This window comes from Amblyomma americanum, chromosome 2 (genome assembly GCF_052857255.1).
Source record: "Amblyomma americanum isolate KBUSLIRL-KWMA chromosome 2, ASM5285725v1, whole genome shotgun sequence".
NCBI classification, from domain to species: Eukaryota; Metazoa; Arthropoda; class Arachnida; order Ixodida; family Ixodidae; genus Amblyomma; species Amblyomma americanum.
The window spans coordinates 161,278,102-161,407,623 of record NC_135498.1 but is presented as its reverse complement, the minus strand read 5'-3'; the positions used below and the strand labels follow the sequence as shown (position 1 = coordinate 161,407,623).

The 129,522-nt window shown below is 46.7% G+C and overlaps 1 protein-coding gene across 1 annotated transcript; it reads left to right on the top strand.

Moving 5' to 3' along the window:
• The first annotated feature begins 23,757 nt into the window (after positions 1 to 23,757).
• On the top strand, positions 23,758 to 126,696 carry LOC144119220 (uncharacterized). The gene is made up of 15 exons (XM_077651895.1): positions 23,758 to 23,940; positions 26,951 to 27,001; positions 28,257 to 28,384; positions 32,314 to 32,369; positions 33,937 to 33,988; positions 34,709 to 34,776; positions 43,293 to 43,423; positions 50,231 to 50,296; positions 50,556 to 50,660; positions 55,099 to 55,169; positions 108,631 to 108,845; positions 112,938 to 113,168; positions 116,658 to 116,801; positions 123,511 to 124,716; positions 125,706 to 126,696. Exons 1-15 carry the CDS (start codon positions 23,845 to 23,847, stop codon positions 125,918 to 125,920), a joined length of 2,835 nt encoding a protein of 944 aa, XP_077508021.1. The 5' UTR covers positions 23,758 to 23,844; the 3' UTR covers positions 125,921 to 126,696.
• Positions 126,697 to 129,522: the final 2,826 nt, after the last annotated feature.

The following is a 129,522-nucleotide window of genomic DNA, read 5'->3' as shown; positions in this document are numbered from 1 at the left end:
TACTTTGGCTCAAGCACTGACCACAGAGTAGATAGACTATGCGTGCCTGCGTTTTTTCGCATATATTTAACATGGGAACTTGTCTGGACTGCCCTTAATAGCTAAAAAACTGTTCACAAAACTTGAAGGCATTCTTAACTACATCATTAAAGAAGAAAATGCGGTATAGGTTGCTTGCTATGGTGTCTACAATTAGTGCCCGATAATGTTGTTTTGACTTTCCCACCAGAGCTCCAGTTGGAACCGATTACATTCACCTTTTACTGTACGCATGAAGCATCATCTCGTAAAATGTGCGACTTTCTTCTATTGCACTATTGTACAGGGTGGTTCACCTAAGTCTTTTCACAATTTTTAAAAATAGGTTTTTTGAGTTAGAAGAGCACTGTCAGTACTGTAGTATATAGCAGTAGAGCTAAGACATGCTAACAGGCTGGTTAACTAATACTGAATAGGCAATTGATTAGGTCATATGTAAGGCTTCGCTAATTATTGGGAGGCGTGAAGCCCACCGTTAGTAACATCCATAAAACCTTATATACTTTCGATAACATGGTTACCCTGGCTGTAGTTCTGCATGTTTCTGCCAGTGGTTCTGCAGGTACAAAACTGTGCTTGAGCACAAAACTTGAACACAATACAAAGGGCTTGCAAATGAAAGCTTCCAAGCTAAGCCACCTAAAACGAACTAATGTTTAATGTATGCCCATATCCACCGTCAGATTTCAAGTTGTTTTCCTTGTTGGACCTCAATAGGCGGCAACTGCGTATGTTTTTTTTTTTTCAATTTCCGAACCTTTTGTCATTGCGATAAATGGTGCCGTTCTGATTCCTTGTCTATGCATCTTTCAAACATTTAAGCAAGTGAACGTACCGTTTTTGTCAAAAGTTTGGAGCCCTGTGAGTTTGCTTCTGAGCCATATCGTGTGGTTTGCATTGCATCCTTAAAGACTAAAATCTCCTGAAGGAAGATTCTACAATCGGTAGGTCTTCCGCAAATGCTGCAGGAGTCTTACTACACGGCTTACAAGTAAATCGTCTGGGCTTTTTACAAAGGCTGTCAGCCCTTCAAAAGCTGCGGTAGGCAGGAAAGCATTTCTTGAGCAATGGCTTTTATTGCATAGCTATGTTAGGCGCGCTCACTACCACCCACGCGTGGCTCAGTTCCGTGATCACGTGACCACACTCTCCGCTGCCTTCGTTGTCTTTAGGTAGCGTGCGCACTAGGGTAGTGAGGGTTGGGGGGCGGGGTGTGACCACAGCCATCATGCGCCCCTCCTTACGCTTGGTGCCATCTTTGCAGTCATCGTGGGTCGCATGGTCGTGAGATGCCTCAGATGCTTAACAGCGCCTCTCAGATGCGGCACGTGGTTAGCATATGTGAGTCTGAAGGCATTCCTCGGGACCAACATACGTACCATGCGATTGAATCACTGTCCGCGAACGAACGCACTGACCGATAATATCTGCTAATTTTTTAACCGCGCATTTAATGAACTGAATGAGACAGCGTTGATGCCAGCTGGCCTAATGTGGGACTCTATCCGGTTTGAATTTTGCTACCTGCAGACGTCAACGTCCCAAAAAAGTAAGGTTTGCATAAAAGTCGCCGATTTTGAAAGGCACACTGGCTTCCGGTCATTACTTTTCTTTCACAAAATCACCCACCATTTCTGATTTCTCGAATCCTGTTTGGTCACTTCAACATTGTTTTCAATGCGAACCTACTCCAAAAACAGACGGCTTTGGCAAGGCCTAAATTAGGCGTGCTTACAAATAACATTTCAAAGTTTTTAACTATGCTTATGATAAATATTATCGTTGCGATGTTTTTCACAATCATCATTCAGTATGTCAAAGCAAAAACTGTAAAGAAACGCGCATTTAGAAAGGAAAGAAAACTTGAGCTACGCTCCAATTTTCACACATTGCAAAGTTAAAGGTTATATAAGCACGGTCGGCCGCACTCTTGGGAAAACCGAGACAGCCCTTCTGCACAGCATTTCATTTCATTTCATTTATTGATCCCTTAAAGGCCCGAAGGCATTACATAAGGGGGGGCATATTGGTTTCCAACGGCGATGATGGGAACATGCATAACAATAAAAAGAACAAACATACAAACAAACATAAAAGGGGTTGTAGTCATATCAGGGTTTTCCAGCAAGTGATACATCATTTAACAAAGATATGTCAAGCAATACTCGCAGAAGTGATCAAGATTTATGTGAGGTGAATTTTTATTTTCTCGCGGAATGTTTTGTGATCAGTGCATGCAGCGATGTCGTTAGGCAGTGAATTCCATAGTGCTATTGCGTTGGGGAAAAATGAGTTGTTGTAAGCTGACGTGTGGCCACTGATGCGTGCTATCGGGTTACCGTGACTAAGCCGGGAGGACGTTCGTAGTGGGGCGGTTAATAGAGCGTGCCGTGATCTTGTGTTATGATAAAATGTATGAAGTAAGCATAGGCGGGAAACGACGCGGCGTGATTCCAGTGTTGAGAGACGGAGGGACTGCTTGAGGGCGGTGGCACTGGCTTCTCTTGAGTAACATGAAGTGATGAACCGAGCTGCACGATTTTGAATTGATTCCAATTCGATGGTGAGATACGATTGCCATGGGTGCCAGATGGATGATGCATACTCTAATTTTGGTCGCACAAATGTTTCATACGCGAGTTGTTTTATGTTAGGGGATGCAGATTTCAGATTCCTTCTCAGGTAGCCAAGTGTGCGTGAAGTGTCGGAGCAAATGGTTCTAATGTGGGTGACCCAAGAAAGTGTTGATGTGAGATGTACACCTAGATATTTGTAAGATTTTGCAACGGTTATAGGGACTGATGAAATGCTGTAAGTGTGATTCGTCAAGGTGTGTTTGTGAGTGAAGGACAACGATTTGCACTTAGTAAGATTTAAAGGCATCTGCCACTTTTCACACCATGATGCAATAACGTCAAGGTCCAGTTGCAAAGTGAGGTTATCGGTTGGGTTACTTATTGCATTATAGATGACACAATCGTCCGCAAAGAGTCGCAATTTGCATTGAATATTAGAGGGCAGGTCGTTGATGTATATTAAGAAGAGTAATGGTGATAACCCGGCCCCTTGAGGGACACCAGATGTTACATCTGTTAAGGGTGACTGGATGTTATTGGCGGATGTGAACTGCGAGCGTCCTTTTAGAAAATGTTCGAGCCAGCATATCAGATTAGCAGGAATTCCCAGGAACGAAAGTTTCGCAAGCAGATGGTTGTGAGGTACGCGATCAAATGCCTTCGAGAAGTCTAAGAAGATTGCATCTATTTGGAGGTTATCGTCTATGGCCTTAAGGATGTCTTGGGTGAACTCTGCCAGCTGGGTTTCGCATGAAAATGATTTCCTGAAGCCATGTTGATGAGGATAAAAGAAATTTATTGAATCAAGGCGAGACATTAAGCTTGATGATATAATGTGCTCTAGAAGTTTAGAAGATATGCTAGTAAGGGATATTGGACGATAGTTAGCTGGGCATGCGCGATCACCTGTTTTGAAAATGGGAACAATTTGGGCTATCTTCCAATCGTCAGGAATGTTTCCGGTGTCTAAAGATTGGGTAAATATTAGGTGTAGTATCTGGCTTGATAATGATAGAGTGTTTTTAAGTAGTTTACTGTTTATTTGGTCACATCCTGCAGATGATGACAGCTTGAGTGAACTGATTAATTTGGAGATTCCTTCGGGGCTAATTTGAATTTCCGGCATTTCTTTTTGACTATTGGTTTGCAAAACGTTGGGTGTAGAATTGCTGACAGGCGAAAACACAGATGAGAAGTAGTCATTTAAAAGTTTTGCGCATTGATTAGTATCAGCTGGTTCGCCATCAGGTCCTACAAGATCGAACCGATTAGATTTATGTTTAGGGGAGAGGATACGCCAGAATTTGGTGGGATTTGTTTTGAGAATGGATAGCAAGTCAACAGAGAAAAATTTATCTTTCGCAGCACTCAATTCATTTAAATATTTACTCGCGCAGGCGTGGTATCTTTCCCATGCTTCTTGTTTTTGGCTTAGTTTAGCGGAACGATAAAGCCGTTTTTTCCTACTAAGAAGGTGCTTCAAGTTTTTGTTAAACCAAATATTGTTGGAATCCGATTTGACGACAATGGTTGGGATGTACTTATTTTTTAGTCGCAACATTGTTGACTTGTAACTTTCCCAGTTTTCGTGAACTGTGTTGGTTAGATAAGAACCTAGGAAGTCGGTGAAAAAGAATGAAAGTTCCTTATTTATGGAATCGAAATTACCTCGCTTATAGTCAGTGATTAATTTTTTCGTAGGTGATCGCCTGTTGGAATGTAATGACGTGCAAATGTGCAGAAACATGTGATCGCTGAGGCCCGGAAGCAGAGTTACACTGTGAATGTTGTCTGGGCAAGATGTCAGTAACAGGTCAAGAGTGTGAGTACCTCTTGTGGGGTGTGTGATGGTTTGATGCAGGTTGAAGTCTAGTGTTAAGTCAAGAAATTGTTTCGATTCTTTGGAAGGTGAATGACTAGATACAGAGAGGGAAGCCCAGTTTATATGTGGATAGTTAAAATCACCGAACAGAAAGATGTTCGAATTCAAATATGTGTTTTTAATCGTCGTTAATGCGTCATGAATGCGTCACGGTGGCACGTGGAGATGTCCCTTATACAGTCCCTCATACGGCCTCATACGGGTCTGATGACGTGCAATGCGCCGGTCTGAGCCGACACCTCCCTGGAAACTAACGATCCTGCGTGACACAACTCAGCCGACTGTGAGAGATTTAGGCCCGCCGCGCAGTTTCCGCAGACTTCAGTCTTCATCTAGTTCGTTGCGTAGCCAGCGCATCAACATTTTCGACAGCTGAAAATCACACCGGAATTCTTCGTCGGTTATTTCATTAAACGCCTCCAGTCCGTCATATTGACCTCTTGCGTGGCTCAAAGCTATGGCGCGAGCTGCTGCTGCTATCACCGGCATGAAAGTCCCGAGTTCAGTACGATGGCTTTCATCCCTCAAGAGTTTGGCACGTGCTCCCCAGTCGATCAAAGCGGTATTTAACACCCCACGCTTTGCATGTAATTCTTACATGCGTACAGCAAAGCTCTTCTGACAGACACCAGCAGTTTTCACCGTAACGGGGGCCCTGTTCTATAAGCTGTCCATTTTCCGCTGTCCATACAGCGTTCACTCAGTCCTCTGTCAGTGGTCACTAAGGTATGCCGACGGCTTTTAGGCGTCTTGTCAAATTACTCGGCCATTGAGTGGTCGGCGACCGGTCCTCACTATTGGATGCATACCCCCCAATGGCCGGTTCGGTTGCACACAGAAGCTCTGAAGCCGCGGATATATCTGAGTGACCACTGAGAGACGACCGAACGGACACAAAATGGGCAACGAAAAATGAAAAATCGACACCGTAAGGGAAGGGAGGAAGATGGGACTGAAAGCATAGAGAAAGAGATGCCGTAGAGCAGGGCTCCGGAATAATTTCGACCACCTGGGGATCTTTAACGTGCACTGACATCGCACCGCACACGGGCGCCTTTTGCGTTTCGCCTCCATCGAAGTGCGGCCGCCGCGAACGGGTTTGACCTCGGAAACTCCGGATCAGTACCCGAGCTTCCTAGCCACTGAGCCACCGCGGCGGGCGCAATATTAAGGCATCATTGAATGTTTCGCATGAATGTTGCATCAGGATCACTAATAACCAACTTTCCGTCTGTCATTTTAACCTGTATATAGAGAATATTGCACAGTCAATGCTGGATTTATCATTGTACACAATTATTCATCAACAGATGTTTTTACTGAAGCCTTCTGTCGAAGATTATTACCTCGGAAGTTTGCCCCTGCAGAATCTATCTACCCGAGACACCTTGGTAAGTATAGTAGGCGTCAACTTATTGTACTGAATTTAATTTAGCTGTGTAAAACTTGCAGCCATTATAATAATTGAACAGACTCGAACTTCTGCGTCATTTTGTGCTCTGGAGCACTTCAGTGTCAAAAAGGTCCAATTAAACAATATCAGCAAAACTGTAATGAAATCTCACTTGTCCTCGCTTATTGATAATCTGTCGTCAAGAATTACTTTTGCCGAAATTACTCGCTCATAAATAATAATTACCTGTTCTGAGGATTGTAATCCATCGAAAAAGGCGAAAGTTGCGCCAAAAAATCTCACTTTCGGTGCATTCTAATTTTGAAGTTAGCACTTCCATTATGCTTACAACACGAGTATGAGCCTCAAGGGCGACCAACAGGCAATTCTTCTTGCACTCCTTGAATTTCCAAACGACTGCAATAACCTTCACAGACGAGCACGATGCGCGAACGATACGGTGGTGTCCCAAGCCACAGACGCAGTTTGGCAACGGCGCGGCCATCTGCCCACACGGCCGTCAGGGTATTCGCTGCCGAGATTGTAAACGCACAGCCGAGTTCAGCAACACAAGCGTGCTGCGCAGGTGCGAAAAACAAAAACCACCCGAAAATCATTGAGGCCCAGAAAATCGCGAGCCTACAAGAGCCCTATGTCAGCACTCCTTCCATAGCCCTTCTAGATAAGGGGCTACCTTTGCTATCAAGAGCTGCGCGATAACGGTTCTCAACTTCAATATCTTTTTATCAGGCTTTGCTGTTCCTCTTGTTTGTTTTTTTTTCAACTTGCGCTATGTTTCCGGAAGGGTCAGAACACTGAAATCTTCAGATGAGGCGCCGTTGTCTCGTCTTCCCTATCTGCGTCATTGGGAAGTTTTCGCTGTTTTCCTTCGAAATGTAGCCGACGCTCTTATGGGCCCGTGAATAGGATTAAACTAATGAAAAAGCAAGATATGCGCGCAGTGTGGCAGTAGCAATCGACTGTTGCGGTTGATTAAAGTAGCAGATCTGAACATTGAAGTTGTATGCTTTAAGCTGCTCGTAAGCTGGTTTGATTTGGTTTATGGGGGTTTAACATCCCACAACGACTGAGGCTATGAGGGACGCCGCAGTGAAGGGCTCTGGAAATTTCGACCACCTGGGGTTCTTTAACGTGCACTAACATCGCACAGTACACGGGCCTCTACAATGTCGCCTCCATAGAAATTCGACCGCCGTGGCCGGTATCAAATCCGCGCCATGCGGGTCAGCAGCCGAGCGCCGTAACCACTGAGCCAGTGCGCCGGCGCTGCTCGTAGGCTGGCTTCATTAGGAAATGGTACCAGCTGGGCCCGCTCTCTACTGATTGCAGACGAGCTGATTCAACGAAAAGGGGAGAAAGTTCGTGCAAGCTGAAGGTAAACTATCTTGCAGCGAGATGGCTTGGGGGCTTACACTTTGCTATTAAAAGCATTTTATAACCTAGGCGAGAAAAGCACGCCCCCAGTCAAAAGTATGCGGCCGAAGGGGTTTGCTTTTGAGACTTGCTGCATGTTTCGTTATGCATCCTCAGCGACTACAACCTCTCGAAAAAACAATGGCATCACGTCCTCACTCCTCCATAGCTTTGGACTGCCCCGCTAAGGAGCTCGGCTAAACAGCTTATGAGCAAACCCGTTGGGCTGTATCCTTCTGACGGGGGCTTTACCGCCGTTGCTAAATTCACTGGAACAGCGCTACTGGGGCTCTTCGAAGGCATAAGTGTCCATGAGTGGGATAGTGTAGCAAAAGCTCTCCACTGAACAGCTCGCTCCAACTCCTCAAACTATGCAAAATAGGACGTGTTTGTTAATTATCGATGAAATACGAATAAAGTATTGACGGTCGCACTTAAAGCAGCATTTTAATCTCGAAGACGAACTATTGGAAAAGCCCTGCTAGCGAAAGCTTTTCAGAAGTCCAAATCAATGCAATTCAATAAGACTGTTCGCTGAAGCGAAAGTGTTCCTTCAATACCAGGCCGAGCTGTCGCAAGAGAGCGAGCTGAAGCGAACAGATTGGAATCGGTTGCTTATTTTCTTAGCGAGAGCTACACTTGCCTACCGGTCGAGAATTTCGCGGTGGCTAGGAGAGGCCAGTTGTGCGCATGCGCCGTTACCATGGCAAACGGAGAGGAACAGCAGGTGCGGCATGCGCTTCGCCCTCGCCGTGGCCGCGCGCCCACTCCACCGCCGGAGCCGCGCGCTTCGTCGTCGCCGCGCCGCACGCCGCTCTATAACGCGAACCGCGCGTCGCATTCCCAGCATTGCGTATAAAAAGCGGAGCTGTAGTGGGCATCTGTATCACAACTTTTCGCATGAATACAGAGAAGGGGAGCATTAAATCTTCCGATCCTGAGGTTGTCGCCTTGCACTTGGCTGCTCAAAAAAGATAGATTGAGCGCAAGAAGGCGAAGAGAGCAGTGGAGACACCCAAACAGAGAGTGGAACGGCTTGCCAAGCGGAGATACCAGACTGCCGAACGTAATAGACGGCGCATTGCCGCCCAGATGGAGCCCAATGTCTCTCATTGCTAAGCATACAGTGACCACAACAAGCTCAGCCAGGGAAACGTACCTGTCGCTACGTATATCCTCGCATAGTCGAGCTAAGCCACTGCCAACTTTTTTGTCCGGTATACACAACTTGGCGGCACCACACATCAAGCGAGAGGCTGAAAAGGCGGTCAAAATAGCTTGCATTAGGACGAAATATTGGGAAGTCAGCAAAATGATTATTGCAAAGAAAGCAGGAAAGCATAAAAAGTGAAAATATAACATCAAAAATATGTTATAATGGCGCAGGAATATTTAATCTGTCACAGAAAAAGAAAAGTTATTGAAGTCCGGAAAGAAGTAAAATACTGAATACAGACAGCATCGGCAGTTACAAAACTTCTCATCGCGCAATTCGTATAACAGCAGTGTTACCAGACCTCAAGAAACTCGGTCAGCGGCACAGAAGCACATATATAGGTGACACATAGAGGGGTTTAAACGTGCGATTAAGGAAAAAGTGGAAAACCACATGCGTCAAGAACAATGAGAACTTTGCTTGCCAGTTTTTTGGTTAAAAGTGAATGCCACAGGTCAGTGACAGGTCTGCATGGAAGTGATCAACATCAACGGAAATAAGGTAGAAAAAGAATATATCACCCGCCGCGGTGGATCAGTGGTTAGGGCGCTCGGCTACTGATGCAGAGTATCCGGGTTCCAACCGGACCACGGCGGCCCCCGATTCGATGGAGGCGAAACGCTAGGGCGCCCGTGTGCTATGCGGTGTCAGTGCACGTCAATGATCCCCAGGTGTTCGAAATTTATTACGGAGCACTCCGCAGCGGCACCTCTTTCTCCCTTACTTCTTGCACTCCCTTAGTTATTGCTTCCCTTGCGGCGCGGTTCCGGTGTCCACCGAGCTATGTGAGACAGCTACTGTGCCATTTTCTTTAATTAAAAACCAATTGATGTTATTCATGCATTCAGGCGGACGACTAAAGCAAACAGCACCGTGAAACACACTCTATCAACACACAATAAATTTCACGTAAAATAACATTCATCATCGGTGCTGCCGGCATCACAACTAATATTTAATTTATTACACAAACTCTTTTGAGCCTCCTGTACATTATTATCCTTCTATAAGTACAGGGTGATTTTTTCAAATACCTGTAGTTTTTTATTTTAAAGGGCGGAAATTGCGTACGTGTTAGAGCTCAAGTGGAACACGATTAGTAACTGAAGTTGACTGTTCACCCTACATGACTTTTTTGTTTCACGGCGCAAAGTTACGCTGTGAAATTAAAGGCTGGCAACTACAAATGCCAGCCTAGTTCAGATCTTTTTTTCAATGTGAATCTTGTTTCGACCGCAGTATAAAAGTTGTAAAATGTGCGCTTGGAAGCTCGTCAGTTAAGTTGGCTTTGCCGCACTGAACATTGATAACATGGAATTTCTAATGAGGCGACGGCCTAGTTACTTGAGCACCCGCCTCGCATGCTGGAGGTGCAGGCTTCGATCCCCAGTGCTGCTCTGCACCCACCGGTGATACAATGGGTACAAGCTTTCCCTCGCCTGGTCCTCGGCCACGACGGCCATCACTTATTAAGCTGTTTTATGAAAAAGTAGAAGTTAACGTGATTTCGTCGACGAACCCACGCACAGCGACGCCATTTTATAAATAGGCAAAGCCGGAAACACATTTCAGCAAGATTTGAAAACCATATTTTTCCATTTAGATACTTCGGACAGCTATGCCTACTCAGAAAATGCTCTCCATTTTTTCAGGCCTCAAAAAAAAAAAAAAGATCTCATCGCCTTTTATTTCAACTAGAAAACTACTTAGTGCCCTCCTTGCTGTGTAATTTTTATGCACAGACTGCACCAACGTACCTGTATTGTTTCTTAAAATACGAATTTTGTAGATTTAACGAGAAGCCCACAGTATGCGATTGAGCACATTCAATGAATACGCCTCTGAAAGCGCGAAATATATGTGTGCGGTATTTGTCCGTAGATTAAGATACTCCTCAATCTTAGGTTCGAGCGGGCTACACCACTTAGCCCACCGCGAAGGCTCACACTGACCTGGATAAAGCACAGAAGCAAGCAGTTACTTCCCTCCGCAGCGCCGGCTTCCCGTGGCACACCACTCTATACTCATTGATCTGTTTTATAATGCGTTATCACGATTCTTTTTTGTGTTGAGCCCATAAAAACTTCAGATGCAAATTTTGTGCTAAACACTTAGTTGTCGCCAGTCTCTAGTCAGTGCATTCGAGACTTAGAGGATCCTTAGTTCGCTCAGTCCGTTTTAGGCTGCTCAGTGTATTCGCCACTTCAGTCTAAGAATCTGCAAACATATATTATTTTCTGCTTCCTTTAACAGATGTTATACCTGATATCATCACTTGAGTCTCTCACTGCAACTGTAATGAATCCGTAGGTCTTCCCTGTGACATATAAAAGCTAATCGGTGGCAGAGTAAGGACGAAATCAAGTATAGCATCAGTGCGCTAGAAACGTGCAAAAAAAAAACTTTCTCCGTTTAATGAGTCCGTAAAATAAATGAACCTGTCAGTTCCTAAATGCCATAGCCTGACATTTTTCGCCCTGTTGCCTTTCTGTCACAAAGCGCGATCGTCGCGTGAGGTACACCACACTGACCTTTCTATTCATTTCTTATTTCAGACCGACTGGCACCACGTCTTTTACAGCCTATACGGTCATGCAGACTACGACTCTATGAAAGACATAGCATTAAACATTTGGAATATCTACTACCTCGAATACCTCAGTGGGCTCTTCAGCGATCCGTATATAAAGCAAGTAAATTAAGGGAACGAGACCTCACTGTGCCAGTGGATTGCGGAATTTAAGGCCGAGGCCCTCGTTTTCTGTAAACCATAGGGAAATCTGAGGCCCGCAATAGACTGCGTGAATAAGACCTTGTGCAGTGCGTGTTGCAGTGTTTTCTAGCACCTTCCTGGCTTCACTGTGCACACACAGCTCTAAATACTTTGAAGCGATACTTAAGCTACGCCTTAAACGTATAATGCGATAGCGTTAATGGGTCCCTTCAGCGTCCTGGGGTACTCTTTGCATATCACGTTGACTATTTTCGGCTTACATGCCCATATAGGTGGAATTGTTCATTCTCTAGTTTGCATTCATAGATTTCGGCGAGTCCTCATACCACTCCTGACGCAGTGGCTCAGCGGTTATGCGATGCGCCACTGTCACGGTAGGTGGGTGTTTGAAACACAGCCATTACCGGGTTGTGTGAGACCTAGGTTGCTCTTCCCGATCTCCCCTTAGGCTCATGTGCAGTGCCATGGAGGGAACGTGACAATTTCATTGGTTTTCTTTGAATTACTTTCATTGCCCCGTCCGACAGGGGCCAGGTAGCTCAGAATCCGATGGGCAGGTTGCCACCAGCAATGGTGGTCAGGTTGAGATGACGACGCAAGGTTACGTGACCTCGGTGGTAGGTGGCCCATTTGCTTTTCTGCACATTCCAACGCCGACGACGCCGGGCTTTCCTCTCGGGCCCTTAAAGGGGCTGTGAAACGGGGTCTCAACAAAGATGTGATGTGCCTAGGATGCTAAAGCACGCCACTTCACATAATGCGAGCATTTTATAGACAATCTCAAACACCCTTTTCAAGGACCCTTTAACGCTGTCGCGTTAAAACTTTTTATTCTTCGTCTGTCCGCCTTCCGATCTGTAAGCTGCACGAGAGGCCATCGCCGCGAAATGTGCTGTTAAAGGTGCACGAAAGAAGGATCTGAACTCGTCTTTTTAGCGCGTCAACTCGGTCTACACGTTGCGGGCGTTCTTAGAAACTTCAAATTATTCTCCCGTGCGGCAGATTTCCAGAATTCAAATCGGATTAAAGATGCCGGCTCCCTCTTTTTTTTTTTACTTAATGCTGACGGGAGGAGGAGTCAACCAACGCGTGCAGTGCCTTTCAGTGAGCCCCGTGGCGGCATCACTTTCTCTTTTATTTTGTTTTTTTTTAAATTTCCTGTGGATAAATAATTTCAGTCGCAAACAACGTAGCCGGAAATTAGGCCACGGAAAAAAAAAATACGCTTGGACTCATTGCTTTCCGTATCATTCCGCCGATGGCAGAGCAGCAAGCCGCCACGGTTCTGGCTGAAAGGCACTCCACGCGTTGGCTGACTCCTCCTACCTTCAGCGTTAAGTTTAAAAAATAAGCGGGAGCTGGGACATTTAATTTCAGTTTAATTAGAGAAATTGGCACACAGAACAACATTTCTAAGTTTCTAAGGATGTTCGGAATGTGTAGTTCGAGTTCCCGCGCTAAAAAGACGAGTTCAGATTCCTCTTTAGTGCACCTTTAATTAGTGGAAAGTCCTTTAATGCGTCATATCAGTGGAGGGCGAATTTTAAATTAAATCGTGCCTTCGTCAGCGTATCTGCTATTAATATAGGGCCTAAAGCGCATTCCTGCTTTTTCACCAGAAGGGTGCGCAAGTGTTTGTTGGATGCCGGTGGATGCTACCGTCACGTGGCGTTTTATGTACGCGCAAATTTATTTGAATGCTTCCCGTTTTCGAGAGCTGAATTTATTTATTTATTGATTTATTCACCGCTGCCCAAACTGCCCTCCTTCGAGGGTATTACTTAGGGGAGGGGGGGGGGGGGGCGGTCATTGTAAAAACATGTAGAAGAAACATAATTAACAAGCAAAAGCACAATAAACAGGCTAGGTATAACTGGGAAAAATAATTAAGCACAAGAGAGGAAATAAAGAAGCAGGCGATAAAAAACAATAGAACACAGATTATAGGTTTGAAGAAAAGGATTCGGCATAAAAAACGAAAAATATTGCAGTGTACATATTAGGCACGGAAGGAACAGAAGTAATCGCAAAAGTACAGAAACTGGAAAAAAACATTAAAAAAATTCGAACATTTCACACTTTCAAATGCCAACGTCGCTGCGGATGAGATCAAGAAATGGGGAGGCGTTAGATTCAACGGCTATGTGCGCTGGTAAATTGCTCCACTCTATGATAGTGCGTGGTATGAATGACTTCGCAAATGCAGATGAACGAAACGCGATGCGTTTGACTTCCATGCAATATATGGATGTAATGTATGCATGCATATATACATATATAGCATATATAGCAATATATGCATGGAGCACTGCGTTTGTGATGTTAGAACACCGGCTGGCTCCTAGTAGATAAGTTTATCGTGAACTGAAGTTTTCAGGATTGCATTGGGTCATTCAAGATATTTTCTGAACGGAATCCACGTTCGAAATCGCTGTCTTAGCCGATGAATGCCTTCACAAAAGTTCTTCCGACAATGAGGGTGGTGTCGTTGCTGCTTCAAAAAACTCTCAGCGAAATACCGCTTTAGCCCACGTAGCTGACCGTCGGTATTAGTTTTGTTTTTGCCCGTTCGAGCTATTTATTGCAGTTGGTTTCTTAAAGATGATCTCTTGTATGAAAGGAGGCTCTATGAAAAAAATGTAGTTGTCAACTACTAATATAGGAAAATATACCAGAGGTGCCCTTATACCGCTGAAATTATGGCCAGGACGTGATTCGGCAATACAATCACATGAGGGTGACCAACGCCATTATTGAGTTCCTGGAATTTGATTCAGAAATTTGTTTCGCCGTGTGGTGTTGTGCCGGCACAGAAAATTAATAACTCGGTAGTCGGGGGATATATACCAGTGCTCACATAAGAAAACGGTGCACGCGGCCAGCGTCAAAGCTACGTTGAATGCCGTCTGGTCTGCCGCTAAAAAGGATAAAATGCGTGGGTTTCATAAGCACGCCTCCTACAGGCGGAACCATCGAACTGCTTGATATGCCTTGTATTCGCCTGTCTTAGTTTGGATCTTCTAGAACGGCAACGCGCATGTGTTTGGTGGCACTCTTCGTAACAGCTGTCCCGCCGCATCATTGGGAGCAGCTCTTGGCGCGGTGGCACCCATGAAAGCCCGAGTTTTTGGGTCTTTTCATCCCGCTGCGACTGTGCTGTGTCACGCTAGTGACAAGGCTTGCATGAAATGCAGGGTACACCGCATTCAGCTCATTTTTTTACAATGGCATGGAATTTCCGCTTCACGCTTGTGCTGGATGGTGGTGCTGCAGCTCCAAAATGCAGCTGTAGCTCGCAGCTACTGCACCTTTTTCTTGTTCGGAAACCACCGCTGGTCGGTATTGTTACAGCCATTGAAATCCGATGGTCCTCCCATTTCTTCAAAGGGAGCTAGGCGCCTCAGGATGGAGATGCCGCTTGCCGAAGCTGCAAGAAGCGACTACTTGCCAGCAACTCGACTATTTACCAAATCAGAGCGAATGCGTCGACTGGTGAATGTAGCAGCGCACCTCGCATTCCCACCCACAGAGAATGAATCGCTGAGAAGAGTTTGGGGTTGCTGGACTGAACTCTCGGTAGGGACGAATAGTAGTAGTAGTAGTAGTAGTAGTAGTAGTAGTAGTAGTAGTAGTAGTAGTAGTAGTAGTAGTAGTAGTAGTAGTAGTAGTAGTAGTAGTAGTAGTAGTAGTAGTAGTAGTAGTAGTAGTAGTAGTAGTAGTAGTAGTAGTAGTAGTAGTAGTAGTAGTAGTAGTAGTAGTAGTAGTAGTAGTAGTAGTAGTAGTAGTAGTAGTAGTAGTAGTAGTAGTAGTAGTAGTAGTAGTAGTAGTAGTAGTAGTAGTAGTAGTAGTAGTAGTAGTAGTAGTAGTAGTAGTAGTAGTAGTAGTAGTAGTAGTAGTAGTAGTAGTAGTAGTAGTAGTAGTAGTAGTAGTAGTAGTAGTAGTAGTAGTAGTAGTAGTAGTAGTAGTAGTAGTAGTAGTAGTAGTAGTAGTAGTAGTAGTAGTAGTAGTAGTAGTAGTAGTAGTAGTAGTAGTAGTAGTAGTAGTAGTAGTAGTAGTAGTAGTAGTAGTAGTAGTAGTAGTAGTAGTAGTAGTAGTAGTAGTAGTAGTAGTAGTAGTAGTAGTAGTAGTAGTAGTAGTAGTAGTAGTAGTAGTAGTAGTAGTAGTAGTAGTAGTAGTAGTAGTAGTAGTAGTAGTAGTAGTAGTAGTAGTAGTAGTAGTAGTAGTAGTAGTAGTAGTAGTAGTAGTAGTAGTAGTAGTAGTAGTAGTAGTAGTAGTAGTAGTAGTAGTAGTAGTAGTAGTAGTAGTAGTAGTAGTAGTAGTAGTAGTAGTAGTGTTTTTATTTGGCCATATAATACAATATGCCCTCGAGGTGAGGCAAAATGAGGAAGACGAGGCAAACCTCCTGACGAGGCCTACACCCCGAATAATACATCGGACAGTGGCCGCATGGCAAAAAACAAAAAAGACACTTTCAAAACAAACAAGAAAAGTTCTACTATAGAAATAGCAAACATTGAAAAAACGATGTGATGATAATAAACAGCAATTGGAAGAAAACACGATATGCACACTCGGCAGTAAAGGAAGCAATGCAAAAGACAAAATATACAAAGTTAGCTGAACTTAAATAGGAAAAAAATCTTCAGTTTTTCTCTTAAAACCAGATACACTATGACTTTCAGCGGCGATTTTTATTAGAGACTGATAAGCATTGCACAATGTTACAATTTGGTTATCTATAGTTTGTTTTCCATAGTTTGTTCTAGGTCTTCCAGTGGATAAGGCGACCGCACGTACACCATGCGCAACATTTCTTGAATTATAAGAATTTTGGAAAGACCTGAAATTATGTTTTACTTTAAAAAAATGTGAACAGCCAAACTCAAATTGTAGGAATGAAAGAAAGTGCGAACATGAAATGTTTCGAAAAGATTATGTTCGACAACTGGGCTTGAACATCATGAGCGTAGAGCTCTTTTCTGAAGAGAAAGCAATTTATACGAATCGGTTTTGTTGCAAGTTCCGCACACCAGGTTGCAGCATACAAGATGGGAATGAACAAGGGCAAAGTATAATTGTCTTCTAACATGTAGTGGAAGTAGATGCCTAATACGATAGATAACACAAATAGACGTGGCGATTTTTAGTCTAATGCAGTTTACATGATCTGTCCACCCCATATCACTGCGAAAATACACACCTAGAAAGCGGCAACTATAAACTTGCTCGATGTTCAAGTCATTAAAAGCTAGTTTGACGCGATGATCTAAACTTTTGTTTTTAGAATGAAAGAGCATAAACTTTGTTTTGCTGACGTTTAACTGCAGTTGCTTAACAGAGAGCCAAACCGCTAACTCGTTAAGCGGTTTATTAACGTTCACAGGTCACTGGGGGTCATACAACTCCTGGCGCAGTGTTGTAGCGACGCGCCACTGCCATTCGATGGTAGATGCTCTTAATGGTGGGGCTTGTGAGACCCAGGTTGCTTTTCCCAAGCAACCTCTCGCTACCGATAATTAATTTAACTGCCACCTACCACTGCACAGTTTACCAAAGCACAATCCGGTGGACAGGTTTTGATCATTTCGCAATGTTACGTGACCTAGGTGGTCCACGTGCCTCCTAAGTTGCTTCTCTGGGTATTTTTCATGGACCTTTCGCAACGATCAATGACACCGACGAAACTGGCGACGATGTCGTATTTTCTTAGACAAGAGGTCCTTAACGCTGCCACGTTAAAGCGAGATGAGAGATGCAGGTGCAGCGCTCAGAGAAAGTGCGGCTGCAGCTGCGGGAGGTTACTTTAACACGCATTTGTACAATCAACAAATGATGACTTTAGGAGTGAGATGTGTTGTGCACGTTAGCGTCCAAGCGATAGCATTTAACACCTTCGGGAAGAAGATGGAGTAGCAGAGAGCGACAGCGGCCTATTCGCCCAGCGACATTGCCCCACCCCACCGGCACAGCAGGTGTACCGCCCACGATTGGTGACTAGTGCGACACTGCGTAGTCCACGCGGCAAGAAAAGCTCCAAACGCCAAGGCTTTCAGCGGTGCCAGCGCGCAAACGGCTCCTTCGCGAGGAAGCAGCTTCATAGCCGTCGTGCACGGTTCCGCCAGATCCACCACCGTTGTCGCTCGAAAAGTACTCCATAAACGACGGGCAACGCATGTCTAAAATTCAAACGGTTCCGCCGGTAGGAGGCGTGCTTATGCGCGCCATGCTAGGGTCCCTATATGGGAGAAGGTGGTGCCATTCTCCGCTTCTTGCGCCTTACTCCTCCAATGTCCTTGCATTTTATTGGCCGCCACGATGGCTGAGTAAGTGCATGGCGCTCGGGTGCTAACCCGAGAGACGCAGGTTCGATCCAGGCCGGGGTGGGGGGGAGGGCATTTTGATTGACACGAAGTGACAGATGTCCAAGAACCCCTAGAGGTCAAAATTATCCTGAGCCCTCTACTGCAGAGTCCTTCATTGCCTCAGTCCCTTTGGGAAGATAAACCCCACAAAACCGTAAACTTCTCTTTAACTGCCGTCAAGCGCCCTAGGGGCAAGACAAGAAGCCAACGCGAAATTTAGGAGGCACACCACATCATTTAAAACGAAGGTAATTACGTTAGTGACACGTCTGCGACACTGTATCAAAAAGAGTATATTTTCTTAGACACATTAGAGAACCCGTAAATAACTTTGCATGCCGTGACCGGCATTTTGATATTTATTTTTATTTTTGTTTTTTTTCACACATGTGATGTATGGTGTGCGCATGTGGTGGTACTTTGATGAAAAGTATTTATCTGTTGTGTTTCCGGTTAATAAATTAAGTTGCAAGTCCAGCGTCGTTCTGTGTCCCGGTCTGTGTCTGCGTCCTTCCGCTGTTTCCTTCCTTAGAACTATGTACCAACTGGCCCAGCTGTCTACCCTACAGAATTGAAGGTTTATCTAATACGAATAGGATTACCTCACTAAACAAGCTCGCAAGTAGTGGACAGTAAGCTGACCGGACTGTAATATTTAAATAATCCTTGAAGACCCCGTTCTTATGGATGAAGATGGTATCAACGTTTATCCAAAATTCCGGTACCCTTGAGGATGTTAAGCTCTGCGTATACAGGGTAGCATTTTTTTCAAGCTCGGTCCCTATACCATCCTTCGACAAATCTTTGCGTGATCCTCAACTGTCGCTTTTTCTCTTTGGATTTCTCACAACGCTCTTTCTTTATTTCAACTTTTTTCCTCTGGCATATCCAATTCGTCTACACCACTTGCTTCATCATTAGTGTCCTGATCATGCCGCCCCCCCCCCCCACCCCCCAATTGCCGAAACCTTCGTAGAATTCCTCGGCTTCCAACTATCTCTTCCGATCTAGTTTGTTTTGTCTTTACGGCGTGCATGGGATTCTTTGCAATCATTTTATTCTTCTTTACCGCTTTTTGTTTATCTTCTGTCTTTAAAGACTTCTCTATCCTGGCCATAAAGTATTTTATGTGCCATTTACCTAAATTTCAATGACTAGCCGCCGCGGTCGATGAGTGGTTATGGCCCTCGGCTGCTGTCCCGAAAGCCGCGCGTTCGATCCCGGCCGCGGTGGTCGAATAATTTCAGCGGAGGCGAAATCCTAGACGCCCGCGTACTGTGCGATGTCAGTGTACTTTAAGGAACACCAGGTGGTCGAATTGTTCGGAGCCCTTCACTAGGGCGTTCCATAGGCTGAGTCGCTTTAGGACGTTACACACCTATAAAGCATGAACCATAATTTCACTGATTAGATTTGAGAGTTTTGGCAGTTTTATTTTACTTACTTTGTTAGAGAATTTCCTACCTTCCCGTATCTTGTTCGCAGCTTTAGTGTCCTCAGAGAGCTTGGCAATATTGTGTCTAGGTGCCCAGCCCCCTATTTCTACTGCGCACTCTATATTGGTACTTGTGAGACTATCATTCACCTCCTGAACCCTCAGACATCGTTCTCGGGTAAAGCGGAATACCTGGGCTCCGGCGAGATTATGGACTTGACGATTTTCCCTCCAACCGTTAACTCTTAACCTCCAACCGGTGTTCCTTCCTTAGTTTTTTCGCACCCTATTCAGAATCAATCAAGGCTAATTCTAGACCTCGCCCTCCTTTGGTCACGTGCGTCAGGATATCATACCATGCAATACCGCACATAAAAAGTTCAAAACAAAAAGCTGACAATTACATCTGTCTCTTATTAACAAAAAAGAAACATAGTTTTCGTAAACCCGGATCTCTGCACAGCCACTGGGCAGAGTGCAAGTGCTGGCCCGTATGATCTTTTCTGTAACATCTGGGTTTTTCCCTTAAAAATAAAAAAACACCTTTTATGTTCAGTTCTTCCTTGTGAACTTCTTGTTCGTCTAGCCTTTTGTTTGAATATTTCAGGGCCTATCCCGACATCGGCACTGGCATGACGTACTACGTTTCCTGTTTTTTGCAGCGTTCTCTGTTGGCCTTGTGCCTACTTTTCATAACTGGTATTTCCTTTCTCATATCCATGCAGGCGCGCGCTTGTCAATTACATGGGGTGGTTGGTTGTGGATCATCTTGGCCATATAATCTTCAGGCATCAACATGACTTCTACCTCAAGGACGCTGAAGTACTCAGCAAGTTTAACTATATTTCCTCGTGCGCCATGCTTGCCATAAAAATGGCCCCTGCAACGTCCGCAAGACTGGTGTTCCGGGATGAATCCTACAAAAGAGCAGCAGTGAGTGTAATAAAGTAGAACATGAGCAAGCATGCAGTGTGTTTCAACTGCCAGAAATTTTTAAAAATTACTTTAATTTACAGGTGCGCTTTTTTCGGCAAAGCATAGTCACCGGCGCAGTGTTTCAGAATACAGCTAAGGAATGCTAACTAGCAGGCTGATCAACTAGTAATGAATACCTTAATGTTTTACTATTACTATTAGCTTCATCATTTACTGGGAATCTTCTGCCACTTCGTAAGTAATATCCACACTAGTCTTTAATTTGCGAAAACGCTACTTTCCAAAAGCAATTTTGGGACCGCACAAACCTAAAACCCCAGCCGCGCGACCAGAAAAGCGCTAGCCACGCCTCCCACGCCTACGAACAACCGACACATATCGGTGCGTCTGTCACGTGGTCTATGCCCGCTCGCGGCTCCCATCAGGCGCTGCGAAAAGACCACGTGACGCCTGCACCGCTATGTGACGCGCATTCGCTGGCGCCCTTGCTGTCGGCGCTATCTCTCTATCAGCCGTGTGCGTCCTGTTACGACTCAGCTTGCGACACCCCGTTTGACCAGCCGACGACCTCAAAGAAGGGTGCCGCGCTGCGAAAGAGCCTGCGGCACTTTCTCACTATTCGCTGGGTAGGGATGACCTTCCCGGAGAAGGACGCCTCGGGACAGTGACCGGCGACGGACAGAACCAAGGGCGCCCGTTCGGGGGAATAAAGGAACGGAGCCCTCAAGCAATTACCCGTTTCCATCAGGAGCCGGCCCCACCTTAGAGAGCTACCGCAGTTGAGACCCGCGGCGTCGCAAGGACCACATGTGTTTTCGGGGACACGGAGCCGCTTGCACCACTGTTGATGCACTGCGGGAATCAGCAGCGCACTAGTGATTTTTCTCCTCGCCCGTTCCCACAGGTTGACTTTGCAACCAGTGACTCCGCCTGCTACAGTGCTGTGCAACTTTGGTTCACATCATGGAGAAAGGTGCTTCGTGTTCAATTGGTCATGGCTTGATAGAGGGGCGTATATTTAGGTGATTTAAGGACGGTGCTGAATGCGACAGGACACGCTGGGCCATGGTGAAAAGGCGCATCCAGTCGCTCGACGCTGTGAACTCTTAATTTTTTACTTTTTGCCCATTCTTCGTTACGGAAATAATTTTCATAAAAGTGCCATTAAGCCCTCTTGTTTTCGTTTTGCCAAACATAAAATCTTCACTCTTTCCTCAGCCCGAAGATTCAGACACGATACCAAATGGAGCCCGGGTTCGAGATAGCCGGTCTGCCATGACAGTCCCCGAAATTCCTTGCGTTGCAGCGCTAGCGAGGACGGTATTTTTGAAAATCTAGAAACTGGTATGGTTATTGCTTTCGGTGGGCTGTAATCTCCTTTATAAATAAGGAGCCTAGCAGTAATAGCGAAAACCTTAAGTGTAAAGTATTATATACCCAGCGTGATAGTCAGCAAGTCTCAGCTGTATTCTGAAGCGCCACATCGCTGCGATTCCTATGCCTAAAAAGCGGTTTTCTAACACAGAACGCCTATTTAAAGAAATGCTCAGCGTTTTTGGCTAGATGCCCTGTGTGTATCCCACTGAGTGCACTAAAAACTTGACAGCAAACTGTTAAATATGACAAATTGAGAGCTTTATTTCAAATACTTTTTTTATTTTCCAGTTTTATTAAGCATATCACAAGTATTGAACTCCTAAAGGCAGGCTTTGAATTGTCCCTTTACTAGTGTGAATATTTCAAGAAAATGGTAACAAAACTATAAAAAATTGAAACTTAATTACTTTGACCTGGCTAGGAACAAATTAAAGAACAAAAAATAGACTATTTACACGAAGCTGCGCAAATCACGAAGTCCAGCGAATGGTCTTGTGCATGCATGCATGCATAGGATTGGATGGGATGATGGATGGGATGGTGGATGGGACGGACGGACGGACGGACGGACGGACGGACGGGTGGATGGATGGATGGATGGATGGATGGATGGATGGATGGACGGACGGACGGACGGACGGACGGACGGACGGACGGACGGACGGACGGACGGACGGACGGATGGATGGACGGACGGATGGATGGATGGATAGATGGATGGATGGATGGATGGATGGACGGACGGACGGACGGACGGACGGACGGACGGACGGATGGACGGACGGACGGAATGGGGCGGTGGTTCAAGCGACTTAGCCATGACTCGTAAAACTTTACTCTTGCCTTGATTTCAGCCACCAATCAGATAACCTTCGCTTGGACACTTCTACCCGCTTAAAATCTATTTTCCCTTCACTGTACTTAAACTCCAATGCTTTGAATAAATCAGCCGCCATGCTTTCCACTGCAGGGTGGAGGCCGTTACAGAAAATATCAAGCGTTCAGCCGTTTCCTCCTCCTCTCCACACGCACCACACAACGTGTATATCTCATGCTACCTGACTCTATATGTACAGTATTGTGCGTTTTTATCGTGAACACTTTAAAAAGTTTCCCCGCCTGAACCGCTGGCTCATTGGCGGTGAAACTGCACACAGAGCTTGCGTATTATGGTATAACTTTTGTATCGTAGCTAGTTCGACAACGATACTTACATAGTTGAGCCGTGCATGATGCTAACACGTAATCGTCTACGTAGAGATCGGCGAACCAAAACCCACAGGCGACGTTTTTTCGCGAAGGGCGACAGTGGCGCCATCTGTTTTCGGCAGTGGAAAGCGTCCTGACAGCCGAGACGAGCATTACAAACAATTTTCTTTGAAAGGTAAACCCTCGTCAAATCAGTTGTTCTGATATTTTTTCTCTCTCAATTAGCCGAAAACGTCGTAAGCGCTTCACTTGAAGCAGACGAAACGGCCGGAACAGCATATTCAAAGGGCCCGCACCTCTTGCAACGCTCGCTCGGCGGCCTCGTCGTAACATTTTCTACTTCAAAAACAGATGGCGCCACTGCCACCCTTCAGTGAAAAAATGTCGTCTGCGGGTTTTGGTTCGCCGATCTCTACGTAGACGATTACGTTTTCGCGTCATGCACGGCTCAGTTAAGTAAGTACGGTTGTCAAACTTGCTACAATACAAAAGTTACCATAATGCGCAAGCTCTGTGTGCAGTTTCACCGCAAATGAGCCAGCGGTTGCGGCGGGGAAATTTTTTAAATTCTTCACGATAAAAACGCACAATACTATATTATTCTGCAAAACTCTCGTCCTGGCCTCGAAGAGCAAAGAGCTTACCCTATAATTATCTCAGAAAATTTATTTGGGAAATTCCTGCTTAAAGATGCTGTATGTTACCAGTGCTTATTTCGTCAGCATCCCTGTTTTCCACAGAGCTCTCTCTGTTTCTTAACCGATAATTGCTGATTTGCCCCCCAACTGCTGTCGCTTGCTTTTCAATTTTCCATTTCGCTTTCTCCATTTTGTGTCCACATTTCTGATGCACAGGTACCTCAATACTTTCCTAGCCCACTGTTTTTCCCCCATTTTTCTTAATCGCTCTTCAAGTGCTATCTTACTACTAGCTTCTCTGATCTCGAACGACGCCCATCCCATATCACCCTGTGCCCCTGATGGAGCCTCCACGCAGCCTTCCTTCTCCGAATCCGACGCGAGCGCCATCTGTCGGGTGCGCCATTAACCGGTGTTGCGCGCAGCACCTCCAGATGGTCGTGGCTCGAAGCAGTCTGCACGGCCCCGCATGTGTTCGCTGTGGAAGGCTAGCGGAAACGGCTTTCTCTTAAAAGTGCCCCGCATTTAAGTGAAGGCAGCGGCCCAGATATCAAAATTTGATTGATGCTTTACATGTCGCTGCGTTGTCTATCGTATCCTGCAGGCTTACGTTATGAGGATTGCCAACGAGCTCCGTGCGGCTTTCATAGGCCAAGTCCATTGGCTGGCGTGGATGGATCAGGCGACCAAGCAAGTTGCCATCAGAAAGGTACGCTCAACATTAATCTGCACTCAGAGAGACCGTTAATTACTATCGAAATGGACAGCGCAACACTTATATCGTTCTTGTTTCGCACGTGGGGATTGCAAGTGTTAATAAATTTTCTGGGGACTAAATAAAGTTATCGGTAACCTGCATTAAGGACAAGGCCTTTCTCCTGAGGCACCATCGTCTGTAGAGGACTGAAAAACACTCATTTAAGGTTGCCTTGTCTCACAATAGTGCCTATTTCGCACACTTGCTTTAAACATACTGGTACTGATGGTGCAGACAGAAAAGTGAGAATTCACGCCCCGTTCTCGTCAAGATATCGTCCGAGGGCCGGGAATGGTTAACAAGTAGCGGCATGCATAAAAGCACGTTTATGTGGCATGGCGATAATTGTCTACAAAAACAGTTTTTCCACCTTAAAACCATCTAGCATATTCGTATAAAACACATCATGTATCGATATATCAGGCGCAACTCGCGCTGTTGTCCGCACCGCAGTTCGGGGAGTGGGTGTCCGCGATATTTGCAATATCGCCGCAATGTCGGTTTTAGGGCACTGTCGCGGTATGAGCTACAACGCTAGCGCAGTGAACCAACGGAGGTGTCAGATTTTGTAGCACGTCAGTGCGCCTCTTTACGTAGAACGAAGCCTGCCCAAATATTCATAGAACTCCCTTTTCATCAGGCGGGAAGTGCATTGCTGTCTAGCATCACTGACTTCGCACTATTTCGTCAACTGAGCTGCTGTCAAATCTTGTGCTTAACGGCTCATAGTGAGAGCGATAGTACTGTCAGGGACAAAAGTCTCCGGGACGTGTCATCGGGAGCCTAAGCTGATAGCTCTGTGATTAGCCACTGGCAGGAGACCACACTCATCGAGGAGAATGTCGGACACGCGTGCTGTGATTTGTGCTAGTGATAGCAATTGGCCGCTAACAAACAGCAGCTATTAGCCAGAATCGCTTGTCGCGCGTCCTGGATACTTTTTTCCCCGACAGTATTTATTTTTTCTCATTATTTAGTTATTTCTTCTTTTCTACGCTGCTGTGTTTTAAGCACTAGATGCTGTTAGTCCTCGTTTTCAGGAAAATAAAGAGAACTTCGTCCGTAAAACCGCTTCCAGCCTAAGGATAAACTTCAATGGAAGTTTCCGAAATTTTCCGCTATTATCGCCATGGCGCACTCGAAGGAACCGGCGCTGAGAGTGGTAAATCGGGTTTCACGAGCCCGATACTAATGTGTAGAATCTGGTAGCGCCAGATATCGGCCCGAATCAGCCCGACGTTATATGAACCCGTTTTTGGCTGGCCGAGATCGACACTGCACCTGGCTTCAAGCAAGGAAACCACGCGCAGAGGCTAGAGGACGATAAGGAGGAAAGGCTAGTCGAATAGTTCTCGGTTTCCTTCGCAAGACTAGCGCGATCAGAGAGGAGGCAAAGAGAGGAGGCGCTGGCCCGACGGGGCACCAGTTACATGCTCCTTACGAACGGATCGGTCCCAGTCAACGTCGGGCTGGCCCACCTCGACCGGAGGCATGTATGGTCCTCTAGAATTTCGCTTTCATCGAAATTCGACTGCAGCGGCTGGGATCGGATCCGGGTTCTAATGGGTCAGCTGCCGAGCGTCACAACCACGGAGCCACCGCAGCGGCCCCTGTGGTTTATTGTTTTGGTTTTAATTGCAACTAATTAATGCTAATTAATTCGGGTCGCTGACTTGCAGAGTGTACTCATACTTGACCTCAGCTTCCAACGGTATATGACTGGGCACTGGAGCAAGAAGCTCGGTTTCAATTGGAATGATCCAATTATTTGTAATTAATTAGGCCTAGTAATTATTCGGAATAAGTGCATAATTAACTAATGGTCACACCTGATTGTTGATCACACTAAATATATCACGTTTAGACACTGCTAGACAGTAGCTAAGTCAGCTCAGTGCCAGTTTGAGCTTGGCTGATCTTGAAGGTCAAAGAGTCGGCATGAGACGTTTTCACAAGTTTTACCCAAGTGAACGGAGCTATACTGGCACCCGAGCGGCGTCGGGGATGTTTTGTTTGGCTGCAGCCTGTGCGTCTATTCCTCTCTCTCTCCGCTCTCTCTCCGCTCTCTCTCAGTGCTTAGCGGTGTGGCGTCGCATGACCTCTCGGCGACGAAAGAAGCGAATTTCCTTCAGGTGGCGTTTTTATGGCGAGGGAGGACCCTCTACCCGACGACACAGCTGCCGCGACGCTCGAGCAATCACACGGTTCCACATAAGATGGAACTAAGAAGCACATGGCTCAGATAAGAAAGAACTAATGCGAAGCAGACGGTGGGAGTCAACCTTGGCTCGACGCCAAAACTTTCGCCCTTCTTGACACTCAGGGCTATCGCACAGCTTAAGATAAGCAAAAGCAGAAGGTGGGCGCCGGAACCTTCACAAGTCCTAAGTTCAGCTGAGACAAGCGCCCTGGCTGTAGTCTTGCCAGCACTATGGCCGAAGCAGCAGCTCTCGCCTGAAACCCCGCCACTGGCGTAAAAGTCGCCGCTGCAGAGAGGCATCTGCCGTGCGCGAAAGCAAAAAAGAAAAGAAAAGAATTACAAATCATCGCTCGTGTTTACCGCACGTGTTTGGTACAGCATAGCGCGCCTGCGTTTCCTTTAGATGTTCTGCGCTATGTAAGCAAAAACAAAGTAGCACAGCACTGAATTAGCCGGCTGCCGCCGGAAATTTATGCGCTAAGCTGGGAAGCTTATTAATCCCTGATTTTATTTTTTGTATAACACCATAGGCCCGAGAGTTGCTCGCGTTTCTTTTTTTTTTGCTTCACTGTGTCCGCTTTTCGCTTCGGTTTTAAAGAGAAAAATTGCCTTGTCACATGATGCGGCCAGTTTGTCACTAGGTCACCCTGCTTCGGCGGCGTGGAGAAACTCGCAAATTCTATCACTACGCCTTTCACTCTGTAAATGGGAAGTTCAGTTAGTATTCCGCATGCTTTAGAGTTTTTCTTTTCTTCTATGCAGTTAAAAGCCATGGAGATTAAAATATATGATGGAAACACATCACAAGACCGAGTGAGTAACACATCTGCTCATCAAAAATAAAGCTGGCAAACTGCCCTTTACAGAAGCGATCTCTTGAAGCAAAATCAGCTGGTAAAAAGAAAGGTCAATATAAGCCTAACACCGATATGTCGTCGGTATACTTCAAATAATTTAGCAATGATGCTGTCTGCAGAAATCCAGTATCAATATCTTACATCTTGCCACGTTCCAAGCTGCTGTACGCTGTTTGGGCGGCGAGTATGATGTCTGAGGTACTCATCGCTGTCGAAGATGTGGCCATAATTTCACCGTGGGGGAGAGTCGATGTTTGAAGCTGGCTATTTCCATTGCTCTCTCTCAATTTCCAATTCTTCCGTTTATCACAGAAAACAAAATGCAAGTGAAATACTGGTCACATTGAAGTGCAGCATGACGTTTGTCCTGATATTTTTTTGCACAGTTGCATAATTTCCTGACAGCAGTCCGGACCCATGCGCAGTCGACAGGGCTGGATTGTACCTGAAAAAAAAAAACACTTTTACTCGAATCTTCACCGCGCCAAGCAGTGCAGTCGATGCATAAAATCTTCCCGCGTGTTTATTCGGAAATAACCTTGGCCTACGTGGAAAGCGTTCATCTTTGTGGTACATCATTTCCATTCGCCAAGGAGCCAGCATCGAACGGCCAAAGGACCAACACCTGCAGCTGCTGAAAGTACTTGCTATATATGGTGCCGCAGAAAAATGGCCTTATTCTGCGAATTTGCACTGAAACAGCCTTCAATGTAATTTTTTTATCTTTTTGATGCTTGGCTATAGACAACTGTACAGATTTCACATTAAGCAGAAGTGCCGTACGAACCTCGTTATAATATATTGCTTTTTATAAGAGCTCTCGCAAGGGCAGCAGCAAGAGGAACGATGCGGCAGTTATCACTCGAAGGCATCTTCGTTCTCTCGAAGCTTAACGTTTTGAAAATGGTTGCGGGGCAGGACAGGTCCTTTGTCGCGTGAACCTGAACTCCAGTAGGGCTTAGAGTTGCTGAGAGGGTGAGGAGGCTGTATGAAGTGAAGACGTAAAGAGGTATTTGCAATAGTAACTTTCAGTGTTCGTCGACACAGATATAAATGCCCGTGCACGAGTTAGACGCACACGTAGAAGCGGGGGGCGCAAGAGTGAAAGCATAATGGCCCGGCTTTTCGCCAGTACATTTACTCGAAAGCGTGGCGAGGAAGCGTCGTTGATATTTTCTGACTTTTTGTTATTTCTTGCACTGTTTTTGCAGATTGTCGAATTATGGAATGAAGGCTCCCCTTTTGTCGGAATAGAGTTGGATACAATGCGGAGACGAACAAGAGACGAAATCCGGTGGCTTCACGAGAACACAACGAAAGACGACTGCCTGGAATATCGGTGAGGACAGATACACTACTTAAGAACTAAGGGCCGAAACTTTGGTCTCCTCATACTTAGCTGTAGGTATTCCTTATATTGCCTAACCTACACATACCACTCAGTCTAGTACGTTTTGAAAGTGGCAGGTAATGTTTCCTTATCGTATTGTATGTAAGCACTTCTCAGCCTATAAATGCTTATTGATCCATTAATTGTTCGGAAATAAATCTTTGAGCTGAACACGCAGCTTTAGTTCTCCTTTTTGGTGCAGACACGAATTCACATACAAAAATATGGGAAAAAAATTATTGATTTTATAGGGTGAACGTTACAGTTGAATATGGGGATTGCGCCTAGTCTCTTTTCAAATGTTCTGCATTAGAGTAGAAAAACACGTTTCTGTTCTCTTTTTATATAACAAAGAAGAAAAATGGATTAAATCAACGCTGGAGATAGATGGCAGTGGCAGCCGTATATGTAGCAGACCTCGTGCTCACATGAATACATTTCTGCGCAAATATGTAAGCAATCATAAAAAGGCTTGTGCAGTTTTTGCCCTATAAGGAGGTTTTGCTTATTTCCACAAAAAGTGTCTTTTTACGCAGACGCTTCCCAGCTCAGAAGCATTGTAATGTAATGTAATGTAGTACAATATCGTATACTGCATTCTTATTGCCAGAGCCTCTTTTTTTTTCATTTGAAAGCAGCTAATAGCGGCTGCTTCCATCTGGGGCGGGTAAATAGACGCGTGGGTGCATTTGACACGATTTCTAAATTAGCGTGAAGTTTCAGCGAATGGACCCTTTATTTACCAGTGTGGCCCAGTTTTGTACCACTTCTTGATTTTAATTTCCTGCAGCGCGTCATAAAATTCAAAAGGTAGAAATCTGAAAGAAAAACTAACCATTAGAGACAAAACATTAAAGTTGCGAGAACGCAGCGGTTTCCTTTTCGTGCTGTTAAGAAAAATGCATGGCCACTGTACGGCTCTGAAGATACCACGAAGTAAGCATGCGATTTATGTTCCAAGGTCTAAACGCATTGGGAGTTGGCGAGGGGAAATCAGTTGCCCCAAAAATTGCGCTTCTCGGTGAGGTGATTTATGAGCGCAGCTGCTGCGGTGCTTCAACCATAGGTGACGCAGACGGAACACGCAGTGTCGAAAGCAATCACACAAGGTTTTATGCTTCGGCAGCTCGCAAACCGACTCTCCGCCGTTGAGCATATAGCTGAGCCTCTCTCGGGAAAATCCTCACTGGAGACATTTGCAAACGACATTACAGCTTTAGTCTCGTGATGACGATGCTAGCAAGGAGTTCAACTCAGGCTGGTGTCATTTGAAGCAAATGACATCAAATTCGCCTGCAAGACAGGAGGCTATTGCACTTGCCTCTAACACAGTAGCTTCTGTAGCGTAATTCACTGCCTTATTAGCCGTCTCTCCCCTCCGTTTCCAGATTCCTTAAATTACGAGGGATTGTCCATAAATCGCGCGCAGCTTCTCACGTAACACACTATATTACCCACTATTTGCTCTTACGCTACACCATTTAACATAAAAGAGCCGCGGCGGTGGCTGAGTGGTTACGGCGCTCTGCTGCTGGCCCGAAAGACGTGGGTTCGATCCCGGCCCGGCGGTCGAATTCTGATGGAGGCGATATTCTAGAGGCTCATGTACTGTGCGATGTCAGTGCACGTTAAAGAACCCCAGGTGGCCGAAATTTCCGGAGCCCTTCACTACGGCGTCTCTCTTAGACTGAGTCGCTTTGGGACGTTAAGCCCCCATAAACCTAAACCATTTAACATAAAACGTCACACATCACTTAATAAAAACCGTCCGAAACGGTAGAAGGACGATTACGCACATGCAAACTAAAACGGCGCGTCAAAATGCTACGGGAAACGGCCGACACAGCTGCCATTCAACATGGCAATTTTGATAAGGAGTACATTCAGACAGATCCAGGGGAAGAGGGCTGAGATGCTTGCCGCACGCCGAAGGCGGTAGCACAGTCAAACCATCAACGCTTGAGTACAATCCGTATAGCGCTGTCGAAAAACCAAGTATGAAATACCTTGAAGCAGGCAGTGGCGCCGACAACGGGAGCAGGCGCCGCAGCTCGCGACAAGCTGCGTCTTTTCCCTGACTTCTTGAGAGGGCTCTAACCGTCTAAAAGCGTACGTCAGCACGCACCTCTTCGCTAAGGTCTCGGGGAGGGGAGCACAAGGGCCGTGAGCTAAGACGCCCTAGCGTAGCCCGAACCTTCGACCGTGCGCCAGTACAATCTTCCCACTCTTATTTTTGTGCCGCTAGCCGCGCGACTTTCAGTTCAATCCAATTGAGTTCTTTATTTGCCAGAGAACTGGATGGTCGCCAGGGCTAAAAGCTGCCGGCCGCAACTTGACTCAGCACTGTAGCAGTTCACAAGGCCGCAGCAGACGTTGAGTGCAGACTGGGGCATGAAAATAAAAGCAACACTACGTAGAAAGAGCAACCGGGAAATAGAGACATGCTGGAAGATTTACGCGACAATCAATAGTTTTCATTTTACAATTCTGAAAAGTGTCATCGTAGCTGTTTTGGTGATTTAAGGACTACCGGTTTGAGTTTATTCAGTAAGACCGGTAGATTGTGTTTCAATGATTGCAGTTTGTACTGAGTGCGGAAGGATGGGACCAACGAAGGATGGGAAATTTGAGTTGAAGAACTTGGAGGTATATGTTGCAGCATTGCCACAGAACGAAAGAAACTTTGACATTCATGTTGAGAAAAATAGAAAGCGTGCAACAAGCGATGTTCGTAGTGATGCTCAAAGCTAATAATATTGTATTCTGCCAAGAGATGTCTTGTCGTAGACTGACGATCAATATTGGCTATGCAGCCAATGTAGCTTTTTGGAAAAACTTTTACTTTATTAGTATTCGCTCTTGTGGTGCTTGCCCATAAAAAACTGCAGTAGCTTATGTTCGAGGCAAATAATGTGCTACTGTTTTCTTCCCTGCGCTCTCTTCGCTATCGCAGTCTTTCTTTATCCACAGCGCTTTGCGTTCGCTCTCTTTTATCCTCTGATGCGCTCGTTAGCTCGGTTACGCCGAGGCACGCCGCTCAACGCAGGAACGGGCGCTCGAGAGTTGCACTCCAATAATCAGGCCCTCTTTTTAAAACGCCGTCCTGAAAGTTACTTTTCCTGAATGTATTTCAATACCATCTTAGTAATCAAAGACAAACGACAAAACCACTCCCATATGACGCATTAAGAGGATAAGGGATAGTCTTTGGGTTGAAGCGCAATCCAAACAACTGCCAACTTCTTATCGGGCTTAAGTGCGGGATAATCCTCCGATTCACATATTTAATAAAACAACTTCTCGCGACAAAATATTATTGAGTGTTTTTATCGTATAACGAGGTGTGTTCGTACCTTCTGATTTAAATATAGGTCGCATCGACAGCGTTTTCATTTGTATTGAAAAATCGTAGGCGAAAAATTATGCCCATGCCCAGAAAAAAGCTTCAAAGGGAAGCCGTACGGATGGATACCAGACAGCGGCAGTGTGCCAACTATCGAAACTTTGTGGACACAAAAAAATGGACGGAGTATGGAAATATTTAAGTAGGAACTGTAATTATCGATGCTTGTATATGAATCATGGCGTCCGAAAGCAAAGTTCACGGCAAGGCCACATACTAACATAGTGGTACTTTCAAAAGGCGCTTCATGAGTTTAGGCGAGAGGAATTCAAAAAGCGAAAAAGAATTTCCAGTACTGCTCCTTTCCAATGAGATGACAATTGCAAATTTCTTTATAGCAAAATAGATGTTTTACGTGATTGTCTTGCAGATTTTAGCTTCTTCTAATAGTTCGAATAATAGGTTCACCGTATATACCCTCCATACGCAGATTTTGCAGCTGTTGGGGACTAATGAAGGATGCTTCTATTCGCAGGTCTCTGAGCCCGTTTTCCGCCGGAGTGCAGTACATACACTGGTGCAACACATTAGGTAGGCACAGTTCGAACCACTGCCGCCTTGGGATGGTGAACTGACACTAACAAGTCCGCATTCCGCTCTAAGGCCTCTCACAACACGAGGCTTAAAGAGCGACTTAAATTCGGAGAACCCAAAGCAAACGGGAGGAAAATATTCAGTTTTTCATATTTCTTCAATGAGCACGTGTTAACTGGGAATTAAAAAGTCACCTTTCCTTCTCCCCCCGATTAATTATGTTTGTTTTTTGTCGTTTCCTGATATGTCGGCATTGTGACTTTCGGGTGCTCTTATTTTCACAGTATTATTATACTAATTTTTGCCAGTAGGAGTCAAAGTGAAAATAAACCAGATTGGTTATTTGGGCTCTTTCTAGCATGAACGCCTGCAAGACAAAGTTACATGAAAACTCAGGCTCACCGGAGCTACGCCTGCGGTTATGGAAAACCCGGCGCCGTTCACATAAACGGTTTCGGGTTCGGGCTGCTTAATGACGCCATCTACTGCCGCACTTCATCGCCGACGCCGAAAAGCTTACTCGGCAGAAAAAAAAATCAAACGCTCCTAAAATCAAACGCTGCCGACCTTTCCTTTCGCCTCTTGGCAGCATTTGATGAGGCACTAGTGGGCCGGGCGGCAGCAGCGGAAGTAAAAAAAACCAGACCGCAGATGACGTCATGACGAAGCTTCTCCGCACAATGACAAGTATTGAAGTGTAGTCTAATCGTCATCGCTGATTTATTCGGCGATTACGTCACTGCTGTGAATTTCAGCGCGAGAACTTGGGACGCTTTAGCTAGGAGCTTCATACCTGGGAACCCTTGAGTCTTGCCATATTCTGTAGCAGCGGCTCAGCTTCCATTTTACTGACCATGACTACAGTGCATATGCCTGCTAGAGTAGCCTCTGTGATTGTAGCATTCATTCGCGAGGGAAAGTGCTCAGCATGCCAGCGATCCGAAACGCGGGTGGCGCGAGGGATTAGGCGGGACTGATGCTGCGTTAGAGGTGATGTGGAAGCGGGAGATAAAGACAAAGTGGCTTACATCACACGCGAGTGACCAACCAGCCATATAGCGTCTAAACGCTTTGGCGTTTGCAGCAAGCGGTACGTCTCACTCGAGGGCAACGCAAGCTCAGAGAAGCCAGACGTGCGTATTCATGTGAGAGCGGTATGATCTTGTGAGAAAATTGCCTCAAATTTTTTTGTAGAGGGGAAAAATTCTAAATGGTAGGCAGGTGGCTTGGCTCATTTTAGTCTGGCGGCACTGTTGCATTGAAGCAATGGTTGCCGCCGTAGCCCTTAGCAATATTTCTCAGGCTGACAGACACGCGACAGCTTTCGCCATATCATGTTGAGTGCCATATGTTCTACCGGACTTGGCATGGTGCTGAGGCGCGTAAGTTGGCGATGGCGTGTGCTTGCACATGGCGATTAGCAAGGCTTTGTCAGCTATCGCCTGCTAACGTTTTCCATCAGGTTCGTGCATGCGACCATAATCATTTACCCATAATGAAGTTCCTGCTAGCACAAGCTGCCCGTCACATAGCGCAGTAATACGTGCCGCTGAATTCTTTTCAGTGATTCCCATCGTCCTGATTCAGAACTGGACAAAACTGACTGAACTTCCTCCGTGAGTGAAAGCACTGTTTGAACCACATATCTCTGGAGTTTTTTTTTAAAGGTCATGTTAAAGGTCCGCGACGTTGGAGAAGTAGTCGTAGTGGTAGTAGTAGCAGTAGTGCATAGGCAGAGTTTGGTTGCCTCGGGAACCACTTGGAGAGTTGTTGCCGTGGAGCGGCCAGAAAGAGTATGGCGAGACCGGAAGACCGTAATACGGTCTGTCTGTAGGCTGGTGCGTAACGATCCGCTGAAGTGAAGTTCAGAAGGTGTGGCGCAGTGCGCCTGGAACCGTGGACTGGAGGGTACCGCTTGTTAAAGATTGAATACGTGTGGGAAACTAGAAAAAGTACTCTATGGCTTTAGTTATACGCGCGTTGTTCTCAAATTCTTTGCATCAATATATCGTGGAATGTTAGTACCTCAACACCTGTTGCTGCACCGCGCGTTAAAATGTTACAACCGTCCTGTGGGATTTTGCTCTTTTTCATTTGCGCTAATTTCGACTCAGCTGCGTTTGAAGGTGGTTATGACAAAGCTTACGTCCTCTGCCTCCTTTATTATTTCTTTCCATTTTCTTGCACGGAGTTAGACACGATTGTCGAAATTCCATATTTGCGTGCAGCATTGCCAGATACAATTAATCGAAGCTGGCACGTGACAAACTTGGAAGCAGGTCGAAAAATATCTAAGTCTCAATGCGGTCTCATGGTTTACTTCTTTTGAATCGCAGCGTTTACGCATTCAGCACCATAGGGGCCATGGTGTCGATCAAGTTTATGGAAGCAATCATGTTCACAGGTAAGGCGGAACACATCCAAATGTCAAATAACGTGCCCGCATCCCTCAAAATTCACCTCGTTCGTTAGCCGCGTGTTTCTCAAAGTGCGATGGCGTAGTTAGAAACAGGCATCCATACAGAGCGCCAGAGGAGCTAGCTTATCCACTTGAACCGGATTACGAGATCATTTTCTAAAGCATGCAGATTAACAAGCACTCCTGTGTATTTTTATGAGAGTAAATGATGGCCAGTTTAAAATCTCAATGATTTACAAGAGTTTCACGCATGCCACTTTTAAACCAAAATATGAGCGCTATATGCACGCAACAAACTATCATCCGGAAGTCATGATACTAGCGTTATGGTGATAAAAGTTACTGCGACAAGCAAAGAAATTAACCGCACTGTGGCTCTGAGCAATGTAAAACGCTAATAATTAAATAATTTCTTTCAGTCCTCATAAACACATATGCTTTTCTGCCCCTGTCTTCTTATCTTCTTTGACGTAGCCGCCGCGGTGGCTCAGTGGTTATGGCACTTGGCTGCTAGCCCGAAAGACGCGGGTTCGATCCTTGCCGCGGAGGTCTAATTTCAATGGAGGCGAAATTCTATAGGCCCGTGTACTGTGTAATATCAGTGCACGTTAATGAAACCCAGGTGGTCGAAATTTCCGGAGCCCTTCACTACGGCATCCCTCGTAGCCTGAGTCACTTTGGGACGTTAAACCCAATAAACAAACCTTCTTCGACGTGGTTTCTACGACCCCAAAGAGATGAATCCGGATTGTAATCTCAGCTCGCTGTTTCCGTACGATCACCATATCAGTATATCGGAAGGAAATATATCTTCGGCACAGCGCCCGTCCAATGTTGTGCGCTGTTTTCGGGTCCTAGTTCCTTGGCGCTGATTAAATCGGTTGATCCCAAAAGGGTTCTTTGGTCATTCCCGCTGAAGATCTTCGTCGCGTCCGTGGTTCGTGACCAGTATTGACCTAATCTTAAGTAGGCGTGGTGATCACACGGTGGTCACGCGTAAATACAATGCCAAACCAATCTGTTTACCACCATTGCAAGCTGCCCACGCAGCGAATGTTGTCTGTTGCAATTTGTAAAATCTCAAATATCTTCGGTTGATTTTGGCGATACCTTATCCAGGTGTCATAATACTGAAGTAGTCAAAACGTTTGCAGTCTGTTTTCGTACACCTCTGTGCATTAAGATCTTAATGTAATCTGCCACTAATGAAAATGATATACAAATCCTTGGGAGAATCTTTCATAATAAGGTGTTGCAATTCGCTTGTTTCCTTCCAAATCCTTGATATTATAGGCAATAATGTTTCTTACAGAACCCAATATCATCGAGAAAATGACGTAGATGCCACGCTCTGATTAAACATTCTTCCCGCTCGTAAGCAGTGGATATTTGACCGTCTTGTGGAAAAACGTTTTTCTAATGCCTCGAAGACTTAAAATTTTAAAACACGTGCTGTTCCTTTCACAGAGCGGTTCGTATACCCAGATTTTACAAAAATCCAGAAGGGGGACACAAAGATTTTATATGCCGTTTTATTTCAAACAGCCAGTGTACTATAGCTACGTTGTGACTTTCAGTGCAGTTAAAAAGTTCCTAAGGTTGTGGCTAACATTATCTTTCCTATTTCAGCAGTCAGAGGCAGGTGTCTTTTATATGCGAGGCGGCAATGTCTCTTTCAAACAATATCTTTTGAAGCGTTTTGTTCTCTTTTCAGACAATTCTTTTCCTTTTAAGTGGATTGCGCAGGATGCTTTTTTTACATTTTTCGTAAATGTAGCTACCACGTGCGCACCTTCATAGATCATATTTGTCATAGTGATCAGTTGTTAAAGCTGGTATTCAACCCCGCTTCTCTGCTCAACTAAGCACACACTCGACCCGAGGCTTACGCTATCTAGATTTAAAGTGTATGTTTTTGTGAAGAAACATTTTCATCATCAATATCGTCATCAGCCTGACTACACCCACTGCAGGGCAAAGGCCTCTCCCATGTCTCTCCAATTAACCCTGCCCTTTGCCAGCTGTGCCCACACTATGCATGCGAACTTCTAAATATCATCCACCCGACTAACTTTCTACCGCCCTCACGCTGCGCTTGCCTTCTCTTGGAATCCACTCCGTTACCCTTAAGGACCAGCGCTTATCTTGCCTTCGCAGTACATGCCCTGCCCAAGCCCATTTCTTCTTCTTGATTTCGACTAGGATGTCATTAACACGTGTTTGTTCCCTCACCCACTCTGTCCGCAATCCGGTCTCTTAAAGTTCCACCTATCATTTTTCTTTCCATGGCTCGCTGTGTTGCCCTTAACTTAAGCTGAACCCTTTTCGTTAGCCTCCACTTTTCTGCCCCGTAGGTGAGTACCGGTAAGATTATGCTGTTGTACACTTTCCTCTTGAGGGAAATTGGTAAACTGCTACTCATGATCTGCGAGAATTTGCCATATGCGCTCCACCCCATTTTTATCCTTCTTGTCACTTCCCTCTCATGATCCGGATCAGCTGTCACTGCCTGCCCTAACGTATTCCTTTACCACTTCCGGCACCTCGCTGCCAATTGGAACGGCTGTTCTTTTGCTAGACTGTTGAACATTACTTAGGGTTTCCGCGTGTTAATTTTAAGACCCACAGTTTTACTCTGCCTGTCTAACTCATTCATAATGCTTTGCAGTTCATCTCCTGAGTGACTCAGCAAGGCAATCTCATCAGCGAATCGCAGAAAATTTAGGTATTCTCCATTAACTCTTATCCCCAACTGTTCCCAATTCAGCCTCCGGAATACGTCCTGTAAACAAAGGGTGAATAGCATTGGCAAGATCGTGTCGCCTTGCCTGACACCCTTCCTGTTGGAATTTCATTACTGACTTTATGGAGGGCTATGGTAGCTATGCAGTTCCTATATATTTCTTTCAGTATTTTGTCATAAGGCTCATCTACGCCCTGATTCCGCAATCCCTGTATGAATGCTGAGGTTTCCATTGAGTCAAATGCTTTCTCTTAATCAATGAAGGCTATACATAGCGGTTGGTTATATTCTGCGCATTTCTCTGTCACCTGATTGATAGACTCAGTATGGTCTGTTGTGGAATATTCTTTACGAAGCCTGCCTGATAATTTGGCTAATTAAAGCCTAAGACTGCCCTGACTCTGTTGCCGATTACATTAGTAAATATCTTGTAGGCAACGGACAGTAAGTTGATCGCTCTGATTTTTTTTCAATTACTTGGCGTCTCCTTTCTTAGGAATTAAGATTGTGCTTGCGTTCTTCCAAGCTTCTGGTACGGTCGAGGTCATAAGGCAATGCGTATACAGGGCGGCTAGTTTTTCTAGCACATCTCCCCTCCGTCCATCAACAGATCTGCTGTTACGTGATCCTCACCAGGTGCTTTACCCCTTTGCATTGCTCCTAATGTTTTCATTACTTCCTCTTTCGTTACTGGCGGGATGACGCATTGCTGCGCGCTACTGTCTCTATCATAAACGTTCTTATTACTTTGGCTGATGTACAGATTTCTGCAGAACTCTTGGCTACTTTAACTATCTTATCCATATTGCTTATGACATAAACCTCCTTGTCTCTATGCGCAAACTAGGCATAGGTTTTTACCTATGCCTAGTTTTCTCTTCACCGCTTTTAGGCTACCTCTGTTCTTTAGAGCATGCTCGATTCTCTCCATATTAAATTTCTATATGCGGCCTACCCTTGCGCTTATTTGTTAGCTTCGATAGCTCTCTAGTTCCATTCTGTCTGAAGGGCTAGACGCCCTCAGGCTTTGCCGTTTCTTAATCAGATCTTTCGTCTCCTGAGATAGCTTGCCGGTATCCTGTCGAACCGGCCTACCGCCTACTTCCACTGCGCACTCCGTAATGATAGCTGTCAGATTATCGTTCATTGTATGGACATTCAGATCGTCTTTCTCGGTTAAAGCTGAATATCTGTTCTGCAGCGACATCCTGAATTCCACTATTTTCCTTCTTATCGCTAGCTCGTTAATGGACTTCCTCTTTATTAGCTTCATCCCTTCACCTTTCAAATCTAAGCTAATTCGAGACCTTACCATTCTGTGGTCTTTACAACGCACCTTCCCGAAAACGTCCACATCCTGAGCGATCTCAGGTTTAGCGCATAGTATGAAGTCGATTTCATTTTTAGTCCCAACATTGGGGCTCTTCCAGGTCCACTTCCTGTTCTCTCGTTTGCGGAAGAAGGTATTCATGATCCGTAAATTATTTCTATCTGCGAACTCTACTAATAGCTTTTCCCTGCTATTCCTAGAACTTAACCCGTAGTCGCGTACCGCCTGATCGCCAGCCTGCTTCTTGCCCACCTTCGCATTGAAATCGCCCATCAGTACAGTGTACTGTGGTTTTACTTTGTTCATTGCCGATTTCACGTCTTCATAGAAGCTTTCAACAGCCTGGTCATCATGACTGGATGTAGGCGCGTAGGCCTGCACCACCTTGAGCTTGGACCTCTTATTAAGCCTAATTACGATAGCTGCAACCCTTTCGTTAATACTATAGAGGTCCTCTACGTTGCCAGCTATATCCTGATCAATGAGAAATCGCACACCTAGTTCTCGTCTACCCGCTAATCCGCGATAGCACAGTATTTGCCCGTCTTTTAGTACTGTATACGCCTCACCTTTCCTTCTAACTTCATTAAGCCCTATGACATCCCATTTAATGTCCGCTAGTTCCTCGAACAGCACTGCTTGGCTAGCCTCACTGGATAAGGTTCTAGCGCTAAACATTGTCAGGTTCAGATTCCAATGGTGGCCTGTCCGGAGCCAGAGATTCTTTGTACCCTCCGCTGCGTCACAGGTCTGACCACCGCCTTGGTCAGTTGCTCCGCAGCCGCTGGGGACTGAGGGCCGAGGGCTAATTGGTTTGATAATAGAAGGTTGTGGCCAAGTACTACACCAGGGTGGCCAAATCCTGTTCTGGTGAGGGAATGCGTTGTCGGTTCTGGTCACCGAGATCAGGCCGCACCCCAGGCCTGCTTATGCAATTCCGTCAACACGCGGAGTTTTTTTTTTCAAACACAGGGATTCGAGCCCCGGTCCTCATGCACGCGAGACGGATGCTTCAACTCTACGCCATTGCTGCTTATCTGCGTTTGGCGCATGGGCAATATAAAACACCTGCAATATAAAAGCTGCGGCCCAGAAGCTTCGTGGACCAGGAATCATTCAGCCATCTCATTCATCATGGCGGCCAGCACCTCACCCCTTTCTTGTCCCTGACTGACTGACTGACTGATGTTTCTGAGAGGAAGAAGGAAAAGGAAAGAGCACGGGCCTGCGTACTGGCTCAAGCCTAGCCACGCTCTCTGCCGCGTGCTGAAAGTCGGGGGGGGGGGGGGTAAAGGATAGGAGAGCAAAGAGTGAAAGAAAAGACGCGCCGCGCTAATATGCCCCGGGCCCATCCCGGAGGCAGTGCAATACCGGGCCGACCCGTGCCAGAGTGCTTCAAGCCAAGCACTTCGCCATATTCCCAAAATAAGTTTAACATCCTAGGTCCAAGGACCCGCTGCAGATATTAAATCAGGTATCAGGCATGCGCCATACCCTCGTCCATGTCCAACCATCCTCTTAAGCCCGTAAACACTTCGCGCATCTTTTTGTCACCGATCGGGACGATCGCTCGGTGGCCCCGAGTAGTGTGACGAAGACGACGAACTGTGCAGTGGCGCGGCCGGGAGTGCTCATGCTAGGCCAGCAGCCCTTAAATCATCTCACTGCCATCGATCATCGTGTCTGTTTCTTCGGCTGGCCACCGGGTAACAATATAGGCCCATTTTACACTTATGCTACATTCCACAGCGTCAGAACAATGCCTCCGCACTCGTCGCATCTATGGTAGTGCTGCACGGAAATACTGAGATGGAGTATAGTCGACGCCTACACTCTTAACACGAATACGCCTATATGAGAGTAAACAGAGTAAAGTGTCCTCTAACGCACTCCTTTTTATAAAATTGAGCGCGCTGGAGGAAAGTGTACTCTCTGTTTATTATTATTATTATTATTATTATTATTATTATTATTATTATTATTATTATTATTATTATTATTATTATTATTATTATTATCCGGTTGATAGCTGCAATTTACTGAATCACTGCGTCTTGTTAGGCCTTTATGCCACGACCGCTGTTTCTTTCATGGTTGCTTTGCAAATACATTAGTGTGCGCAAAAATGAACGGATAATGAAAGATTACGGTTAGCACAGTCATGTTCGAAATATACCAAGACGACGACAGCATCATCTTATACCTGAGAGAGATAAACAGTGCTGCAGCTTTGCAAGTGTAAGCGGAAATTATTTCTGCACTTTCTTACAATCTAACAACTTATAAAGACACTCTGAAAGCGGCCGCGGGCTGAGCCCGTTCAAGATATCCGTTGCACAAAACCATCAGGGCCCTATAGGTACTAAGGAAGAAGTTACTCATTAGCATCCACCATGAGCACCCAAACGGCTACAATGGAAAGCTATAGTGCTTTCAGAGATACTGAAGAAAAACTCGTTCTTGTCTTGGGTTACAACCGATGACCACCGCCTCACAGTTACTGTACCAACAGAGGCAACCGGGACGGCCGGCAGGGGGAGGCGGGGGTCCCAAGTTCGAATCCCAAACCAGAACAAGTTTTTCTTGAACTGCGAAGCTTCTGTGAAATCTTTAAAGCCTTTTACTGTAGCCGTACGGCTGCTCTTGGGTGGATTCTTATTAGTAATTACTCCTTTTAACAAAACAACTCTACTTTGGAGTTCTCTTAACATTGCGCATAGATGTACTATGTAGGCTCAGGTATATCAGCTGGTCAAAACAAAAACATTGTCTCCTGAAGTGAATTAAGCAAATAAGGGTAAAGTTCAGCGAGAATTTTTTTTTCGAAAAAACCGCATCTCAGTTGATTTTTTGGGACAGAGGAAGAACGGGAAATAGATCGGCTAGAAAATACCGCCTTCCTTTCTCAATCGCCATCTCTAAGGTTCTCATGGACACGTAGCTTTAAACAAAAGCACGTTTTCATGCGCGCCCATCTTTTTGGCGCACGGCATAGGACATCCCAAACAATACCACGCTAGTCAGTACAAAACGGCCTCGGTAATAATTCAACGTATTTCACATAAGATAGCATGCACATTGCTAAAAACGAAAAGCCCTCTCAATTTCATCAGTTTTGGACGAGTGCAGCGAATAGTGCACCGGCCCAAAGTGGCAAAAGAATAGCGAATGCCACCAGTGCGCCATAGTAACGGAAACAAAACTTGGAGCGGCTCTATTGTGTTAAATGGTTAGTGAGCTTCGTCATCGAGGCAAGTTCTTTATTTGTACCGCTCCCCTTTTCCTTTCGCTCTCCCTGTCCCTTTTATTTCCGCTAGCCGCAGTTCAGGTGCATCAAGCTCCGATACAGCAGCTAGCAAAATCTTTTCATTCAGTTTTAGTTTGTTTTTTAATACATCACTAATATTAATCTGAAATCCATAGTGAAGAAAACATTCAACTGACAGGCCCTTCAGGCCTGCAGCGGTTACGTGCTGCATCGCGAGCCCGCTTTCAAATCCTGAGGGAAGGAAAAACGTCCTCTTGTTAAGTTTATAGGAGTCACGTATTCCGTGCTGGGTAAGGTGGTTATACAAGGACACCACCTAGGAGAGAGGCGATTCGGCACCGCACACAATCAAGTCAAATGAATCAACTTTATATAGAAACATGAACAGATGCCCGGGACGTCGTCTTGACACGAGTTTGCTCCCGCACTCGTAACAATGTAGAAGACCAGAGAATCGCGCCTAAAACTCTTTTGTCAACAGCAGTTGATAACGGACACAGGTAACATTAGTTTATCAGTTCTATAAATTGCAAGAACACGTAACAAACGCAACAGATTGTTGTAGGAACATGATGCAGAGATAACATGCATATTTATTACCAACCGTCTTGCGCCTAATGTTTAAAAGAGACTGTGAAGAAGCCGGCGTTCGGCGGCCAGGGATGTGTCGGCCGCACAGTATGATAGGGAGCTCAAAAAAACCATAGTTAACTAAATACAGGATCCTTACACAGTAATTCTAAAGCAAAGATGAACGCATCGTAGTCTTCAGGGTCCTAAGCCTCTCGCATCCGAATAACGCGTGCAGCATCAGGCAATGTCGATACTGGCGAGCATCAAGCCATATGCTCTATCCAGGAGTAAGCCGGAAGTTCTGGCACCAACACGTTTGTTATCGCATCTGCTTAGTCTCAAGTATACATGCTTCGAGGCTGATTTGCACAGTGTGCGGTAGCGTTGAGACCATTGTGTTCATCTTTAACACCCCACACGTTAATCATGTCAAGGAAAGAAGCAAATATTGACCACTTATGAAAACACATCGATTCTTGAATGAGCTGCCAGAATCCTGACTCGTTCGTAGAGTACACTTATTAGATGCCTGTTGTGAAGAAGTACATTTAAAACAGGTATCGACATGCGCATTGTCTCCCCTACAGGTGCGTCCATTAATGACCGCCTTCAGCTGAAAAACTGGCATTCGGAGACAACGAAGAACAAGTTTAGCACTGTGGTGAACTGCACTGCAAACAATGTGGACCAGTTTGCTTACCGAAATGACCTATTTCAGGTAATCTCGCTAATCCATCAATATAGCGTACTGCTGTGCATTTTTGCACCCTTTAAACAATATGAAAAGATTTTTTTATGTGCGAATATTTGTTTTGTGCTGCACGAAAACCAGAGATGAGAGAAGTCGAAAAACCGCTGAATCTTGGTGCATAGTAACTGGTAAATGAATCCTGATTCAGTTATTTTTTCGACAATTTAAAGTTGGTCGCCTATTGTAACTGTTAGAGTAATCACAGATTTGTGATGGGATATTACTTCAAGCCATATTGTGCGTCAGAATTTTGAGAAAGCGATGTTTTCCGTAACACCGACAGAACGAATTCTCGCCCTCCTGTAGCACAAAATCAAAACTGCGTGTTTGATCAATGCACGCAACCACACCCAAAAGTTAACGGCACTAACCTAATGACGATTGCTTACTATCCAATGAACAAGTTTAGTCGCAACATTTTTGCACGACAGATGCATGTCTGTGCCGCAACACTAATCACCATGTAGTGAGTTAAAAGGGAATAAACGGCCCTCTGGCAATCTTTCTAATAAGGACATGCTGTCCAATCACTGGGCGGGTGTCTGTCACTACTATACGGCATATTTATGGTTGGCAACGGAAGCAGATTGCGTATTCAAAATATGTGATGTTATTGCCGCTGCTAAGATTTCAACCCAGGTTTCAATCTTCTCTAACGGCTAACATCTACACCTCCATTGACGAAAATAAAAGTTTCCTTCAATTGCTAGCTAGCTGCATGAAATTATTAGCTTTTGAGGTGAGAATACGCCTCTGTTGCAAACAGTTATCATTCTGTACATTTTGGGATCGAAATCGCTCCGGAACGTGGGTAACATACATGCTGTCCTATCGGGAGGCGTGCTAGAGGGCTGTTTACTCTTTTATAGTCTCTCACAGAGTAAGTCATGTTTACAATAATTCATCTTTACAGTGATCTGGTCTTGTGTTAATTGGCTACCGCGATCAATTTTTGAGCTCTTTGGCCATTTAATATCGTTCAGAAGTCGGGTCTGCGAATGAATGTTTTCACTTGCCAGTCAGCGCAGATCACGTGGTTTGTCGCTTCAATCTACCGTCTTAACGTTGTGTGTCCCATACTGTGAGTTTGAACTAACTCGGTAGTCTGCTTCTACTGCAGCGCCGCTCTGACAACTGTACTAAGCCCTTCATTCATGAAATATTACCCAGTCGTAATAAAAGCTACTTAACTTTACAACTCTGTAAGGAACAGGCCTATATTGCCAAAAAAATTCACGCTCGCAGATGAACAATTATGGAAGCAGTCGAGTCGCAGCATATTCATATTTATTTATTTTATTTATCAATACTGCAATCCCCTCTGGGGATTTTAGCAGGGTGGTATACAATGAATACATATTGAAAACAATAACACAGACAAAGCATATAATACAAATTAGATCCATGGAGCGTATAAACAGTTAAAGACAACACATTTCTAAACAATACCTGAAATAAATGCCGATAGTGATTATTTTGAAATTTGATCATTGGTTAGTAGATTCCATTCAGTTACTGTTCGGGGAAAGAAATAATACTTAAAACAGTTGTTATGGGTGCTAAAGGCGGTTATTGTGCGACTGTGTCTCTGCCTTGTAGAATACCCAGATGAAAAACTAATTATTCCCGTGGGGTCGGTTTTATAATGACCGTTAATAAGTTGAAAGAGGAATTTTAGTCGTGATACACGGTTTCTTTGCGTTAATGGTGGCAGGTTTGCTTTCATTAGTAGTTCGGTTACTGATGTACGTCCAAAGCTATTATATATGAAGCGAACTGCATTTCTTTGCACCATTTCCATCTTGGTGATGTTAGTCTTGGTGAAAGGGTCCCAAATTACACATGCATAGTCTAGTATCGGCAGAATTACACTTTTGTATGCGAGCAGACGGACAGAAGGGGTGGAAAGTCTCAAAGCCCTCCTCAAGAAGAATAATTTGCGGTTAGCATTAGCTACTACATATTCAAGGTGCTTAGTCCAAGTGAGATCATTAGTGATCCAGAGTCCTAGATACTTGTAGTGTGTTACTTCGGAGAGAAATATGTCGTTAGTAGCATATGGATATTTAAGTTTGTGCTTCTTGCGTGTAATGGTCATAAAAACAGTTTTTTTAAATTAATTGACATTTGCCAAGCTTTGCACCAGGCAACAACTTGTCCTAAGGCATTGTTCAGCAGTTCCTGGTCAGCGGCATTCTCTATTTCCGAGTACAATACACAGTCGTCAGCATAAAGTTTAACCTTAACGGGAATACCATGCAGTACATCATTAATAAACAAAAGAAACAAAAGAGGCCCAAGCACCGAGCCCTGCGGGACGCCAGAGCCAACTGAAAGTCGTTCTGAATGGTGGTCATTAAAAACAACAAGTTGTTCTCTGTTCTCAAGATAAGCCGCAAGCCAATTAATTAGTTGAGAATTTTTCAGTATTGCGCCTAATTTGTGAAGTAACTTTTTATGAGACACCTTGTCGAAAGCCTTTGAAAAATTCATAAAAACAGCGTCTATTTGTTTCCCATTGTTAATTGCTTTAGCAAAGTCATGCACTGTTAGAACCAATTGGGTATTTGTAGAGTAGCCTTTTCGGAAACCATGTTGATGCTTCGTAAGTATATTATATTTCTCCAAGAAATCTGAGATATGATTATGAATTATGTGTTCCAAAAGTTTACATACCGTAGATGTTAAAGAAATTGGGCGGTAATTTTGAATGCACTGTTTTTTTCCTGCCTTATGTAGTGGCTTCACTGTGGCAGTCCTCCAGTCGCTCGGCACTTGTCCCTCGCACAATGATCTCGTGAACAGAACGTGCAGGTATTTTGAGGTACATTCTGCATACCGCTTTAAAAATGTGTTTGGAATGTTGTCCGGACCGCAAGACTTTTTAATGTCCAGATTTAAAAGCATGTTTAGTATTCCTGTTTCACTTATTTTAACATCGGGTATAGGTGACGTAGGTAATTCGAAAGACGGCATTACGCCATTATATTTAGCAAAGACGGACTTAAAATGTTTATTAAATGCATTTGCTATTTCCTTGCCATCGCACACATCTTTACCATCAACACGAAACACATCACATTCCTTGGAAGTCGGAGAAATAGAACGCCAAAACTTTTCTGGAGCTGTAGTTATGAAACTGGGCAGTGATTCACATTAGTAGCGTTGTTTATCGGCATATACTTTATTTTTAAGGCGGGAGGAAATTTCGTCAATCTTGTTTTTGACCGCCTGTGCAGCATGGATTTTCAATCTTTTCTTAAGACGCTTCAATTGGCTTTGCAGTCGTAACGTCTCACGGGAGATCCAGGGGTTCCTGCCGTTTTTCTTTTTAGTTATCAGCGGGACAAAACGGTCAATGCACTCTTTTACTAATTTATTAAACCTGCACCAAAGCGAATGCACATCATCTGTGCTATCTGAAAAGGCATCGAAGTTAAGCGAAAGTATGTCAATGATTGATACATCATCGGCTCGAGAAAAGTTTGGGTAAGATGGATATTTAGGCTTGCTATCCAAGACGGCATCAGCAATGGTGAGTAGGACAGCTTCGTGGTCTGAAATTCCAGGTACTATTTCGTAATTTGTATCTGCGCCTATTGATCCGCTGACAAAAAATAGGTCAAGGACTGACTGAGAACTGCCCTGAATTATTGTGCTTTGTTCCACAATTTGCAATAAATCAAAGGAAAAAGCAATGTCCAACATTGCTTCACCTAAAGCGTCATGTTTTTCAAGTGAGAACGTCGACCAGTCTATATTAGGTAAATTAAAATCACCTTACAATATAATACGATCACCAAGTTTGACATTCGTGTACAAATATTGTTTGAGATCGTCTAGAACGGAAACGGTAGAACTAGGGGGCCTATACATTGCTGCAATAACATATCTAACATTTCCATAGTACGCTTTACAAAAAATACACTCTACATTGGGTATATCAGACATTGGGAAAATTCGCAAGGTTGACTTAAAGAGTATGCTAACGCCTCCACCTCTACCATCACGGTCTTTTCTGTACGAACTGTAGCCAGTGGGTACAAACTCACTGTCAAATACTGTGTCGTTAAGCCAAGTCTCAGTCAAAACCGCAATTTCTGGATCGTGCAAAAGCAGAAGAGCCTCCAACTCAGCAGTCTTGTTTAGAACACTCCTACAATTAACATTTAATATTTTCAGGGTCCGAGGTTTATTGGTGAGAAGTCAGTTTGATTTCTTTCTAAGCCTGAAGCGAGAACCTTTCGCTTCGTCCCAACCAAATAGGACGTTATCAACGCTTAGTTTATCGAATAATAACTTTGCTTTGGCTCCTTCGTCTCTCTCTTCTTTACAGCTTTTCCATAACTGTTTACGTATTTCTCGAACTCGTTTTGAATAATCCTCAGCTATTGATATGCCGGAGTCTTTGAGCTTGTGACATGATTGTAATATGGACATTTTTTCACGGAAATCGGGCAGTTTTAAAATGACAGGTCGCACCTTGCTTGCTTCCTTTTTACCCATTCTATGGCATCTTTCGACGCCACTTACCGTTAAACCCAGCTTTTCTTGAAAAACGCCGTTTGTTACTTTCTCTTCCAGTTCATGGTTAGACTCAATGCTGTCCTCCTCTATACCGTAAATGATAAGGTTATTTCTTCTACCTCTGTTTTCTAAGTCATCCGTCTGGTTTCTAACTAAAGTAAGCTGCCCCTGAAGTTCTGATATGGTAGATTCCATATCTTTCACCTTCGTGGCTAAGACATTTAGGCCGGATAACTGTCTCTCAATACCGTCAATCCGCTCAGTTAAAGAGGAAAGCTTGTCTTCTATCTTGTTTTTTGATGCGTGTAGGCCCTCCATTGTTGAAGTAATCTTACCCTGGCCTGCTAGTAACTCCGATAGCATCTCTTTTTCAGTTGGACCAGGATTTGCTTCAATTTCGCCACAAGACAACAGATCTTTCGATAATGTAATAACACAAGACAGAAAGCACTCAACGCTCAGTGGGCAGGGCAGCAGCACTAAAAAACGATCGTCACTTCGATAACAATGTTCATATTTGAGATTACCAACCTGAAGTGCAAAGCAAAAGGGATTGCTTAACATGTTGCCGTGTCTGCTGCTGACATGCCCACTGGCGAAGAAAAGCTCCGGTGGTGAATTTATAGTCGATGGATGAGCCACGTGACGTGACGTCCCCGATGTCGTCAAAGGTGTGGAAGCTGATAGCCAAGGTTGGTCTGGTTCAGTGATGACTCCGTCGGAAAGCAGTACTGCTGATACGGCATCGAATCCTTGAACATGGTTCGCACGTGTCGCTTGATACCACTCACGCGGCGCTAGCAGGGCTCCGAGAATGACCTGAAGTGCAAAGCAAAAGGGATTGCTTAGCATGTTGCCGTGTCTGCTGCTGACATGCCCACTCTAGGTTGGTTTGAGGGTATCGATAATGCCCCTTCTAACTCATTTCTATCGGAAGTAGTTTGTAAACAATTCAGTTTATTTTATGCATTTTAAAGGCTTGATGGTCTCAAAAATAGAGAAAGAAAACACGCTGTCCTCAATCACACCGACAAGGATGCATCCGTCTTATAAGCATTTACCAGTGTCCTTTTCGCATTCTTAGCTTGAGATGTTTCTAGATGTTTCTGGAAGGCCCGTGTTAAAAAACGGGAATTCAAGCTCCAACCATTCGCGGCCCATTATATCTCTGCTGTGGCTCGAACTGACGCAGTGCATAATATGTAATTATATGGTGACATTGTGGCGCAACGGGTTAAGCGGCGGCGCAATGGCGACCCCGCTTAAAGATCGTGCGCAATGGCACACCTTAGCGTACGGTCCTCTCTACACCCTGCAGCCTTCTTCTCCCCAGTCTCACAGTATTTCGTCAGCAGACAAGATGATACAATTTGGCGATAAAGGAGGTTGCAGAAATTAAAGATATTTTTGCCTCTTTTTGTGAGTGCTACAACCAACTTACGACCGCGTAAGTCGGCCGAAGCTTTGCCTTCACCCGAATATACCTGCTGATTGTGACAAGCAGAACTACTCTAGAAAAGAAGGTAATTTTAAGGCATCTTCCCCATTCACCCGTCCACACATATAATGAACGCCGGCATTGCATGACCAGAGTGCGCCCATTGCTGCCCCGCCGCCCCTCCCCTCCTCCTTCGTGTCCCGGCCCCGTCCACTCGCTGTGCACCAGAAAAGCATACTTTATACTGGCAGAATAGCATACCTTTATGCTGCACAGACTCTACTGTTACAGCTTTGCCTAGAGAAAGTCCCCAATCTGTGGCATAAAAAAAGACCTGTTCTTGGTAGCACTAGGAGAGAAAGCTCGTCTACTGCAAAACCAATTATAATCTATTCCAATACGTAGGCTCATACAGCAAGGATTTTTGTATAGAAGCATGCCTTGCGTTTAGCAAACGACATTGAGGGGTTAGTTCGTGATGCATTTTTTCCACAAAAATTAAATTGCGCTGCTCTTTTTTTCAGACTGGATATCTCTAGTGCTCTCGTCTGCAAAAAAAGCAGCGCAGAATTACTCTTATAGAAAAAAAGTTTAACACTTCACTCTTTATTTAGCGCAAGCTCGAAATAGCCACATTCTAAAGAATTTCCTTAACACGAAGGTTCAAAGTTTTGGTAGTGTGCATGCAACACTCTGTGAAGTCTTAAGACCAAAAATAAGTGTTACAAAGCAATGATCGCACTGGTGCTGCACAATTCACGCGTATACTGTGATGTGAATAACACCATGAATTCATGTTTACCTTGCAGCATAACTACCCGGAGCTTCTTGAAGAGCTGACTATGATATCTGGCGGATTGTCCCTTGCCTTCAAGGTATTTTACGGTTAGAGACATTAGGCATGTTTTTGAAGGATAATCCACTTCGCCTCCTCCATTTTTAGCATGACTTAAACAGGCTCATAGCGGCGAAGTTCTCAACTGTAATGACAGAAGTTGCTCATTTAGTGTGCCATGTTATCTATTTATTTTCCCACTAAAGATAGAAACCTGCAACTGCAGATTGCTTTGTTTTGCAAGTACTGCGGCAACATATCCATTTTTAATACTGACTTTTTCTTTATATATGCGGCAGGGCTATCTAATATTCATGGCAAAATACGAAGAAGAGTTTGTGGACTCCAACATTCACAACATGAAGATGACCTTAAAACAGTACTTCTTTCTACAGTTCGCCATGGTGCGTACCCAATTTTTTTATAGGAAATGCAGAGCTAGTAATCCTTGTTGTTTTGTATAATGCACAAAGCTTTTTAATTGGATTCCCGTCCTTTTAAATCTGTGGTGCTCAATTTCGCCAGAAAAAGATTCACGTTCTTCAAAAAGAAGGTGTCGTTTACTGCCCTTTATGTAGCCATTGGCACGATACCAAAATTTTTTGTATTCCAGCTGTTACAAAGACTGAGAGCTTTGTATATCTTCATAAATGGCGCACACAGTGGAACACAACTTAAACGAAAATGACTGCAGCGAACATTTCAGATATACAGACTTCTGCGGAACGTGCTATCAACACGCCATTGTATACAACACAAATTTCCGAGACACGTCAGGTTCTTGTGCAGCTGGCATTGTAGCAACAACTAAAGCAGTGCTTCCTTATCAGACCTCAGCGTTTAGGCAGCCATGCGCAAATATTTGCGGGCAAAACCCGGGACGCTCAGTTCCGAAAGTACGGAGTTTGCGAATTTTCGGAACCCATTTTCTACGGCCAAACTTCGGAATGCCACATCTGTTGGTATGCCTGCAGAACACGTTTGCAACCTGACCTGTAACCGTAACTATGCGCTAATACACCTGACTTATCATCTTCATAGCTGCTGACTGAAGGATTTCGGAACGAACGCATTGACAAGTCGTCAAACTGAAAGGCTTCGCCGTCTAGTAGGGCTCTCAACCGGAGAATAACCTCAAAGGACAAACTGAGCCAGTTTGAATGACACATGGATAACACTGAGTGCTAAAGATCGCAGTGAATCGCTGAAGTTTATCAGAAGTGCTAGGAAGAGAACGCTTAAAGTGCTACGCATAAATGTCTGCGGGAAGCAGTTCAATCCAAAATACATTATTTCATAATGGTGCTTTGCCGGCGTTAACGGGTCATTCCTTGTATTCATGAATGAAGTTCTTGGAGAATGTCCGCCAGCAACAGAAATTTTTAAATAGTGCAACTACGAAGCAGAAAGAAATATGGCCCTTTTTGTAGCGATAGCTACATTACGGTAGCATTTCGAGCCTTCAGCGTGGCGGTGCCGCCACGGTCACGTGGCTGGTCACGTGGTGCGTAGCAGCTTCCGGCGGCGCAGCGCTGCGGCGGGTCACGTGACTCATCACGTGGTTGGTCACCTGACCAGCCACGTGCTTGGTACGTGGCTGGTCACGTGGGGCGGAGCAGCAGCTGCGGCCGGAGGCGTGGCGCGCCGGTGAAATCGAGCTGCAACAGCTGTGCACCTCCTTCATCTTCTTCCCACTTTACATGGCGCATGTGCACAGCTATATAATTGTTTTTTTTGGGGGGGAAGGAAAGGCGCAGTATCTGTCTCACATATCGTTGGACACCTGAACCGCGCCGTAAGCGAAGGGATAAAGGAGGGAGTGAAAGAAGAAAGGAAGAGGTACCGTAGTGGAGGGCTCCGGAGTAATTTCGACCACCTGGGGATCTTTAACGTGCACTGACATCACACAGCAAACGGGCGCCTTAGCGTTTTTCCTCCATAAAAACGCAGCCGCCGCGGTCGGGTTCGGAGTTCCCAGCCGCCGCGGTCGCGTTCGGAGTTCCCAGGTTCGAACCCGACCGCAGCGGCTGCGTTTTTATGGAGGAAAAACGCTATGGCGCCCGTGTGCTGTGCGATATCAGTACACGCTAAAAATCCCCAGGTGGTCGAAATTACTCCGGAGCCCTCCACTACAGCACCTCTTCCTTTCTTCTTTCACTCCCTCCTTTATCCCTTCCCTTACGGCGAGTTTCAGGTGTCCAACGATATATGAGACAGATACTGCACCTTTCTACCCCCCCCCAAAAAAAAAAACCAATTATATACCTGTGCACATGCGCCATGTCAAGTGGAAGAAGATGAAGGAGGAACACCCAGCAAAACAGAGCGGCGAAAGACCGAGTTTCCAATTCGGTTGAAACAAGTTCCACTCGGCCAGCTGTAGCTATCGCGTCACTCCAGGTATAACCAGAGCTAAACCGCCGCCAATTTTTTTTATGCAGCATATTTCGAGGACATTCTACAGGGAGTTCAAAATCATATTTTCCAGAGTTTTTAAAAACAACTAACGAGAAGCCCGCAAAAGCACTTTAATAAGCATGTTATTTGATTTGGTGGACATGGAATGAGAGGATAATTGGCGTCGTCGACCTGTGAAACAATTAAAATTTAGTAACAAATTTTTGACAATTCCCGTTACAACGCATGCTTATATTAATATAGGAGGGATCACATTGGTGACTACTTCATTTGCTTGAATATTCCTAGAGCGCACGTATTCCCAGGTATTCGCTTCCAAATGTTCAGCTCCATCAATGTAATTGTGCATTCGCGGCGTTGATGATAGCCGTGACACTCCTTTCAGTGTTACACACGCTTTCGATTGCTATGTCGTGTGCGAATAGACTACAAGCACATGCGAAACACATGACTGCTTTCCTGTAGTTTTTGCCTATCGAAATAAAAGAAACGCCTTACAGAACAACGGCGTCGGACTAGATAGGAGTTTCGTAATCAGTAACAACTGAACTTGTAATGATGGTTTCGGTATTATCTCCAGCTGATTTTACGCTGTTGAAATACATTCTTGCCGTTGGCGAGTAAATCATGACATGCTAAGATAGCCGAGCGCTCAAGTGGCTGACAGTGCATCGCTCAGCATGGCCATACGTCAAATAGGCGGTCTGCAAGGAACTCCGTTAGCGTAACTGAGGACCAGTGTGCGAGAAGCGAATTAAAGGGACAGACGTAAATAGTGAATCTGTTGTTCGTATTGGCAGGTTTATATTTGCCTGCTTTTCTCAGCCTCCTCAGCTACACTTTCCACATTTACGTATTTTTGAATCCGCTGTAGTTTCACACCTACAATAGGAAGTTGCAAACTGCCCACGCTCGATGTTCGAACGCTGCCTACCTTTCTCGCACTCGCCGTACTCACAGAAGATGCAACTGCCCGTCCTAGGACCCACATGGGAAACCGGTCGGCGAAGGCAGACTGGCTCATGTAAACCAGTGCTATCGCGAACTGTCTCCCTCATACGTTGCCTAAAATCGGGTAAACACTTTTTTACCTTATTGTGCTGCACCGTGCATGGCAATGACGTTTCCAAAAGCCATATGAGGGCCTCCTGTTACTTGGACTACTGTTTGATTGATTACCGACGCGGCTGGGCGCCTACCGAAGACATTTATTTATTTTATTTAATTATTCAATACTGCCAGGCACTTTTTGGTGACCAAGGCAGGAGTGGGGATACAATTGCACAGTGCTTTGTCAACAATGAAAAAAGGGGAAAAAAGGACTTCAGGCAGGCAGCAAAATTTCTGCGAATAACTCAAATAATGAACGAGTAGCAAACACTCTACATTTAAATTAAAAATAAAGCGCGACAAGGGAAACGCTCCAGAACCGAACCAAACACCCTAACTTGACCGGCTGGGGTTGATTGCAGATAAAAATGTTTCGGCTGAAGATAAGGTGACCACTTCGCGAGGTAACGCATTCCAATCAGCTATCGTTCTTGGGAAGAACGACAGCTGGTATGCAGTAGTTGCGCATTCAGTGGTAGGCAGTGGTTCTGTATGGTACTTTCGAAATTATTGGCCTCAGAGTGGTTACGTAACTGCAGCTTCGCAGCAGGTGTAGCCATTTCACCGTTTCTGCGCAATGAATCACCCGCAACCAGCTGTAGAGATATTTTGCGTTTCGCCAATAAAGTGGTCGCAAAAGTGTAAAGTGAGCATTTATCTCTGCGGAGTCGTTTCAGTGGAAATCGCGAAGCGACTTAGGCAGCCTACAGTTGTGACTTAGAGCTGCCCACAAGGCTTGCAACTTTTAGAGAGGTCGGTAGGGTGTGAGGATCGGCCTCCCGCCTATCGGGCTCTCTGACATTGCATTCTATCCAGGGATGGCGTCTCTACGCAAAAGGCTATGATTTTGGCGCGGTCATTAATGAGGTTCTTTAGTCCAGTTAGATGAGGTGGTTAGCTGCCACATACCGCTCGCCTCTGACAAAGCGCCGCGATTAAAAAGCCCAGCCTAGAAATTAAATCAAGGCGCTAAGTTGAATTGCCGTCCCGGACTCACACAGCACTCTCATAATTATTTGCCCCGCGTAGTGTTGCTACACGTGTAAGTTTTCCCGGAGTTGCGAATAGTGCCGCCAGGGAACAAGAAGCTAACTAATGCGGACGCTTTGCGAGCAGACTCAGTTGCACCAACCACGCATAGAGTGGCTACAGTTTGTGTGCTATGTGCGACAGCGGGCTAATGTCCCACTCATCTACACGTCGCAATCTGTGGTGGTCTGGTACGGCTATCATTTCTTGTATAGTGTAGTTTCCTGCATTCCCCATTAAACCTAAAAAAATGGCGTTTTTGTTTCGATCTTTCTCTGCACTCAGAACTTCTGCAAGAAAAAGACGATTACATATGTCAAAATGTTCAACTTGACGGACCTTGATGATAAGCTTCGGTAAGTGGCATTAAAACCTCCATATTGTGCGCGTTGACTCTCGCTACAAATCGTAGAATCATATCGTGTCACCAAACTGTTTTTGTCATTTACGTTGTGCGAGAAGCACACTTCTACTCAAGGCATTCTGGAGAACTAGAATTGCTTAAGCAGTCGGTGAAAACGAAAAAGGCCGCTTTTTAGATAGCGGTGCCTGTACGTAGTATTTCTTAGTTCTCATGATACGACTTAAGCTGCTGGCTTGACAAAACGGTACGAAGTATGCTCGGCGTCAGGCGCTATTCTCAGTTCATTAGCATTCCCGTGAATGCGTGGAAACTGTTTCAACCTGGTCGGTTTGCTTTCCTTTGTTGACTTCTAATGGACATCAATGCTGTATTACCTCTCCTATAATCTAAATCACGTACTCGCCCAAACTTGACAAATGAGGCGGTATGACTACGGCATGTGCAATACAATGTGTAGAGGTAAGTGCCTTGACACCCATGATGTGTGTCCATACATTGCCAAAATACTCAAATTACTCAGAAGTGTTCGTTTCCAATGTCGTATCTGCATTAGCCTATAGTCCGATACAATTCAAGAACGAAGCGGCAAATTACCCGGAAACGAGCCCCTCCAGCCAAAAGCGTCGACATACTCTCCTCCTTGACCGATTAATCTTCGACATGCTACAGTGAAATCCCAGGGGGGCAGAAAAATGCGGAAATACCATAGTTTAATCCGATTCACAGCAATGTCACGGAAATTGGTCGACGCTATTAAATGGAGGACCTTCTTTGAGGTCCATCTCTGCCGCTTTGTTTTGAGTTCAGACGGCATTTTTAGCGCTAAATCAACACATACACGAAAGAAAAGGAAGGACACGGAACTGGCGCTAGTCCCGCGACTGTCCTTTTCTTTCGTGTACGTGTTTATTTAGCGCTAAAAATGCCGTCTTAATCGGAAACCCATATAGCCCCTCTTTAAGTTCTTTTAAATCATTTGTTTTTTTAGTTGCATCCAGCAACAGCTTCCCCCATTCGTGTTGTCACTGCCGCCCTCCCCTCTGCATGCTCCAACCCCGCAGCATACATATACCTATGCGCCTACATTATGTACAAACCTGCCGGCTCGGTCACGGCCACTAAACACTGTTCTCCACGCTCTAGCGAGGGATAGCTTGGCAACCCGAAATGGAATCGGAGGCGCTAAACAAAAATGTTCTAGAAGAAGACTCTAGAATACGCACAGTCATCCATATGCTACTGCGCCTGTAGGATTTGTTCAGTGGCATTAGGCAACATTCGTGGCGTCAAAAATGTGTTATTTCGCGAACCAGCTAGCGCTGATCGCTCGTTGTAACCTGGAGGTTACAACAAGCGGTAATGTTATTTTCGGCGAGCAGTAAAGGACTACGTGCAATTATCTCGCATCCTGTGTTCTTTCAACACCAATTTAACTACAACAGTGCCTCGTTTACTCATCAACATGACTACGCCCACTGCAAAACAAAGGCCTATTCCATATCTGTCCAATTGACCCGGTCCTCTGCCAGCCGCGACCACGTTATCCCCAGAAATTTTTTAATCTCACCCTCCCACCTAACTTTCTGCCGCCCCCTGCTACGTTTGATTTTTCTCGGAATTCAGTACGTTACCCGGCTATCTTGCCTTCTCATCACATGCCCTGAACAAGCCCATTTATTCTTGATTTCGGCTAAAATGTCATTAACCCGCGTTCGTTCCCTGCCCCGCCCTGCTCACTTCCTGGCTGTTAACGTCACACCTATCAGTTTCTTTTGCATAGCCCGCTGTCTTATCCCCAGTTTAAGCTGTACCTTTTTGATTAGCCTACATGTTTCATCCGCATAGATGAATAACGGTATGATACAATTTTTGTAGACTTTTCTCTTAGCGATATTGGTAGATCCTTACCCTGAGAGTACTTGCCAAATGTTCTCCAAGCCATTTCTATTCGTTTAGTTATTTCACTCTCGTGGTTCGCATCAGCGGTTACTACCTGCGTTAACCAGATGTATTCCGTTACAACTTCCAGCGCATCGGTACTGCTTGTAAACTGCAGTTTCCTTGTGAGACTGTTGAACATTAATTTTCTCTCTATTAATTTTAGACCCATCATTCTTTTTACCTGTCCGAGTCACTGAACATGCTTTGCAATTCGTCCCTTGAGTTACATAGCAAGCCAATCTCACCAGCGAATCTTAGTTATCCGAGGTATTCTCCATTAACACTTATACCCAACTGTTAACAATACAGGTTTTTAACACCACCTGTAAACAGGCAGTGAATACCACTAGAGAGATCTGTCGCCCTGCCGGTCGCCATTCCTTTTTAGAAATTTTTTTTTCAGTCTTTATGGAGAACTATGATAGCTGTGCAGCCGTTTTAGGTATCTTCCAGTATTTTTACATCAGACTCTTCTACGCCCTGAGTCCGTAATGACTACATGACTGCCGAGGTTTCGACTGGGTCAAATGCTTTCTCGTAATCAATGAAAGCTATTATATGAGTTGGTTATTATGTGCGGGTCTCTGTATCAAGGTACTGATAGTGTAAATATGATATATTTTCGAGTGGTCTTTACAAATCCCTGCCTGGTCGTTTGGTTCATTGAAGCCTAAAATTGCCCTAATTCTAATAGCTAACACCTTAGTAAATACCTTTCAGGAAACAGGCCATAAGCTGGGTGGTCAGCCAAATTTGAAGTCCTTGACGTCCGGTTTCATCCGGTTTCAGATGTTGGTAGCATCGTTTGAAGGCTCCGGTACGCTCGAGGTCATATGGCATTCAATATAAAGTAAGGGTTTCTAGTTTTTTTTAACAACCTTCCCACCGTGCTTCAATAATTCTGCTGTTATCTTATCATCCCCGGCTGCTTTTCCTTTTGCGTTGGTCCTAATGCTTTCATTACTTCCTGTTTGGATAGTGTCGAGACGTCCAATTGCTATGCACTATTACCTCATTAACGTCCTAAATATATTGGTTGCTGCGTAGTATTTGTAGAACCGTTTGGCTACATTAACTATCTAGGAAACAGGCATTAAGCTGCTTGGTCGGCAATTTATCATGTCCTGGACGTCTGGTTTCATACGGATTAAGATGATGTTAGCATTATTCGAACATTCCGAAACGTCGAGGTCACATGACATTCCATATAAAGTAAGGGTGGCTAGTTTTGCTAATACTCCTCCCACCATCCTTCAATATTTTGTGATGTTAACTTCACCGGCTGCTTTTACTTTTGTATTGGTCCTAAGGCTTTCTTTACTTCCTGTTTCGTTAGAGGCGAGACGTGTACTTGCTATGCACTACTACCTCATCAACGTCCTGAATTTATTTGCTACTGTATTGTTTTTCCAGAGGCTTGCGGTTACGTTAACCATCTTATTCATTTTTTTAATGACATTACCTCTTGTCTCTTAGTTAATACACTCTATTTTTGCCTTTGCATAGTTTCCTCTTAACCTCTTATAGAATGCCTCCGTTCTTTAGAGCATGCTCGATTCGCTCCGTACGATAGTTCCTGATGTCGGTTACCTTGCGGTTATTAATTAGCTTTGACAGCTTTGACAATTCTGTTCGAAGAGTTAGAGGCTTTGTTTTTGTGTCGTTTCTTCATCACATCTTTCGTAACGTGAAACAGCTTGCCGCGATCATGTCTAACCATCCTGCCACCTACTCCTACTGCTCAGTCGCTTATGATTTCTGTGAAATATCGTCCATTACTTGAACATTGAGGTGGTGTTGTCCTTAGCTAAAGCCAAATATCTTTTCTCCAGAGAGATCCTGAATTGTGTTTTCTCCCTCATCGCTAATGCGTTAGTAGGCTTCTGCCTCACTAGTTTCTTCCGCAGCCTTCTCTAGCGTAATTCCAACCTTACCATCCTGTGGTCGCTGCAAAGCACCTTTCCGAAGACGTTCACTTCATGCACGATGCCAGGGAGGGCGCACAGTGTGAGTCTATTTCGTTATTAGTCTCAATATAAGTGCTTCTCCACGTCCACTTCCGGTTCTCTCGTTTGTGGAACAACGTATACATGACCCGTAAATTTTTCTCTCTGAAAACTACTATTATCTGCCCCCGGCTGTTCCTTGAGCCTACTCTTCTTGCCTATCTTAGCATTGAAGTTGCCCATCAGTATAATGTCTGTACTTTTCTCATTGGTGATTCCACGTCTTCATATAAGCTTTCGATTACCTGGTCACAGTGGCTGGATGAAGGCGTGTTTGCGTGTACCAACTTCAATTTGTAGCTCTTATTAGTAAGCAATAACGGTAACTGCCATCCTGTCCTCATTCCTGTGAACTGCCATCATATTTCCAGCTATTCGCTATTTATCAGCTGTATTTTTATTGATACCACACCTAGTTCTCGTCTGTTCGCTAATACATGATAGCATAGTATGTGCCCTCCCTTTAGCACTGTATACGCCGCATCTTTCCTCCTATCTTCAGTAAGCCATGCATAATTATCGTGCCGACAACTGCCCCGCCAGGTCAACCGTTACCAGATATCATGACTTCAAGAGACAACTCAAAAATTCACAAGAACAACAATAGTGCTCATCTGCCTAAACTGCGGGAGAGCTAAAAGGACCAGCGACCCCAGCTGCCAAATGACAAAGACCATGAGGAGACTCAACGGGCTTACTGTTGGGACTCAGGTAGCATGGTCGGGCCGGAGAGGGCAGTTCGGAGACGGTGTTACGAGAAAGACAACGAAAAAATTATACGAGTATTGACATCATGTATACGTACCCAGCAACTGAGAGTGTCTAAGTAAAATAGTCTCGTTTAGAGGAAGCTTCTCGGCCGTAATCAGTGCCGAGTTTATAGGGTTTTCCTTCCCTGAAATCCCTAGATGGAGGCCAGGACTGCCGAGGAAGCCGCGTCTTGAAAAGTTAACTGTGGCACTCATCACACACTTTGTCTAGGCAACACGCCCCCGTCACGTGCTGAGCTTGAGAGGAGGATGCCATCTACGTCGCGCAGACACCGGAAGGTTCGCGAGTGGCGTTCCCACGGTTTGCAGGTGGTAGCACGTGTTCCTCATCAGTGCAAGGCCCAGGCAACGCGCAAGGCCACGAGGGGCAGGGAAACCGTTCGCCGGCAACTTCTCCTTTAAAGAAGGATGCCGCTGTCAAACATGATGACTGAACACCGCTGACTCCCGGGTCCTCTCGGGAAGGTCGATTACAGCTGGCCTTGGTAGCTATATTCATGTAGCTGAAAGTACACTTGCCGAGCTATGCTGGGTGCTTTCACTGGAGGTTTATTCTCGCCGCTGCCGTGGCTATGCAGGGAGTCGACCCCGCGTCGCCTTTACTGACTCATGGGCAGCCCGTGGGAAGGTCATTGCAGCCGCGCCGGTTTTCCCACACGACGAAGGCGAAACGTAACACTACTTACGACGCATCAAACTGCAGGATAAGCACCAGCGTCAACTTGATTGTAGAGCACTCGAACACGCATACACCCATCAGTACCCCCATTATCATCGCACGGACAGCCATTGCAAACAGCGCAGACGCAGAAGCGTAAAAGCCACAAGCAAAAAGACATGCAGCGTAACACACCGGTCTCACAGACAACGGCGTCGGCATATGCTTCTGACAGCGTGCAGATTCCGACTTCGAGCAAGCGCTCTGCGCGCAGCCACGAATCTGGAAAAACCGGCATACCCAAGGCGACTGGTAACCACGCACTCCTCCTAAAATTACACTAACCACATCCTTCAATTACTTGACCTCACCAGCACATTCTGGTCCTCCCATTTAAGCAGCACCAGAATATCAACAGCAGGCCAATTCCCTCACGCCATCATCAGCGTTAGAATCTCGTATGAACACATCAGAGGTCCTCTTAACAAACTCCGAAAGCATTCAGCAGAAGCTCGACCGCCTCACTGATACGGTCGAAAAATGTGCCTCAACTTGCAAACGCCCCAAAATATGCCTGACCCTGCTGAAACAAAGAGTTGTCTTAAACGCTTGAACGCCTTCCCCCCGATGAAAATTTTAGCTGCGAAGAGTGGCGTCGATTTCGCTGTCCAAAAAGAGGCAACTTCCTGATGACCAAATCGTCCACTCCAGCACACAGCTTAAGACTGCATAGGTAGCTAAACCACGGCACAAGTATGTGGCGGGAGCTTTAGCGTTTCGCAGTCCAACTGCCGCGGTGTCAGTAAAAGAAAAAGCAATAATGACTCCTTACTTCCTAAAATCGAAAAATCTCATACTTGTGTTACTTCTCTAGAAGACTTAAAAAAATAAGAATATCACGAGATTCCAAGGTCCGCAACGAACAGCACCGACCATTAATTTCGACTTACGTAAAGCTTAAGATGAAACAATGCACCGAAACAGCACCAGACAGTTTATCAAAGTTATATACGGACGACTTCAACGACCTGTACAACGTAAGTAATCACCGAAAATCCTCACAAGAGCTTCGTCACGTCCTAAAACGCGCTATAAACGATGAGAAGACACATACATTTACGTTATCGGAGACTTCAATGCACCCAACACGTCATGGCGATTCAGAGTGACCTCAAAGACGGGCAGTTTACTGTATCGATGTGAAGCCAGTTACGCTGTGCCATCTGGCAGCATTGGCCCGACCTATGGGGTATAAAAACAAGCGCGACGCAATAAAGGGTGTCTATTCCGTGTCAGTCACAGTGTCAGCGTCTTGTAGCTCGAAGCATGGTGTCAGAAGTGATTCGTCTGAACTAGGCCTTGCGACCCAATCACGCCGCAACGTGTGAATACTCAGCCGTGGCACCAAACCTGGAACAACATGCGATTGAAACTCTTCCACGTCCTAGACCGCTTATCGTCTTGGACAGCGAAGCGGAAAATACGAAGAAATTCAGGCAGCGCGTCGACATATATTTCAAAGCAACAGGCAAGGAACGCACGAGTGCGTAGAAGGCTGGCGTATTTCTGCACTTAGCCGGTCAAAAGGTCATCGACGTGCTCAACACCTTTCGTCTCACACCAGCGCAACAGGAGGTTTAAGCAGTTACCGCTCAGAAGTTCGAGAAATACTGCAAATCGCAGCGAAACGGGGTCTTTGAAAGGTGGTAGTAGAAGTGGTTTATTAAAATAATACTAAAGAGGAAGGATAACATTTTTGCTAGCCCCGGCATCTGCCATCGATACTGAAGCACCTAAGCACCTGAGCTCGGGCAGCAGAAATATAGGATAGCAGGCAGAATGGAGAGATGAAATGAAAAACATGAGGGGAGAGGAACAGGGGATAGGGGAGAGGTGATATACACAAACTATTTACACAGTATGAAATGTGTACAGGGTCTTTAAAACGTGCGTTTCTCGTTCGCCAATGCAGCAAGAGGACAAAAGTTTCGAGCCATTTCTGTGATATCTGCAGAGAAGAAGAAAGACTTGCACTTTTGGAAGCCTAAGGTCCTCGTTAATACGAGACCAGCTTGAGTGTTGGACACGAAGTAAAAAGCTGAGAGCTCCACTTCTGAGAGAAAAAACAATTGACCCTTTCACAGGCAATAGACTTTTTGAAAGCAGCCGAGCTTGAAAAGAGTCAGACGCAGGTCTTAGAAAATGAAAAGCAGGAAAAGGTGGAAAAGCAGGAGAAGTGTGCGATGAGGAGAAACACGTTCGAGGGGCGCGAGAGACGTGCGGTAGAGGCGCTGTTCGAGCGGGGAGTTCCAAAACGCCCTGCTTGTCGATGCACTTTTTGCAACTAAAGTCACGAACCCAGGAGATGTCCAGCGTAGATAAAAACTTGCACAAATTTCGGAAACCAGAATCATTTTCCCGTTTGTCGCAAAGCGAAAGACGTAAGCCGAGTTGACCATCTTACTGAAGTTGACCATCTTACGGAAGAAGAAAGCGAGATGTGTTTGTTGACAGTGCAGATGAGCGGCGTCGCAAGCGATACGAGACATGATTGGTTAATCGTCACTACAGTGGGAAGACGAACAGTTACATTCAAGGTTGACACTGCAGCTCAAGTAAATACCTTGCACCATGGCGCTCATGTCCTTGCGCCATAAAAAATCAGAAGCAACAGCACAAGTAAATTTGCTGCCACGTTCTCTGTTTGCGAAACTGCCGAGTTGCGAACATATGCTCAAGCAAGATGGTACTGACTAGCTAAGAGGGGAATATCACGAGAACTTTGAGATTCCTTTTTTACTAATTTCAGTTAGCGACAAAAAGATGCAACTTTTTTTCTTGTGAAAAAAGGGCAAGCAGGCACAGTCTGGACACTCAGTGTGGAAGAGTCTCTGTCTCATATCTCACACTCACGCGAAATCAAGTTAGTCAAATCTCAAGGATCAGATCACCGCAGAATTTCCGGAATTGTTTGAGACATGGATGAAGGAAACCGCGAGGCTTGCAGCTGTGCCTGCTATAGTATGCTACATGCAAGACAAGCTGCTCTGCGCGAGGAACTGCAGCGCCTGGAAACCGAGGGCATCATTGCAGAAATGGAGGAGCCCTCGGATTGTGTGAGCCCACTTCTTATTGTTGAAAAAAAGGGGGATGACATTCGCATCTTCATGGATCTTCCGTACATCAATAAAAGCATCAAGCACGACACCTACTAGCTTCCTAGAAGAGAGCATATCGAAGCAGAGTTAGCTGGTGTTAGTTATTTCAGCGAACGTGACGCGAATCGTTGGTTTTATCAGATACCATTATACGAGCAATCGTTCCAGATCTGCGCCTTCAGTACACCCTACAGGCGGAACAGGTTCCTGAGATTACCACTTGGCCGAACCTCCGCATCATAAATGTTTCAAAGAGAAATCAGTCAAGCATTGGATAGGCTTCCTGGCGCAAGAGTGTACCTAAAGGACGTATTCACACGGGGCGCAACAAGTGCTGAGCACGACAGTCGTATAAGGGAGATGCTTAAGGCGATTCGCGAAGCTGGTTTCACACTGAACAAAGTATATTTGGCGCTCAAGAAATTCTTTGCAGATGCAATCAGGAAGGAAGGAATAAAGCCGGATGAAAATCTCATTCATTGTGTTGCCAACTTCCCAACCGCATCATTCTGTGCCGCCGCGGTGGGTCAGTGGTTATGGTACTCGGCTGCTGACCCGAAAGACGCGGGTTCGACCCCGGCCGCCGCGGTCGAATTCCGAGAGACGAAATTCTGAAGGCCCGTGTACTGTACGATGTAAGTGCACGTTAAAGAAACCCAGGTGATCGAAATTTCCGGAGCCCTTCACTACGGCGACCCTCATAGCCTGGGTCGCTTTGGGGCGGTAAACCCCCATAGGCGAATCATCATCCAAACATGAGGTGCAAATATTCTTGGGCGCCGTGAATTACATCGCGAAGTACATCCCCTGTTTGACAGAAGCGACGAAAGCTCTGCGGAGTGTAATCCGGCAGACCACGTGCTACAGGTGGAGCAACGTTCACGCGAAATAGTCTCTTGCTGACAACACCCATCCTTGCAGTCTTCGACCCGCGAAAGCCAATCAAGATTAACTCTTATGCGTTGAGCAGAGCTTCCAGAGCCGCACTATTGCAAAGACGAGGTAAGGAGTGGCAACAGGTGGCTTATGTTTAGCCCACTCTCACAGAAGCCGCCACAAGATGTGCCCAGATAAAAAGCACGCACTTGGAATCAGCTTTGAAGGTGAAAGGTTTTTCATGTTCATAGTAGGTACTTAGATAATTGTGGAAACCTATTAGAAGCTGTTGTTGGCGATAGCAAAGAAGGACATGGTCGAAATTCCGTCTCGTTTGCAGCGATTTTTTTTTTGCGACTGATGGGATTTGAATATAGCTTGCAGTTCGCGCCTGGCAAAGAGCTGCTGCTTTCCAATACTATACCCCGGATAGCAGCTCCCGACAGTGTCCTGCCTATATAACGAAGGGCGAGACGTTCAGATAAATTCAACGCAAATACCGGCAAGCATCGCAAGTGATAAAATGAAACAGAGATGTCAGACAGAAACCAAAAACGATATAGAATTGAAGAAAGTAGTTAGAGGCTTGCACCTGAGTATAATAACTGACCCTCACGCATGTCTGCAACCCCAGTTATTCAACGTGTATGGCATATTGATGAAAGGCTCCAAAGTTTTAATCTCCAGAAAAAAAAAGCGTAAGGAGATGATAGAAATCCTTCATGTAGGACACCTTGGTATAAATAAAATCAAAGCAAAGGCACGGCTAATGATGTTCTGGCCCAGAATTCAGAAGCACATAAACGACATCACTTCAAAGTGCAGCCCGTGCAGCCGTTCGCGTATCGTCAACCAGAAGAGCTAGAAATAGAAAGCCCTGCAGCGCTATCCCCATGAGAAAGACTTGGAATCGATGCCTATGGCAATGAGGTGGAACGTCTAGCGCGCACCTCAAATGAAAGCGTAATTAAGAAGCTCGATGCTGTTTTTCCTAGGGATGATATTCTACAAGAAGGGCATACCGATGAGGGTCCGCAGTTCAGCTCGAGCGCCTTTCGATACTTTTCCCAAATATTTTATTTTGAGCACGTCGTCTCCAGCCTGTTATTTCCCCGAGCCAATTGCCTTCCCGGAGAAGGAGTTCAAACTGTCAAGCGTCTTCTGAAGGAGACCAAATATGATCGAATACCGTTCTGCATCTGCCTTCTAAAGCATTATCTACGGCATTTGGAAAATACGATAGTTGAAGCCCAGCTGACCTACTAATGTGATAACGACTACAGGGACGCTTTCATCACTTAGAGGTACAGCAAGCAGTGTAAGTTAAGAAGAACGCACATATACCTAAGCCAGCCATTTTATCCCCTGTCCTCTCTAGAGGGGACGTGCTAAGCATTCAGGACCATTCGAGATGCAGAACAAAGGCAAAAGATTAAGTTCCGCGATCCTTTCGGCTTAGTACAAAAGACGGCCACACCGTATGACGTGCCAGGCAACACATCCGAAAGACAAAGGAAAACTTTTTCTGAACAGACGCCAAAGTGGAGCATAAAGACCGGAGCCAACTCCGACATATTCTTCCCGCTCTAGGCCCAAGTTCAGCAGAGCATGGGCGTAGCGGTGAAGATCGGAAAAATGCCACAGCACGGCTGCCAGCTTCAGTGTAGAACTCAAGCTGTAGCGTTTCACAAGAGCCAATGGCCCAGGTCAGGTCAGAATATTCGCATGGTGACGAAAATTACTCTGGTCAACATGCAGCACATCTCGATGATGGTTCGCGAAATTCGCTCAGGTCTGCACATATCAGGCGCATTTCATTCAGGCTTTCATACTCTGAAGAGCTTCAACAATTGCCCTAGAATTTCATTTGTTTGTGTGTGTGTTTCTCTCTACTCTAATCTAACTTCTTCATCTTCCTGGCGAAAGGGAACATGTATCGATATGTAGCAAGCTTAGGCTGTGTCGTCTCGCTACATTGGCCAGATGCACGGGGTATGAAAGGATGCCCAACGCATTAAAGGTTGTTCTTCCGTTGTCAGTCAACGTGTCAGTGTCTTGAAACTCGAACCTGTTGCTAGAAGAAAAAACAAAAAAATTGCAGAGGGCACCTACAACGGCTTACGTCCTGTGAAAACGAAATCATTTGTGTCATCCTGGGCTACTAGTTAACTATATTTCTTTACTAATCATTACTAGTTAGTACCTAGTAATTATGTCTCAAAGGTCTTTAGGTCATGCCAGCCCGCAAGGCATAAAGAAAACCTTTCAAGAATTGCGGACCCTGTACGCAACTATGACACACAAGTCACTGTACACTGACTACAGAGGCCGCGCAAACGACAATATCGACGGCGACTTCACTAGTACAGAACTAAACATTTTATTATTGCAAACCAATAGGACGATGGCACCGGGCCCTCACGCTATCACATATACTCGTGTGGGCAGCCTGCCTGACGCAAAAGAAACGCTGCTCCCACACATAAACGAGCTTTGAAACAGTGGCTCCCACGAAAAGCAGCCACGATGACCACCCTCACACCGCTATCCTTATCTTGATATGTAGCCAAAACAATGGAACGGCTTGCGTTGAGCAGACTAGAAAAATATCTGGAAAACACGAAATATTTTCTGCACCAGCTGATTGGGTACCGCAAAACACTGTCCACGCAAAACTGAATTTACATGCTGCAGAACACGCTTCTATAGTCAAAGGCAGCACAGAAATAAGCACTTCTTGCAAGAGACATAAAAAAGGTATTTCAAAACGGCACACTTGATCACATACTCCAATCCATTCACGACACGGAATGTGGCGACAACGTTTACATTTACATGCGAAGTTTCCTCAAAGATAGGATAGCCCGTGTCACGGCCGCGCAGTCTCTTTTCTTCCCAATCAAAATTACCCATAGAAAACCTCAAGAATTGATTCTAAGTCTCGCCGTCTTCAATCCAAGTGTGACAGCTATATCCAGGCCGCTGTCCAAAATCACCAACCTTGATCTCATATTCTGCCCCGATGACATTTCCGCATGGTGCGAAAGCGGAGGTTCGAAGAATGTCAAAACAGCCCTCCAGAAATGCATAATCACCTCAGTGGACTATATAAACAAAAGCCGGGCCCCAGCCTTCACTAGAAAAGTTGGAACTCCTCCTGATGAATCGAAAACGACAGCAAAAGAAAACGAACACTCTGATATAACTCAGCCTAAATAGGTAAACAGATACCAAAGGTGACATCGTGCAGAGTACTCGGATTTATCACAGAGGACAACAACAATGCAAACTCTAACAATGTACAATATCAAAAAGCCGCGAAAACGCATGCCCCTAATGATACAGATTCTTAGAAAAAACACGGACTTAGAGAAGAACAAGAAACCGAGCCCGTCAATGGGCCCGTGACTAAGAGATCCTTGTACACAGCCTCATACCTCAAGCTAACACTAACACAAACAAGAGACCTCGAATGTTCACTCAACACCATTTACAAGGTCGCTCTGAGTATACAAGTGTACGCCTCAAATCAGTGACTTCAACGCACCTGGCTTAATTGTTTCATACTCTCGCCGAACTAACGCAACAACACTGAGACAGGTTATTTGCGCGCTTGTCGTGTACAGAGCACCGACGCCTTATCCTGAAACGAGCAAGCATCATCCCCATCAACTTGGTACCAATTAGCCAAAGCCATCAGCTACCACGCAACATTGCACTTCTAAACATACCAAAAACGCGAAGCCACACCTTTCATGACAGCCGACGTTAAGCACGAGCAAACCATCGCCGCAAAGAGAGGGCATGTATAACGAACGATACACGAACATTACACGCTTTAATATGCAGCCGTACGCTTAATATATCCGCTTGAACAGACAGAACTAATGACCCACACAGGTGGGGCGTATATCAGCCCTCCCAACATAACCACTCTATAATCTCACCCGATTATGCGCCATACAAGAATCATCTCTACTCACTAAACATACAATCCCAAACATCAACATCTATATCGACTCAGCAAAGCAATCCGCAATATATAACGCCGACTACTTGTCCTATAACGGACTAGAATCGTTTGACCGCAATAAGAACATTACAATCATCCTGCTTTGATTACCTGGCCATGCTGGGACCGAGAAAGATGAGTTGGTTCATCAACAGGCCCGCAAAATTAACTTTTAGGCGGCGTCGATCCCCTGGCTAAATCAAACATCAGCGGAAGACGCCACTACATACCGTAATCAGCTGAACACAACGCGAGCAACAGGGAAAACCTCACAATTTTACACCAACCTCACCCGTTAGTAAATATAGAATAAGCACATGCCCTTGGTTTGGTTTGGTTTATTGGGGTTTAACGTCCCTAAGCAAATCGGGCTATGTGAGACGCCGTAGTGAAGGGCTCCGGAAATGTCGACCACCTGGGGTTCTTTAACGTGCACTGACATCGCACAGTACACAGGCCTCTAGAATTTCGCTTCCATCGAAATTCGACCGCCGCGGCCGGGATCGAACCCGCGCCTTTCGGGCCGGCAGCCGACCGCCATAACCACTCAGCCACCGTGGCGGCTGCACATTCCTTTGAAAGTGAATGTAACGCTATAAGACCACAAGGCGAAAGGACGACACGGCCTCCTTGTGTCATAGTTTCTTCTTGTGTTCTTCCTTAGTGCTACCTTCGCTTTGAACAGAGCGAGTCACCAATTGGCCCAGCTCCAAGTTTTACTGAAAAACATGCCGTTCGCAAAGTTAGAACAATCTCCACACCCTACTAATGCTCTGCAACTTCGGATGGTGTGACACAGCTCAGTGTCCGAACTTTCCGGAGATCAGGGCAGACACGGAACACATTTTGTACTCATGTAACACTGCCATTCCCTCCACTTATTTCTCTTACCCTCCCCTACTTCCTACAGTGCTTGACTTCACTCGGGCTCGGCAGATGACCAAGGGGCCTTAGCGGGGCAAGGGCTCCTTTAAAAGTGATAGCTTTTACTACTCCCCTCAGTAACTTTTTCGCAGTGTGCGCGAGTTTGACCTTGAACCGATAAGAAACCACGTGACAGCTGTGACTGCACTCAGCCGGCGCCGCCTAAACCGAACGCTCGCCTCTGCCTAGTCGCCCGACAACCATGACGTCGCTCAACCACAGCTGCGCCGGAGCCGTGCCCCCGCTCTGTCTAGATAGCCTCCCCTGCCTCCCAGCTGGCGCCAACGAATTGCAACAGCTCTCCACAATTTAACGGCAGCAGTCGTCATGGGTGATGCAAGCGAGACACCTCGCAAAGTGTCTGCGTCCCAGAAGTCGCGACGTTAAGGCTGGTAAACCGTGGCTAAACGTCACTCATTACCACCAAGCAACAGCCAAGTCTAACCAAGCTTTACTAGACTTTACTTTCAAGCTTTCGCTTCGGTTGCCGGTTCAAAACTTTGCCTGATATTTTTTACTGAGCCTTAGTGCGGTCTTCGAATACTATTTTTCCTGCTCCTTCTGTCACATCCCATTTAAAACCACTAGTTCCCAGAATAGCACTGCTAGACTAGTCTCCCTCGATGAGGTGTGTAGCCTTCAGTGTTGCCAGGTTCAGTTTCCAATGGAGGCCTGTCCGACACAAGAGATTGTTAGCAACCTCCGCTGCGACACAGGTAGACCGCCTCCATGGTCAGTTGCTCAGCAGCCGCTGGCGACTGAGTCGGGGGTTGATCGATGTAGTCAGATAGTAGGTTATGGCCAACTACTGCACCACGGTGGCCAAAATATGCTCTGGTGAGAAATTGCGTTTTCGGCTCTGGTCACAGAGATCAAGCCACACCCCACGTCTGGTACGCAACTCTATCGACACGCAGATTTTTAAAGCGAAAGCCTTCCTGACCGTAGTAGACGAAATTCCGGCGGCGACCGGCGTTGAGGCCGAGAGATGGTTCCAAACAGATGGCGTCGGAATTGCCGCCATCTAGCCGCGGAAGCGGCGAGTGTCGATGGCATGCACAATAGATACCAGGAGCAGCCAGCTGCCCCCTCCCCCGCCATTGCCTCCGACGCGCCATTTGCTCGTACGGCATAACTGGCAGACGCCATGTGGCGTCAATTTTCCCGACTGCATTAAGGTAACAAAATTAAGACACTACCGTTCGTCGTACATCGTTCCGGGCGGCGTCATACGTTTTCTCGTCGCATATAGTGTACATAATGAAAGAACACAGCGCAAAAAATAACGGGACAGAATAGACAGACACGAGCGCTGTGCTGTTCTTTTTGAAGTGAAAGCTTCACTAGGCTGGATAAAGCCGATTTCGCCGTGCGTTGGCGGTTGACCTTCAAGTGGGCCAGAGATCAAGTTTGGTTATAGGCTTTACCATATGTGGCCCACCATGGTGCCGCACCACTTGATCTTTGACCTTTCGATTCGCCGGTAGAGGTAGAGAGCGGTAGAATAGGCCGCAGCGTTCACGGGGTGGCCAACTTCTCGCGATGAACCATTCATTTAACTGCCTCCTGCCAAGACGGCAGGGTGGGCGCGCTGCCTATCCAGTGTGCGGAACGCACTCAACGTTACAGACGCCATGCCGCGTCTACTTCCCCGATACATCACAGCTTTCGCTCTCTAACCAAGTTCAGCAGTAGTTAAACCGCAGCTCATTTTTTTGCGCTGTAATCCTTCGTAATGTTCAGTCACCAACTCGCCCAACAACGCGCCTTAATACAGCCTACATGTGCTAGTAAGTTAGAGGCTAGCTTGGGACAGCGATTCGAACCGTCGACATATACACCTTCAAATGAATGCCTTCCGAGACTCTATGCCTCTTCCCTTTAAGCCCGGTTGAGGTGTTTCCCGAGATGTGAGCCAGTTAACGCCATTTCCTTTTCTCAAGCACCAGTTTTCTTATCAAAACGCAACCGTGCATCGTACAAAGTTCCGGGTGGTGCCATAACATACGTGATCTCTTTGCACATCGCATACATCTGCAAGTCAAGTTTGAGGTTGGATCGTGGTGAATTGCAGCGCAACACTGAAAGAAATGACAACGGAGAAAAGCTCACAGAGTTTGTTTGTTTTTTCTGTGTTGCGCTGCAATTCATCATGGAACACCAACTGGCCCGCGCAATCCCCTACTCGAGGCTAAGCCGCGACAAGTATTCGAACCGAGTATCGGGTGGTCGATTCAGCGTTTGTGGAATCAGCGTTCGGAGACACGCTTCGTTTCATTTCTAAGTGCACAACCTGAGTCGAGGTCAAACGCTCACGATCCCACACTAATGCTTTCGCCTTCACAGCTTGTAAGCAGGCTTAATTAAGTGCCCCCTTCATTTTTTTTCATCTGGTACAGAATTGCACGGTACCGGTATTCGAACCACGGTCCTTTTGCACGCGGGGCCTAAGCTCTACCTCTACGCAATCGCTGCTCCCTCGGGTGCGCAGTTTTAAATATAGAACAGTACTGAGCATGCTCACTGATGAACCTTTATTAGTCACGTAGAAAACATTTCAAAATTTTAGCGGATTTCTCGAAGATAATAAGGTTATGTCGCTTGCGCATTCACACTTTATCCATAGGCGGATCTCGGATAACAGTTGCTTTTACTATAGTTGCGCTGAATATATAAACCGGGAGGAGTAGCGCAAAGCGACGTTTCTTCCACGTGCTGTGCCATTAAATCAGAACCAAGAAGCAGAACCTACGCCCCTATATAGTATTCAATGATACACATTGCTGTAATTATTTTGCGCAGTAATTTACTGCTTTTTAACGCGACGGAGTTAAAGAAACTCCCTTTCTCCGGAAAATCCGGCGTCGTTGTCGGTGTCGGCATTGTGTGCGAAAAATCCCTCGAGAAGCAACCTAAGTGGGCCACTCAGGTTACGTGACCTGGTGGCATCATTACAACCTCCCGACCTCATTGTGATGAAACTGACCACTGTGGCAGGTGGCAGTTAAATCAGTGCTTGGTCGCGAGAGCTTGCTCGGGAAGAGCAACCTAGGCCGCGCAAGCCCCACCGGTGGCATTACCTGCAATCGCAGGGCAGTGGGGCATCGCTTAACCGCTGCACAACTAGGCCAGGAGAGGCATGAGGACTCCCAGTGATTTATGGCTGTAAATCCCTAATGACCATTTCCGCATATATGGTCATTAACGCTATCGCATCATAAGCTAAAGCCGGAGCTAGAGTGTTCTTTCCGAGTTCTTTTTTTTTTATTCTTTTCCTTTAAGCGATATTTCGTGCAGTGAGCAATGGCACCAAAAATGACATTTCCGAACTGTTGAATTTATTTCCTTTTTGAGAAACATTTCTGCACTTCGCTCCATTTAGTCCTGTACTTTTCGTTTTATGGGAAGCTTTGGAATTTCACAACGATTCCTGTAACTCAATCAAATACCTAAATGATATCTTTTCAGCAAAGATTACTGTCGACTGTTTTTGTTTTCTGCTAGGCGACAGAAAACAGTGTCGACCATCGCAGCGCGTTATCTCCTGAGCCGTTGCTCGAAAACGCTGAGATCTGGCGCCGCGTTTCAAAATTTTGTGCGACAACTTGCGTGGAGAACCCTATTACATTACATAGAGAAAGAATTTCTTTGTGAAAGTTATTCATATACGTTGAGCGAAGAACACAAGGCTCAAGGGCATGTTACCTTTCTCGCATTCACTTGACAGGTTGCGTGTAAACCTTGCCGTGAATACAGCGCTCAGGGCAGTCATATACATTATCCTTCCTGGGTCGTTTCTAGTACATTCCGAGCCTTCTACTCTGAATCTCCAAGGCTGCTTACTAGCGTAGGTGATATGTATTCACTATAAGAGTCGAACCATGAGCTTTATTTTATTTCGTTACAGCCGAAAAAAAAACAGGCAAATATAATTAAGTACGATTATCAACACAGCCAAAGCAGCAAGCAGCAAATAAAGGCAATAATCTGGTACAGGTACTTGGGTCCGACTGTGCAATAATACTGCGCGAAAATGTGGAAAATCATAAAAAATTCTTGAATCATTGGTGATCATGTCTGAGCTTTATCGGACGCCGCCACTCATGCTGCGCGTTTAATAAGCACATACTGGACTGCTTACTGCTATCTATAAAAGAACTATGATACAGTTATGACTATCATCCATAAATATTTACGTCCAACCTTTAAACGAAGTATGGTACTATGAAAGTATAGATGCCTTCAGTCGCTGTCATTTTTTCGAGAAATAAGCCGCATGCTTTGATCAATGAAGCGGTAGACATTGCTGCAGGCAGCACTGTAGCACACAAAGCAATCTTTTCACTCAGCTGGTCATCGTAAACCATATGGGTGCGTCAGTAGATCCCTCGTTTTAATCCGCTCCGTAGAATCAGTGTTCGAATGCAGCAATTTTGCCCAGGACATATCTTGCAAAGATTATAAGCGCACAGAACTTCACTTTTTTTCAGGTATGAAGATATTAATATTGCTTTTTGACCTACAACATTTGTCCGTAATGTTTTGAGACTGATTTATTTTCTTCTCAAGAAATGATTCCCCAAAACAAATGTTGGTGCTAAAGCCCCTCAATGAAGCAAAAGTAATGCAAAGCTTTGAACTTTCCGACTTCCCTCCTCTCCTAGCGCGCCGCCGGATAATCGAGCCTCCCATTTGCCCAGGCGCCGAGGTCACGTGTTTGCGCGGGCTTTTTTGCTCCGCAGCAGACTCCGGCGCCATTGTCGGTGGTAGGAATAGCGCTTCGTTTTCTTCCTGTGCAACAGTTTTGGCGGGAAATGCGGCGATGCCGAACTTCTGTTGCGCGTATGGATGCAACAACCGAGGAGGCAGTGGGAAAATATTTTCGTAATTCCGTGCGGAAAAAGCAACGCGGCTCGTCGTAAGGTTTGGCTGCACAGGATCGGCCGGGCAAACTTCGATAATGTGCTGGATCCGCGACTTTGTGAGGTGTGTGGCCGTTCTTCAGTTGTCAGTCGTGTTTTTTTTTTCGGTGATTTTGTGCGAAGCGTGAGCGACTGCAGTCTTTCTTCGCAGTAAATGCTATTTGGCATAGTTGTAGATGGACTCGTTCGCTCGTAGGATACGAAAGCTGTGCTTCTTCTTGTCTTATGCCCACCGTGCCAGCTCTGCTAGATTCCGCAGGTGCAGTTTTTATACTGCGCACATTTCGTGGCGTGTTGCCGTGGTTGCAGTCAGACTCCTTCTCAGGCTCGACTCGAAAGTTACGCTTCATATTGTTTGAGCGCCCATGTTTCCGCTGCTCGCGTTGGAGGTCTAGCTTTCATCTTGCGCACTGCTGCAGGAATTTTTGTCGCAGTGGGACTCCTTCGCTTACGAACCCCATACTAAAGAGGCGGTTCTCGCTGTTTGATACCCGTTGTACATGCTGCTCGCAATATAGGTCTAGCTTTGATGTTGCGCGCATTGCTTGCCGTATTTGCGTCGTTCCAGATGGACTCTTCCGCTCACTGATTCGATAGTAAAAGGGCGGTTCTTGCCGTTTGAGCCTACGCTGTTCATGCTGCTCGCGGTGCAGGTCTATCTTTCATGTTGGGCGCATCGCTGGACGTATTTGTTTTGCAGCAGTTGGACTCCGTCACTCACGAACTGGACGCCAAAGGTGTGGATATAGCTGCTGAAGCCCCCGCTGTTCATGCTGCTCGCGATTCAGGCCTAGCTTTCATGTCGCACGCATTGCTGAAAGTATTTGTCAGGCAGGGTTGATACCAAAATCGGGCGTTACTGTGTTTAGGCAGAGTAACGCAGCTATCGCTTCAATACTTTATATTCGCGAGGATAATAATTGAGAACGCTAGCGAGGCCCTCCGTTAAACAATGTTGTACACATTTTATGTTCAAGGCCGCCGTCGCTGCCGCGAATTCGTGAAAAATCACGCTGCGTGGAACTTTGTAACGGGGATAGGTGCGGTCCAATGAATCACCAACCCAGGGGTGCACGCACTGATACTGCCGATTTCCAACGTCCGACTTTAGCAAAGTTCTAATGACCTCTTGTGGGGCCTGCTGACGTGTTAACACTTGCGCATGTTTTTCAAGTTATGAGAGCTCACGATCTCTATATATTTTTCGTGCTTTGTATTGTTCCTCGTAAGGTTGTCTCATAAAAAAATCTCACTTTATTCGTCTTAGGATCACTTAACCGAAGACCAGTTTGAGAGTTATGTCCTTCAGAATTACGGTATTAAGAAATTAATTTCAAATTCAGTACAAGAGGGAAGGCAATGTTCTCATACAAGCCATTATTGCATATGCTGACCCAAGATGATAGTCCCCAAAAAAAGCAGCATTCGAATGGCTCAAGCAGCGCTGTAGTTGCTCGCGAAACAGCGTTAAAATGCCTCTTTTGGTTGCTGTTAATTAACCCAAACTATTAAACCTACATCAAAATTCCCATCACAACCATGTTACACTGCGCAACAATAGGGCGTCGTATTCGCCTATTTAGAAACAAACTTTACGTGCTACCGTCAGTCGAGTATTTTTAACGGTAGCCTGCGACGTGTACAAGGTATATTAACTCCGAAATAATCTCCAAGCTTTACTGCACTAAAATAATTAAAATTGAGACAAGCAATCACCTGCACACTGAATAGCGCAGCCCGTTGTACGAGCGAACGCGCCTTCGAGAGAATATATTATAGGAGCATTAAACCGCCATCCGTTCAAATAAACCCTAGGCCGCACATCTAGTCGCATGTCGGTCCACTTCCTATTAGCGGAGTTAACTTTTTAAAAGGATTGGGCAAAAGACGACGGTTGAAAAACATGACTCCGAGACACTCGCTCCACCTCCACCGTGTGCACCGCGATTAAAGCGATCGCAGTACGAAAAGTTCCGGTAAGCAGGGAAACGTGGGTAGGGGCAGTTATTTGGGTAAGTAATTTTTTTACCTGCCATGCCATGCGGCCGAATCAGAAACAGAAAATGCAGAAAAAAATCATTCAGGCGCGCGGTCGACTGCGCGCCAAAGCGCCAGCGTTGGGAACACAACGCGCTGAGTATATTCACTATAGTGCCGCGAACTCGCTGGCGCACACCACTTCCAACGTAAGCTTCCGCAATCAAAGCGATCGCAGGACAAGACGTTTCGATAAAGCAGCGCAGCGTTGGTAGCGGCAGTTCTTTCAGTAACTTATTTTTCGATCTTCCATGTCATCATGTCATTTCGGCCGAAGCCAAGGCAAAAAACGCAACACAAAATTCATTCGGGCACGCAGACTCCGTCGCGCCAAAAGGCGAGCGTTGGGAGCGTCTGCTAGCATCCCCCAGCCTAGTTGCCACCACCGTCGGCGTCCGGGAGGAGCCGAGGGAAGGAGCGCTGGCATAGGAGGAGGAGGGATGAGATGTCGTTAGTTTTAGTCCATTGAGGAGTTTTAGTAGGTGCGTATGTGTAGCGCGATCTTTTCGGGCTAACCTGAGCTATTTATGCTAATTGCTGTGGCAGCCGCTAGATGGCACTACATGTAGGGAAATACGTTGTCACTAGTTGTCGCATTCTTCTGTGAATGAATGTGGAGAGATGGACGTCCAACTCGAACAGCGAGTGAACATAAAATTCTGTGTGAAGCTTGGCAAGACAGCCACACAGGCGTATGAGCTCCTTTTGTGACGCTTACGGGCACGAGACATTATTGCAGGCGCGAGTCTTCGAGTCGCACAAGAGGTTCGTTTCGGGGAGAACGTCGGTAGAGACGACACAAGAGAAGGGCGCCCTTCGACCTCACGGATCGAAAACAACGGGGCTCGGATCAGGGAAATCGTATAGCAAGACCGCACCATTACGGTCCGCATGCTATCAGATGCTCTCGACGTTAGTAGGAAAACATGCCACCAGACTTTGCGTGAGAACTTGGGGAAACGAAAGCGGAATGCCAGACTCGTGCCGCACTTCCTCACACTGGACCAGAAGGGCACGCGGGCATCAGTGAGCGCTGATTTGCTCTCCGAGGCAGAGAAGGATGTTGCATTCGTCGACAGCAATCAATACAATCCTCAAACAAATAGGCAGAGCGCCGAATGGCGGTCCACAAGCTCTCCGATGTCGAGAAAGGTGCGTCGACAGAAGACCAAAACAAAGACGATGCTGACAGCTTTTTTTCGATGCCAGAGGCGTCAAACACTACGAGTTCGTGCCCCAAGGGCGGACTGTGAATCAGGAGTTTTATATCTGCGTGCTCCAATACATGCGTGATGCACTGCGACGCCGTCACCCTGACTTATGGGCATCTGGACAATGAAGCCTTCTCCACGATAACGCAAGGCCGCACACGGCTCTCAGTGTGACAAAATTTCTCGCCAAGCACATTACAGTACTTCCCAATCTGCCATACTCGCCTGACCTATCCCCATGCGATTTTTTTCTGTTTTCTCATGTGAAGAGAGCCCTAAAAGGTCGCTGGATGGGGAGCGTGGAGGCCTTTGAAGACGCCACGACAAAGGAGCTGACAACCCTGCTAAAAAAAGCGTTTTCCAACTGTTTCCAAGACCTCAAGAAGCTTTGGAAGCTGTGTATATAGTGCAAGGGAGACTATTTCGTAGGGGTGCTGCACAAATGATTTCAATGTTAAACAAAATTTTTTTAATGAACTCAGTCTCGGAAGTTTACGGACAACGGTTGCATGTCACGTTCCACATTCTATTGTTAAAACTGTTTTGAATTTGGACTCGCAGTTATGTCATAAACGGTTTTTTGTTTCACGATATTTATTTCTGGAAAATTAGCCTTTTCTGCACAAAGAAAAACGCTAGCCTGCACTGCCGGCGAAATGAGAATAAATATTTGTACGTCTGTAGGGTCGCTAAAAAGCTACAAGAACGGTGCGCGGAATGCTCCAGAACGGAAACTCTGTACCACAGGTACACTCCGCTTACTCAGCCTATTGACATTAACGCGTAAGCGCTTAATAATGATAGACGGCATGCACATAATTGGAACAGTTCTCAAAGAAAAAGGGCCGCTTTAAGACGAGCAGCTGACCAAGGTATCTCTGACTCAGGCACTGGTCACAGAGCGGAAAGCCATCTTTAGTCCGCCATTGCTGTCTTGTTTTCCTGTGGCGCCTTTTTAAAAGACTGCAGTACCCCTCACATAGGATGATATAACAACGCCTCTCAGCATTACCAACGAGCAATGCTCTCAACTGCTCCTAAGCGAAGCGCTTGTCATTATGTTATTGTTTGCGTCTTTTCTTTTTCAGAATTGTAGTTCCGATGCAAAACTCGTTTAGAATGTCAAGAGACTTTGTTTGTTCTGAAAGAAGTGCGGTCGGAACTCCACCCAAATGTTCGGTAATATGAAGACGGATTCAAGTACCTAATTAGACGGCAAATAGTGATGATGATTATAAAAAAGTTAAACTTACTGAGGATGGAAAATTTTAATATCTTTTTATTATAAATAAAGCTTCACGAATACGTATTGCATCATTCTTTTTCCGCGGGTTATATTTATTTTGCTACCTTTGATACCTCCGCTCAACTCATACAAGCGAAGCATGGTACTACGTGGCAGCAGCATGTAATAAAACCAGAATTTTCTCCGATTTTGTTCTCGTTTGGGTTCATGTCTTCCGTATTCGGTTCCTGTTTCAGCTCCGGGTGAACCTGAGTTCTCGTTCGAACCGAAGCGGTGGTCTAGTGGTTAAACTATCAGCCGTGCATTCTGCCGTCAATGGATGATCCATCCTCGAGAAACCGACATATCCGCCTTGTGCGTTAAAGCTCATTGTGGCATAAGTCACCTTTCGCAAGCATCACACCTCTGAAAGGCCGAGCACCAGGAAAGGGGATTCCAAGTGTAGAAGCGGTGGGTACCCAGAGGCATCGAGCCTAGCACCTCCTGCATTACAGACGAGTGGTAATTTGGTTATGAACATGAGGGCTTTTCTGATCAACTGCCAACAGCACGCTACTAGCTCAAGCTGCTTCACAAGGAAGAACGCAGAAAAAGAAGGCATGTAGTCTGTACCTTCTGAGAGCTCTTGCAAGTTGCGCAAATGGTGACATTCGACGTTAAATGCATTTGATTATAACTGTCTGCCTTCGTTTATTGACGCGTAAAGAAATCGATTTGCGAACAGTCTAACGCGCAGGCATGAAACGTGCCTTACTGCGTTCAAGATAAAAATGTCCACACAAGGGACATAATTTGCGACGTGCTATTTTCATAAGAAGCTGATGCGACCCACTACAAAATTGTGCTTTCTTCGTAACTGTTCATTATTTGATCGCCGAATCATTTGAGAACGGCAATAACAGTGTTTTCATTTATATTCATGAGCCAGAGCCGTGTCCACACACTAAACTGAGGACAACTGCATCCAACTGTGGTTCTCAGAAAAAATTAAATCTATGGTGCTTTCAGTGTATTACAACATTTGTACCACCGCAAATGACGCTATTATGCATGAGAAAATTGCATTTAGAAATTTTCCCCCCACTGCATTCAATCTCGTCGAGAACTGGTTTGCTGCCATTTTGAAATGAATGGCATCGCAGCATAGCATATAGGAGCGGCGAAAAAATTCTGTGTTGAGGCACGTAGATAACCTACGAAATTGTCCGGTGATGCGACATATTATTTCTGTTTTAGTTTTTTTCTAACACGTAAAAGCTTTGCTTTTGGTGGCAGCAACCCCTTTCTTGCCATAGTTTCACAGCCTTCCGATACTGGCCTACTTCGATTTCTCCTCAAAGTTTTCTTCCTTAAGTACAAGCGTTCACATATCCTATATCATCGTGGATTCGTAACTTAAGAAATTAGGTGAAGTTCATTATCATGAATGAGTGTTAGATGCGAGAAATGCTTTTCGGTCCCTAAATACTTTGACTCTTGCTGGCCCTTTCTGAACGTTGCGAAGCGCGTAGAGCTAGAGATTCATGCGTAACACCTGGACTCCGTTTGCTTCGCCTTTGTTCTAACTAAGGCACAAGCCCTCCCTCTTTTTTCTACGCGAGGGGGCAAAAAAATTGGAGCAGACCCTTAAGCTCTGTCTTAAGGGTATGACGCGATAACTTTAGTGTTTTAACGCCCATATAACGCCCCACATAACCAAGCCATACGAGCATGCCTGCGTTGCCTCGGGGGAGCATGTACTACTCGGAATGAAAGGGTGCTGCAGGGATTTATTCTCCTCAGCCTTCCATCTGAGTTGAGAAGTACGACTTCGCAGTTCCTCCCTAATCGGCCAAGCCACCTGACGTCGCACAACCCTACGATCAGTCTGTGCCCGGCCACGTCCTCTGGTAGCCACCACCTGCCAGAGCCACGCTCGTGATCTTTAGTTAACAACGCCGAAACCTGCTTTTTAGCATAACGGGGACCTTTATCTAGTGATGCGAGACTATCGAGAGTACTACCGATACTCTCGATAGTTGTGTCACTATCGAACTATGATGGTAAAAAAAACTATCGTTAGTGGTATCGATAGTACTATCAATACTACTATCCATACTACTATCGTTAGTGCTATCGATATTACTATCGATAGTACTATTGATATTAATATCGATAGCACTATCGATAGTGATACTGATAGCACTATCGATAATACTTTCGAACTGTCCCAGGTACCTTTTAAAGTGAATTGTCCCGCTTTTGCGTCTCAATTTAAAGTGGTTGTCATTTTATTTAAACTCTGGCAAGCTCTCACAACTCCGACAGTTATCTTTAAAATTGGTTAACTTGTACACACCTCGGCGTGTAGAACAAATATGCACTAGGCTTGCACAGTGCATGTGTCATGCTATCATGAGCCAAAGCAATTCACGCTCATTCTTGTTCTTGCGAAGTTTTATTCCATTCTTAGTCATGTCATCGAGTGCCTTCGTTACGATGTGATACATAAATATATTTATGTAGAACTGCTTCCTGTCATCTGTGATTTTTTGTATGTATTTAACCTTTTATCTAGCTGCTGTCTCAAGATGTCCCTCTTATTTGTTCCACTGGAAATGCTTCTGAGGTTTGACAACAAACCACTGCTACGCTTACAACCTCAGCACCGACGAAATGCTTGATAAGCATCGCCATACATTTGCACAAGGTAGATACGACCGCTCAACTTCTCGACAAGTATGCTGCAGTGAGGGTGCGACAGTTCAAAGATAGCACAGCTCAAAATCGTGGAACAGTATTTTTCCGTTATGCATCAAGCCATGCATATATACTTGTTAAGAACAGTTTACGTGCAATTCACATGCCGCAGCCTCCAACTCAGCACGTAGCGGGCCTAAAATTCACCCCGATGCCCTTAGTCATTAATGCCACGACTAATGGGTAAACCTAATTTGCTTCACATGTTTTCTATTACGTTTTTGTTAAATATTTTCCCAAACACCAATCTGAATGTATGACACCCTGTTTAACTAAATTCGTAGTAAAGATGTTACAAGGCTCTTCCTGCTTCGCACCTCCCTTCCTTCGAGGAGCTCGCTTATTTGGCATTGGACGTGTAGCCGACAGCCAGACTAGACGAGCGACGACAGACAGACGAACGAAGAAACTGGACTTGAAAAACTCTGCACAAACAACTATACACAGAAACAACAGCGGCTGCACACTTGGCTACCAAAGTTGACACAAATTAACGGCCGTTTTCGGCGCTTTTATCTCAGCGATTAGTGTATAATTACTTCGGACTGTCTCAGAGCATTCGCTCCTTCCCTCGGTTGCTATCGCCACCCTGTGGGTTCACGCACTCCTTCCGGTGGCGTTGTCCTTCTTGCTTTTGCCGGTCTGCCCGGAGAGCGGACACTCTTTACCGATGTGACCCACTCCGTGGCATTCGAAACAACCTCTCCGTTTTCCCTGGTTGTTCGCATCGCGCTCCTTCGTGCGCTCGAGTGCTGTCACCGGTTGTCGCACAGCTGCACCTCTGCCTTTCAATCTTCAAATGTGTCGAGCTCGCTGTCTAGCTCATTAGGTTTGAACCACTTCATACCCTCACGCAGCTGGATGTACTCTAGCTAGTCTTTCGGCGCTGAGGCCAGCGTTCATGCGGTCTGGTACTACTGAAGAAACAATTTCTTGTTTTGTTTCCGCCATTCTGGACTGGAGGTAATAGTCAAAATATGTGCGGGAGGCGAACTACATCCAAGTGTCGTCTTTCCTCTTGAGCGCCTTCTCAAAGTGCTCCACGTACTGTGCCGGGGTCAGCTTCAGCTCGTTCAATACTGCGGCCTTCACGGCGGCACAGCAATTGCGTTCCTGGGCTCCTAGTCCCTGCAGGAGGTATCTCACCCGTTAGGTCAACGACTCAGCGCTGGCATGATGAGGTGCACGCGACAGTTGTCTGGCACATTGTACGAAACGAACATGCTTTCTACCTCCGTGAACCGTAACGGTACGTCCACATCATCGGGCAGGTTCAGACCCTTTAGAGTTTTAGCGCACTGAGTGACCGGGTCTAAGCCTGATCGCACGTACCCATCGGCATCTTCACCAGCGGTGCTCCGTCTACCATTCGCCGACCTCGACTGGGAATTTCGCAGAGCGATGCGCTCATCGGCTTCAATCTGTTTTCTCTGGGTTTCTTCTTCAGCCTCACTATCGACAATCTTACTATCGATAGCCTCACTGTCGACAGTCTCACCTTCCATAGCCTCACTATAGATAGTACTATCCATAGTAGCACTATCGATAGTATTTCTACGCCATCAATAGCTTAAAAAAACTATCAGTACTATCGATAGCAAATTTTCTCATAGTTTTGCATCACTACCTTTAACACTATCGCGTTAAATCGGCAGACGACGCTGCAGAGAAACTACACAAACCAGATCAACATAAGTAAGCCGTTACGTGGCAAAGGGAAATGACAGAGTTCTGCAGTGTGACGACCCCCCATAATGCGCAGGTCCACACGGGACGGAGAGGCAAAGAGACACCGTATGGCTCAGTTTAAACAAACAGATATATTCGATAATTATACATGATTATTGATTATACATCAGAGGCTGGGGTGTCCGAGCTTACGTGCCGACGACTTCATGGGGACGATGGAGGGGCTCCGGAGTTGAGCTCGAACGGTTGCTGGCAGAAGCTGCACGCCGTCGGGCTTCGGCGCTGAAGGCCCCCTTGGCGAACGATGTCGTCCTGAGCGTTTTCTCTTCCGTACTCCTTGTCGATTTTTATATCCTCTTATCCCCACATTCCCTAGGGTGAGGATGCCCACGCCGGAGTGGGAGGGGCCTAGGGCTTTCACTTGGGCGCACAAACACACCATCGCACTTATGGTGTCGCCCCGTCACGTGTTGAGTCCGAGGGAAAGAAGTTTGTCGTCGAGGTAGCGTCGGCTGTGGTAGACGGTCTATGGCCCGCTGACGGTTCCCGCGGGTCACCGACCTCCGTTCTCCATCAAATGACACTCGCCACTCAAGGCCGGAACGCGAGGTCACTAAAAGGCCGGGAAAGTGGTCCCTTGTCCTAGGATGTGCTCGGGAGTGTTGGTGATTATGCCCGCCGTCTTGTCACGGGGCCAGGCCCGCCGAAACGAGGCCCTTTGTCCCCGGCACGGTTACGGAAATTGGGGAAGATAACGCCTATCTCCCCGCTTCGGCGGCGGCGGCGTTCGACACGTTCCGACACTATGGAAAGGGGGTCCGGTTGTGCTTAAACCCCTTTGTTTTGGTCGTTCACTCTCAACGAGTATGGCTCGGTAATTGATGATGCCCGCCGTCTTGTCACGGGGCCAGGCCCGCCGAAACGAGGCCCTTCGTAGCACACACAAGGAACGTCACACAAAGGGGGTCCGGTTGTGCTTAAACCCCTTCGTTTTGGTCGTTCACTCTCAACGAGTATGGCTCGGTAATTGATGATGCCCGCCGTCTTGTCACGGGGCCAGGCCCGCCGAAACGAGGTCCTTCGTAGCACACACAAGGAACGTCACACTCGCTCACCCTCCAGAAGAATGTTCTCCGAACATTTGAGTCCATGCAGCTCCCCTTCGCTTTCTAAATCGCCTCGCACAGTGCGTCCGACAAAACACTTTTCGCTGCACTAACACCACTGCACAACACCATATGCCTCAGCTGTCATAACTGGCGTCTCCAGGGGCAGCACTGGTCTTCTTTTACAGATAAACATGAAACTCAGCACCCAAGCCTCTCCTCTCTAGTCCAAACTGGACGAAATAAATTTACCACAGTTACAAAGGAGCTCCCACTTCTAGCACGATCACGGCACAGACAAAAATATAGATAACGAAAGGAAGTAGGGCAGGTTCTGCATGCGCTCCGCATGCTCTCCTGTGAAGGTGTTACTTAATGACAGAAAGGTTTAACTACCAACTCCGATATCTTAACACATAAACACATAGCAATGTTATGAGCTGCGGCATTACACAATTCTAACCAGTTCACGACTCCGCTCTGTTTACGCCATTAGTCCGACTTAGCTTTCCGATTTCGCAGCGGATATCGGCCTTCATGAGTCATACCAAGTAAGTCTGTGACCCTTTGTCTGCTTTGAGACTCGCGAGGGCTCGTGGCAGGAGCCTCTCCTGGCGTTATCTGCGCGGCAACCTCGCGCGCTTCTTCTTCTTCTAGCAATGCATGAAGTAAATCCGGTGGCATTCCGGCCGTCACCTCTGGCGCCTGCCGAACAAATGCAGGAGAGGGCGTTTCTTGCGAACTATCTGCGCGCTCCGCTTCACTTCTGTCCCCATCAAAATCCGCGCTTTCCCTTTCCTCATTTCGTGAATACTGAACCGGTGCCGACTTGAGGCGATTTGCGTGTATCCTTATCAAGCGCCGGTTCACGTCTCGGACTCTGAAGTTTACCGGAGAAAGCTTCTCGACAACCTCGCACGGCCCTCTCCACTTCGTCTGGAACTTACGAGCTAGCCCAATCTGCCTTTGGCAGTTTTCAATGTACACGCTGTCCCCCACATCAAACGGCGCGTCTCTAGCACTGCGATCGTGCACCTCCTTCCTGCGCTTCGCCGCTTTCTTTAAGGCCTCCTTTGCGATGTCCCTCGCCACTTGCAAGCGCGATTCTAGCTCAACCTTATAGTCATCCAGTGAAGCGTATGGGACACGACGGGGGCCCTCTGGCACTTCACTAGGCTGGTCCGGTTCTCGGCCGTAGAGAAGAAAGAATGGCGATTCGCCCGTGCTCTCGTGTGCTGCGGAATTGTAGGCAAACATTGCATACGGGAGCCACAAGTCCCAGTCCCGCTGGTCGCGCGAAACAAAATGCGACAGGAACCCGGCCACGGTTTGGTTCAGTCGCTCCACCACGCCGTTGCAAGCCGGATGGTACGGTGTTGTCTGCTTCTTAGCGATCTTAAGCAGCTCGCAAACTCTCCTCATTAGCTGCGACACGAAGTTTGTTCCCCGATCTGTCAAGAGATGCCTCGGGGGTCCATGCCGGAGCACGATCTGTTCGACAAATGCTCTTGCAACCGCGTCTGTGTTCTGATCTGGGAGTGCTACCGCTTCCGCGTATTTTGAAAGGTGATCGACAAATACTAAAATGTACCTGTTTCTGGAAGTGGTCGTGGGCAATGGGCCCATTATGTCCATACCTGTCCGCTCGAAGGGAGCCGAAACCTCAGGGAACGGCTGAATTGGAGCTGGTCTTCGTCCCTTGGGTGTTTTTCTTTCGAGACAGGAATGACACTTCGCACAGTAGTCTCTAACATCCTGTCGCATGCCACTCCAAAAGTACAAACGCTCCACACGCCTGCGTGTCTTCGCTACGCCAAAATGACCGGCGCATGGCGCATCGTGAAACGCGCGAAGAACCCTTTCTGTCCACGACCGAGGTATGACGACTCTCTCCCAAGCGGTTTTCTCTGGTCTCCCTTTCCTGGTTGGCCTCGTGCGCCGACACAGGGTGCCGTCTTTGCCAATGAAATAACCTAGCTGTTCGGGGTGAGACGGTGCGCCCTCTAAGCTTTCGATTATTCGCTTCAGGTCAGGATCTTTGCACTGCTCTGTTCTTAATTCGGTGGGGTCGACTACGGGGACAAACTCATCTATAGCAGCCACGGCAGCTGTGCGGCTGAGTGCATCAGCATTCAGATGCGTCTTTCCTGACTTGTGCTCAACTTCAAAGCAGTATTCCTGCAGGTGTAGATTCCATCTAGCGAGTCGCGAGCTAGGGTCCCTGACACTCATCACCCATTTAAGAGGATGGCAGTCTGTGACTAGCTTGAATTTGCGGCCGTAAAGGTAGCATCTGAAGTGCTTTACTGCCCAGACAACGGCGAGGCACTCCCTTTCCGTAGCTCCGTACTTTTGCTCTGTGGGGCTCGGCTGTCGGCTAGCAAAAGCAACGGGATGTTCTTTGCCCTCGATAACCTGAGATAGCACGGCACCAACTGCGAACTTCGACGCATCTGGGCCATAACGAAGGGCATATTAAAATCCGGGTGGCGCAACAGCGGTGCACTCATTAGCTTCCTTTTCAGGGCCCCAAAAGCATCCTCCGCGTTTTCGTCCCAGCGAAAGGCGACATTTTTGGCTGTTAAGGCGGTGAGCGGCTTAGCGAGCTTGGCGAACTCCTCTATGTGCTTTCGGTAGTAACCGATCAGGCCGAGAAACTGCCGGACCTGGCGGACGCTAGTCGGGGATGGAAAATCCGAGACATACCTTAGTTTCTCAGGGTCCGGTCGCACGCCGTCAGCTGAAACAACGTGCCCGAGGTATTTTACCTCGTTTTTGAGGCATTGACACTTAGAGGGCTTCAGCTTGAGACCCGCTCCTCTTAGTCGCACCAAAGCCTGCTCAATGTCGCGCAAATGGTTCTCAAAACTGTCACTGTATATGAATATGTCATCCATATACACGAAGCACAGCCTCCCCAGAAGACCTGCCAGGATAACATCAGCGGTTCTCTGCCAGACAGCAGGGCTGTTGGCCAGACCCATCGGCATTCTTTTCCATTCATAGTGCCCTGAGGGCGTGTTGAATGCCGTTTTCTCGGCATCTGCCGGATCCATTGCTATCTGCCAGAATCCCGCCGCCATGTCCACTACCGTGAAGTACCTGGCAGAGCCCAGCTGAGAAAGCGTCTCCTGTATATTGGGGATGGGGTATGGATCGATGCGAGTTACGGCATTTAGTTTGCGGTAGTCCACTACCAATCGATACGAGCCATCTGGCTTTTCCACCAATAGTGCTGGTGCTCCCCAGGGTGACTGACTGTTCGACAATGCCGCGATCAGGTCCTGCACCTGCCGCTCCATCTCCTCACGTTAGGAGTAAGGAATCCTGTACGCGCGCTGGTAAACGGGCGATGAAGTGCCGGTTTCTATCCTGTGCTTTATAACGCCACAGCAGCCCAAATCCAGGTTGGGCTCGGCGAATACCTCCGAGTAGTCGTTCAGCAAACCAGCCAGAGCCTCCCTCTCCCTGGATTTTACGTGAGAAAGATCGAACGACGCCTTTGGAGCAGCCGAAGGACTAGCATGCTCTACAGTTGCGAGTACCGTATCGGTGGGCTCACGTTTCTCTATCGCAGAGGTGAAGAAAGCCACTATTTTGTTCTTGGGAAGGCTCAGTGGCTGCTGGCTACAGTTAACCACCCGTAGGGGCACTCTGTGGGCGTCATTAACTGTCACGAGGCACGCGGCTGCCTTCAGGCCATTGCTGAGAGAGTCGACCGGCTCAAGCACTCCCACGGCGCCGCTCCCTACATCTGAAGGCACACACGCGTACAAAATGTGCTCCGACCAAGGAAGGACGACCGCCTCATCGACCAGCCTGACGGCAACCCGCGAACATACCTTCTCCAATGATCCCGCTGTTTGACGGGTGTCAATATCGGTAATGCGAATCTCAGCCCCTCTCCTGTTCAAAAACGGAACTTTTTAGCCGCCCGCATTAACCTCTTCCTCAGAGAATGAGACTACTACCTTCCCTTTTCTCAAAAAATCCTGCCATAATATACCTGACACTCCGTTTGGCAGAGACACCGTGTCCGGGCATACATAGCAGGGGTGCTCCAATGCAATTCCGCCGAGAGAGAAGTGTAACCGGTAGAGTCCACTTATGCCAAGAGGATCCCCCGTTATGCCTACAAATTTGGTTGTCATACCACCAGACGCTTCCAACACCTCGCGGTCCCCCTTCCTTCGAAGCGTGTTAAAACTGCTCTCCTTAAGCAATGTCACCTTTGACCCCGTATCTATCAACAATTCCATGAAACAACCATTTAACTTGCAACGCACAACAGGGCATGCCTCGTCGGCCACACAAACCACCACCACCTCATTATCCACTGCTCCCTCCCCACGCTCCTCCGCATGGGGAGGACTATCTAGTTTTTTGTCTCGGTATCTGGAGCCCCGCTGTAGGCTTGCTTAGGGCGTGTCTCGCCTGCTTCTCTTTGTGGCTCCCCAGGGCGCACATTTTGGCAGAACCTGGCGATGTGTCTGCGACCCTGGCAAGCGAAGCATACGATTTCTTCAAAATCTCGCATACCGCGCCTGTAGCTTTGTGGCGGTCTCCGGTTTCCAGCGAATGGGCGCTGTTGAGCGCGCGCTTCAACCTGGCGTTCCACCTGCTGAGATAGCAGCTGTTCTAAGCGATCTAACCGCTCTGTCAAGAGAGCAACCTCAGGGTTGAGCACCGCTCTCTCTATGACGCGTACTCTCGCTGCGGCTGTCGTTAACGCCTCATTTCGTTCCTCATCCAATGCGGCCGCCACGGCTTGGTCGAAATTGCTCGGCTTGCTCGAGAGCACGAACCGGCGCACGGGGTCTTGCAGACCAGCCACGAACAAAGTGGTCATTTCCTCTTTAAGTAGATCCTCCACGTATTTCTTCTTTAGCTGGTCTCCTTCCTCCTGCCTGCTTAACGTATCGCGTGCTAGGCGCTGAAGCCACGACGCAAACGTTCGCACGTCCTCCCCTACCATCTGTCCGGCATCACGGAACCTCTGTACCCGCACGTGACGAGGTTCAGTGTCGAAATGCTCAAACGCGAGCTTCTTAAATTCCGCAAATGATTTTGTGGATTTTACTTTTTCGTCTCGCCATGCAAAATCATGAGCAGCTCCTGCCATCTTACACCTCGCCATTCCCAGCATTTGAGCATCGGACCATCCCCCCATTTTCCCAATCTCTTCTAGCATGGAAAAGAAATCGCAGATTGGAACCCCTGTCTTATCTCCCGTAAACGTCGGAATGACGCTTCCTAATGCCAGCATGCTTGCTCCGAGCGACGGCTGTGGAGTGGGAGCTCCCTCAGATACAGACATTTTTTTTTTCGCTCAAGCCCTCCGGTGCCTCAAGCCTCTCAAATGGGGGTAAAAGTCCCACAATCAGTCCCGTCATTCCCTTTTGATTACAATTTTGAAGTCATGAATGTCGCAGCATTCAGAGGACATTTGCTTTTGAGACCCCACTCCTGACACCAGTGTGACGACCCCCATTAGTCGCAGGTCCACACGGGACGGAGAGGCAAAGAGACACCGTATGGCTCAGTTCAAACAAACAGATATATTCAATAATTATACATGATTATTGATTATACATCAGAGGCTGGGGTGTCCGAGCTTACGTGCCGACGACTTCATGGGGACGATGGAGGGGCTCCGGAGTTGAGCTCGAACGGTTGCTGGCAGAAGCTGCACGCCGTCGGGCTTCGGCGCTGAAGGCCCCCTTGGCGAACGATGTCGTCCTGAGCGTTTTCTCTTCCGTACTCCTTGTCGAATTTTATATCCTCTTATCCCCACATTCCCTAGGGTGAGGACGCCCACGCCGGAGTGGGAGGGGCCTAGGGCTTTCACTTGGGCGCACAAACACACCACCGCACTTATGGTCTCGCCCCGTCACGTGTTGAGTCCGAGGGAAAGAAGGTTGTCGTCGAGGTAGCGTCGGCTGTGGTAGACGGTCTATGGCCCGCTGACGGTTCCCGCGGGTCACCGACCTCCGTTCTCCATCATATGACACTCGCCACTCAAGGCCGGAACGCGAGGTCACTAAAAGGCCGGGAAAGTGGTCCCTTGTCCTAAGATGTGCTCGGGAGTGTTGGTGATTATGCCCGCCGTCTTGTCACGGGGCCAGGCCCGCCGAAACGAGGCCCTTTGTCCCCGGCACGGTTACGGAAATTGGGGAAGATAACGCCTATCTCCCCGCTTCGGCGGCGGCGGCGTTCGACACGTTCCGACACTATGGAAAGGGGGTCCGGTTGTGCTTAAACCCCTTTGTTTTGGTCGTTCACTCTCAACGAGTATGGCTCGGTAATTGATGATGCCCGCCGTCTTGTCACGGGGCCAGGCCCGCCGAAACGAGGCCCTTCGTAGCACACACAAGGAACGTCACACAAAGGGGGTCCGGTTGTGCTTAAACCCCTTCGTTTTGGTCGTTCACTCTCAACGAGTATGGCTCGGTAATTGATGATGCCCGCCGTCTTGTCACGGGGCCAGGCCCGCCGAAACGAGGCCCTTCGCAGCACACACAAGGAACGTCACAGCAGCTTCAACTTCCGCAGTGCACCCGGTGAATCAAAAGTGGGACAACGAGGTGGTGTTCCAGTAGCAGGTTCGGGATAATTTTAATGAACCGGGGAAAGCACACATACCCGCAGGCCTGTTATTGCCGGTATAAAAGGTTGTGAAGAAAAAGCACCACATAAGAGTGCACGGGTAAAAGAGGAAGGAGCCCATCCTACGATAAATGCGCTCAATAAAAGTCCAGCCCACGTCTTGCCTTATTTGTCCGTTTTTCGTACCACCCTTTTCGCGCTATTAATGAAAGACCTAAGAACGTCAAGGAACGCCACAAACAAGGATTTTTCTTGAGAACGCATTCTCGCAGCACCCATATTGAGCGCACATGCTAGCACGACATAGATCAGCGTCATCATCAGTAGCATAGCTACCGTCAGTGCACCACCAAGGCCTCTCCCTGCGCTGCGCGTGGTGCGACCATCAGATCTAGCCCCATGTAGGAATGTAGCCACAGGGTTATCCGCGCACTCTGCTGCCTCGATGCCTATTATACTACAATAAGGAGATCCCCACTATATATGTTTAATATGCTTTTCTTTTTTGGGGTAGGGAGGGGAATAAGGTAAAGTATTTTAGGCTCAAGGCACTTTTCCTCTAGTTGCCAATTTATATTTCGCTAGTTGTATGCAAGCGTCCAAGTGAATTGAGTTCGGCCACGAAACGAACTGTAGTAAGAAGTTTCAACGGGTAGTGGCGCGTGCGAGGAGGACCTTCCTATGTTAAACCAATCATAGCATAGTTGCCATGGATCTCCGCTAAGCACTACAAAAAGCTGGCATTTTCTGCCGCAGAGGTGGCCTTGTGAGGCTAACTGAAATTGTTCTGTTGGTAATCTCAAGCGCTATTCTATTGAATAATCTTTTTCCTGACATGTCCTCCACTTATTAAGCATTGGAAATATCGGGCAGCAGTAGAGCTGCCGCCGTGACCATGCTACGTAGCCGGTTTAGTCAACTGATAAAAACACTAGTCTATGTCGCCAACGGCAGCTTTTGTAGCCGTACATGAATGTGTCAGGGCAGCCTACCGTGCCTAACGCATCCCGAAGCACGAAGAGCGTAGGCGGTCTATGGCGCGTCGATGAGAACTGCGGTGAGGGAGGCCGTCCGGGCTGTTCAGCTTGAGTGGAAATGGATGGTGGCCGCGGCTCCTCAAGCTGCGAAAAAGCAACTAGAGAGGCCATGTGCGCCACCCACATCTAAGACATAGAGAGATTCTGAATAGAGGACTAACACTTAGAGATGTTCTATTCGCACTGCGCACGGAGAGTTTTCGGCGTGTACTCATAGGAGCTTTAGAATGGAAAGGGAAACCATGAACTGTAAACACATATTAATTTCATTAAAATTTGTGTGCCTTCATAGGCTAAAAGGGCTGAGAAAGAAAAAAACCTGCAAAATAAATTGTTTGCAACCCATTTCTCAAGTAAGAAATACGGCGTGCTTGAAAATTCCGCCTTTTCTGAAATCGTGCCTCCATGGTGACCAAAAAAAAAAACGGCGACTCGTTAAGCCTAGCAGGCACAAAAATCCAGAACCAGTCTTCAAATCTCCGTTGTTCTGTCGCTGGAACTTTCAGGTGCAGGCATCTAGAAACAAATAAATATTTCCGTGCACCATTCATTTGCCACGAAAGTGAGACGCAGCGAACGGGTAACGATGCAATGGTGACGAGGAAAGTATTTCCACGTCAGCGGTCGGCGCCATGTTGCCTAACATTGTCCGTAGTTAGGAGGCCACTGTCTTTCGGCGGATTAGCGCGCCAACCCAAAAATGCAATTGAACTTAGAGGTTCGTGCATGCGCACTAACGGCTCCTTAGGGCGACCCTACTAACTTTACACAGTGGCGACAGCATCAGCCCCCAGCTCCCAAAGGAAGCGGCCAATACACGAGGGCTACTAATGCCATCTATGGGAAGCCGAGAACGTGATGTGCCTTTCTCGCAATGCTTTCAATGTTTACGTCTACTTGCGCCGATGAAATAGACAGCAGTATTTTGCTTGTTTCAAATTTCTTGTTTCATTAGTGTTGTGGTTTCACTGTTCTTTTCAGTTCCTGTCAGTTATGTGATGTAGTTTTAAGTGCGTAATGCTTCTAGCTTTCAGTCTCAGCAGACAACACCCAAACCTGAAGGAAAAGATAGAGCCGACCTTAACCTAAACACTCCTAACTTTTCTGTGTGAATACTGGGAGCTATTGCTTATAGAACAGTCAGCTCGCAAATAGTACAACATGAACAACGAGAACGCTTAAAAACTAGCTCTGATTTCGTACGCAGCGAAGCACATGCGAGGAAACAAAAATTTATATAAGAGACACCAAATTTTACCCGCTTCCGACTGCAAAACATTCTCACGAGATGACCAATGAGAAACTCCTTGAAAACGTCTTAGCTTGTTGACAGCGAGAGCAGCATCTGGGGCACCTCCGAAAAGCCGCGGGCGAATTTCCGCCGTTGTCATCGGCTAGGACGCGCGGCCTTAAAACGCCGCCAGACACATCGAACCGCTTTCAGCGTGGTCAGGCGTTCGAGGAAGAGGTAAGTGAAATCCGCAGCACATGAGCTTGGCTCGCGGGCGCTGCTGTGTTCGCGTCGGGGCCGCGTCCGAGATCCAAGCGGCCCTGTTCGCAGCGGCCGTGGGGCAGCGTAGTATTGTTGAGGTAGAGCGTGGCAGCCCCAAAATTTCGGCCTTTCCTGCGTCACTTTGTGTGGAGCTTCCTCCCCCCCCCTTGCTCGAATACTGACAGCCTGTTCAACTTTGCTTTGGATATTGTCATTATCTTTCATTCCTTAGTTCAGCGCCAAGACCGGCAATGTTTGCCAATGCCGCAGAGCTAAAATAAATAAAAAGAATCACAGGATTGCACTCAAGTCTGTTTAAAAGCGGAAATTCAAAAGCCTTTCCTTTTGCTCTCTTTCTCCTTCTATTTTTTCTTTTTTTTTACTTTCTTAATTTTCGTTTATTAATTTTAATTCTGTTTCAGTTTTTATCTTTATTATATGTTGTCATTTTTGTTTTTGTTTTTGCATTTTTTTCTCATTACATACGCCGTGGCGGCTCAGTGGTTACAGCACTCGGCTTCGGACCCGAAAGACGCGGGTTCAATCCCGGTCTCGACGCTCGAATTTCGATGGAGGAAAAATTCTAGAGGCGCCTGTACTATGCGATGTCAGTGAAAGTTAAAGAACCCCAGGTGGTCGAAATTTCTGGGGACCTTCACTACGGCGTCCCTTATAGCCTGAGTCACTTTGGGACAACTTCCGACTGGCAGTTCGTGCGGACAACTTTCGTCCACAACTTCCATCTGCATCATCTGTCTACAACTTCCATCCACGCCACTCACGAGCCAAGAAAGGCTTACACCTTAATATTTCACTTCGCGGAAAGGAAAGACGCAGTAAGTGTGTCATTTCTGTGACCGGCCCCTAAATCCATTGCATGCGTGTATCTACTCTTAACAACGGTATGGGCTGGATCGTTCTTATTTTGTTCCCACTCCCTTGCCTGAATGCTCCTGCGCGCAAGTTTCTCTGTAAACAAACATACAGCTGATAAAACGAATGCGCCGAAGCGGCTCCTTTCCGTATTTTTCTGCACTTTTCCCCAATATTGCGAGCATGGCGGCTTCCTTGGCTAACTGAAATCGCATGTTATCTACAGAGATTATATAAAGACGGTCGACATTAGAGAAGAGCACCATTTGTGACAGAAACAGGGAAAGAACGGTGATGCTTAGTAAACCCCCAAAAACTACCTTGAAATCGGCCTGCACTGCATTGGCGGGGCAAACCACTTGAAGCTGTTAATAACATCACTTATCTCGAAGTATTTCTGGCTAACTTCCTCTGGAAGCCCAATTACAGGCAATTTGTAAGAAGTTAGGTGCAGTACGCTTTGCTCTCTATAAATGCCGTCACTACTTTGGGAAAAACACACTTATAATTATTTTTCACAGCCAATTTTCATACTACATTGAATCCCAGGGAAATACCTACCACTCTTATTTCGAGCCGCTAAGGGTTTTGCAGAAAAGGGCAATTCGATTTATGAAACAGTCTAACTACCGCGCGCACTCTGCTCCTCTTTTTGGGCAGATGGGTATATCACCATTTAACTGATTAATTCAGTATAGGACTCTACTGACAGTACACTTGTGTCTTAAAAACAATTAGCCGCCGCACTCATCTCTATTCATACTGCCATCAAGTATCAGTCGCAACGCTACACAGGGAAATTTCTTTCTTCCGAAGACGAAAAACGGCTACGGATAAAGGACCTTAGGTCATGTAGGGACAAAGCTGTAGAATGACCTTCCAGACGCAGTAAAGCACAGTAATACTTTTCTTGTGTTCTTGAAAAAATACTATAAACCAGAGTGATGTGTTGCCTTTTCTTTTCTTTGTTGAGATGGTTGCGTTCCGAATTATTTCTTTTTGTTGTTATTCTTGTTTGTTGTTCTTAATTGCATATTTTTGCTGTCCTTATAGGAGTGTCACTGCAAAAAGATATTTCATTTTTCTATTGTACTGCATAAGCCTTTTGCATTGATATGTGTCGAAATAACTTTGTTCTGCCTGCGATTTACTATTAAAGGAAATTATTTGCATGAGCCCCAAATAGCTGTTAGCTATGGGTTCAGATGTTAGTGGAACCATGCTTCTGCAATGACTGAAGATAAAAACCAACCAATCAATGTTTCTTTTGGGGAATTTTCCCTCTTAAAGAAATTGGGGAGGCAAAATTTGACGGGAAAATAATTTTTACGAATTTTCAGGAGATGTTAAGAAAAAAATTGCTGCACTTTTTCCAAATTAACGGTGTTTTTTAGGCTGCCGCAGGAGAAAATGGTCCCGAAATAGAGCATTTTTATCTAATTCTGGGAATTTCAGGTTATTGCATGGAACCACTGGAAAGGACGAAAGGACACTGATGTTGCCGAGTCTGGGGATGGCGGTTAAACTCTCTAGTGCACTTCGCTCCACCACAGCAATGGCAATGACTTTTTTGAACTGGTTTATTCTGACATCTTTAATGCCTCCCGGTACGAGGCTCTCCAGATAAATAGAGATGGCTTGCCTGTTCAGGAGGTTCAAGTTGTCCGTTGGGTTCAACGGCACAAACAAGGCTGTATGCGCCGAGGAACTTCGCGCCTTGATGATCGTTGACGTGCTCGATGAGGACGATTCGGCTTGTCTACGCAGTCTGCGCTTGGCCTTCTTGCCAACAACCGGTATGAAACCGTCGTCGGCCGAGGACGAGGAGTCTTCACTTGGCACCGAGTACACAACAGTGCCCTGGCTGCTCTAGTCACTCTGGCAGTGCAGGCCCTTCCTCTGGGCGGCTGCTGCCAACCCACCGGGTTCCAATAGAGGCACAGCAGCCTCCACTTCCCTCGCCGTGGCAAAAAGAGAGCGACGCCTCCTTGATTATAGCACAAATTACCAAAAAACTATGGATCTCTAGCTAGAAGTTAGTTGGGATCCATGCAATTAAGGCTCTGTTATGCTAAGCGATGAGAATAGTGAATTTTTATGGCGCAAGGGCAGCTTTGGCCAAAGAGCGCCATGGCAGAAGGTCGACTTTTATTTCACAAGGCGGGGTGAGAGGCCCATTTTCCAAGCATTTCACCCCAAAGAAGCCGAGCACCAGGCAGGGGAAAACTTGTACCCATTGTATCACCGGTGGGTACCTGGCGGCACTGGGGATCGAACCGCGCACCTGCAGCATGCGAGGCGGATGCTCATACCACTAGGCCACCGTTGCGGTTGTTATGCTAAATAACCGGCATAAAAATTATTGGCACGCATATAGATGCATAAAGCTGATGCATTAAAATAGACCAATCAAATATCTTTTTTCAATGGCACTCCTAAGGCGGCCATGAAGGTATACTCTTAACCACAATAAACCATAACAAATATCATTCACAGCACGACGGTCTCAACACAGAAAAGAAAGTGCACTCGAATCACGGTGGTTTGCAATATTTTTTTTCAGCAACACAGGAAAAGTATTGCTTTGCTTCATATCACTTCTGTAAGGTACTACCAAAGCTTAGTCCCTACATGGGCCACGGTTTTTTCTCCGTAGTTGTTTTTAGCCTTCAGAAGAAATAAATTTCCATGCGTAGCGTTTCGAGCCCCATGATATTCTACGGCCTAATTATCGAGGTGAACACTCTGTGCCTGATTCATGACAATTGCAACGCACAATGCTAATTGCACGGACGATGGCCGAATATGCGACCGGTGCATACTTATGTCTGAGTAAATGGCAGTGCTGCCACATATAAACCAATTTTTGCCACAGAAATATTGCCTAAACTCTTTATAATTTTTGTTCACGTTGAAAGGCGCTGGCTCTCGGCTTTACTATTTGCATGTGACGCGAGATGCTATAGGACTTATCTCGAATGGTCGCCGTCGCATGCAACCACTTCCACTTTGTCCCAGATTGTTGTATTTGCTTTGGCGCCTTACGTCGATGGCTTCTTGTCAGCGTTGAAGCGAGAGCAGCCGAGAGCGGCAAACATTCTGTTCGACGACCGCCGAGCACTCTTGTTGCTACGCCGCCGCCGAGTCATTCAGTTCTTCGTAGGAGCAGGTCCATCCAATAAACAGTTTGATTTGGAAGCGGTTTATGCTGTCCTTCTGAGCGCGGCACTGCCGTCACCAGGACTTCACAGTATGTTTTCAGAACCATTATCGCAATCGGCTTTATATTTAGGCCAGTTGCAAAGTTTTCTCTATTTGTAGTGTTCGTGCTTAGAATCCGTGAGACATGAATCTCCTGACTGTCGCCGCTGGTGGGCGTGGCTCATTCCTATCTAACATTGGCAGATTATTAGTTTCATTTTCTTTTGATGCACCTCACGTCCTGTAGGCCACACGTTGTTTTCTTTTGCTGGCCCTTTTCTCTCTGAGAGATCATTTTTGTTTATTAGTGTAAATAAATTCTTTTTCTGTTCCTATTCATTTTTATTGTTCCGTTGTCCTCCTCACCTTTTGTTTTCACTGTCGCGGGAGCGGTATTACAGAGATTTGATTTTATGGTCTTCCCTCGGCTCCTGTACTGCTCTGTGTACTTTAGCGTGCCTGGATTTGAAGCACTGGCATGAGTGCGCAAAATGGCTTTTTTGTTTAATGCGCAAGAACTTTGTTTTATAAGCTGCAGACTGAGTTAATTCCCAAGAACAAAAGGGATTCAGAAAAAGGGTTCGCTTCTTTCTTTTGTAAACGGTCACCTTTGTGAAGTTCCAGTAACAATTGGGAACTTCTATGATTTGTAAAAATGCGATGCCCTTCTGGGATATTCTGGGAAGAATTTTTAAGAAGGGCGTTAGTTTGATTTTTCGTTATCTGCGTTAACTTGCTGCACAACAGTGCGCTGATGCATACGCCACCAAACAGGTTATTTCTTCGTGGTCTACGTAGGCTGTGCAAAAAACTCGCATCATGGACTCCCATTGTGTTCGCTATTCGGTTGAAATTACGCTTTCTTCAAATAACTGGTGATTTCAGAGTGTTCTCAGGCCAAACTTTCCGTAAACCGGACTGCTATTTGTTTTAATCGTTTAGTGAGCTCTTCCTCTCTCCTGGTGTTACCTTGTTTTTTCTGTTTGGTTGATTTGGTGCCGTTTCATGTCCTCTTTGTAAATACTTGCATTTCCATAAAATGTAACTTCAATATAATAAGTTCTGCTCGAAACATACTAGTCGTGCTGGCGAGGTGAGCTTCTTCAGACCTCAATTTGTATTATGTGATTAGTACTATGCGGAATACTAACTGTAACGCTGCTAAAGCCAAATAGTCTTAAACGTCGAGAAACGATGCGGCTCGATTTGGCCCGACATTGAGTCTATTCATACCAGAGGGCATTTGTTGCTGGGATAGTTGGATATGCATGTTGCACTTCAAGAAATAAGACTCACAATATACACGGGACGAGACAGGCGCCTGTATCATCTCGTGTGCTTTGTAGGGCCTTATTTCTTGGAGTGTGTAATACCCGATGCAAGGAATATTTTTTTTTGCTCACAAATTTTGGCTGGAAATTTCGGTTTTATAGCTTGGCTTCAGCAAGGATTTCGGCGAGTCTTTCTGCACTGGCTTCACTCTCAACTGTACCGCCCATTTCCAAACGAGGCGCGACTGAGTTTGCGAGAATGCAATCGGCTTGCGTTTGGTGCTCAAAAAAGGCCCGTATATCACCCTCTGGTTGACGCTTGGCAACCTGAGCAGCGCATGCGACTTCCTGGAAGTCGTAAGAGTTTTACCAAGCTCTTTTTAAAAAAGATCGGATCACTGCGGTTGCGCCACGCGTGTTGCAAACTTGCTCTACTTCGTATTCGTGCTAACTAAGCAGGCGGCCGGTCGTCATTGAACTTTTTGGTGGCATTTTCTAAAAGACCTGTGCCGTAGAGTGGCAGCGCACACGTAAATGTGTGCAGGTCCCCTTAATACTGATACGGGAATAAAAGAAGAGGCGGAGAGCGAGCGCGAGCGGCGAGCGCGCGGCGCTAGCACGAGGGATATAGAACGAAAAAGCTTGGCCGCCGCCGGTCGTGCTTCGCCGGCTCTCCTCCGTACTGCTGCTATATTTCTCTGGGCGGGCCCGTGGCCACCCCGTGGCATCCCACACCGTAACATTTTGGTGTCAGAAGTGGGATCATGCCGCTCACCCGCTCCCGGAATCAAGCACCCGACGTGCCAGACGACAGGAGTCCACCACCAGCCGATAGCGCCGACGACGCGGCGGCCGGCGCCGCTAGACCTAGGCGCTCGGAGGGGCTCGGCTCTTCGCAGTAGCCGGACGCCGGTGTTGAGCGCATCCTGGATACAGTCACCCAACGGATGGACGCATGGGAGGCCCGTCTGACTGCCCAGGCTGGGGAGATGGAAGCTCTCCGGCGCGAACTCCGTCGCCTGGTGCCAGCCGAGCCGAGCACAGGTCAGGTGCCTTTGGGCGTCCCCGCCGCCACTGTTTACGGCTCTGCCGTCGCTGAGCCTGCGGTCGTGGCCGCCAATGGCGTGCTCGGCGCGGGTGCGTCCTCGCCGCAGTGTTCGTTGGACGTTGTGGAATTGCCCACATTTGACGGCACCATCTCGTGGTATGCTTACCGCATCCAGCTGGACGGTATTGCGGCGGCGAGAGGCTGGGACGAGCAAATGAAGGCATGGATGCTCGTTGCAAAACTGAGGGGCCGCGCAACCGAGCTGCTGCAGAACGTGCCGCCCGACCAGCTGGGCTCTTACACTGTTCTGGCGGGCCTCCTCGCCGACCACTATGGTGCCTCAGGTCAACTCCGTGTGCAGTACCACCGCCTGCGAGCCCGCCGTCAAGAGCCCGGGGAGACGTACCAGGACCTCGCCGCCGCCATTGAGCGCCTGGCTCTGCAGTCGCTGCCGGGAGCGCCTCAGAACGCCGTGGCCCTGGTCGGCACCGAGGCGTTTGTCGACGCCATCCGACTCCCCGAGGTGCAGCGCTTGGTCCGCTCTGGCCGTCCTGATTCCGTCCGCGCCGCCATGGCGCTCGCCATCGAGGCGGAATTGACTTTGCTGGCCACGCGGGGGTCGCCACCGTCTGCCGAGCGCAGCGTCCGGGTGCAGGCTCCTCGGTCCGCAGCCCCAACTGCGGCCTCTATCCGACGCCTGCGTAACGACGTCCGCATGACCTGCTTCCGCTGCGGCCTGCGGGGACACTACGCGAGGGACTGTGCCGGCCCTCCAACGTCGGGAAACGATTTGGCGGAACTCCGGGGGGCACCGTTCCGCCGAATAGAGTCCGTCCCCACACTCCTTCGTTCTCCGCGTCCCCTCCTTTCGTCGGCTCCGATTACCACTGATGCTCCTTACGTGCTCGTCGACGTCGAACTGCTTGACCGGCACGTAAAGGCCTTGGTTGACACTGGAGCGGCTGTCAATGTACTGCACAAATCGTTTGTTGTTAACGCGCCCCACCTGCTTCTGCCAGCCGCCAAAACCCGGCTCTTAGCTTTTAACGGCACCCCTGTGGAGCAAGTCGGACGTGTCGTAGTCAACCTGACAGCACTCGGAAATACCATCTCCACCGAGTTTGTTGTCGCAGACAGCCCTATTTGGCCAGTGGTCCTCGGGTGCGGGTGGTGCCAGCAAGCCGGAGTCGTCCTTAATTTTACTAGAACCAAACCACGGGCGAGCCGAACTCTCTGTGGGCCGGGCTGGCTTAGCCGGGTTTCCAGCCTCGGTGTCGCCCTGTGGCAGTCCCTGGTGTCGGCGACCAAGCGTGCCTCAGCATCTCTGCGTGACCTCGCGACGAAGTGGCCGTGTCGAGTCAAGCCGTTCGACGTCACTACCGTGACTGTGGCGTCCGCCGTGACCCTGCCACCGGGTGCGGCAACGTGGGTGTATGCCAAGCTTGACAGTCCGGTCACAGCAGACGTGCTGTTCGAACCCATCCGGTGTTCAGCTCCAGCCCGTCAGATGACCTCCCCTCGAAGCCTTCTGCCGGTGCTCAAAGGAGAGGCCCACGTATTTATGCTCAACATCAGCAGCGTACCTCTCGCGCTGACTCCCGGCACGCAATTGGGTACAGCCTCAGTTTTGGACCCCGGGTCACCAGTGGCGTCTCTGCAACCTGAAGCCCCGCCTCGCCACCCTCCAGCGCCGGCGATCCTATCATGGGAAGAATTTAACTTTGGACCCAGCCTGACCTGCGCGGAGCTCGCCTCTCTGAAGACCTTGCTGCTCGAGCATCGCAGTTGCCTTGCTCTCAGCGCCGGTGAACTCGGGTTCACTTCCTGGGCTCAACACCGGATCAACACCGAAAACCGCGGGCCCGTTCATCACCAACCTCGCCGTGTAGCGCCAGCCGAACGGAGAGTCATCCAGCAGCACGTGTGCGACATGCTTGACCAGGGAATCATTGCCCCTTCTTGTAGCCCTTGGTCCTCCCCTGTCGTCCTTGTGCGCAAGAAGGATGGAACATTCCGCTTCTGCGTTGACTATCGGAAGCTAAATGCTATTACTAATTGCGACGTGTACCCGCTGCCTCGCCTCGACGATGCGCTTGACCGCCTGAAGGGGGCCCGTTATTTTTCCACGCTAGATCTGCTCTCGGGCTACTGGCAGGTGCCTGTTCACCCCGATGATGCGGAAAAGACGGCTTTCGTGACTCCCGACGGCCTTTACCAGTTCAACCGTATGCCCTTCGGTCTCGCGAACGCTCCAGCCACCTTCCAGCGTCTCATGGACCGAGTCTTAGGCCATTTGAAGTGGACTATGGCGTTGGTCTACCTGGATGACGTAATTGTCTACGCGGCTACATTTGAAGAACACCAGAGACTCCTCAAACTCGTCCTCGAAGCCCTTACCTCTGCTGGGCTTCGCTTAAAACCAAAAAAATGTTTCTTCGGTTTCGCGGAGGTGACGTACTTGGGTCACGTTGTGAGCCGGCATGGGATCCGTCCCGACCCTGAAAAGCTAAAAGCGCTTACAGCTTACGAAGCTCCCACCACCGCCAAGGAGCTCAAAAGTTTCCTTGGATTTGCTTCGTATTTCCGTCGTTTCATTCCGGACTTTGCCAAGCGCAGCGCTCCATTGACCGCCCTGCTGAAGAAGAATGCACCGTGGAGTTGGACGCAGGCCCAACAGCTCGCGTTTCTTGACGTCAAGCACGCCCTCCTCGAGCCTCCTACATTGGCCCATTACGACGAATCGGCCCCCATCGTCCTCCACACGGATGCCAGCCAAGATGGGCTCGGCGCTGTCCTCCTGCAAGAAGACGAGTCTGGTGACCACAAAGTCCTAGCTTATGCCAGCCGCCAGCTTTCCGACGTTGAGCGCCGCCGCCACTCTTCAGAACTCGAGTGCCTCGCCGTTGTCTGGGCCGTCGAGAAGTTCCGTCCCTACCTGTACGGCCGTCACTTCACCATAGTCACGGACAATAGCGCTCTCACTTGGCTGCAGTCCGCCAAACATTTGAATGCCAAGATTGCACGCTGGTCCCTGCAACTTCAAGAGTACAATTTCACAATAGTGCATCGGCGCGGCTCTGCCCATCAAGATGCCGATTTCCTTTCTCGCCACCCTTGTTCCGTGACGGCTTTGACGGACCTGAGGACTGCACAAACGCAAGATCCCGCCATTGCTGCCATAATCCACTCCCTTGGCACCGCCGCCGGCGCAGGCCTCCGCCAACTACGCCGGGTCTATCGAATGAAGGATGACCTCTTGTGTCATGTGAAGCGGCTCCGTGGTCGACCACCCGTCTGGTTGCCAGTTGTGCCGGCAACACTGCGGTCGCAAATCTTGCGCGGCTTACACGACGCTCCCACGGCTGGTCACCTTGGTCGCGGCAAGACCTACGCACGAGTGTCGGAGCGGTTTTGGTGGCCTAATATGTCCAGAGATGTCAAGGAACACGTGGCGTCCTGCCAGGCATGCCAGTACAGAAAACCGTCCACAGGTGTAACCAAGCCACCCCCGCAGGCTTTTTCGCCACCAAGTTCACCTTTCGAGCTGGTTGGACTGGATCATTTGGGCCCGTTTCCGAAGACGCGTGCCGGCAACCGGTATGTTCTGGTTGCGATCGACTACTTCTCCAAGTGGGTCGAAGCACTGCCCGTTCCAGGCACGTCGTCCGCTCATGCCGTCGCGCTTGTGGAACAGCATCTCGTTCTTCGGCACGGTGTTCCCCGGCGCCTCATCACGGACCGTGGGAGCTGCTTTATGTCCCATGAATTCGAGCGAGCCCTCCGCTCCTTCGGCATTGCGCATTCCACTACATCCGTCAATCATCCGCAGTGCAATGGCCTCGTGGAGCGTGTTAACCGTACCCTCACGGATATACTCGCATCCTACGTCGCTCCGTCCCACACAAACTGGGATCGTTTTGTTTCTGCTGCAGCTTTTGCAGTCAACACTGCAGCGCAAGAAACAACGCATGTGACGCCGTTCTCAGTCGTCTATGGCAGAACGCCCTCCATCCCTCTCGACGCGCAGTTGGGCCTTCCCCATCCTACTGCGTCACCAACTGAATCTGCTCAACGACTCCATTCCGCCCGCCTCGACGCCCAGCGCAACCTCCTCACGGCTCACGCGCGTGTGCAAGCGGCCAACGCGGCAGCACCACCACATCCCCCCTTCCGGCCCGGTGACTTGGTCCTCGTTCGCCGCACCATCCGTGCGACTGGCCGTGCCGCAAAGCTCTTGCCCCGATACCGCGGCCCTTACCGTGTCGTTGCCCGACTCGGCCCCGTGACATACCGCCTCGAAGACCTGCCAGAGCATCGACCATGCGGTGTGCACCACATTTTCCCAGAGCATGTTTCAAACATGAAGCGATATGTCTACGGCGCCTGCGGTGACTCCGACTTAGCTACCGGGTCCTCATCAGTGCCGTCGTCGCCTGCTGGCTCCTTGCCTTCCCCACGCAATGCAGTCCCATAAACGGATCGCCGCTCAATATGCATAAAACTCCCTGAAGTTAGCCTAACCGGTGTGGGACCTTCTTCGGCGACTGCAGACACCTTCGCCCAGCTCACACACTTCGAATTCAACGAAGAGTGTGACCGTTTCCTATCTGCGAGCCCACATTGCATCGCCCCCAGGAAACTCTGCATCAAAGCACGGCCTGACTTCTCCGCCCCCCCCCCCCCCCCCCCCCCCGGTGGAAAGGTGATACGGGCGAGAGCGAGCGCGAGCGGCGAGCGCGCGGCGCTAGCACGAGGGATATAGAACGAAAAAGCTTGGCCGCCGCCGGTCGTGCTTCGCCGGCTCTCCTCCGTACTGCTGCTATATTTCTCTGGGCGGGCCCGTGCCACCCCCGTGGCATCCCACACCGTAACAATACCTGCAGGTAATTCCTGCTGACTCTGCGGTCACTTCGCGCTTTCGCACTGTTGCAACAAATCAAAACAAGCAGCAGTAATGAAGTTGTTTTACTACACCAATTATGTATCTGTACAGATATTGTTCTCAGCTGTGCAGTGCTGTGTCTAAGTGTGGCATAGGGAATCGTCGATTTCAGATATTAGAGAAAACTACGTAAACACAAGAGGACTAAACAAAGGCACACACATGCGCTGTGGATACTTGTGACAAACATGTGAACATTGCTTTTATAGTATGAATAAAAATGAAATTGCGTTGTCATTTCTGGCGCGAACAGAAATTGATATGCCTTCGCCGTGTGCCCTGACTGCTGAATCAGTGATCTAAATCTCATCGGCGCTAAAGCGCACAGAAGAAAAAAACGCCGGAGTTTGCTGGTGCTACTCACAAACCACTCAGCACACTAAGCACTCAGCACACAAACCACCCACACACTGTCTGAGAAAGACATATTGAAACATCGTGCCTGTATCTGTTCTAACGATTGTTACCACTTGAAATATTTTAGCATGTTTCGTGCAGCCCCGTTCACTCAGCTGTTCAGCTCAGCGTGCACTGGAATTGCATACACTGGCATAATTGCAATTTCGCTTAGAGCAGGGTGGTGATCCCAAGGAGCTCTTCCCTGGGCGCTGTGGATTCTCTCTTTTGTTCATCTGCCGATGCTACAAACCTCGCGAAAGGAACAGAGCAACGTTTGCTCCGCCCGACATCATTTGTGAGAACTGCTGCAAGCTGCGCTCAGTTCCGTCAGTCCGAAGAAACTTCTTTTGCGGTATACATGGTTTCCCATCCAGCATCAGCATTGTCACACTTCAGTACTGATCACGTGACTCATGTAACATGCTTCTGATTGGTTTTAAGAATCATAAAGTCTTCTACCACGTGACCTTTCAAACACCTCAGATCGTTTCTAAGAATAAGTGACGTCACTACCAAAAGACAGCGCTTGCCGCCATGTGATCAGCTCTGTTATTCCAGTGCTATGGAGCCGCATGCAATTGCGAGCATCTATACAGCTGAACCATACGCAGCGCCCGCGCAGAAGCTCTGCGCCGATGCTACCAAAATGCTGCTGTGGAAGGGACACAAAATATATATTATTAAACTATGTTCAATATATAAATTGACATTAGAAAGTGAGAACAAAATTCATTCAATCATGCACAATCGCCCACTAAAACCGCAGTCTATTACCGCATTAGTGATTATCGCAATCTTCTGTGAGTTTTGATTACATTAAACAAATAAAAGTGAATGACTTGCCAAACGTCCGTAAGTCTTCACTTCAAACCCAGTATTGCTCTTCTTATAGAGCGGCTGCTGCAGACACTAAGAACGTCGTGCTTATGCATCTTTGTGAAGTCAGTTCACAAAACACACTCACTGGTGAGAGCGCTCTGATGAGAAGTTTAATATTGATAAAGTGATAACTAAAAGCTAGCAAGAGTAACACCGCGTGGTATTCCTGGACACTGGCAATAGACTTTGCCGTCTGACAAGTCTTTAAGCTTGCCATTATCTCATGCAAGCGAACACTAACTAGCCGAGGAGGTCACCGCGAGTGTTTGCGGTGAAGTGTGCGAGACTGTTTACCGCGGTGAGTGTTTCTTTAAGAGATGTAGTAAACAAGCCGTTTGTGCGGAAAGAACGAGAAATTGGATGAGTTGCCACAAAAAAAAAACATGTTGAATTCTCATCAGTTTTTGCCTTCAAGATGTATAGACAATCCTATCATCTTTACCTGGGCAAAGGTCTGTTTAACAACACTTCGACTTGCACCAGACGTTTTCACATGCACTTTGAAAAGCCCCGATATAACAACCCAATGCAAAGAAACAGCGCCTACCACTAATTAATAGTAAGCAGAGTTCCGAGTGTTCAATGAACGCGGATAAAATTTTGAGGTGTCATCTCTTAAAAATAGTAATCAATATATGTGGTAGATATAAAAACAAAGGAAAACTAATTAACGCATGATATATGAATTGAACAAAAAATCATGCTTAATAAAACACCTGTTTTGGACAACATATCTCGCGAACAAACGAATAATGGGAAAGCCAAAATTAATGAACAGGAACCTCCGTATAGTCTAGTTGTCTTTCCCTTAGTCTTGCTTTGGGCGCCGGAAACTACGTACGACCAGAGACAGTAAAGACGGCACAAGCGCCGCTTCTCAGAAGTGGCGGAAGCAGAGGCAGCGCCTTCTTTGTTTCCTCTTGCACTGTGGCGCTCAAGACATTCTTAGTGAGTTTTGTCGCCTTGACCACTTGCAACCCTGTAGAGCGCGGCTTTTACGAAACGCATCTGCTGTGAATCCGGCTGCCCGGCCCCCCAGGAGTTCAATTAAAGGCCATTTACGAAGCAAGAAAAGATAAATAACGTTTCTCTGTGCGTTGCAAACCACCCTCGCGCCTGCCAGATAACGTAAACCTGCTTCACCGTAGTGCAGCACTCGCCCGGATCGGCGAGAGAACGAAGTAAGCGCGCCGCCATCAGAAAGTGGGAAAAAAACACAAGCGGAGGTGATCCCGTCCTCGAGTTGAGCTCTGATTGAACGCTTGCCCAAACAACTCGCCAGTAGAGCAGCTTTCTGAATAACTGCTTCTCTCGCAGTGGGGAGGGAGCGGTACTGAACCCGTCACACCACCGCAGCAGACAGGGCGGCTCGTTACAGCAATTTGCACATTTACCTGCACTGATGGAATACATGAGACTGCAGTTGCGCAAATCAGTAACTCTAGGCATTGCTGAGGGCGTAATTCTTTGGAAACCTAGTCGCGTAACGCCTCCCTTCTACGCAGTGGCATAGAAGGTCTTCACAAGGCACTTTTTTTCGCTTCCAACACATTAGTTGCCTTCACCCCATTTGACACTTACGTGGGAAAGGTGGCGAAGTAATTACAACAGGTGCTCTTTACATGGACTGCTTCCAAGGATGTCAGCACCTTATAGGAGTTTAGCAGAGATAACTTCGAAAATGTAAAAACTGTTAATGAAAACTCTAAGAAATCATCACTCAGTAAACAAAGTTCTGTTAAGCTTAGAACAAACACTTCACCTTGACGCGAATTTCCTGTTTGTCCTTATGCGTAACGTAAACCAACGACCTCTGATTATTTATTCAGGAGCTGTCATGTTTTCTTGACTACATAATATAGCGTGCCGAACGACTTGCAGTGACTGCCGGGTAAATAAAGCATGCCGTGTTGCTGAATCAAAAGGAGCTTGTTCCATGTTGACTGCGGCAGGGGTTCTTGAATGGAAGCTATATGTCAAAGCTTCGTTTTAATGGGACTCTGGACAACGTTGTAGAACTCTAGGTAGTATAAATCAGCTTAGAGCCCTTCATCCACAGCGCACCAAATTTCTTACATTGATACTTTGGGGCAGAAAATTTAGCCGATTCATAAAAAGACTGCCTCATGCCATCAGCATTTGCCGCAGTACATTTAACGGCCGACCCGATGAGTAAGATAAACACTACAGTGACCTTGCCAACTTATACGAGTTTTCATCGCTCACGTGCACTTTGCAAAAGCGATTCCCTCTTACCAGAGTTCATGACCACGGATCCACTTCTCGTTCAGGGCCACGCGCACGCTCCACCGTCGGTTTCGTACTCCTCCAACGTTAAGAGAAAACAAAGAAAGAAGTGCGTGGTATTATCGTATATTGCCATGGAAAGCGAAAGCGATTTTTCTTTCAGACTATATCCCCATTGGCGCTGGCGTTATGCCATGTCGCCACATGGGAAGGCGCTTTTTATAGCTGCGGGCAGAAAAACATCGCCCTTCTCGCACAAAAAGAAGACACCAGAAAGGAGCGAGCCGAACACCTGGGACAGCAATGTCCATTCTGCCTTCACCACTTCGTTGATCAGCCAGCTGCAGGTGTCTGCCGGAGAGAACCACCCTGTTCACTGTAAGCGATCTCCTTTTCCTGAGAACATCTCTATCTTTGTGAGCCGAAAAAAAAAACGAAAGTCTACAGAGTGAATGCTTATTGAGAGGAGAAAAAATTATGCATGATCTTTTGTGGAAGAAGTGGCAAAAAAAGATCGATGTGAAATGTTTCTTCGCGCTAAGGTATTGTTTAATGCAGTATGGTGTTTTTATTAGAGTCGATAGATACGGAGGTTTTGTACCGTACGTAATATTGCGCGCTATGAAGATAGTTTTCCAGGAAGCACCTCTGCCTGCCAATGCCTTCTTAGAAAGTAGGCGAGCATCATCATATTATACTGCGGGAAATCTGAGGCAGTTGATAAACGCATATGAAATTTAAGAAGTTAATGGGACTGGCATTACGCTGGATGCGATATGAATACTGAGTCAGAGCTTTTCAGGGATTTTGAGGGTTGTTCTGCATTTTATCCCGTTGTCTTGGAAGGCCGTTCAGATAGGTTGGCTAAGGCTTCGTATCCGCATACCGCCTACCACAGGGATGAAACATATTAGCCGCTACTTCAGAGGCAGTGATAACTAACAAGAATAATGCCCACAAAGAAAATAAGCACTTCGGGCTTCAAATTATTTGGCCGCCTGTGTTCGACGTAGCCAATTTTTTTAACGCTTAATGAATGTTTCCAGGAATAAGACGCAAATATTCTTATTTGAAGCACTATGTTCTTAAAGAATGAATGACAAACCGTAAGCTAACTTGCGAAAACCTAACTCACCTCAGCTAGAGATTACATATCGGATTCTAATCATTCTCTCTTAATCATCCTGATGCATTGTGTAATGGCAGTCTGCACTCACAGCAGCTGCACGCTTAGACAGTGACACCCCCCGTGAAAAAATTACGGCCACAGGGGTTTACTTGCGAGGCTTGCAGCATGCCTCGTTGTGCATCCTCAGTGACCGTAATGTCTCGAAAGAGGACTGCCTCTGCGTACTCAATGCTCCCAAGCTTTGGACTTCTTGCTGTACTGCGAGCCACGCTAAACAGCTTAGAAGCAAACCGCTGTATACTTTTTACGGGGGCTGCACATTATTCGCAGCAGTGGCTGAGATGCTTGCTGCGCTTTCCTTCAGTGCGCGATACCTAAGCTTTTTAGAATTCACTTACGTCATTGACAATTCATCGGCCCGTATTTGTTTGCTTGTTAGATCAGTGAGTGGCATACGTGATTAATCTTTGCGCTCTTTGCAGCGCCTTTTCTATCTGCCGCTGAAGACTTCGTTGGCTCTGAAAAGATGACAGCGAGGCTTCAGCTCCAAGGCAGTAAAAACGCGTTTTGATTCAACGGTATTCAAATTATTTTATTATCAAAACTTGCCACTTATAGCAACAAATATAGATTTGGCACTTTCTACTTTCAGTTGCGAAACCGACAGTTTACGTAATCCCTCTTTGACGTAGTAAATGCATTGACCGCAGCTAGGTTGTACCTAACTGCAGCACCTGAAGGATTACGCATGTTGTATCCTGCAGCTTGAGACAAGACCGGAACGTTTTACAAGCGGTCAGCACTAATCTCGTCTGCCCTTGCCTTCCCCGCTATTCCGGGAGTTTTTTTTGTAGTGGCAACGCAGATAGGCGGCTATTGATACATATGCCACATTGGCATGTACTTTCATCGCGTGAGCTATTTCTTCCGCCGGATTTTTAACGCCTGAAGGCGCTTTAGACGTGATTTTGTACAAGCAACCTCACATTTTTTTAATGTGCCGGGCCTATCGGGTATTTATTTTTTTAGGTGATTTTAGCTTGTGTTGTGTCGAAAATAAGATTTTTTTGTTTATGCCGTACATGCTTAAAAAAAGGGCAGTTAAAAAGGTAGTAAGTGCAGTAGTTACTAGCTCTGCCTGCGTGTTCCTGTTTTTTACTCTTTACTACCCTCTTTAAGGTGTAGTTATTAAAAGTAAATCCTTCGTACCTATGGGCGCCAGTTAGTACTTGGTTAGTACCAGTTTCATCAATCCTAAAATTAAGTCACAAAATGCGATTGACAAAGACTGCTGTATGAATTAAATGTTTCTGGAAATAACATTTCTGCATAGGCGTGTAGTTACTGTTTCTGCAGCCTCAACCTGGTCTTAAGGCTGATATCTTAGCTTAACGGGTAAGCGTCACCACCGCGTAAGTGAGAGTCTTATGTATGGAGTATATTATGAGACGGAGAATGGTTTGGTTTGGTTTATAGGGGTTTAACGCCCAAAGCGACTCGGGCTATAAGGGACGCCGTAGTGAAGGGCTCCGGAAATTTCGACCACCTGGTGTTCTTTAACGTGCACTGACATCGCGCGGTACACGGGCCGCTAATTTTGCCTCCATAGAAATTCCACTGCCGCGAACAGGATCGAACCCGCGTCTTTCGGGTCAGCAGCCGAGTGCCATAACCACTGAGCCACCACGGCGGCGAGCAGAATGATTTACCTGTGTACGCGCAGAGGGTCTGTCAGGCCTGACCTTTCTGATTTCTCATCTTCTTGTATTTTCTAACCTTTTGAGCGCCCGGTAGAGTTGTTTTATTCCATCGCCTCGCATAATTTGTAAATGTAATGCGCAATATGTGAAAGCCGCAGTGTGCGATTTAAGGCCAGCACAAACTGGTAGCTCTCACTAGTGGTGGGAAGGAATAAAATGAACATATAGCTTTTTTTCTTTTCTATTGTACACAAGTTAAACAAGCCACGCCTGCCCACTGTACGAAGACGCTAGCAGCATATGCGAAAACATTTTCCATCCGTTTTCTTTAGTAAATACTTAGAGCGTTTTGTTTGTGACTGCAGTCCTCTTGACAAGCTTCTTGAGGTAGTAACTTTCACTACTTCTACCTTTACCCCCTCCAGTTACTACGATGGTAGTGGTCTGTGTGACAAGTAACCTTAGTAGTTCGTGAATTTTGGCCGCCGCGGTGGCTCAGTGGTTATGGCACTCGGCTGCTGACCCGAAAGACACGGGATCGATCCCGGCTGCGGAGGTCGAATTTCGATGGAGGCGAAATATTAGAGGCCCGTGTACTATGCGATGTCGGTGCACGTTAAAGAACCCCAGGTGGTCGAAATTTCCGGAGCCCTTCACTACGGCGTCTCTCATAGCCTGAGCCGCTTTGGGACGTTAAACCCCCTAAATCAAATCAAATCACTTAGTGAATTTTCCGACCTTTTTTAAGAGTGTATAGTCAGCCCAGTAAATAGTAATTCGGAAAACACTGAACATGGTAGCATGTCGTCGGCCATCTGAATGCAGGCAAATTTTTCCACTAGTAACAAATCCATAATTTTTTCCCAATTTCTAGCGTAACTAGCACCTTCGAAACAGAAATTGATTCCACGTACTTCTGGAGTTTGACTTAACATGCGCTTGCATTTCGGTACTGATTTTTCTTCTAACAATGACATTTTGTACTATATTTCTCACATCGACTTTTCCGCTGGTGTTCAGCGCTGGAAGGCAGAAAAATAATTTTTTTAGTCATGAATACACTATTCAGGCGGAAAAATAGTTGTTTTCGGTGGAAACAAAAAGCTCCGCCAGAAAGGGTTACCAGAAACCAAAAATTACTGCCAGCTTTTCAATAAACAACAAAGTTTTTCCGTGGAAACAATTTCGGCGCTGTTATGACAGCGCAGAGGTACACGCACCAAGTGCAAACCGATGGCGTTCAGCAGCAAACTTGTCTGGCGGGTTGTTTCAGTGGAAAGAACGAATAGTCCAAAAGCAATAACACAAATCTTGAGCTTCCAACATCCAGCAAGAACCTCCTGTTTGGGGCAACGGTATCGGGTTATCTACATCAAAATGCTTGTTACTGCCTACAGTGAACATACGCATTCTGAAAGACCGATGGCTGCGTGGGACAACGCGGCATCTAGATCGTCGCACTGAATACGATTGAAATGAAAACATAGAAGCGGTTGGCGCGGCTCGCTCAGGACACAGCTATTTGGACATCAAATGCAAAAGGTTTTGTCCTTCAGCAGGCGCTTCGTGGCAGATGCCATGCGGGAAAATCGCGCTTACGTAGCATTGCTCCTCACTGGATATGTCAAACGGTTGTTGCAGGCGGGTGCCGAATTCCCTGCACCATGGCGAAGGAACTGCAGGATGGGCGCGACATCGTCGTGGACCGGTGCTGGAGCCTTGCTCCCCTGTCTGCCCTCTCGGCACTTCTAGCCATGCTCATCTCCAAGAACAGCGCACTGTTCTACGTGGCCTTCGTGGACGAATTCGGAGTGAGCCGTCAGAGCGCTAGTTGGCCTCTGACCCTCAACGTGGTGATGGCGCACATGGCCGGTGAGTTTGTAGAAAGAGATGCGAGCTGCAGAAATTGTGCCCAGATCGAATATCCGGTTATAGATTAGTTAGACTGTGACACACTGATTTCTTTCCGTCTTCGGGTTGGAAAATCCCATTTGACCAAGGTCCAGATCTTTTATATTACAATTGGGATCATACCCGAGATACATTAGTAGTGCGAGAGGTTTATTTTCCTATTTATTTTAATTCCTCAATTTAAATTTATCTGTCACTTCTCTACCTTCTATCCCCTCCTCTATAATTCTCTTTTCTCCCCATCCCCACTCATCTTTCTCCTTTAACCCCGGTACATCATGGAGCGGGAGAGGTCCTCTGCAACCTCACACTGTATTCTGTCGTCAAAAGGAAAACGAAAGCCCTTAGTTTTAATTGCTACTCACAATAGCGGGGCTATAATCTCTTCGTCAATCCAACGTCTGGTTCATGCTGGTACCCAGTACTATATTGTTATTCTGGGATATTGATTATGACAACCAGTTGCGTGGTCTAATCCAGAGTTGGCACTTTATTTAAAACTAATGCGGCCAACATTCAGTTGTCATAAAAGTAATATGCGCGGGTTCAAGCTTCAGTATCGGGTTTTTGCGCGCATTGTTTCGCAGTATTGTAGAGAAAATTGTTGAATAAACGCAGCTTATCGACGTCATATATGCGCGATTCAGAGAGCGGGACGGGCTAGCGAGGGTAAATCCACGGCGCATTGCTCTAAGTACCCCTCATGCCACGTTGATGACGGACAAGGGAACGAGCAAGAGGAAGTATTGGAAATGCCAAAATCGCCGCCGCATCCGCGTTGCCCCGTCCTTGGCAATGAGCCGCTTTTCCTTCCGTGCTTTGCGCGAAACACTGCAATCGTGTGGCGTCAGCGAGGAGTTGCAAACGACGGCGATCGCGAAGAGGATTTCAGGGTCCGCTTCACGTAATCGCACCCACACGGTGCCGGCTGCGTCACCTTCTCACGGAGAGGGGGGGTTATGAACGGACCGATGCGTTGAGAAGATGGAAGGCTGCGCTCGTAGTGCGGGTTTACAGGAGGAAGTCACCGGCTATTCTCCCGTATAGCGTTGGGAAGGTCTAGACTTCAATGTAATGCAGCCAGAGATAGACGGCATACACACGGCGATGACACAGCCGACCGGACTGTACTGATTGCGCAGGCTTGTTTGAGCTGAGGCTTTAGCTATTCTTATTCCAATTTCAATGGTTTCGCCGTTGTACGATTTTTTGCTGCCGCGTATTATGCCACGGCTGGTAGCTGGAAAGAATTCTTCTTCACGAGCCCTCATACTAAATGCGGTCGATGTCAAAATGATAAAAGACAAAAGAACCGCTCAGACTACAGCCCCCTTACTGTGCCCCCTCATAACGACTCGATGCGCCCTGCAGGCATACCTTGATGTAGTGTAGCTCCACTCGACCAACGTGGGCAGAGAACCCGGATGAATCGTATATTTTTGAAGCAGGAGATGCCGCCGCCGCAAGAAAGCAGGAAACCAAACCTCTATTAGCTTTTGCATAAATGTCTCAACAGCTGCAATTGTTTTCGACATTACCCGGAATTATCCCACGCGCACCGAGAGTGGCCGCCGAGCGACATGTTTCCGTCGACAACGTGGCGAATGCCTAGACCTCTGTTATCAACATGCAGCACATGTGGCTCCAGCTCAAAACTGTTGTTTCTTTTCTTGAAGACTTTCAGGACAGCGGTATGTGCTTCGCTGTAATCTTGGCCGAGATAATACATCGGCGCTTTTTCATTCACCCGCCGCGGTGGCTCAGTGGTTAGGGCGCTCGGCTACTGATCCGGAGCTCTCGGGTTCGAAACCGACCACGGCTGCTGCGTTTTTATCGAGGTAAAACGCTAAGGGGCCCACGTGCTGTGCGATGTCAGTGCACGTTAAAGATCCCCAGGAGGTCGAAATTATTCCGGAGCTCTCAACTACGGCACCTCATTCTTCCTTTCTTCTTTCACTCCCTCCTTTATCCCTTCCCTTACGGCGCGGTCCAGGTGTCCAACGAGATATGAGACAGATACTGCGCCATTTCCTTTCCCCAAAAACCAATTATTATTATTATTATTATTATTATTATTATTATTATTAATATTATTATTATTATTATTATTATTATTATTATTATTATTATTATTATTCATTTTAAAGTGTTCTACGTCAAACTAACAAAATTTCTTCGGAATACATATAAGATATGTGATAGAGACACGTTTGGTTGCTTGGAGAAAAAAAGTGAATAGTGAAGTGAAAGACAGTACAGCTTTCGAAGGGATCTAACCACCCTAAGTAACGACGCTTCGAACGTGAGGACTGCTAGTGCGGGCAACGATAACCGTTAAGTAGTGGCAGAGGTTTTTGTTCGGCTTGGAACATAACAATCGCGATGTGGCAGTACCAATTTTTGCCACTGCGATGGGTTCATATTTTGCAGTGTATTTCATCAATGCAACAATATATCTGAGTTACCAAGTGGGTGCCCGGAAGAAAACTTCCTTTTATGTGTTCCCCTTTCTGCGATAATGGGTTGAACAGTTTCTCGCGGGATCTTCAAGTGTTGCCGCAAATGTACCTAGTTCTCACAACACTTCCGGAACTTTTCCGGCGCAAAGGCCATGTGCAGTGACGTCTTTCTAAAGAATCTGATAATGAGCTCTGACCATACCTTCGGTAAAACGGCAACAATGAACTCATTGTCATGTTTCCATTAAAGCAAATGACTCAGACCAATCTTCTCAGTTTACGAGTCCTATTGTTATTCCCAATTCTAAACGCTGACGTTGATGGAACATTTCTGAGAGAATGGATGATGATGATCGGTAATAAAGCGCACTTACATGCATTTTTGGTTTAGGTAATCGTTCAGAGGACCACTAATTAAAATAGCTTAAAAGCAGTACATCACTAATAACTTACCCGGAGGTAGCTTTAGGCCTCATACTGATCAGCACAATACTGCACCTATATGTTGTTTCATGCAGTGGACTCATTTGATGCAGTGAGTGCTTGCGGTAAAGCGAAAGTGCCCTCTGAGGAGCCAGCAGGGGCTGACCTCTGCGTAAATGTTTTTAGGCAGATACCACTGAAAACCAAACCAAGGAATTTTCACTTTCCTGTTTCGAGGTGGTTCTCTATTCAAATGGCCGCTCGTGTTTGTAACTTTACATAATTGTGAGCTAAGCCGCACGTTCACTTTAAACGTTATAGGGTCGCGTGTTATAGATCATTTTTACTTCAAAACAGATCAAAATGTAGTAGAAATGAACGCATAAATATATAATAATGAATGCCAGCTTTGGCTAACTACAGCATATTTTCGTAATTGAATGCGGCTAAAACTTCTCGAGCAAACAGACGCCAAACTCCACGTCCTTCGTTACGTGTGTGTTTGCTAAACCATACTATTGCCTTTCAGTAGGGCACATTGATGACGGCGTACTCCGACACTCTGCAGGTTTGCTAGTCATGGTGCTGCAACAAAGAATCACCATCTATCAAATCGCCATATCAGGCAGTCTGCTGAACTTCGGCGCACTCGTGGCTTGCGCCTTTGTTCCGAACATCGCCTGGATGACCGTCACGTTAGGCCTCATCAATGGTGAGCAAAGCATGCAGCAACGCAAGTATGGATCCCAGACCACTTTCATACTTCAGTCCGGTATCTTACGACCACACATAAACAGTCACCTTTATCGCGAGAATTGTGCAGTCAGTATTCAGCCTAAGAATGGTGGCTTTTGCAGTGCGAGAATTAGCGAGGAGTCAAGGGACGGGGAGATAACACCGGAACACTGCATACAGTCCTGTATGTTTTTTTCCATGTATCACTGAGTGTTCGCAAAGAAGGGTTCGCACTTTAATGACATCGCTCTTCAGTTCCAAAATTCAGGGTGATTCGTTCAATTGCTTTGGTGCTAGCTCTTCAAACCCAAAACCACGGCGCAATTTTGTTGCGCCTTGCAACGTGCCTTTACGACACCGATGAGCAGCATGCGGCAAGCCTTTTTGTGCCGACTCGCGGCTCAAATAGGAACACTGAAGCGCTGGCAGACGACGGACGAAGGGAGGACGAGACACACTGTGCGCTGAATGTCAGAATGTAAAACCAACTCGCCCAGCAACACACCCTGTTTAAAATAGGGCACTTCAATTTTCCCGATGAAAAGTACTTCATCGTGTACGATTCACATTCTAAATTAAGCAAAACGTTTTCTTCAGTAGTACAGTTCTCGCACTCGAGGGCATAGTAAACAACGTATATATGAAATGCGCGCATATAACAGTCGTAGCTGCGCATAATCCGGTCCGTAAAATATACAAAATCGGTTCAATGTAACACAACTTGCAGCATTTTGCACGAAGCCCAGCCACAAATAGTTGCTGCACATATTATATTATATTATATTATATTATATTATATTATATTATATTATATTATATTATATGCCATATAAAATACAGCAACTCCTCCCAACCAGGCGTGGTTTTAACGCGACAGCGCTAAGAATAAGAAGCCCATGTCGCAGGAACTTCAGCGTGCTAGTCGCCATCATTGACCGTTAGCGAAAAATTCGTGAAGAAATCGCCACGGAAGCAACCTAGGGGCAGGCGGCCCACCTAAGGCACACGCCCTTGTGGCGTCATTACAGCCTGCTCACTGAATTGTGAGGAAGCACCTGCCATTGCAGGGCAGTGACGCTACGCATATCGCTTGACCTCAGAACCACTGCACCAGGTGTGGTATGAGCAGTGCGAGGGGTGTATGAATCTAAAATCGAGAATGAATAATGCCGCATATATGGGCGATGACCTATTGACATTACAGGGCCATACCCCTGAGGCGGACCTTCAGTGTCGTCTACAGTGTTTAATTGTTGTTTGTTTTCGTATTCCTCGTGCAACATCCTTAATGCGTGTTTATGGCGCGCGGTGAGTCACAATTGTCTTGGCATTCGACATATAGCTCGCAATAGTACTGAGCAGTTCATTTGGCGTTAATAAACGGACGTCTGGTTGCGTTTGCTCTCGCCATCAGGACACTGCCCATCAAAATATACTGGTGCATTTACTACGCGAGAAAAACCAAAGCACTACTTGCTGATAGCTTAACTCAGGAGTTCGTTTGTTATGCGAGCACGTTCATTAGCAATAATTTGGTATCTCCAGAGCTACTCCCGTAATTCAGAATTTTCTGGTTATTTTTCTGCAAAAGCTATTATTATGGCCACTCGTTTTGTCGGACATAACACGGTGATAGCCTTTGCGCTTAGGCGCCCTAAACCTAGTGTCGCTCATCAAAGGTCCCACTAAAAATTCTTGTCCAACCAAGAACAGTGTATCCATGGCGTGAGTTAAAAGTTGCATTTGTGGGACGCAATTTGACTATCAGTGCTCTTTACTCATGGTACACCGCAGCGCGGCGGACAAAATGGACATGGGTTATGGGGTGTAACGTCCCAAAGAAACTCGGGCAATTAAGGACGCCGCAGTGAAATGATCCGGAAATTTCAACCACCTGACTTTCTTTAGCGTGCGTTGACATACCACAGTACACGGGCCTCTAAAATTTCGCTTCAACGGAAATTCGACCGCCGCGGTAGGATGGAATCCGGGTCTTTCGATCCAGCAGCTGATCGCCATAACCATTGAACCACCGCGGCGGTGGTTGCTTTGTTTTGTCTAGGATGTTTTACGCGACAGCTTATACAGCTCGTACGGTCGGCAACCTCTGCGGCTACCTCAGCACAACGGGTCTTCACTCCTTCTTTTAACTTTCTATCTCCCTCATACCTTCCCCTTTTTTGTACTTATGCCTCATGGCACACTTTTCGAATAAAAAAAAAACCGTCGGCGTAGTAGCAGTCGGCACCGCGTGACAGAAATGATCGGAAGCTGCGTAAAGAAAATTTTATTGTAAAACATTTTTGGCCCTTGTGATTCCTGATTGATTGGTGCGTGATAGAGGATGACGAGTTAATGAAGTCCTTGTAATTAATTTATTAATAAAAGAAATGAAAAAAGGAAACAATAGAAAAAGGGGGTTTAAAGGGGTTGAAAGGTGTAAAAATTCACACAATGAAAAGCCAATGCTTAATAATGCTAAATAAGAATATTTACAATGTGTAATAATCAATTAGTTAATTGAATAATTAAAAGAAAATGAAAAATGCGTTCACAGGCGTCAAACTGCTACCCGCCGCGGTGGCTCAGTGGTTAGGGCGCTCGACTACTGATCTGGAGTTCCCGGGTTCGAACCCGACCGTGGCGGCTGCGTTTTTATGGAGGAAAAACGCTAATAATATTAATAATATTTGGTATTTTGGGGGGAAAGGAAATGGCGCAGTATCTGTCTCATATATCGTTGGACACCTGAACCGCGCCGTAAGGGAAGGGGTAAAGGAGGCAGTGAAAGAAGAAAGGAAGAATAGGTACCGTAGTGGAGGGCTCCGGAATAATTTCGACCACCTGGGGATCTTTAACGTGCACTGACATCCCACAGCACACGGGCGCCTTAGCGTTTTTCCTCCATAAAAACGCAGCCGCAGCGGTCGGGTTCGAACCCGGGAACTCCGGATCAGTAGTCGAACGCCCTAACCACTGAGCCACCGCGGCGGGAAAAACGCTAAGGCGCCCGTGTGCTGTGCGATGTCAGTGCACGTTAAAGATCCCCAGGTGGTCGAAATTATTCCGGAGCCCTCCACTACGGCACCTCTTTCTTCCTTTCTTCTTTCACTCCCTCCTTTATCCCTTCCCTAACGGCGCGGTTCAGGTGTCCGCAGAGATGTGAGACAGATACTGCGCCATTTCCTTTCCCCCAAAACCAATTATATATATATATATAAACTGCTCAGAATGTAAGCCCTAATCCACTACGCGTCCTCTCCAATTTAGTGCACACGGACGCGCCACTGAACCTGTGCGCCGCGGTTCCTCCTCAGACGTCCCGACACACATGACAGAGACGGCCATGCGCATCCGGATCCTGTGGAAGCGGAATGCATCACTCTAGCCCCAGACACCGACAATGCGACGCGACACACCGACGTGACGACCATCTGCGCCGATTCCCCAACTTCATACAGACACTTTCTTCGCAGCATCAACCCGCGCCAGCCGCCCGCGCACTCGAACAGTCCCCCTCCCGCAACACTCCATAACTGTCACGGGGGGACCTGAGCCCAAGGGTATCCTCAGTAGTGAACGCGTCCATGTGCACGTTCGATAATCTGCCTAACACCCCACTCAGTTGGGTATTTACAGTTAATGGAGAATACCTTATTAATCTGCGATACGCTGATGACATCGCCTTGCTGAGTCACTCAGGAGATCAGCTGCAAAGCATAATCAGTGAGTTAGACAGGCAGAACATAATGGTTGGTCTAAAAATTAATAGACAGAAAACTAAAATAATGCTCAATAGCTTCGCAAGGGGATTGCCGTGTACAGTTGGCAGCGAGCCGCTGGAAGTGGTAAGGAAATACGTCTTCCTAAGGCAGGTAGTGACCGCAAATCCGCATTGCGAGAGGGAAAGAACTGAAAAATAAGAATGGAGTGGAGCGCATTTGGCAGGTGGCACCGAATTACCCGCTGCGACGTCACTTGAAAATTCACACACGTGGCTCAACAAAGAGTGAAACCAGAGACAAGTGAAGTGTACATAAGCTCTATGGTGTATGCCTTATTTCAAAGGAGATAAGCTGTTTGCATTCAATTTTTGACCTGGCGTTTCTTGCTTACGATAATGATTCGAAAACGCAAACGTAATCCTTACCGCGACCCACCGGCTGAGCGGTTAGCGTGCTCGGCTACTGATCCGGAGTTCCTGGGTTCGAACCCGACCGCGGCGACTGCGTTTCGATGGAGCCGAAACGCAAGGCGCCCTGTGTGCTGTGGAACATCACTGCACGTTGAAGATCCCCAGGTGGTCGAAATTATTCCGGAGCCCTCCACTGCGGCACCTCTTCCTTCCTTTCTTCTCTCATTCCCGCCTTTATCCCTTCCCTTACGGCACGATATGTGAGACAGATACTGCGCCATTTCCTTTCCCTAAAAACCAATTTTTATCCTTACCGGGAAACACACACAGGGAGAAGGAGCGTGCTTCGCATTGCTTGCAGGCGCTGTTATCATACATTATGCGGTTTGCACTTCACACGAGGGCTTCGAACTTGAAAATTCAGAGAGGTGACTCTACAAAGAGTGAAGCCAGAGACAATAGAAATGTACTTGAGCTGTATGCCTGATTTCAAAGATATGCTGTTTGCATTCAATATTTCGCCTGGCGTTTTTTGCTTACGAGAACGACACGAAAATGCAACCTTAATCTTTACCGGGAAACACACGCGAGAAGGATTGTGCTTCGCATTGTTTGCAGGCGCCGTTTTCACACATTGTGCGGTTTGCACTTCATACGAGGGCTTCGAATAACGTCAACACCTTGCGAAGCAGCTGCAAATCTTATGTTTACCGGAACGCGTAGTTGTAAATGTCGGTGCCGCGCGTCAGAAATATTCCTTCCCTTACGGCGCCGTTTAGATGTCGACCGAGATCGGTGAGGCAGGCGTCACTTCCTCTCCTTAAAACCAATTTTCATTTCATTTTTCTTTTCTTATGGCGCGGTTCGGGTGTCCGCCAAGATATGTGTCACAGGCGTCATTTCATTTGCTTAAATTGTCCAATGGCGTGGCACCGAACGGAGGATGGCGTTTCGCGGGCTCCTTGGAAACGCTCCAGCACGATTGGAGAGCAACGGAGGCCTGTGTTTGCTAAATGGGTGGTGTCGATGTCTATGAGGAAAACACGCGTGGTTATAGTTTTTTTTTATTCTTTTGATTGTTTAATTTTTCGTAAGTATTCTTTATTTTATGCATTTTTAATTTATGCTACAACTGCTTTATGAACAGTATGATGTACGATTGGTGTGCTGTATTTTTATTTATTTTCAAGATGTTTTTTTGTCCGACTGACATGCTGTTCAGTACTTAATTTTCCATTCGGAGTAGCATTCAATTTTTAGCCAGGCTTTTTTTGCTGACGACGACACGAAAATTTCCTTCGAAGGTAGAGGTATATAGCTTCGCTGTAATATGTTATCCGCGGTTTCAATATTTCCTTCTGTGCATCATTCCAAACTCGCAAAACAGCGCTGTGCGCGAAAACGCTGCCTCTGCCATTACGCCGTTGATAATTTTTTCTCTCAAAATATTCGTGTTAGGGCAAAAACAGCTGCACTGTTGGCCTGTTAAATACTGTGCGCATAATATATAAAATAACCAAGCAAATTAAAAACATGAAGTGTTTAGAAAGTTGTATCTCTCGTGGAATTACTCTTCTCGCTAAAAATAATTAAAAATGATTGCTATAAAATGATCCGGTATCTTATAAAGTGTCGTCCAGTGTGAGTGTACACCATACTGACTAAACATTGTTGCAATTGATTTCAACTAATCATGATGTTAAGAAAAAATGCACGAGCAGAAAAACGCACCCGCCAACGCCGGAGCTTCTTTACGATAAGCGACAAATTCTTTCGGGAGCACCTCGCTATCAGGAATTGATGGGCCTATCTATGATTCAGGACAAACACTTTCTGAATTTACACACCCTAGTAAAGCGGCCATCATCATTTTTATTGACATTGCTGCTAGAGTTGATTGATACGCAACTACGTCCCGTTGGAGGCATTTCTTTATCATGGTAGGGAGTCATCGTTGCGCCGCCGGAGCAGTTTTCTCTTTCTATATAGGTCCCATCTAAAAGTCTTTTCATTATCGATAAGCTCATCATGATGGAGATTTCTATTGCTACTTTTGGCTGCCAATATAACTGTAGCATATTCCCATATCTCTATGCTTCCATATATGTCTGCTGTTAGCTGTAAAAGGCCAACGAAGCCCAGAAACATCTATTAAACAGTTGAGTTGCCACTTCGTACCACTTTTGATCGACTAACAAGCGCTTCAGTCCAGGCGACACTCTTACTCGCTGGAGCAACCTGCATGCACGCTGCCCACTCCGCAATGTCAGCCTCCAAGTCCGCACAAACTGCTTGCATAGTTAGGCCTGCGGATTTCGCAACGTAACGACGCCAAATCAATGCCATATTTTTGCACTGAAAACCTATGTTCCCATTTTTTCATATACTCAAGAATGACGGAGAACCACGAATTTCAATAAGTGAAATAGTAGAGAGCGGTTGGTGTGTTTTTTTTTAAGTTATCAAACCCTTTCCCTTGCTCGCCAAGTGCTATAGTAAAAACATTTATCTCCTGTTGTGTTTTGAAAAAAATGTCCTCTCTCTACTGCAGGTACAGCTGTGGGAATGATCATGCTGACCCTCTCCATATACAACATGCTGTACTTTGACAAGTACAGGGCGACAGCCAGCGGCTTCAAGTACACTGGCATGACTTTGGCACCCCTGGCTTTCCCCTTGCTACTATCGGCACTTATCCGAGTGTACGGTCTTCACGGAGCGCTGCTGATGCTGGCTGCAATCACGCTGAACACACTGCCTGTAGCCATGCTCATGAACAATCCGCGGCCTATTCCCTTGTGTTGTGGTGGAGGACATGCGGACGTCCAAAAGGTTGTTAAACGAAAAAATTACAGCAGGGAAGAAAAATGCGATCAAGAGAGAAAAAATGCCCCAGGAGGCAATGTTTTGGCTCGTCTGAAGTGTGGCGATCAAATATCGTTGTCAGGGCAGATCGACAGAAAGATCTCCTTATCAAGGCAGAAGGAAAATGAAGCCTATTCAGCACTAAGAATCCCATGCGATAGCATCGCAGAAAAAGACATCACCCACGAATACTGCACTGCTGAAGGACGCCGTCCAGCCTGGAAAGTAGATCAGCGAAATGGGGACACTTGTCATGTGAACACAAAGGCGGGCTCAGGCACCGATGCCGACAAACCGCAGTACTTAGATGTGTTCATCCAAAAGACCGGTGAAGTGGAAGGCGATGCCGAGTGTGTGTCTGGCAACAGTACGACTCCAGTGGGACGCGGCAGCAGCACAGGAACGGTGTCGAGGAGCGGTGATACCGGCATCATGGCTCTGCTGCGAAACCCCGTCCTCTATATTCTGGTGGCCACGTTCACCATCGGCGAGTACACCACGATCACATTGGAGACGACAGTGCTGGACTACGCCGGTGACAGGGGCGCCCCAAGACGACAAGCCGAGCCCATCATCACATACGTGGCCACGGCGGAGATGGCGGGACGCCTGGTGATACCGTTCTTCTGGGATCGGGCAAGGCTTAGCCGCTGCCTTCTCGTGGCGATGTGCCTGGTGGCCGAGGCGCTGTGTCTAGTTGGTTTGCCGCACGCCACGAGCTTTCCTCAAGTTGTGGCCGCTGCTGTTGTAACAGGGCTACCGGCAGGCTGCGTAGTGGCTTTAAAACCAGTCCTTCTCAGTGATTTCTTCGGCGTAGAGAAGTTGTCCATGTGCTGGGGCGTCGCCGGCGTTTTCATGCTACCAGTGGCCTTCGGAGGTCCGCTGCTAATCGGTGAGTTTGAAAGAGCATGTTTTTCGCAATTTTTTCGGAAAATACGGGTGTTCTTAAATAAATGGCCATTAGCGCAAGGATTTGTGCTTTGGACCATGACCGAAACCCTTTTCATGGAAAAAATGTTTAATAATAATTGTCTTGAACGCATTGCCTACTCAAAAGAACGCTGGCACGAATATATACCTCCAATGTGGCAGAAGATGAATGTGCCGCCAGCGAATGTAGCAGATATGTATTCTACAGTGATGTTTACGCTTGTTCCTTTGTGATTCTTTAACTCGCTGTGGAATTCTCTTCACATTATATTGTTAGTAACTGCATAGTCTTCTTCTCTAAACGCCTATCATCCAAGCTATGGGCTTAAGTCTGGAAGGCACGCATTACTACGCCGCACTAGGCAGAGGTTTTGTTATTAAACAGGTGTGGCTACTCCTTTGGTATCATAGCTGCTAACTAACTGTGAAAAAATTGTTATGCTCCGTAAAAGGTTGTGGTTCTTACATCCCTCATTTTGTTCTGTTATCAGCAACTGGTACTTTATGCTCTACTGAGCACATAGCAAAAGACACACTCAGTACGATGTGGCGATTCAGCACGGAATGTTCAGAAACTAAGGATCTTAAGATACGGTTGAAAAGCTGGTAAATAATAGTATTCAAATACTGTTCCAACAATTTTGTGGTAGTGTCAACCAGGCGTGGTATGCTGCGCGTTGTCCTGCTTTGATCGCGCCTGTGCAGACCTATGAATAGCCTTGCGCTATTGCTGTCCGCTGACTCAGGTTCTATTGCAAATACATTTACTCGAGACGTTGCCTGATAGATAAGTTCCTTCGCACCTGCACGCCACATTCACGCGAAAAAGCAAGATGAGCATCTCCTGGGTCAAAAGCTGCCAAGCTGCGCTGTGAAAAAAAAAGCACATAGAAATGTTTTCCTCTGTTTAGACCTACTGCTCTCTTAATGTCAAATATCCCGTTTTTGCAGGTCTGTTCCGCGACTCCATGGGCTCCTACGAGAACTTGTACCGTATGCTGGCGGCCCTGTGTGTGACCTGTGCAACAGTGTTGTTCGGCTTGGACTTTACGCAGAGGCGAGCGGCCCGGAGGCGAACGGGAGTCGCCGAGGGGGAGCCGTGCACATCGGTTGGATTTCGGCCTCGCTCATTCGACTCTGGACTGGACAGCAGAGACATTTACTGAGTGCCTGGGCGAATTCCACCGTAATGCAGTGATTGTTGCTCAGCCTACCTCACTACACTGCCAAAGACACAACACTCACGTGCTTCGCATTGTCAGGTGAAAGCTTGCGCACTGCCCTTGTGAATGAGAGCTAGTAGGCTTTGCAAATTTTTTATGTAGTTTGTATATTGCTCATTTCTTAATTGTGTTCATTTTGTTTTTATGGTTACTTTTTTCCTCAAAAGAAACCTATAACATCGCTTACATAAAGGAATAGCTTATTGTGTGTTCGCGTGCAAGAAATCAGTGGCAACGCTTTGGCTTTCATATTGCTGGTTTATGTGTACAAAATGTAAAAAAATCCGAGCCCATACCGGAGACTGGTGGTGATCGTCGAAGTTTGCACACGCTGGTGTCACAACCATTTTGTCACGGATCAAGCGATGAGTGCGGCACAAGCAAAGAAATAATGGCGCACTACAATTGCGCAAAGTCTCATCTTGTCTGCGTCGCGAAGTTCGAGCGAAAATCCCCCGTGCCTTTCAAAAATATGTATTCATTTTGTCCTCTGTGAGCTCACTGAGAAAGCTTACTTCTTCAGGAAGAGCTGGATGTTTGATTTCGAGATATTCCTCTCAGCTGAACTGAATGTTCATAAGGACTAGCTTTTTTTTGTTCTATGAAAAAGAGACACTTTAATCAAGCTCAAATATTTAGTTGCACCCGCTACGTTTGATGTTGATTTTCTTAGTGAACTGCTGTCACGGGGTGACGGCGCTTGCTGTCAAAGTGGGCAGGAAGGGCAAGGCGGATTCAAAGTGGTGGCGAAGGCTGGGCCGAAAAGTGGTTTAGCGCGACTGCAGCACAACCAGAGGATGGGAGGCAAAACACTCATATAAAGAAATGATAAAGCTACAAAATTGGAATGTAATCTGCCAATAGAAAAGAAAAAAATATATTTGCACCTTGTTTTATGAAAGAGGTAAGTCATTTTATTAAAACCTGGCAAATTTTGTATTTTTGCAACACTCTTGACCTGCCCCCTATTCATGAGTGTGCGGTGCATTACAGCGCGTCTTTGCAGGCCTTGTTTCGATACCCGGCTAACCCGGCCACAGACATGCTTCGCCAGTGTCTGGAAGTGTTGCTGCCTTTCTATGCTGCCCCTCCTTTACCAGTCACTTTCATTGCGTTCCCAATTGCACATTAACAAGGCCATAACTAGCAGGAACTCGAGCACATTTGACTGGCAAAGGTTGGGGCGCGCTGAAAGGCAGCAATCTTCGAGAGGTACGGGCAAGCTCGAAAACGCGGATTCTACAGAAAGACCGCTTTATAATTCGCGCCAAAAGCATACGTATGCGTGACGTCATTCTACGTTACGTTTGCGTAGTTTGCCCCCCAAAATCCAGGGGGCGCTGGAGTGCCCACGAGCCGCCATTTTTTGGACCAATGGGCGTCTATGGAGCCTTCGCTACCAGTGTACATCTACCTTGGGAAGGGGCTATTGGCGATAAGGTGGCAGGTGACCGCGATAAAAGCGGTAGCTTGCCGGAAACATCGCCTCGTTTACTTTTTTGAAAATGCAATGAACACGGCGCGACGAACGAGGTCTGGCGCTATTCCTGTCGTGCGTGTTCTACTTTTGTCCTTGCTCGTCGCACCGTTTTCATTACATCTACAAGCATGAACCAACTATCCCAAGCAAGAGTTTTACTTGAGATTGTCTCCTTGACCCCAATTGTAAACAGGAAACCACAATCGAAGGGAACCGTCTGTGTTCTGCAAAAGAAAAGCAAAACAAAAACGACGCTGTAGAACAGCGCAGTCAATTTTTCAGGAGCGTCGCTGTGTTGACGATGCAACGTGGTGCCACGCTGGAAAGGCACACTGGCAAAAAAAAAAAATACGTATAACCCTTGTCCTTACCTTTGATAACAATCGTCTCAGGCGCATATTCCAGCCGGTGCTTTCTTCGAGCCTTTTACAGCATTTACGGGCCGTTGTCTACATAGTAGCGCTTCGCTTGTGTGATGGCGATATTTAATAAGCACATTTCTCCTCCTGAGCGTGTATTCTCTGTAGTTCACTGCATTTAAGGTCAGCGGTAATGGCTGAGACTTTTCATCCGTGCACCACAGAAAAATAAAACGAAGCAGAAGGTCCATGCTGCTGCTTTATTTTCCATCACTAAAATGAAAAAAAAAGGTTTTATGTATATCGTGGTCATTACTGTTATCATTATTTTGTTAATGTTTGGAAGGGATGCTCAACCGGAGGGAAAGTTCTGCGTTCTTGAATGGCTTAGCGAGCGCTCATGACAACCCTACGTAGTAAACCAGCATTGTAGATGTGCTCCAGAGCAGAGAAGTGCCAGGCCATGCTAAATGGAAGATTCTGACTTCATTCTAAAAACACGCAATATGTTTAGTCTTCAATCTGCACTGTCATCTACAGTTTACTCAAAACTTCGGTTAATGCGGTATACAAACGTCAAGCGTAATGAGAAATACGCACTTTGTTATCTTAACAGGAGTAAAACTGGATTCTGCAGAAAGCCTTAAAAGTATGGAAAATTCAAATACCACAGAACTTGAAGGCCTTTAGAAAGCCTGCAATTCTTTTCCGGGGAAAAAATTCATTTCCATGATGAATGCATCTCAATGCCAGACTTAAAATGGAAAACAATCATGTTTTCGATTCTAAATAAAGGTTTCTATCTATAACAATCAAACATTTTGTTGCTTTTTATTTAGGAACAAACATCGACACCTACATGTTTCGAAGGGTTGAAATGAAGGTAAGACTCTTAACAACACAAAAAAGGACGAAATGCTGAAGGGAAGCCTCAGTGGCTCTGATTTTATTTATTTAGTGATGTCGTGTTGAGCTAGATGAAATCAAAGTGTGCTCTGCAGTTACTGCGCGCCAAGCTTAATGCTCAAACACCGAAAGACTGGAAAAGAAAGGGAGAGAGTGTGATCAGGTATGATTCCCGGATGGCTAGGGAAGCGGAGATAAAGGTAGCTGAAGGGAAATGAGAAACGATGCAGATAAGAAACCGCAAGCTGCACCACTAGCACGAAATGTCACCCATGCGGACCTTGAGCGCTGACCGAAGTTCACAGGAATGGTAGCTTACCCGCGCTTGACGCCCGTCGGCTGATTTGGTGCGCTGGATGTATGACCTTCTAAGTGGACGTAGGAGCTTGACGCGTATGAGGGACGCACATAGCAGGCCGCTCCACATCATCTGACTCGTATGACACACTGTATTTTGATTTTGTTCGCCGCCCAAAGTCCAGCTAGGTTTGCCTTCATTTCAGTGGGAATGCGACAGTGTCGATGTTTACGAAGACGCCGTGCTGTAATCGAGTGGTTTGAATGATGTGGTCTGAATGTAACTGGAGGACGGAAAATGTATGGTGGGAGGGTGAAATTCCAACGGGGACTTTACCTCTCTCTGTAAAAGACATGTGTGAACTAAGTTGCGAGTAAAATGAGTGCGTCGACGTGCGCTTTTGGTCACTTATTGCAGCGGCTACCTTTCCCCGCATTGGACTTCAGAAAGGTGGCTACCGGACCTTTTCGTTAAGGGCGCCGCAATTCTGAATAGACTGGTG

Excerpts from the sequence above, each read along its gene's own strand:
- LOC144119220 (XM_077651895.1), top strand. The coding sequence starts at position 23,845 with ATGAGGATTGCCAACGAGCTCCGTGCGGCTTTCATAGGCCAAGTCCAT. Across the intron at positions 34,777-43,292 it reads GGAAGCAATCATGTTCACAG|GTGCGTCCATTAATGACCGC; the intron begins GTAAGGCGGAAC and ends TCTCCCCTACAG. Across the intron at positions 124,717-125,705 it reads CGGAGGTCCGCTGCTAATCG|GTCTGTTCCGCGACTCCATG; the intron begins GTGAGTTTGAAA and ends CCGTTTTTGCAG.